Source organism: Chrysemys picta, chromosome 8 (assembly GCF_011386835.1).
Source record: "Chrysemys picta bellii isolate R12L10 chromosome 8, ASM1138683v2, whole genome shotgun sequence".
In the NCBI taxonomy this organism is placed as follows: Eukaryota; Metazoa; Chordata; order Testudines; family Emydidae; genus Chrysemys; species Chrysemys picta.
In genome coordinates, this window is record NC_088798.1 from 9156489 (window position 1) to 9300667 (window position 144179).

General features: G+C 40.3%; 1 protein-coding gene across 7 annotated transcripts; it reads left to right on the forward strand.

Moving 5' to 3' along the window:
- The first annotated feature begins 6174 nt into the window (after nucleotides 1-6174).
- ELAVL4 (ELAV like RNA binding protein 4) lies at nucleotides 6175-110106 on the forward strand. Of its 7 annotated transcripts, none has more exons than XM_024104947.3 (7): nucleotides 6175-6375; nucleotides 57110-57350; nucleotides 87670-87773; nucleotides 99539-99692; nucleotides 100229-100454; nucleotides 101905-101943; nucleotides 106597-110106. In XM_024104947.3, the coding sequence occupies exons 1-7, from the start codon at nucleotides 6358-6360 to the stop codon at nucleotides 106922-106924; spliced, it is 1110 nt and encodes a 369-aa protein (XP_023960715.1). In that variant the 5' UTR covers nucleotides 6175-6357; the 3' UTR covers nucleotides 106925-110106. The 7 variants fall into 7 exon arrangements, with proteins under 7 accessions (XP_023960715.1, XP_008166180.1, XP_005284953.1 ...); XM_008167958.4 differs by lacking the exon at nucleotides 6175-6375 and adding an exon at nucleotides 32545-32845; XM_005284895.5 differs by lacking the exon at nucleotides 6175-6375 and adding an exon at nucleotides 33125-33274.
- Nucleotides 110107-144179: the final 34073 nt, after the last annotated feature.

The following is a 144179-nucleotide window of genomic DNA, read 5'->3' on the forward strand; positions in this document are numbered from 1 at the left end:
AGGTGCTCCAAAGGGAATGAATAGAACTCAAGTAGTGTAACAATGTAACTGGGGACAGACTGGCTCAAAATCATTTCAATTTTTTTGTGTGGCTGTGAGGTCTGATCTTTTAAGCTGTCCCGAATTAAGTACTGTTTGGTTTCAGCAGTATGCTAAGAGAATTTTCAGCTTGTCCTCCGTACATACTGCACATTAAGTACTTATTTAACTTATATATATGAATATTGATTGAAAAGAGACCATATATGAAGTCTATGTGTAAATATGAACATAGCCAACCCATTCTAATATGCCATTATAGGCTCATGCACATCTATAGCTCACCAGAAGTGTAGAATATAGGTCAAAATCCTTAGCAGATAAATGCCTAATCCAAGATAAACATTAATAAATCCAAAAATGAGATTAGGACTTTACCTTAAATATCCAATAAACTGTGTGAAAAAACAACTGAATGACTCCTACTGACTCAGTAAAATATCTGTGCAGCATTTTAAAAATATAGGGGAAAATAGTTATATGAAAAACAGATACAGTATTACTACTAAAAATCAGGCCAGTCAGCACCCAGGAGCTTGATCCAGACTTTCCCAATGTTCAATGGGTCTTGGATGTGCTGTTCCTAATTGGACGAATTTCTAAATGCTACTTTTCTTGTATATGATATAAATATTGAATATTTGCTTCGGAATGCCGAAGGACTGCTAAATGCTGGGTCCTCTAGATTTAAGACAAAACTATGAGAAAACTATCTACTTTGTGAAGTAAGTCATAGAATCATAGAATATCAGAGTTGGAAGGGACCTCAAGAGGTCATCTAGTCCAACCCCCTGCTCAAAGCAGGACCAATTCCCAGCTAAATCATCCCAGCCAGGGCTTTGTCAAGCCGGGCCTTAAAAACCTCCAAGGAAGGAGACTCCACCACCTCCCTAGGTAACGCATTCCAGTGTTTCACCACCCTCCTAGTGAAATAGTTTTTCCTGATATCCAACCTGGACTTCCCCCACCGCAACTTGAGACCATTGCTCCTTGTTCTGTCATCTGCCACCACTGAGAACAGCCGAGCTCCATCCTCTTTGGAACCCCCCTTCAGGTAGTTGAAGGCTGCTATCAAATCCCCCCTCATTCTTCTCTTCTGGAGACTAAACAATCCCAGTTCTCTCAGCCTCTCCTCATAAGTCATATGCTCCAGACCCCTAATCATTTTTGTTGCCCTCCGCTGGACTCTTTCCAATTTTTCCACATCCTTCTTGTAGTGTGGGGCCCAAAACTGGACACAGTATTCCAGATGAGGCCTCACCAATGTCGAATAAAGGGGAACGATCACGTTCCTCGATCTGCTGGCAATGCCCCTACTTATACAGCCCAAAATGCCGTTAGCCTTCTTGGCAACAAGAGCACACTGTTGACTCATATCCAGCTTCTCGTCCACTGTGACCCCTAGGTCCTTTTCAGCAGAACTGCTACCTAGCCATTCGGTCCCTAGTCTGTAGCAGTGCATGGGATTCTTCCGTCCTAAGTGCAGGACTCTGCACTTGTCCTTGTTGAACCTCATCAGGTTTTTTTCTGCCCAATCCTCTAATTTGTCTAGGTCCCTCTGTATCCGATCCCTACCCTCTAGTGTATCTACCACGCCTCCTAGTTTAGTGTCATCTGCAAACTTGCTGAGAGTGCAGTCCACACCATCCTCCAGATCATTAATAAAGATATTAAACAAAACCGGCCCCAGGACCGACCTTTGGGGGGTCCTGGTAAATAAGTGTTTTATTTACCTCCTTATCACTCCTACTATTTATTCTGAACCCGAGTAAACTAGCAGGACCCCTTAGGAACAAATCACTCAATGGGATCCACTCAGTTTACATTTCCTTGCTCTTGCTGACATCTGATAGTTAGCTAAATTATTATTAAATATTTGCATGGTGCTTTACAAAAATAAAAACACATATGATAGTCAACCATTCTCAGGGTCAGAGTTGGACAAAAAATGTGGGAAGGAAAATTGTGACATTTTGCCCCCTTTTTTTGTTGAAATTTGAAATTAGAATTTTAGACAAAAATGTTCATGGCACATTGAAAAATTTGGACCAGCCTTAATCATGACAAGTCCACCAACTAAAAAATGAGCTGCTGTCATGAAATCAAATGCTACATGTAGATAACATTTAGAAGATTTTTCTTCAGTAACAACAAGTCTAAAACCAATCTTACCTTAAAATGAAATGTGTTCCTTTAGATTTCATGTGTTTTTTTAAATCTTGCATGACCCAACATATAGGTAAAATGCAATAAAAGAAAACCTCTGTGAGTGAAACTACACATAATTCTGAGTTCCACTAGTATAATAGACCACTTGAGTTTCACACTCATAGTTCCTCTCTTTATCCATTGGCTTCTGTGGGAGTTTTGACTGTACTAAGAATTAAAGTTCACTACTGAAGTCCTCAAAATATTTGATGTGTGTATAGTTTATAGCTCACAGTTGCAAAGACAAGAATTGTAACGAGCTTCCAAGCTTGCCTTAAACTTGTAGAGTATTCTCTCTTTTTTGCTTAAAACACACCCAAATAGTTTTTTTAGATTGCATTTCGTATTCACACTAAAATGGTGTGGTATGCATAAATGACATAATGATTTGGGGTATATTTTTAATATATAATTTGTTCATTGTGCTCTAATAGCACCATGAAATTTCAAACTCACTATCTAGTCTTCCTGCTGTATCAGATGATGGTATCAGCAAAATTTCATACTTTACTATAAGGTTTCAACTGTGAGACAGGTAAGCCAGTTATTGGTAGTAAATCACACCGTTTTCATTCAGTGCAGATTTCTGATATCATATAGATGTTATTGTTCGATTGCTCAGCTTAGACAAAGAAATGGGGCGGACTGTGGGAGGAGTAACGCAAATTAAATGCTCAGGTAGAGACGAACGTATATAGACAAAGAAACACAGGTGCCTTTCGAATTCAGGTGCACAATGATCACCCAAATCCTTTGCTACTGAATTTGGACTTCATAGGATTTTCATTACCATTCAATACAGGACTTGTTCTCTGAAGGAGGAATGTAAGTTTTCACTCTGTTTCTCATTGTTGTTGCTGTTTTTTGTTATATAAATAAGATACTAAGTCACATTATAAGATTGAGAGTAAATAAATCTTAAATCGTGAATTTCCAAACTGTTCACTAATAGTATTTAGTCAGAAGAAATATATTAGTTAAAATTTGCATTTCTGTAATTGAATAGCATTTACATTAGTATTTTCTTTTCTATAATGTTAACATAATTTTGAGAAGTACTTGTTTTAGATAGTAAAGAATAATCTTCTAAGATTTTCAGTATGATATGTAATAAATTTAGTATGTAATACCATACAGATTTAAAATGATATGATCAACTGAATGCATTTCTCTGTAGAATGCTCCTTGGTTGTACGATACTCTCGACCTTTTGTAAATTATTGACAGAAATAGTTTGCTGCAAACAGAATCAGTAAGAATTGTAAAGGACTAAACATAGTTTTGGGGTATTATGTGGAGTTTTTTAATGATTTTCAAGAGACCTTACAAATCCAGGGAAAACAATGAAATGTTGAACAATGCAAACTCAATATACTATCAATAAAAACGCTAAACGTGAGAGGACTTGAATGTAAACTGGTTTTAGAAAAGCTGTTGTCTAATGGGGTGATGCCTAATCATGTAATGGATTGATGTCCTTCTTGTGGCTGTTATTTGAGGTTAGATTTCTCAATTTTTAAAAACATCAATCCCCCTTCAAAAGAAAGTTATAGAGGCTAAAGGTTGGGAAGGATTTTCATAATTCTGGCTGCCAAAATGCACAGAAAAAAAAATCAATGCATGCACAAGTATGGCCAAACAACTTCAGATCAGAAAGAAATATTTTAGTATTTATTCTCTATATAGTTGTATAAGGTAGTTATAACATAATAAAATATTAAAGTATATTGAAAAGGTCAGACTCACTGCCACAAAACAAAAATATGCCTTAACTTGGGCTAAATTCTGCCCTGATAATCACACTTCATATATCCACAGGTTAGAATACTTTATGCATTACAGGGGATGCCACCCTGAACTATTCTTCCATTTTCTACATAAAGTGTATCACAATTTCTCTATGTTTGTGATGTCAAATCTCTAAAACAGGGAGGATTTTGACCGAACTAATAGACAGATTTAGCCAAACAAAAACTGTTTCTATGCTAATATCTGAAATAGATGGATCTTGATCCAATCTTCAGTAGTGAGTGTAATTCAGTGCCAACGTGATATGGAATCGTGCATGTGTTTGAGCCTGCATGTATGCATAGTATATAGGGAACAATCTGGCTCTGATAACCCCTCCTACAACTACTTTAATACACAAAGAACTGTGAAAATCAAAGAGCGTAATCAAGTGTATATTCCACCACCCTTATCACATGAAGTGATCAAACTACTATTTGCAGGTTACATGTGTAGATCTTCAAAAAGGTTGAGAAGCTAGGGCATTAAACGCTCCACACTTTGTGGTGGAAAGCATACTATGTACGCCACATCATAAAATTTTAAATTTATGAAGACATTCTGTTTTAATATGAAGACTGGCAAGGGTTTTGTTGTTCTTTAATCAGGCTCCTTATGAACAAGTTGCTAAACATGTACATCTTACTACACTTACTTCATTTGTGTTCTGTGTATGCCATGTATAATGTCATTTCTGCCTGTTGAAATTGCAAGCCAAATTCAACCTTGTTATAAGAACTGTTTTCAGTGGCGGTGTATCCTCTTAAATATGTGCTGAATTTACTCAGATGGTAAGGATAAAAATGACTGCATGAAAAATATAAGGCAAACCTTACATTTAAGGGAAAGCTTCCCACAATGTACTATTTGTGGCATAAGATCATACATTTGTGTCACAGTGTCTCATCCTTTCCTTGAGCATTGCTTGAAAACTGGCTTTTTAACCTACTCAAATGCTTCTTAGTAGAGCCTTACAGCACATTAGGCACTAAATAAGGGAAGTCTCTTCAAATATAGGTCAGAGAGAGAAAATATGATCCTATGCAAGGTATGGTTTTGTTGGTTTCTGTTTAGAAATTTTAAGGCACTTAGCACAGAATAAAAATACAAATAGACATACTCTGTGGAGAATTGTAATACGGTGATCTGCCCTCTCAAGAGCCAATGGGCCTGGGACTAACTAGCCAGTCCTGTTTGATTACCAGACTTAGTTGGGAATAGGGTCAGGTGATTCCTATAAAAGGCTGAGCGAGCTCAGTTGGAGGGGATGGTGGGAAGCAGCCTCCTGTGGCAAACCCTAGAGCCAGGGGAAAGGCCTCTGGGTCCCCTGCAGCCTGCTTTGGTTAGGTTAGTAAAATAGCATTGTGTTAGAAGAATAAAATTGTGCCCTGAAGACAAGTTTTGAATGGACTTTCAAGTGTGGTGTCAGCTCTTCCTGTGCTAGGGAGGGACGCTGGCCAGGAGCTTGTGCACATGCTACAAACTCAGTGGGCCCTGAGCAATGTCTGCATGTGTACATTTACCAGTTTTCAGTGCTCACAACTCTCCTGAATCAAGGGCAGTTACTCAACATTGATGTCCATGGGGGGAAATTCTCTTCAGCTGCTGTTCTGCCCACTGACGCCGCCTTCCCTGTTGACTGGCCACCTTGTTCATATGAAATAAAAAAAATAAATCATGATGGTTTTATCATCACTGCCACAACTCTGAGAAATCATCCCCAGGGAGTCTTCCTGGTAAACATTTTCTCAGCATTTCCCCCTCCCCCCTTCAGGGGGGCCCACCCCTGACTCCAGGGTTTTGTTTTCTCTTCTTCCCTCAACTGACTGCTGGGTTGGAGGCGATTCCCTCACGCACACACACGCAAACCGCCAGGAGCGGCTAGGAAACTGGCTGCATCATTCAAACCCCATGCGGGACAGGGGGATGGGAAAGGGAATCCGTTGCCCTTGGGAAGGACGCCCTGTTAACAGAGATGATTGCGGTGCGGAGAGGGGGGATTTCCCGGGATACACCCCCTCCCCCCTGGTGACAGCCAGAGACTGGACTCGCTCTGCCCCTCCCCAGGCCGGCAAGCGCTGGACCCTCGCGCTGCGTTTGGGCGCGCTCATTCGCCCCCGCCCTCCCCTGGCCCACGTGCTCTCTGCGAACGTTCTGTGGCGTTCCACGTTCCCTCCCTCGCGCCTCCACCCCCCGTGACGCCCCGCTGCTTTGGAACCTCGCGTCGCTGTCGGCCGCCGAGCCACGTGCGCCCTTGGGCCGCTCTGTCGCCTTCGAGAGCAATCCCCGAGTCTCCCTCCTGCTCACGGCCACCTCCCCAAAATGCGTCTTAAAACCCAGGTAACGCTCCTCCCCCGCCCCCCAACTGGCTCTACGGGCGGCCCGTGCCGCGAGTACCCCCCAACCCAGTCCCCTCTGGGTGGGGAGAAAGGGGGCAGCTGTATTGATCGACTAACGCCCTCCCACGCAGATACTGGGGTGGGAGGATTTAAAAAAAATATGTATTTGGGGGGAGAGTATGTGGTTTGAAAGCCTGTGCAGATTGAATCTCCCCTCCCCCAGTCCCCCTTCTCCACCCCCCCCCCCACCTTACAGCTGGCCTCCCACCTCTGCAGGAATCCCTTTTGTGACTTTAAAAAATAGTTTCTTCATAAAACTTTCTCCCCAGCTCTCCTAGCGTTCATGCCCCTTTCTGGAAGAGGCAGCACAGAGGGAGGGGTGCGGAAGGGAGGAGAACGGCTACAGCAGGTGCTCTCCTCTTATGCCTGCAAAGACTTGTTTGCCAGATCACTGATGAGCTTAAAAAAAAGTTAAGGGAACATTTAATTTAATTGATGGGGCCTCCGTATTACTTCTTTTTTCTTGCCCCACCATGTTTTGTAGTAGCCCACTTTTTTCCAAGAATGTATGTGGAAGAGAATTTTGCTGACAGGATGGTGATCTCAGCCACCAGACCCATCCATTACCCTTTTTTCATCACTCCAGAATATCAGTTCAACCTGTTTGTTAATTTAGACTCCGATCTTATAAACTCTTACACAGGAATAATTCCTGTGTGCTAAAGTTCTTCAAGTTAAGCCCATTCATACTTGTTTGGAGGATTTGGACTTGTCTCCAGTCCTCTCTTTTGTTGTTAAGTCTTAAAGATCATTTTCAATGAGAAGATTTTTCTTTTAACTTTGAGTTTAAGTTTAAGAGGGACAAGGTGAATAAGGTAATACTTTTTATTGGACCAACTTCTGTTGATGAACGAGACAAACTTTTGAGTTTCACAGAGCTTTTCTTCAGGTTTGGGTTCCACCCCAGCCAGGATCTGGGCACACCACTAGTTACTTACTGACTATGGAAACTTTGAGTAGAGCTGCACATGATAGCAGAATTCATGTCTGATATCTTACCAGGGAGCACACATTCCTTATTCCAGTGTTTGTTCATTAAGTTGGTTAGTCCTTAAGCACAGCTCCTACAGATTTCATTGGGAGTTCAGTTCTTTTATATGTTTCACTCTGAGGTTTTATTGAGGTTTCTGCTTTATTTTTCTATATTATATGGAAGACCACATAATATTTCAGAGAGGGGTTCTCAAACTGTGGGTCAGGACCCCCAGTGGGTCGCAACCCCATTTTAATGGGGCTGCCAAGGCTGGTGTTAGTCTTGCTGGGGCCAGGGGCTGAAGCCTGAGCCCCACTGCCCAGGGCGAAGGTTACATGTCCCCCACCCAGGGCAGAAGCACTTGGGCTTCAGCTTTGCCGTCCCTCAGAAGGGGTCATGGCGCAATGAAATTTGAGAACCACTGATTTATTCCATACTGGCTATTCAATTTTGGGCCAAAATGTAGCCTTTTTGTTTGAAAAGAGGCCAGGGAGAGCAGATTAAGATGTTATTTTTTAAAATTAAAAACTGTTTCCTTCCATTTTTTAATATTTATGGTTGGTTTCCTTGCATTGTTAGAATCTTAAGTACAAGAGCACTGTGCTAGTAAATGAGAAGCAGAACGTGCAACAGACTCAAAGCAAAAATGAGGTTTTTTTTTTCATTCGACAGTCTGCTTTTACTGTACACGCTGAGTGAAATGCAGAACAATGAAGTAAGCCTAAATGGTGAAAAGTAAATTAGATTTTTAAATTAAGTAATGTTTGATGATGTTAGAAAGTTATCACATTTATTTCATTGATAATACTCTGAGGTGTTTTAGGAACAGATAAGGAAAGATAAATCATACCAAAATAATTTGTGACACTTAAAAAAAAATCCGTTATATTGTGAAGCTTATTTGCTGTGCAGAGGAAAAGCCCTTTGCACAGAAACAAGCATTTACTCCATGTGCTGTGCAGAAAAAGATTGCCTAAATGCAAAATGAATATCTGGCTTTGGTGGTAGGGAGATCTTTCCATTCATGAGGGGGGTATGAATGCTTCTCTGGATGGTGGTGGTGTGGGTGTTTTACACTAGTCACCAGCCCCAGATTTGGTGTTGGTAGCAAGGGACTGAGCTTACGTACATACATTTTTATTTACATTTCAAGGGTTCTTTGGGGTTCAGTTAACATTTTTTTAACCAAATGCTAGAAAGTAATAAACATATAACATTTCCTAAGTGCTGGAAGAGCAATATCTCAGATTTAGAAGCTAGAACCCAAGTAAGTAGAATTTCAAGTAAAACCTATGGCTACAGGGCTGGTTTAAACAGTATGAGCTTCATGGGAGCCTGGGTGGGGAGGAAGAAGGTAAGGTATGTCTGTTCCAAACAATCTGCCTAACTGGTTTGTAAACCTGGGGGGTGGAGGGGTGTCACCAATTTGATGTCTTTGCAAAGGAACCAAAAATGCTGCTACTGGCCTTGGGACCTCTTTTACTTTGGGGCGGGGGAGGAAGTACACAGAGAACAACCATTGTTTGGGGCTGATAAGGAATTCAAGCTTGGAGATGGAAAAGCTATGGCTGATTGTCTCCCGTCTGTTCTGGGAGACCTGATCAGATGGAGTTGATAGCACTCTTGATCTGTGTGTGTCATTTCTTTGTTTTGGAGGAGATAACTCACTTGTGTATCCCTTATGCAAAAGGACTGTGGAGGTGAAATAATTCCAAAACAACAAAATGGCAGCTCCACTCCTATTTTGTATGACCTTTGTGAAGGGTAACTGGCTTCAAAGCCTGATTCTCCCACTCTTCGCAGGAAGGGCCTGAGCGTGAACTCTGCAGCCTCGTGAAACCTGTGACATAGTCACTGTTGCTCTTGCTAGCTCAGAGGTCAGGTTGTTATGGTATGTAGCAGCATACTGAACCAAAACTTTTCTGGGGAATCCATCAGCGTCTACTAATTTACTATTGTAGTTTTTAAAGTGAAGTGTCTGGCCCTTGTGGTTGCAGAGATGACTTTCCAAATGAAGACTAGTACTAAATCTTCATCTAGATAGAAACAATAGATGTGAGAGACATATCAGCTTTCCTCATTTTGCGCAATGGGATGCTGATGCTGAAATCTGAAGATAAAATGTTGACATTTAAGTTAACTATTTCACTGCTGATCATTTTGGCAGTAGCATCCAGTTATTGTGTGTGGAGCTTTCCCTTCTCTCCAATTCTGACTTCTGGGGCTATTACATCTGGCAGTCAAAGGAGAGGAAATAGCTCTTCATGTCCTCCACGTAGAATAAAGTCCATAGTGTATTTTTCTAAATAATTGTAGATTGTTTCTGCTATTTATTTTTTTCTGTTTGCGTTTCCATCAGTATTAATTGTTATACTGTACAAACAATTGGCATGACAACAGTTTTGAAGAGCAGCAAAGATATTTCAAATGTGAATGTATCCATGTGGAGATGTGGGTGGAGAAGTAAAACTCTAATGTTCACAGTTGAAGTCCTGTTAGTTATGCCTGTCTTTCAATCTTAGGGGAAGTATATTCCCAACAGTAAACCCGTGTGAAACTTTGTCTGCTTTCTAAGCTGTCCTAGCTACCTGGATAATGATAAAACATATTGCAGAATTCAGTATCATTGATGAGATGTAAAGATATCAGCATCTATCAATAGTAAATATGGACCCATTCAGTATGTGTTAAGGGTATAATTATATACATTATAATAGAGTAATCCTGTTCAGCACAGAAGGATGGCTGTATAAAAGGAGAACTAGTCACAAGAAGGCATCGTTTGTCATGTTATCACATGAAGTTAAACTTGCATGCAATTCTCTTTGGTTCTGCCATATCTTTAAATGATTTTGCAATGGAAGAAACCATGTTTAACACAAAACAAACAAACCTGAGGATTTAACCAGCAAGCTAGAAAATGATGATTAAAAACTAATAGTGACCAAAGAACTTCCTGATTGTTTACAATTAGCCGGTGTGCTTTATAGAACTGATCCAGAATTATTTTTCTTAGAAAGTACTGTATGTACGCTAATGGATTTTTAAAAATAGCTTTAGCTGATTTCTCTTACATCTCAACTTTTAATTAGAGAATGTATTTGATAATTATGGTCTACCTGTTTAGGCTTTGCTCTGTTTATAAATGCTGCCTTAATACAGCACTGATCTTTCTCCGAGGTCTTGCATGGTAGTTTTCCTTTGGGATTAAAGGAAATGATGATTAGCCTTATGCTTGTTCTGTTTCCAGGTGCCAGTAAAAGAGACTCTTTGGAAATGATAGCTCAACAAACAGACATTTAATGTTCTACAGTGACCTACTACAGTTAGTCATAGATTGACTTTAAAATGTTGAGTGCTTAAAACCAGACCAAAATGCTAGTGAGTTTCTCGGGTTTCCTCAGTGGTTTGGTTTTGGGTTTTATTTTTCTTTGATGGGGAAAGAGGGCTACAGTGGAGGATCTAAACAGATATATTTGTTGTTTGTAACCTATTTTTTATACCTGTTTGTTGCTGATGTAAGATGAAATCAAATAGAACATTTTATAATCTCTTGAAAGAAGGAATATCGTGCTGAAAGTCAGTGCATATTATGTAGTATAAAGAGCATGACTTTGAGTCAGGTTTGGTGCCCCATTATCAAAAGGTGACAGTTACAAAGTATTACAATTGCTTATTCACATAATTGATGGAGGTTTGTGAAATTCCAAAACTCTGCAAAAGCATCTGTAGTCTTGTTGAAAGAATAAATTTATTTTTAAAAGAACACATAAGTACTTCTTTAGAATTAGAAAAAATAATGATGTGAGCAATTCAGTACCCTGATGTGATTTTAAATTTGGTATAAGCTGGTGATTTGGGGGTTGTGAAAGTTCATTTTCAGATGTTTTGTTTTAGTACACTACTTTGACACTAGGGGGAAAAGGCAAAATAAACAAAAACTATATTTTGCACTCTTGTTTTCTCTCTGCTGATTATGTAGCAACAGTAGTTAATTAACAGTATTATTCTCAGAGCTGTGCTGACATTATTGCCAGTATACTAGAAAGGAGCAAAAAAGCCATATAAATTGTGGGTTCAGTTAAAAGGGTGAAAAAAATTGATATTTGCCAAGTTAAAAGGGAGAAAATAGAGATTAGACCATAGGACTAACAGGATTCTTGGGTTCTATTCCTGGCTTCTTCCCAGACTCTCTTTGGGAGCTTGAACAAGTCACTTAAGCCTGTTCTACTCTTAAGTTTTACCGGCATCACTATGTAAGTTAGGGGAGTGATATTTTTTTTTCTTTTTTTAACCAACATAGCTATGCCGATGGAAGCCCATGTGTAGACTTAGGGTATGTCTACACTTCAAAGCGCTGCCGCAGGAACGCTCCCGCAGCAGCACTTTGAAGTGCGAGTGTCGTCACGCGTGAGCACTGGGAGAGAGCTCTCCTGGTAATCCACCTCCACAAGGTGATTAGCTCCGAGTGCTGGGAGCACAGCTCTCAGTGCTCGGAGCCTGTCCACACTAGCGCTTTAAAGCGCTCAGACTTGCTGTGCTCAGGGGGGTGATTTTTCACCCCGCTGAGCCAGCAAATTAGAGCGCTATAAAATAGAAGTGTAGACAAGCTTGCAGTTATACTGGTATAAACTCTATTGGTATGAGTGCTTTTAACTGCATCCACACAAGGGGTTTGTTGTTATAGCTAAACTGATGACTAAACCAGGAAAACACTCTGTGCTGATAAAGCCTTAAAGGGGCCTGATGTTTGTAAAGCTTGATTCAACGGATGGGATTTTAGGGTGGGATTTTCAAAGGAGCCTAAGGGGATTAGACCACCAATTCCCATTAACCCTCTTATGCCCCACTGAACATCTCTTAGTACTTATGTATCTGATTTGAGGGTTCCATCAGGTACTTAGGGCTTGTCTACACTGGCCATTTACAGAGCGGCAACTTTCCCACTCAGGGGTGTGAACGGACACACACACACACACACACGTTGAGGTGGGGTTCTTTTAGAGCGTTCTCCCAGCGCTGCGACCACACAAGCCACGTTAAAGTGCTGCCATGGCAGTGCTTTAGCATTGCCAGAGTAGACTAGCCCTTAGGCTTGTGTGATTTTCTGTCCGTCTGCGTCCCAGTTGAGTTGTTTATAAGATGTAGAACTCTTGTTTGTGGAGTGTTTGAGAACATTGGATGAAAGGCCCTAGGTAACTGAAAAGTGATATTATTATGACATGCTCCAAGACCCCTCTTCATTTTTTCCATAATACAGTTATCCTAATGGTAGCAAAAAGCACCCTCTGGATATAGACAGACAGAAATAAATTCAAGTTTGTGGCCCTTCACAGGTTCTCAAAGACCTTGTTGAGAGTAAGTGTCCTTTGCTGGTTGGTCAGGAGAGGCCTAAATCTTGGTACAAGGAGAGTCAATGCCATACTTTTCCAATTTGCTCTGTAGTGAGGAAGCTCAAGGCTACTGAATTTGGAAGAGAGAGTGCCAAAACCTTTGGAGTAATTTGATTGGTGGTGCCTCTTTATTCATATGAGATCAGCGAATGACCTTGCAGCTTCAGAGATTTAAAAAAAAAAAGTATTTTTCAGGTTAGTAATGTTCTGAATGCTCCTCTTACACAGGTCATCTGGGTTTGGAGCATTATTCTAAAGCTGCTGGATTTTGCAATATTATATGCAGGTAACCTTTAAAACATGGGTTTATGTAGAGGTGAAATAGTATTTCTGTCAGTGTCTTGTATAACACTGCCAAAGGGTGAGTGAGATGTTCAGCAACAATAAATCCTGCCAATGTAGAGTGAGACTTCATGCCGTGCTAGGGAGCTGCAGTCCATCAGATAATTTCCATTTCCTGTGAAGTCTGCTTTTAGTCTTTTAAATGACTCGACATCTCTTCTCTCTCCGATCTGTCCTATTTTCCCACCATCGTATGCTGACTCAACAGTAAGGCTATGTGTCGTTACACGCCACAGTGAAACGCCCACTGTGTCTACATTGTGGTGTGTAGCTGTGTGTGTCAGTGAAAGGCTCTGGCAGAGGGGAGACCGCAGGGAAAGGCTTCAGCCTCTCACCAGTTGGAGCCTTTCTATTCTGCCAGAGTTTCTCTGCAGCAGAGAGAGAGCTCCAGCAGCAGGGAGCCGGCAGAGCCTTTCCCCATTGCCTCCCACCTGCCAGCGCCTTTCTCTGCTGCTGGAGTCTTCCTGCGACGGAGAAAGGCTCCTGCAGCAGGACACTACGCTGCTAAAAATAGCAGTGTTGATTGAGAGGCACAGCTTGGGCAAAAAGAGAGCTGTGTAGCCCACAACCTTTACACTCCTAAGCTGTGCCTCACTGTCTGCACTGCTGGTGGGCTACACAAGTATGTACGCTACATACTGCCGAAAGAAGCATACGGTGTAGATGCACCTTAACTTTCAGGCCAGCCAGGTTTCCCACTTCATCAACAGGACCTTAAAGGGTGAGAACTTGCTGTCTGTCCACATTTCCCACAGCTGGCAGGGTGACTGTAGGAGTGAGAAACTCACTGCCTGGCCCAGATATCTTTCTCTGGTAGCAGAAGGAGAGGAAGCTAATAGCCAGGCTTCTCCCCTCTAGCCTCCCCCGCGCCCCCTCCTTATGCTCTGACCCTGTATGCTGTGACAGTATAGAACACGCCCTCCACTCCCCTTACACAGATGGTCTAGTTAATGAGTAAATTTCTGAAGGAAGTAGAGATGTGAATCAGGGTGATTAACATAACATCCACAGCTATATTTTAAAAATCAGATCAAAAAGTAAATGCAGGAGCTGGATGTAGGATGATTTACCGGTCTTTTTTTTTAAAAAATGTTTTCTATCGAGACTTTTATATGGTGTCCCCCTCTCCCCCAAGTGTTGGGGCTGGGGGGTGTTTCAAGATAGGATAGATTAAAAAAATGAATTTTAATCATCCACTAAGTGCTTTCAAAGATTAAGGGTGTACAGATTGTCGTCCTACGATCCATGTTCTCTAAAATCTAGTTTCTTCACCTCCTGTCCACGGTGAAAGGCTCTTTTTCCTGTCTGCACAGTTATGCCTTTCACTTATTAAGCTTCTCTTGATGGTTTCATTTGATTCCCTCCTCCCTATCCATTCTGTTGATATATCCTTATTTACAAGCCCATCATCCAGCAAGATGAAGGGAAGTTTGAAACCCTTTCCTGTAAAGCTTTTCACAGGGACAGAGTAATCCTGCCTGCAGACTCTGGTTTCTTTCCTGTTGAAATTTCAGATGCTCATTTAAGAGAGGAAATGTTTTTTCCTCAATGTGTGTTAGAACCTGTTCTTCTGATGAGGATAAATTGAGGTACAAGCTAGATGTTAGGAAGGAACTTGAAATATTGGGCCCAATCCTCAGACAGAATTTCACAGTGAAAGTCCAGGTGATGTGCAAAGGTGGCTTTCACACTAATTTACACTCCCCTGATTCTCATGCTGCTGTGTGCAGGTTGTTTCTTCTGCAGCCTCTTCCCACTGAAGCCTGCTCTCTCTTATGCTGGGTTGAAATGGACAGAGCCAAAAATGCAGTTTAGGATGAGTGTGCCATTTGGGATGTCATAGAAGATTAGGGTTAGAGGAGACCTCAGGAGATCATCTAGTCAAACCCCCTGCTCAAACCAGGACCAACACCAACTAAATCATCCCAGCCAGGGCTTTGTCAAGCTGGGCCTTAAAAACCTCTAAGGATGAAGATTCCACCATCTCCCTAGGTAACCCATTCCAGTGCTTCACCACCCTCCTAGTGAAATAGTGTTTCCTAATATCCGACCTAGACCTCCCGCACTACAACTTGAGACCATTGCTTCTTGTTCTGTCATCTGCTACTACTGAGAACAGCGGAGCTCCATCCTCTTTGGAACCCCCCCTTCAGATAGTTGAAGGCTGCTTTCAAATCCCCCGTCACTCTTCTCTTCTGCAGACTGAATAAGTCCAGTTCCCTCAGCCTCTCCTCGTAAGTCATGTGCCCCAACCCCCAATCATTTTCATTGACCTTCGCTGGACTCTCTCCCAATTTGTCCACATCCTTTCTGTAGTGGGGGGCCCAAAACTGGACCCAATACTCCAGATATGGCCTCTCCAGTGCCTAATAGAGGGGAATAATCACATCCACCAAGCAGAGGAGACCTCCTCTTACTCATTCAGGAGTAAGGGGCCTTTTCTCCAGAGAGAAAAAGGCCTCTCTTTCTGAAGCTGTCCTAGATCTGGTGGAGCACTTACAGTATTTGATGGAATGTAAACATATCTTGAGGTAACAAAATCTGAAGAGTTTAGGATGGAATTTGCCTGGCGACCTACCAAGGAAAGCATGCACTAGGAGCTCTTGCTCAAGAATATTCTAGGCTTCTCTGGTCCTCAAATGGGACTGACGCCCTGGTATTTACCACGTGAAGTGTGTGATTTAGGTCACATTGAGGGGCATCTCCTTGAAGAAAGCGAATCTTTAAATGAAGTTCGGAGCCAAAAATCTCCAGACCAGGGAGGCGAGCAGCAGGAAATGGCAAGCCTTTCCTGTCTTAATAATATTCTATACATCAACAGCCTCCATAACAGCAACAAAAAGAAAGTGGATTACCAAGAGAACAAGGTCTAATATTTTCCTCATCTCTCTCAGCTGTTAGTTTACTTTCCTTTCAAGATCTTGGATCCATAGAAGTGACACCTAGTAGAAGAAAGAAATAATTAAAGGCAAAGCTAAGGCCCTTCAGTGCGGCCTTGTATTGCATCCTCAAAGTAAAATCTAAGTAGTTTAGGTTGATCTCGATGGAGCAGCTCTAGGAATAGCTTGGTTAGACCTGAAGGATGCAAGCTGCTTTCCCACCTTTTCAAAGACAAGGCTGTGTGGCTTGTTAGCAAAGCTTCCTTCACAATCATGATGGTTAGAAACATAATTTTGTTTTCAAATGAGCAGCTTGGATTCTGGAACACAATTCTCAGCAAATTCTACAGCTGCAAAACAGCAGGAGCCCCAAATATAAATGAGTTCCACTGTAACTTATGACTGTCCAAAGCAACAATCATATCAAAATAGCTACACTGAAAAACTGGAAGGCAGTGGCTTGTGGCTGGTTAGGTTAAACATATCTCATTCCATTGCTGGAATGCATTTATATTCTTTCTGGCAGTTTTCCTGAAGTTTTATAGGGATTCCCCAATGCAACAACAAGCAATCTTTCTTTTAATAGTATCACTGAATGCGTTGTAACTTGTGCCTAGACATACTCTGATCTGTTCAGATAAAACTTAATTGTTCTTCTGACATTGCTCAATAAGGGATCTTTAAAACTCACCTAACAAACTAGAAGGGCTCTATTTTTAACATTGTTCCAAAGATGTGCAATGGAGCCTAAAAATATTACAGTGCATCAGGTGAAAATACGCTTTTTAAAATGTGTTTCATGGGAGAGCCAATAACAGCTGTTGGCCTACCAAGTAAAGAAAATTTATATTTTAAAAAACCTTTAATATTAAGAGGAGATGTTAGTCTGTTTTTAAAATTTCCATAAGCATAGGGCTGGCTTAACGAGAGAAATCTGTAATTATCCTACAGCACTTTTCACAGAGAAAAACTTTCAATGTTGGTGCCCCAGCAAAATTCCAATGAACGTACTTATTCTCTTGCCCCTCAGTTCGTCCCTGTAATTGAAACTGCATAGGTTATCTTTTACCTTCTGTCCTATAGTGTCAAGCAGTATGATTGTGCACTATTCAACAGTCTGCTTTAGTAGCTAACATGGCAATTTCAATTTGTGAAGTGGTTTGGGACCTTTTGGATTAAAGGCATCATATACATGTAAAATGCAATGAAAATATTAACCAATAATTTTCACTGACATTGCTGGGGACTACTGACGATTCAACACTTTGAAAATCAGGCCACTTATTTAGGATCCTAAATTCAAGCTTTTTTTTTTTTTTAAATATGGACCTATGTACTGAAAGTGCAAGTGTGAAAGTTTCCAAAGTGGGTGCCTCTTCCTTCTGCCCGAGAAGCTCACATTACCCTGACAGAATAATCTTTAAAAATACCATCAGCCCTTAATATATTTAGCTATTAAAGCCCTTGACAAAACCTCAGAACCCCTTTGCATCCTCAAATACAACGAAAGAAGAGATTGCTTTTATGGAAAGGTTGGGACTGTTCAAGATAAGAAGCCTCCTTCCTGAGCATATCTACTTTGCCCACTAATCTGCCCACAAAAACCAGCCCAGCATAAGGGTCATCTTCCAGTGCTGCAGAGCTAATGTGGGGGCTCATGCCTCACGTGATCCCTGTTGCAGATTTAATAGATGAAGAGGGGTGCCAGTAAGGAGAATGGGAAGTTGATGTGATTGCAGAGCCATTGGCCGTTATCTTTGAAAACTTGTGGTGATCAGGGGAATCCCGGACGATTGGAAAAAGGCAAATATAGTGCCCATCTTTAAAAAAGGGAAGAACCTGGGGAACTACAGACCAGTCAGCCTCACCCCTGGAAAAATCATGGAGCAGGTCCTCAAGGAAACCATTTTGATGCACTTGGAGGAGAGGAAGGTGATCAGGAACAGTCAACTTGGATTCACCAAGGGCAAGTCATGCCTGACCAACCTGATTGCCTTCTATGATGAGATAACTGGCTCTGGATATGGAGAAAGCAGTGGACATGATATATCTTGACTTTAGTAAAGCTTTTGATATGGTATCCCACAGTATTCTTGCCAGCAAGTTAAAAAAGTATGGATTAGATGAATGAACTATAAGGTGGATAGAAAGCTGGCTAGATTGTCGGTCTCAATAGGTAGTGATCCAATGGCTTGATGTCTAGTTGGCAGCTGGTATCAAGCGGAGTGCCTCGGGGGTTGGTCCTGGGGCCAGTTTTGTTCAACATCTTTACTAAGGGATCTGGATGATGGGATGGACTGCACCCTCAGCAAGTTCACAGATGAAACTAAGATGTGGGCAGAGGTATATACGCTGGAGGGCAGGGATAGGGTCTAGACAAATTGGAGGATTGGGCCAAAAGAAATCTGATGAGATTCAACAAGGACAAGTGCAGAGTCCTGCACTTAGGATGGAAGAATCCCATGCACCGCTACAGTCTAGGGACCAACTGGCTAAGCACCAGTTCTGCAGAAAAAGACCTAGGGATTACAGTGAATGAGAAGCTGGATATGAGTCAGCAATGTGCCTTTGTTGACAAGAAGGCTAACGGCATATTGGGTGCATTAGTAGGAGTATTGCCAGCAGATCGAGTGAAGTGATTATTCCCCTCTATTCGGCACTGGTGAGGCCACATCTGGAGTATTGGGTCCAGTTTTGGGCCCCCCACTACAGAAGGGATGTGGACAAATTGGAGAGAGTCCAGCTGAGGGCAACGAAAATGATCAGGGGGCTGGGGCACATGATTTATGAGGAGAGGCTGAGGGAACTGGACTTGTTTAGTCTGCAGAAGAGGGGTGAGGGGGGGTTGATAGCAGCCTTCAACTACCTGAAGGGGCGGTTCCGAAGAGGATGGAGCTCAGCTGTTCTCAGTGGTGGCAGATGACAGAACAAGGAGCAATGGTCTCAAGTTGCAGTGGGAAAGGTCTAGGTTGGATATTAGGAAACACTATTTTACTAGAGGGTGGTGAAGCACTGGAATGGATTACCTAGGGAGGTGGTGGAATCTCCATCCTTAGAGGTTTTTAAGGCCAGGCTTGACAAAACTCTGGCTGGGATGATTTAGTTGGTGTTGGTCCTGGTTTGAGCAGGGGGTTGCACTAGATGACCTCCGGAGGTCTCTTCCAACCCTAATCTTCTATTATGCTGTCTATCATAAGCCAAGACTACTGTACATAATCTGGTCCTTCCTGTCCTCTGAAAAGGCAATACCTTCTCTCAGCTTGGAGCACTTGCTTACCCACTTAAGGAGGAAAGAGGAATTTACCATCTCTGTTTCAAGGTTTCCAAAAAGATCACAAAAGTGGGGGGAAAGCACAATATCAGGGCTTAACTTCAAGTGCTTAAATCAGCTCATCCAATTCAAGATGGAGGCCCTCCAATCGACCTGAGTAGTCATAGAGCTGGTGGAATGTCTTACGTTGGTAGACCTGGAAGACTCATACCCTTCACGTATGGATCGTGAAAGTTCAGAAGTACCTGGGATTTGCCATAGTTTTCCATCTCTGTTTTGTTTCCTGTGAAAATCTCAATCATGCTGCCTCATTTCTCATAATCTGATCTGTGAAAAACTGAGGGGTGGGGGGGCATGGTTAGTTCACAAGAGTGGGAGTATTGGACTCCTGAGTTCTAATCTAGCCTGTGACACTGATCTTCTGCACCCTGGGACAACTCTCTTAATCTCTACCATTATTTGCCCATCTGTAAATTGTACATAATAAAGGGTGTTGGGCGGATTATTTAATTGATGCTTGAAGAGTGCTTTGCCAATAAGATTGGTGCACATTGAGACATAGTGTAGGGCTTGCTTGTTCAATTAGGCCATTTAAAAACTTTATTTTTTCACTACTGTAAAATGACTTGCATTAGTTTTTAGGGTACACAGTGATTTTTATTGGGTCAATGATGAGGTTGACCCAGATGTGATTCTGAGCTGTTTTTAATATATAATTGTAGGATTTCATGACAGTAGATATAATATATATGAATATAAATAAAACATGCTATATAAGTACTAAGTATTATTAATTTTCCAGGATACTCATAGGTACATAGTTCCCGAGGCATATTATCATCCTTATTATTCTGTTCTGTATCTTTTCTAGTATCCTTCCTGTACTGAAGATGTGGCCTTGCTAGCCATTTGCACACTGCATGACAATCTCTTCTGATTTCTATTGTGTCCCTCTTTTCTGATGTATTCTGGTATCCTGCTGCTGGACATCCTGTTTCTTTCCCTCCAGTATTTTCCATTGGAATCTTTTCTTTATCACTGTGTTACATCTTGTAAACAACAGGACATTAGTCCCCATTTTCAGTCTTCAGCTCTGTCCTCATTACTAAGATTTCTTGGTTTAGGTATTATATAGTACTAATTTATCACTTTAGGTCAGCTGACATTTCCATTCTTGTTCTGAGCCCAAAGATGAATTTTTGGGGAAAGTGTAGGCCAAATCTCTTAAGCTGTTCTTCTGTTCTTGAGTTTGGTAAGTTTGGGGCGGAGGGACTTTTCATAGTTCAAGAAAATGATTTTTGCTCAGACATGAACAGATTAAAAATGACTGAACTTTGCATGTGAATCTTTCTGGTAGTGTAGATTTCTTTGATAACTAGTTCATTTAGTTATTTACAAGCAGATACATTAAAACAATTCAGTGATAAACCTGTGAACGCGTTTTCATTTTGTGCACTGTAGGTACTTTGCCAACAGTAGAAGCAGCAGTGCTTGCTACAGTATATTAACATCTATATAGAAAGTTTTTGGCTTTCTCTACTGGCAGAGTTCATTCTGCTTATAAATCCCGGAAGGGCAAACTGTGGCATTTACAGTGTCTGCTGGTGAATCCAAGCTTCAATAGCTCTAGATTTAAAAAAAACAAACAAAAAACATGCAAATGAAAGTATAAAAATGTATATTACTTGTAATACTAAGGTTAAAAGGTTAGGAAGTGTAAGAATTTATAGGTCTCATTGCAATATTAAACTTGGCTAGGTATATCAGTTACATCTTGTTTTCCTGTGTTTCCTTTTGAATGCATGCTTTAATACAACGTATTAAATACATACCAGACATATAGGACAAGCAATATGACTGAGGCCAGGTTACACGACACAGGTCGACGCAAGGTGGGTCAGGTAGGCAGGAAGCTGCCCCTATGCTTTAAAGCCCTGCCAGTTTTTGAAATCCCTTTTCCTGGTTGCCTGGCTTGACGAGCGCATATGATAGCTCTCCATTGTTAAGTGTAGCTTCCCAGCTGACCATGCCAGCTATGCACTCCAGACACGCTCCTGCCTGGAGTAGACAGGAGATATTGGCTCTCCTGGGTTTGTGGGGAAAAGAGGCTGTGAGGTACGTCTCTGATCCCACATTTCTATGGCCGGACATCTATGAGCAGATTGCTCAGGGGATACAGGAGAAGGGCTACAGCAGGGACTAGCCGCAGTGTCACGTGAAAGCCAAGGAACTGCGTCAGGCATACTAGAAGGCCAGGGAAGCCAACAATTGATATGATGCAGAGCCGCAGGCCTGCCACATTTACAAAGAGCTACGTGCCATTTTGGGCGGAGACCTCACCCTCTCCTCTGAGAGAGCACTGTGGATACTTCTGAGGAGCCTGGTTCATGGCAGAGGCCTGTGACTAATGGGGAGGAAGAGGTAGATGAGGAGGAGGAGGAGTATGGGGGACAGGCAACTGGGGGATCCAGCTGTGCAGCAAGCCAGGACCTGTTTTTGACTCCGTTGCAGTTCAGCCAGTCCCGACAATTGATCACGGGTGAGCCATATGCATGGAAAAGGAACTTCTGGTAAGTGTGTTGTTTACTTTGAAATTACAGGGAATGCACACCCAAAGTAGCAGGACACATCTTTTGATTTGCTCATTTTTAATTATGCTAGAAGAGATAGTGAAACAAACGAGAGGTAGAGTTGCTATCTGCTTTTCATTCTTCCCCCCCCAGTGTTAGGTAGTGGGGTCTACATGGAGCAGTTCGTTTATGTGCACCAAGATGTCCCATGAATCTTCCGTAGAGATCTTGATGAAACTTCCATGGAGGTAGTCTGCAATCCTCTGCTGAAGGTTTCTGGGGAGGGCTGCCTTATTTCTTCTGCCACAGTAGGACCTTTCCCATGCCACTTAGCGATTGCTTCAGCAGGCACCACTGCAGCACACTGGCTAGCAGCATACGGGTCCGGGCGACGTCGGGATGCCAGCAGCAGCTGTGTGTTCTCTGCCACTGTTACCCTCAGGAGTGAGAGATCAGCTAAAATCACTACTGCCTGTGTGGAAAATGGTGTCCTAATCTGTTCCATTGGCATATACACCTACAATCATGCCAGTGAGCTGTTCTCTCATTTCCCCAACCCGCCCTACCACCCTGCCCCCGAGGGCTATACTCACCATGGCTGGTGCTATGACCTGCTTGGGACTGATAATGCACAGTGCTGAAGAGAGACTGTAGTGCTTACAACTTCTGGAGAGCACGGGGAGTGAGGTCAGTCTCTTAAGTTTTGATTTCCATCGTGAATACGCTGGCAGTGGTAGCTCTGTGTGCTGCAGCTGCTGCATTGCAGCCTTCAGAATCTTCCCCTTCCACACCCCATGGAATGCCTGAGCCAGATAAGGAGAAGAAAGAAGGCGGCTTGGGATGACATGTCCCAGGAGATCCTGCAAGCCATTAGAGTGATTCTCCAAGCTCCAACAGACAACATGGACAAGGTTAGAGTAGAGAGGAGAAAAGAAAAGGAGAGGGGCATGCATCAGGAGATGCTTGTGCTTCTCAGACAGCAAACAGATGCTGCAGACTCTGGTGGACCTGTAGGTTCAACACTCCTGTGCTCGCCTCCCTCTGCAGAATATAGAAAGCTCGATATCAGGAACTCCCTATACCTTCTCCCCCCCCCCCAGCCCCCCGACAACATTCAACATGGCATCAGGGTCAGTGCACTACCCTTATCGCTCCTCCGAGGGGACATTACTGAAAATAACAGCTTCACATACTCTGATCTGTGAAAGACACGGTTGGTGTATGTGTACCTGAAATGGAAATGACTGTTCTTTCCCCTTCATAAGTTCTGTTCGGTTAATTTATTAAGTTTTATCAAGTTCTAAATTTTTTTATTTGCCTGCTTCATGTTATGGAATAAAATTCTATTTTTTGGAACATAATTTATCTTTATTAGTTCACAACTTATGCTGGCTGGTGATGAACTGGTCTGACAGCAATCAATTTCCTGTTACTGCACTGTGTCACAGAACCCATAACACCATTCGCAAACAATATTAATAGGTGCATTGATGATGTTGGATTCCTACATACACAGCAATCACTACAAGATTCATTCCAGGCCACAAAAGAGAGAGAGGCCATGTAGAGCCTATTACAGCAACACACACTGCTCTGGCTCAATATATATATATTTTTTAAATGGAGGTATCCCATCTCCGAGAACTGGAAGAAACCTTGAAAGGTCATCAAGTCCAGTCCCCTGCCTTCACTAGCAGGACCAATTTTTTGCCCCAGATCCCTAAATGGCTCCCTCAAGGATTGAACTCACAACCCTGGGTTTAGCAGGCCAATGCTCAAACCACTGAGCTATCCCTCCTTTCAAAGCCTCCCTGAGCCATATAGGTCTATGTTGAGCTCTTCCAATAGCCCTTCTATCTGGATGTTCAAATTCAGCAGACAGTTGCTCTACCTCCGCAGCTGGGGGAAACTTCTCCCCCTTTGCTTCACAGATGCCATGCAGGACATAGCAGGCAGCTATAACCTTTGAGCTATTTTGCTCACTGAGATCCAATCTTGTAAATAAACAATGCCACTGTTATTTACTCCTTCTCATAACACAAGAACCAGGGGTCACCAAATGAAATTAATAGCAGATTTAAAACAAACACAAAGTTTTGGGGTTGTTTTTTTTTTCACACAACACACACTCAACCTGTAGAATTCTTTGCCAGAGGATGTTGTGAAGGCCAAGACTATTACAGGGTTCAAGAAAGAAATAGATAAGTTCATGGAGGATAGGTCCATCAATGGCTATTACCAAGGATGCGCAAGGATGGTGTCCCTAGCCTCTGTTTGCCAGAAGCTGGGAATGGGCGATGAGATGGATCACTTGATGATTCCCTGTTCTGTTCATTCCCTCTGGGGCACCTGGCATTGGCCACTGTCAGAAGACAGGTTACTGGGCAAGATGGATCTTGGTCTGACCCAGTATGGCCATTCTTATGTTCAGTGACCAAATGACCAAAGGCACATTCTGCACCTGCTGAGTCTATAGTTGAAGTGCTCCTTTGTGCTGTCAAGTTGACCGGTGTATGGCTTCATGAGCCATGGGAGGGCGTAGGCTGAGTTTTCTAGGATCACTGTTGGCAGTTCAATATTCCCAGTGGTAATCTGCTGGTCAGGAAAGAAAGTCCTTCCTTGCATGTTCTTGAGCAATCTTATGTTCTTGAGCAATCTTACGTTCTTAAAGATGCATGTGTCATGCACCTTCCCTGACCAGCCCACACTGATGTTGGTAAAGCATCCCTGGTGATCCACCAGTGCTTGTAAACAACGTCCCTTGAGGTGGATTTCCTGACTCCATAATGATTCCTGACAGATCAGTAGCAATCTTGCAGTGCAAGTTTCCTCAGTGTAATCACCATTCGCTTCTCAGCTGTCAGTGGAGCTCTATTTGGTGTCCCTACGCTGACAGGGACTGTGGTGAGCCTTGTGCATCAGTAAGTTCTGCAGTCACTGCTAGTCATCCCAAACCTGCACTGCAATGCACTCCTACAAGTCAGTGCTTGTTTCTTGGGCCCAGAACTGGTGCGCCACCATTTCCAGGTGTTCTGTGGACTCTGCCAACAACCTTGAATTGTTTCTTTCTGTGTCCCACAGCAGTTCAGCCTCCAAAAAATCATCATGTTCCCCACTGCTCCTCTTGCAGCTCTACAAATACTGCAGGATCAGGCACCTGTTTCTCACAGCACTCATGACAATAGTGAAGAGCTGTGCAGGCTCCATGCTTCTGTCATCTGGCAGATAGCGCGGAGGGATGCACGGGTTTGTGGGACTTCAAAAAGAAGGCATGAAATATGGGCTCCGGATTAAATTATGTGATGGAGAACACAGTATTATGGGAAGTTGACCTCATGCTCCCAGTCACTCCTGCATAACTCATTTCAACCCCATCAGGCATTTCGAGAACTTCCCAGAAGACCCTGCACTGGAAGGTGGCGAGTGCACAGTTGGACACCTACTCACAGTGCACTGCATTCTGCATTGATACAAGCGCTCCTGGTAAGGATGCGCACTGCCGATACAGGGAGCCAAGTGTGCACAGATACACAATTTTTAAAAACTGCAGTGGCTGTGTGCTGAAGTAACTTAGGTCAACATAGTGTAGACATGGCCTGAGTTAGCATTGTTATTTAGTAAACACTGATCAGGATTATGGGTATGGACCCATGTTTTCAAAGACCCCTTTTCTGACATACTCTGCTGCATATAGGCAGTCTGTACAGATAGGCACTTTGCCCACATCACCATAGTATCTGAGCCCATTGCAATCATTAATACATTAAATGAATGCACCCACTTTTTACAGATGGTGAACTGAGCACAGGGTAGATTAAGTGATGTGCCAAAAGTCACAGAGGAAGTTTAGAATATCCATAAATCTTTCCTGTTTGGATCAGCACTTTCAAAAGCCTTGGGTTAGATACCCAAATAAGCGGTGTGATTTTTTTCCCCCCAGAGATGTTTATCACATGCAGCCCTTGTTGAATATGTACAGCTTCCATTATCTTCACCTCTAAAAATAAGACAACATATTTAGATGGATAAATGTAGGCATCTAAATTGGCAGAAGATGTCCTTAGTTTTCTGTGCACCCGCAGGAAAACAGAGATTTCAAAATATTGTTTGAGTTTCTAGATTGGTTGAAAATTAGCTGAGAATACGGCATGGGCAAAGTTCCATCTATGAAAGTTAGAGTGGCTTTTTTTAAGACAGCATGGTAGTTCTCATCTAGGGTTGGACTATAAAAGTAATGGGAGCAGAGGGGAAGCCCCTGTTAAGGGTTTAACCCTAGTGCTTTATTAGGACATTGAATAAAATGTGTGAGAGGGAGAGGTTTGCCAAGTAGCCAGCCTCGCTGGATCTGATACTGAGACAATCATTTGTACCAAGGAATACGCGAGTTGACAGGGTCTGGGAGACTAGGACTTCACAGCAGTGAAATGGACCTTGGTGACAATGGTCTTGGAGTATGTTGATTTTCCTTTTTTTTCTGTAGGTGGCACGATGCCAACTGGGCAGCCTCATGAATGTCGATGCTATCCGCTGGGGCCACAACAGCATAGCTCTGCATGGCCTGTTTCCGTATTTGCTTGTCCGTGGGGACGCTGATTGGTTACTGATCTTGCTGAGCAGTATTGCAAGGAAATACTGCAGATGTAAGTTTGCTGCAGAATAGCTGATACCAGTGGTGTCCCAAATAGTCTGCTTATACACCTCTACTCCGATATAATGCGACCTGATATAACACAAATTCGGATATAACGTGGTAAAGCAGTGCTCCGGGGGGGGGCAAGTTCGATATAATGCGGTTTCACCTATAACGCGGTAAGATTTTTTTTTTTTGGCTCCCGAGGACAGTGTTCTATCGAGGTAGAGGTGTATGAGCCTATAGATGGGGTACCAAGGACCATGCTGATCTTAATTGGCACTGGGAGGAAATAGCAGGGCTTGGTCATGCTCTCCAACCATCTTATAGTTCAATGCAGAGTTGGTGGACCATCACCTTGTTCAGCCTGTACCTCTGCAATGCTTGCACCTCTGATATTTGCAGGAAGCTCTTGTATGGCTGATAGACCTTATGTGAAGGGTAAGGGGGTGTCCTCTTCTGCCACTTGCACTTTCTTAGTCTTCTCCTAATATATGAGCTCAGCATCACTGCTTATTCCTCACCTTCCTCTCCCTGACTCCTGTTTGCTGCATCCTCCCCAGCATCTCCTCTGGCTTGTTCCCTTCTCTGGCCCCTAAATCCATGCCTGTCTCTTTCCTGCAACATCATTCCTCCTGAATATTTCCTTCTCTCACTGTCTCTTGTTCAGATGTATGTGTTTAGGGAGCTGAGGGGTGGGCAGGGTTGTGCTGCTGCTTCTTGCAATCAAGCAGCATACACAGCATCCAAAGAAGGGGTGATTTGGGTAGTACTTTTACCCGTGTCTTCTGTGTCTTCTACCGGTAATTCTACCGGTGTCTCTGGATGATGCATGCCTGAGTCACTACAAGCATGTGTGCATCTAAGTCTGGATGCCCATCTTGCATTTCTGAAAGTTGACTTTTGACACTTATCCCTGAGACCACTCCCCCGTCCCACCTGTTTGCATTATCTCCATTTTGTCATGAACATGGTCTGGATGTGCCCATCAGTCTCCTCTGAAAATCTCGTGTGCTCCAATCTTCCACTAGCACTAAAACATAACTACCCACTGGGGAACTTTCACATACACAGATATTCAAATACTTGCATCCTCATACCTGAAGCAACTGTAAAGGGTTCGAATTACATACATCTCTTGAATAAAATGAACACCCAGTACAGTAACACTAAATGTTACATATGTGCAAAGAAGCTGAGTTGTGGTTTCTCTGGGAACTGTAAGTGAATCTCTTCGGTTTTGTGTGTCTAAATGCTTAACTTAGTGTTGTATTTATATAGGATTGGGGTGTTTTTTTTGGTTGAATATCCTTACATTCAGAACTTTCTGAATCAGGTAGCTCTGTATCCACAGCTAAAAAGCAACTGGATTTCCAGCGGGAGTCCTAGGATATTTTTCTCGCGCGCGCTCTCTCTCTCACTAAGAGAAATCACAGTGCACCTGATGTAACGTTCCATCACTATCAGAGCTTGCACAGCTGTTTTGTAGGGTCCACAGTTAGGGGTAGAATGAGAGCCAATAATGGCTTCTTACATAGCAGAGTGTGCAGATAAACAAAACTCCCAATACAATCTTACTCTTTTGCTTACTGCTTCTTCTGCTTTAAGCCAAGAATCCTACAATGTACCCTATTTTAGATGATTCCAAAACCTCCTCTTTTTAATACGTGGTGTAGTTATACATAGACCAGTCCTAAATTTCTCAGCCTCCTTAAATACATGTGAATTCCTCAGTTTACCTTAAATACATGTGAATTCCCTAACCTTATAAAACAATTTACCTGAAAACCATTTTAGCATTGCCTAGTCTAGTGCATTGTCTATGATTCCCTAGGTCTCTACTTAGTTTCCAGAGGGCAATCAGTTATTTATTTAAATCATTCAAAGTAGTTAAATTATCCTATCTTATTATAGTTCTATACTGTACATTAATGGTTTAATTAACCATAATTTTTAAAAATCTCACTCAGCCTATTTGTTATTTTTATAATTGTTGCCTGACTATTCATTTCTCTCACCAAATTCACAATTTTTTGAAAGCTTTTGGATGTTGCGCTAAACCTCTAGCTGTTCGTGGCGCAAACCTAGTATCTGTTGTTATATATGTAAGTGTCCTTTTTAGACATGAATTTTTTTAGACATTTCCCCCTTCCCCACAAGCTCTCCAGTGTTGTGTTCTTAATGTAGACTGACTTTTTTTGGAATCAAATTTTGGGTTAGATACCATTGACATTTAGGCTCTTGGTTTTATACTCAATGTGATGGCTTTCACCGTTTGTCATTTGCATGCTCAGTTTTTTTCAAGCTTTCGAAAAACTTTGCAGATGACTTTTAAAATAGGCAGGCATGTGTATATATAAGAAGTTTCCATCCCCTTTGAACATATTTATTTTGTATTTTTATATTTGGAAGAGAATGGGGTACCTGTTCTGATCCTGTAGTGCAGATTTTGTTAAAATTTTGTCATCTATGATGATGTGTTCTTCATGAGTCAGTGCATGTATCCATTTGAGTTGTCTCTGGCTCATCTTGGGCCTGACACTGAGCACTGCTGAGTACCTCACAATCTTCAGAGTTGCGAATGCTCAGACTCTTTCCAGGATCAGGCCCTTGAACACTTTTTTCTTCAAGTTAAATTCTTGGAGTGGACTGGTGGGGAAGTAGTGCTGACACATGAGATCTTTCCCATAGATACTGCATTTCCACACAGATTCTCCAATGACAGCATAGGGCAAACCTTAGTGCTTGCATTGTGTATCTCCTTTTCCAAGTCCATTGTTTGGTGTTGAATCACACTGTGGTTCAACCTTCTCTCTCTACTCCACCCCCAAGAAACAAATTAATATCCTTAGATCCCAAATAAATGTTTGATTTTATATGGTTGTTATAGAAATATCCTAGAAAACAATTCATATACTTCTAAGCTTGCCTACCTAGTCCTCTGTAGAAGAGTGGAAAAGGAAGAGTCCATTGAAAATGGCAGGTTGTAGTTCACAGATAGCAGTATTTAAGTGGCTTGCTATAATCATATTAGGATAGAATTCACCGAATTCTTTATTTTTACACTGCACTAGAATAGACTGTTACTGTTTTTCCCCCCCTCCCCCCTCTTGCTTTGATGATTAGCTTCAAAACTCACCCAGCATAAATGCTAGAGTTCTGCAGCAATGTACTCGGAAACTGGTGTGAAAAGAGTCTGGGTTGGAGTTTTGTGTCCTTGCACATGAAAGCTCTGGTGCTTTCCTAATAGAGTGAAAATGAGACTACTGCTGCTCTATAAGAGGTCTGTTCTAGCCACATTTCTCTGCAGCTTGGCAGATGGTGGCATGTCAATGGTTTCTTATTGATTGGTTGAAATTGCCTCAGGGTAGTAGGAGGAAAGGTCCTTAAAAATGTGCTTCAGGTCCCTTTTTTGTTTGTTTTTTTCTTTTCTTTTTTTTTAAATACATTTATAAAAGATTTCTGTTTAAATCAGAGGAATGGCTGGTAATCAAAATACTGAAGTTATCTGCAAGTAAAAAATAACAGTCCTGAAACCCTTAAATATATTTATCTCCAAGATCAGCAAGCCAAGAATATTTTATTTACTAAATAATTACGTTTCAGTGTTAGAAAAGAAGTGACATTTTTAATTAATATTCAAGACATACGGTGAGTGAGAAAATAAGCTCATTTCATACATCCAGAAATGGATGGAAATAACCTTTCTTCCCCATATAGAAAGTGGGGTGGAAAATTAATATATTCAAGAAGGTTAAATCATAACTGCATCACTTAATATTATTTAACAGACAAAACAGAATATCAGTTGTGTGTGTGTGTGTGTGTGTATATATATATATATAGCTTAACCCAGTGCAAAGTATTTATAGAGACATCCGTGTATGAAAGAATATAGTAGTGTAGGTAATACTATGTATTTGACAAGTCAAAATCACATGTTCATATGGTTTGTCACATTTTAATAAAATAGAACGTTTGGAAAATAACATGACCTTTACTTTCAGTAAATAACCTTATTAGGTTCTGCTCCCACTGAAGCCAGTTGCAATGGGATTTCAGTGGGATTCAGTTCTGGCCCATAATAAATAACACTTGTGTGTGATTTCTTTTTGTTTTTCATTCTTCCCCCACACCACCAATTTGTGCTTTAAACTTTAAAAATGTGAATTGTAAGCTCTTCAGGACAGGGGCTGTCTTTGCTATGATAAGGTAGGTTCATAACTGGTTGGAAAACCATTCCCAGGGAGTAGTTATTACTGGTTCACACTCAAGCTGGAAGGGCATATTGAGTGGGGTCCCTCAGGGATCAGTTCCAGGCCCAGTTCTCTTTAATATCTTCATCAATGATTTAGATAATGGCATACAGAGTACACTTAAAGTTTGCGGACAATACAAAGCTGGGCGGAGTTGCAAGTGCTTTGGAGGATAGGATTAAAATTCAAAATGATCTGGTCAAACTAGAGAAATGGTCTGAAGTAAATAGGATGACATTCAGTAAGGACAACTGTGAAGTACCCCACTTAGGAAGGAACAGTCAGTTGTACACATTCAAAATGGGAAATGACTGCGTAGGAAGGAGTACTGTGGAAAGGGATCTGGGGGTCATAGTGGATCACAGGCTAAATATGAGTCAACAGTGTGACACTGTTTCAAAAAAGCGAACCTCATTCTGAGATGTATTATCAGGAGTATTGTAAGCAAGACACACAAAGTAATTCTTCCACTGTACTAAGCACCAATTAGGCCTCAACTGGAGTATTGTGTCCATTTCTAGGTGCCACATTTTGGGGAAGATGTGGAGAATTTGTAGAAAGTCCAGAGAAGATCAACAAAAATGATTGAAGGTCTAGAAAACATAACCTATGAGGGAAGATCGAAAAATTGGATTTGTTTAGTCTGGAGAAGAGAAGACGGGGGGAGATGGGACATAACAGTTTTCAAGTACGTAACATTTTGTTACAAGGGGGAGGAAGGTAAATTGTTTTTGTTAACCTCTCAGGAGGAGAGCAATGGGCTTTAGTAGCAGCAAGGGCGGTTTAGGTTGGACATTTAGGAAAAACTTCCTAAATGTCAATGTTGTTAAAGCACTGGAATAAATTACCTAGGGGCGTTGTGGAATCTCTGTCATTGGAGATTTTTAAGAGCAGGTTAGACGAACGCCTGTCAGGGATGGTCTGGATATACTTAGTTCTCCCTTCAATACAGGGGACGACTAGAAGACCTCTTTGAATTCCCTTCCAGTCCAATGATTCTATTACGTGTTTATGCAGTATCTAACACAGTGGGCCCCACATCTGATTGAGGTCTTTGGGCACTGCTGTAGAGTATTGAGTGAATTCATAACTTTGTATGATAGTAGAAGCATTCCTTGTTGTAACAGATCTAAAGTAAAACAAAAGAAAATTCTTATGTTTATAGAAATATAGCGATGAGGAAAATTTAGTAAGCATTTCTAAGTCTTCTTAAATTGCTGTTGAAAACGATGATCAGTCTAGTATTTTTTCTGGACTTGTGCTCTGATAGTTTATCATGCGTTTTCTGACTTTTGGTTTAGTTTTGTTTACCATCACAATATTATGTTAAGTAATCTGGTATTTTACCTGGGGAAGTTGTAGTCTGTCTATTCTCCAACTTCCCTCCTGCCCCATGTTTACTATAAATGAATGTTGTGTTCATGTTTACTTGAACCAGTTTGTCATCCTATGCTCAATGTTTTTGCTGTCTTCTGTCAAGAGACCATTTCCACTGGTGGTGTTCCCCTGCTGATTGGGTTTTTTTCATTAAGTTCATTTTTGCCAAATGAAAGGTTTGTGTGTAATTGTGTTTAGGTTCCTTTTTAAGATTTTTTTTTAAAATGATTTGCTAATGAAAGTTCATTGACTTGTTCTTTGTCTTATGGGGAGCAGATGATTGACAAAAGAATGCAAAATATGGGCACTTTTTGGGTTCTATACCACAGCTAAAGACTGTTCCAAGAAAAATCTTTAAGATGGTTATTTGAATCTGTGCACACTGCCCACCTGGTGGTTGTAGAGTGAACTGTTACTGCACAGAATAGTTTAAACAACAGCCATGTTTGGGGCAGGCTAATCTTGCAAAGAGAGCAGTGCATATAACAGGAGTGTACTGTGTGTGAGATAAGGGGAAAATTCAGCTCACTGACTAGATGTTTTAACGTGCGAACTCTAGGGAAATAACATATTGACTATACTGTTGTGCGCAAGAAAATTGAAGAACCCTTTGCAGACAGAGGGCTTGCAAAGGATTCTTTCTGTTTCTCTTAAACCAAAATCTGTGGCAAGATGTTTGAAATCAGCAGGACGCTTAATGCTGCTTTGTTAAATAATGAGGTAATATTTTGTCACTTTTCTGGGCAGCATCTGTTTCTTTTTCCACCTTTTTGAATATGTTTATGAAGGATTCAGTTTATTCTTATGAAAGTAAGAGATTAAAAAATCATTCTTCACTTATTTTTTTTTTCCTTTCAATGCTTTTGGACAATTGGGTTGTCTTTATTTGCGGTTTCAGTCGGCTGCTGTTGCCTAGGACATTATGCCACGTAAGGCTTCTAAACTGCACAGAGTAGGTAGTTATTAACGCTGAATTGGCTTCTGGTATAGTCCATCTGGGCTCTGTATGAGAGAGCTTGCTGGCGGCTACTGATGCTAAGATACCCGCAACCTTTGGGATGTATGCATGGTGTAGAGGGGCTCAGTGATATGAGATCACTTCTTTTAAGGGAAACTGTCATTAATGAGTCAAGAAACTGCTCATTTATGGTAAGGAGGGGGGGGTGGGGGACAAACAGCCCTGTGATTTCATTTTGATATTGGATTAGGTGTTTAAGACAAGTTTCTTTTTGTGGGGATGGAGGCTGGCATAAAAATAAGGCTTTTCTCAGAGGTTTACTGGCTGATTCTGAGAGACTATATTGAGAATTTGATGCTTTACAAATGTGTCACAACTCTGATGCAGTGGTCAGCCACTTACCCTGAAAGATGAATGGTACTATTGGAAACACGATAATAAGGTTGACTTTTTCAACAATAGGATTCTGCCTTTGTCTTTAGAGAGAGGCCTCTGAGGACGTTTGTGCGTTTGTTTTAGTATTCCTCTGAAAGATTTGGTGTGTGGGTTTGTTTTGGTTTTTTGTTTTGGTTTTGGGTTTTTTTTTTTTTTTTTGAAAAGTGATCAGTGTACAAAGTACATGAAATTTTAGTTTTGCAAAACAGCTAATTGTTTAGGACTGCAATGTGAGATTGTTGTTTCAGAAAAATGGCTGAATCTTTTGATATGCATAACATTAATTTATAGCTAACAAAGTGTGCTGAGGTTGAAAAGGCTGAAAAAAAGATTTTTCCATCCCTTGTTCAATTTTGTTAACCCCTGAAGAGACCTTAAGTAAAAATCTTCATTACAAATGAAACTTTCATATTCAGTGTATTTTGGGACCAGAACATATGATGATGTACTAGTTATACAGTATTTTGATGCTAGTGAATTCACTCTAGCATTTTAGTTTGAGTTGCATAGATTGATTTAGGAAACCTATCCTATAACCCAGTGTAATCTTTGCTAGTTTTTGCTAAGCTACAAATGTTTTTAAAACTATTGTGTGATAAGAGAAATCCTCTGCAGCCATGTAAACTATCCATAATAGATGTTAATTGAATTCGGTGTTCACTCCGTGGGTAGGAAAGGTTCATTTATTTTAAATGTTTTTTCTAATGTGTGTTTTCTGCTTCTATGATCCATTTGTATCTACATTATTTAAAAGATTAATATATTTCCTACATTATACTATTTGTTTAGGCTTGACTGGGTTTTTTTGTGCATGTGGATGTTTTAAAGAAATTTTAAAACGTATTGAGTACCCTTTACGAGATTAACAGTTCTGAGTTAATATTTGTACTTTAAAAAAACTTTCCCCAAAATGTTAATTATATATTGGCGTGGGGTAGGTTTGTGGTGTTTCATAAAACCATTTCTTATTTTCTGCAGTGAAGAGCTAAATGAGCATATATCATGGCCCATACTAGCGTTCTCCGCAGCTTTTACCTTTCTATCTGTTCCGAAATAGAAATATTAATAATTATATTGGACATTTTTAAAAAATATTTTCTTTTTACTGTACACATCAAAGATAAAACTAACTGATTTAAATATCAATATTACATAGATTAAAAATCGGTAGTTTTAGATTAGATAAACGTTAATCTCAGGTTAGATGTAAAAACAGGATGCCATGCCTTGTTATCTTGGCTACCATGTATAAAATCAACAAACCCCTAAAATATTTCCCTTTTGAAGAAGAGGGGGAATATAAATGTTTCCTAATTAAGAGAATTTTCAAAAAAGTTGCCATAGTGGAGAGTTTGTGAAATATTGCTGTTTATAATTGGTGGTTTGGTGCTTTGTCTGTGGAAGCAAGCAAAGGATAAGTGAGTGTGTTTCTTACAAAGTTAAAGCATGTTGCTTATTACAGTTGAAAAATAATTTCATTTCAATGCCCAGGTTTATTTAGCACTTCCTTGTAAAGCAAGCAAGTAATGAAGTGAGATACCTGGATAATTATAAAATACTACTTTTATTCTGGTAAAATGTGCTGGTAAGTAGATATTTTGTTTTAGACATATAATCAAGTGCAAGTAATATCAAACCTGCCTTTAAAACTATATATCCATTTGAAAGTCTCTTACTGCAAAAGGAAAAAAAATGCTTTATTATGAAAATCAATAGTACCTGAGAATAAATGCAGTTAAAATGCACATTAAAGTGCTTTTGTCATATCTTTAAGCCTAGAGGCACATCATTAAATATGCATTTTTCCGGAAAGCAACTGTCGAGAAAGATAAGGTGGTTAAAATACTCCAGACCTCAAAGCCACGCATGCAAGAGGTAAGAGGTTGCAGTCATTGAAGCATGGCTGAGGTATGGCACCTCCATGATGGAGGTATATAAACTGTAGATATGGCCTGTAACTGTTACTGTACTTCTGGGGTAGGGAGAGATAAAATACACGTATATGTGTTGCTTTTTCAACTGGGCCTTAATTACTAGACACAAGCAGCAGTTCAGAAATCTGGTCTCTGTTGTTGTAGAGGTCACCAAATCATTAACATTGTCAATCTGGCAGTAGCTAATTTCAATAGCACCTGATGTTGCAACGCCTCCTTTAGTTTCCCTAGCCAATCAGATCCTGGCTTCAGCTGACAGATGGTCCCATAAATGGATGTAAAAAGGAGAAGCTGCAAGCCAATTTCAGTAAGGCTCTGTTCAGTTGTTCTTATCTACATCCTAGAATCGGGGGCTTCAACACACTGTGCTTTTTTTTATTATTATTCTTTTGCTGCACAAAACGTCTGCACTGTGCTTTGTGGATTTTTTTTTTTTTTTTTTTTTTTTTTACAAAAAAAAAATTAAATCCCTGAAACCATAGCAAATCTTTAGAAGAGTTGAAGCTTTTCAAGACCCAATATTTGCCATTAAGAATGGTTATGGTAGGTATTAGTAGATTTAAAATCTGTTTATAGTAGTTATATATAAATAGATAGATATATAACATAGATTTCCCCAAATCTGCATCTTTATCAGTCTGTTTTCACATGAGTTTAGTTGCTATGACTGGTTTGTTTCTACATTATGTATCTCCGTCTCTCTCTCCCCTTTTCTTTCTCTCTCTCCTATTTAATGCCTGCATATCCTTTAATAAAGGATGTACGTTGTCATTTTTAAGGTCATTGTGATTTCTCTCAGAATAAAGAAAGAGCTGATTTCTAACGTGAGGCTGTGTGTGGCTAACTGAAATGCTGAAAAAGAGGGGGTTGTTTTGGGTGGGGAGGTAATTAATTTCCACATTCACATGTTGGAAATACAAATGCAGAGCAGAATCCTTGGAAAAAAGCCTCAAGACTGGTAATTTTGTTTTGGTGGACTGCGCAGCAGGTATGGTAATTTTTTAGAGTGATTTATATGAGCTTCAGTAAATGCTGCATATTGTATTTCAAAGAGTTTCCTGTCATGACCTCATAAAAAGAGGAGGAGGCTTGTATGTGTTGCAGCGCCTAGTATATGTCGATTTTGTTGCATCGTTGGGCAGCAGTACTGTAAGAAGGAATGTCAGCTTTTACATAACGTTCTTTTTGCTTTTGACACTGTGAGGGGCTGCAAGGGTCCATCTTTGTGATCACAGATGGAGTGGAATGGCTTGAAAATGGTAAGTGAATGCTGAGAGACTGTTTATAGGTTTCATACTGCTTATATGTGCCTCATGAATTTCTTTTGTTCAGGATAGCAGATTGTGAGTCATAAATAAAATTACAGGTCGTTGTTTATTTTTTAGGATCTATCTATCTTTAATGTATCGAAGTGTGATGGCACTGCACGCTGATTCCATTGAACATTACATTTCAGTCAAGCAAGGATGGTCTCGGCTGACAGTCACGGTGTCATTGTACTGTATGACCATCAGAGCAGGCAGCAGCTCATGCCTTTTCATCGTCATTTGGGTTACACGAGTGTTAAATTAAATCCAGATCTAATAACTGCATGTAAAAATTAGGTATTTTGTTTGTTACAAGCTAATACTATCGTGAAACAGAATGGTGTTTTGGAGGTTTTTTTTTTTTTTAAATATTGAAGGAAGTCAAAGCAATCCATTTATGTAAAAATAGTATTTCTATTTTTAGAGTATTCTTTTGGCAGGAATCAGAAATAGTCGACTCATTCCTCCTTTATGTTTTCCTTACAGATTGTGCAAAATGGCATGATCAAATACAACTATTACAGACTTTGAATTTTACAGAGCACTGCTATTCATTGGGAGAAAAATCTTCAAAATTCAAATCACTCTTGCTAGTTTTGTTTCAATTAAACATTCTGCAGACTTTCACTTTGGATATTTATTATATCTGGGATACAAAGCTACGGTCTTTTCACATTCTTATAGGATTGTCTTTTGTCTAGCTGCTTGTTTTGATGGGTGTAAAACAAATAAGATTAGACTGAGCAGCCGAACTGAAAGCGATAGCTGGGAGGAAAAGCCAATGAAAGGTTGCCGGGGAAACGAGCATAGGGGAAGCTGAGTGGGGGAGCAGGTGGCAATCATGTGGGAATACTGCAAACAGTGTTTTTTAAAAAAAAAAAAAAGAAAAGAAAAAAAAAGGCAGGGGCTACCTCGATTATCTTTGCTGTTCTTTGTGGCAGTCACAACTTTAATTATTCTTTATAAATAGGCGTTAATTACATTTCTGGCTCCGGCTTACAGTGATTTCTAGAAATCTATTTTTAAGCATCTGTTCTTTCTTCTTTCTAAAAGAGGGTTATCTCTTTTTTTCTTCCTGCTGTGAAATTGTACGTGCAAAAAATAGTGAGGAATCCTGTGAGGCAGTATTTTAGAAAAATGTAAATTATATTGAATGAAGTTGACAGAGGTATAATAGTGAACTCCCACAGCTGATTGCTTCTGCAAATCATTGCTTAGAATTTTCCAGCAAATGTCCCTATGAGAACAGTAGGTAGAATGAATTTACCTTAAGCAGTGATTTTGTGTTAAGTGATATTGGTATTTTTACGTAGTCAGATGGTTCTATGGCAGAATAATCAGTTCAAGTGAGTTCATCATATCCTGCAGTTTATGCGCTAAGCAGAAATTTCCTGAAATAATGAAGCTGTACTCCTCTTCTTCACTAGCCTCACCTCTGCCTGCTATAACAATATCCACTTTCAATTTCAAGCTGTGTGTGTTGGCTTTAGGTTTTAAAGAAAACCTATATATTTTGCTAGTTATGTTCTCTCATGATATAGGGCACACAGTAATGTGGAATAGCAGAAGTACATCTTTAAACAAGGTTGTGGGTGCCGGAAGTGTTTAAAAAGCATAGTAGACTTGTAGGTGATAGAAGGTAGCGTAAAAGGTATAAAAAAATGTGGTTGCCCAGAAAGCGTTCGTCTGTCACACATCAGGAGGCACAAGAGATGCGTACCACGGGCAAAGAACACACCCTTCTGTCTTTAAAAATTTCAGATTTTTAGTTTAGTCCTTTCTTCCATGCGTGATTACTTAGAATATTTGATTCAAATGAGAATATTCATATTAGGAAGTTTAAAAAGAATATATGAGAAATTAAATCACCCTTTTAATTTGCTCTCTTCAGTAATGCTTCTGCTGCAGTCTGTTCTGTAGAGAAGTAATTGAATGACCCTCTGAAAACTGCACAGCTTTTCGCTGTAGGGGAAGAAAAATCATAAGTGTGTGTAACATATATAAAGTGTGTGTTGTGTGTGTGAATGCATGCATATAAATATAGTATATACAAGAATATATGTATGAGAGAGATTAAAATTTTAATTCTGTACCCAAAACATTGATGATACATTCTAAAGCTGCTGAATTTGGTTATGAGAATAAATTAGAATGGCTTTGATCATACATAGCTGCATTTTTTTGAGTGTCGGCAACAGTTAATACAGTTACATTTTTGTTCAATTTGGTATTTTTATGTACGTTTCCTGGCACGTGTTTCTGCCACTGTTCTTTCTCTTTTCTTTGTCTTAAGATTATATTGATGAACATAGCCTGCATGTAGATAGTGTCAGTCTTCTCTTCTTTCACATGAAAGATCACATAGTAGACCCTGAAGTAGGAAAATAGCTATTAAATAGTGAAATTTCATGCAAGATTGCCAGATATATAATAGTAAAACCATAGAACATAAAACCTTTTATTTTTAAACAAAAATTGGAGAATATGTAGCTATCTTTTAAACATGGGCATTTTTGTGAAATTGTAGTCTTGCTAAAAAAAGGGGATTTTACATTCAGATATTGATGGAAGAGAAACACCAGCTACCAGTTTACAATTCTTTCTATTACTATGCACCTTACTAATCAGGTTTCCATGTTAGATACAGATATGCTCCTCCACAGTTGACTGGCTTGATAACCTTTGCTTTCCTTATCTTTATTAATTTTACCGTTCTGAGCTTTCTCAGATGAAGAAAACCCCAGTTGTTATTGACAAAGGAAGGTTAAAAATGAACTGCAAAGTGTTCGTTTGAAAATCCCATTTGAATGGGTATGAAATAGTCTTGACCATCTAGACTTGGTCCTGTTAAATATTTGATTCCTATTGGAGAAAATCTAGTTGTTGCAGAAATCTTGCATATTTTTTGTCTTTACTTAGGATTTTTTTAAAGGAATGTCCTCTAGGTTACATTACATTCTCAAATCTTCCTTAGTTAGTACGCTGCTGGAAATGAACATTATTTTCTGCACATAATAGTCCTACCACTTGAACATTATCTTGTGGTGGACAGTAGCTCCAGATTGTGTATGAAATAAGTTATTAGTACTTCCCATATTCTGATAGGGGGGGTTTGTCGTGTTCCTTGGTAATTTGCACTTTCAGAAAATTTCAGCAAACACCCCAGGCAAGAAATGGACAGTGATAGAGAATATTATATATATATATGTGGAGGTGCACAGATCTTGACAAATCCACTTGTCTGTTTCAGCAATCTGTGGCCACCAGACAACTAATTTACATGCCTGGACGTGTTAAAATGTACATTTGTTTGTCTGTGGGACAGCTGACTGGATACACTCCGATGCACTGGCAAATACTGCAATGCAGTATTTTTTTCAATGTCATTGGGGTTTTTGGGGAGAAGGGGCGCAAGGAATCTTACTGTAAGCAGGTCAACATTAAAAAGCCTGGCACCTTTGATGGTGATAGGCCATACTTCATGAAATTTGCTAATCCATGTAAGAAAGGAAAGTCACCCCTCCCCTATTACTCCCTCTCTTTCCAAGATAGATGGAAAGAGAGATGAGTGTGCATGTATTTATACATGCGTGTTTGCGTGTGTATATTGTCACACCTCGTTTTTACAACATAGTGTAAAAAAATACCAGGGTTTTTATGAGAACGGAAAGGGCATTCTCCAAATGTCGTACATTTCGTTCATATGGTGCAAAGGTCCATAGTTAACATAAACCTCTGACTTCTAAACTACCTGAAAGGCTTTACTGAGGTGCATATTTTATCTTGCTAAAATATTAACCCAAAATCAGAACATTGTTTCTATTCAACAAGTACAGTATGTATAGTCCTAGTACAAATAGTATTTACTGTGTATGTGTACCCAGCCTTTGTATCTGAGTGTTTTTAACCGTTGAAATGATGCAACGGGAAGGTGGTGGGGAAAAGGGGTATTCAAATACTTCTTGCTTTCTTTTGTTCCCTTCTTTCAAATGATCCATCTTTACTTTCTAAAATTCTGGAGTATTTTAGGTACACGGGGCTTTTATAGGTCACTAGCTTTACAACTAGAAGAAGGAGGGGGAAAAAGGGGGGGAGGAAGAGTCTGTGTGTCACAGACAGTAATTGTCTAAAATTAGCCATCTAGAAAAGGAAGGAAAGGCTTGAAGGAAAGAGAATGAGGCACAAACATGTGAAACTGCACAGTGCTAGTCTGAGACATCATGAGTGATGAATCTGAACTAGTGCAGTGCGGTGATGCCCATTAATTTCTCAGAACCTTGACTTTGCAGGTTTGTTACTTACTTTGTTGTTCACACCTTTAATTATAACCAGTTTTGGATGATAGCTTAGAGCACCAGAGATGAGACCTTTTGTTTGTTGTTTACGTAATTAAGTATTCAGACAGTGTTCACAATAGCTTTGGAACATCAGTGTTAGAAATCAAGTAGTTTCAATTGAGATTATAATAAGAATACGCTTTTTAATTTTCATAACCATTTGATACTGTAACATTTACAGTATTTGCATATGTTCATTAAGAATTTGCTCTGTGGTACTGCTGTTAGGTTTATTTTTATTTTTCTGTAATGACAATCTGTGTTTGCCCTAGTCATTTTAGAGCTTTTATGTATATCTTTTCTTTGGGGCCCCATAAAACAAGGAAGAAGCGGAGAAGCATTCTTACCCATTGTTCTGCCCTTGATTGTGTCTTGCACGAAGACTTTCTCCCCAATGAAGAAGGTAATCTATAAGAGCCAGGAAATGCTGAGAACCAGTAAGGAATCCTTAATTAAATTGGATGAAAAGAGAGTGAGAATGTTGAAGAAATAAGGTCAGCTAAATGGGGATGTGCGCTTTCTGGAAACTCTGTGCAGCTACACAGTAAAATGCAAGGCTGGCTTTGACAATATTTGGAGTGGTGATGTATCAAATGCTGTAGTACTCTTTTGTTGCTAAGGCGCACACAGTTGTGTCAGACATTCTTCTGTGATTGGGGAAAAAAATATGTCCTTGGCCTGAGAAGTACTTTTAAAAAACTAAAAAAAAAAAAAAAAAAAATTATTTTAAGTGGTTTATATTGCTAGTAAAAATTTCATAGGATGCTGCTGGCACTTTTCACTGTCTGGAGACATGTACTGGTACTGTATCATGAAAGACTTGGTAGCAGTGTAGTGGCATTTCAGCACCTATAAATCTTGATAATAAAGGAAGTGCTATGTCATATGTTTGCTTTGGAACAGCTGCAAATGAATGTTGAAGTTCTGTGCAAGAAAGTTCTATGCAAAAAGCTTTCCTGTTCACCTAAGTGATACCGAACGTGGGCAGTGATGCTTCTGGAGGCGTTCCAATAGCAAAAGTCCTATAATTCCAGTCGTTTCACAGCATCGTGGGTGAATTTGTAGAATGATGGAAGGAGACTCAAACACCTTCCCCTAGTGTTAGCTCTCTCAGAAACAGCTGATCAGAATGTTGACCTGTCTCACCCATTGTGTAGAGACCTAGAAATTTGCTAGCAGAGCAGGTAATTGAATCATACTGTTTAACAGCCATGGGCTTTGCATGTTGGCCTATAGTATGTTGATACTCATTTAGAACAGTCTGTTTTTCTAAGCAGCCAATCAAAGACCCTAAGTGTTTTTCTAGGATGCACATGAAAAACAACAGACTGACTTGAACTTTTTAAGGTGTCTTTTTCTGAAGACAGCAGTAGGAAATAGAGCTATAATGGTAAATTACAGCAACAAGTGATATTTAAAAGCTTCTGAAGCTGGATGGTGGATGAAGGAAGTTTGTTTTTTTTTCCTATCGAATCTTTCTTTATTACAGTACTTTTAAGCAGCAAAAGACTACAATTCCCACAATTTATAATTTTAACTATAACTGACTCATCCTGTAATATGTTGTAATGCACCCAACCAGAATATAAAGTTCTGGGAATTGTAGTCTTTAATATTAATTATCTGTGTCGCCGCATTATAATACAGACAGTACAAATCCCAGAAGGCCCCATTTTTCCAGTAATGCCAAAACAAAAGTGAAATTTGTGACTGTCAGAATTATTGTCTTTATAGTAATCTTTCTCAACAGTTGATTTCCCTTGTATTTTTTTTCGTGTGTGAAAAGTGACTCCTCTTCTATTTAGTATATGTACATTAGGTTCATGTAAGAATCACTAAACTTTAGCCATTCTTGTTTTTGTTCAGTGGGCAGTTTGATTTTTAAACCTTCATATCTAATTTATGTTTATAAGGCTGGAAATCAACCTGATTACAGTCATTCTGATTTAAAACAAAAAAATGCACGGTCAAAATACTAATGAATTGCAGTACTTAGTTGTATACTAACTAGCGGCCTACTCCTGTTTCTGTTATGTTAATGTCAAAACTCCCATTGACATCTGCGATTCAGGATCAGGTCCTAAAACGTTCACAATGGTCACAGTTTAAGAAGTCCATGTTTACCAAGTTCCTATATTGTGGTGAAGTGCTAACACAGTATTATGCACTCAGAATAGGAAATCATTTCCAGCTTTCAGATACCCGAATTAATTGTTCGTAAGTGGGAAATTTTTTATTACTGTCTTTGTATTCATCTTTTGCTATTGATAATCCTTGACTTTCTACTGCTAATCAGTAACTTCCTTGCTCTTCTTTGTCCAACATAGACTGCAAGCACCTTTGGGCACCTGTCTTGTAAAGCATCATGCACGCTTATGGCACTGTAGAAATAATAATGTATAGACACAAAGACTTCATAAATAAATGCAGTTTTAATACTGTTCTTAGAGATCTTTGTTCCAAATGAAGATCCTGGCAGTACGTGTGTAGGGAAGATACATTTTAGCAGAATTCATGAATGCTAGAAACTCTTCCTAATGTGCGTGTGCCAGCTATGCTGTGGCAATATTGCTGTTAATTTCCTTACTGTAAGAACAGCTGTTCCAGGAAATGATCTCTTTGCTTGATATGGAAAGTCCTGGAAAATTCAATACAGAGTTACTGTAGTGGTTGCAGCAGTTCTTAATATGACCAGTGATGGAAACTAACTCTTTAATCTGCAGAGTAACTTATTCTTCTTTAGAATAACTGGGGCAGGACAAACGTAATATTTTCTGCAGTTTCTTATACTCAGTGAGAGATTTCCTGAGTGCACTTCAGAATTTGACATTGTGTTTGATAATTTATAGAGCACAGTTTATATTTAACCGTAAACACACTAATCCAAGAAAAAAGTATATTTTTAGAATCTTTTATTGTCAGTACTTGTTATGACCTAGCTACTGAAGGAAATATTCATATATATGTTAAGACATTTACTTAAAAAAGAAAAGGGGGAAAAACTGGGGTTAATTGTCATCAACCCATCTTTGCTGTCTTCAGATTTATAATGGTTTATTTGTTTGTTTATCAACATTTGAAACATCATTTGGAGCATTAATGCACAACCATTTTAGTCATGCAGGAACCAAAATTTTTCTACAATGTTTTTGCACCAGCTTAGATGCTGGCATGATGCTGTTTACCCTCAGCAGGCAGAGATGGAAAATATTTTTAAGTGATGCCATGCCACCTACATGGCCCTAACTTGTTTTCCTTTTCCCACATGGGTGAAACACCCTGATTGCCCAAGCTTTGTAAACAACTTCAAATAGTCCATCTGGCTGAGACCAAAGGGTCATTTGAATCTTGCTGAATGTTACTGACATTGTTAACCAAAGGAAAGGAACCTGGCTTTGTGGTTTTGAGCCTTCTATGACATCAAGTTAAAAATATGTCGCTGTTAAAAAATATTTTCCATCTCCATCTGCTGGAGATAAATGGCATTGTGATGTTCAGTAGGTTGCTTCCTGATGTGATATCCTAGGCTGTTATGATACCACCTAATGGCAACAACATATTAATTTATTTATAGGCATTTATGGGGCACAAAGGTTTCTTTTGGTTGGGAGTGAATAGGCAGGTGGACAAAACATAGGATGTATTTGATTAGATTCCCCATTGCTTCTAGATGATCAGGTGGCAGCAGTGAAAGTCTGCTCTTTTCAATATGCATCTGGCTGCACCCTTTCTCTTGGATGTGGACTTTGCCACTTTGATTAATGCTTTTGTCACCTCTAGATTGGACTTCTGACTTGTGCTTCACATACAGCTAAACCATAAATCCATTTGGAAGCTGCAGTTAGCTCGGGGACAGCAACATGTTGCAAAAGAGTATCCCACCATGAACACGAGGCTGATGTCCTATGAACTGCACTGGTTGCCTGTTGGCTTTCACATAAGATCTTGCATGTTGCCTTTGACCTATGAATCACTAAATGCCTTGGGACCCCAGTCTCTCTAAGGCTATGCCTCTTTCTCACAGTTGAAATCAACAGAAGTGTTGGGGGAGGCCTTTTAGTATAGAAGAAAAGACGCCTCCCCCTGCGGGTTTTGGTTTTTTGGGGGGTTTTTTTGTTTTTTTTGTTTTTGTTTCCCTGAGGCTTGCTCAACTTTGAAATTTTACTCTTCCCCATAGTTTGAAATAGTTTGACTTTTTTGACTTCACGGTGTACTGCAAGCCCACCTTTTTGAGGAGATATTTGGAGAGAGCAGAGGGTGATAGGGGTGGAATTTTCTTTGGAAATTTGGGGGAGGGGAGGTTTTGATATGGCTTGTGTCATGTTTCGCTGTCTGGTGGCTGTAGGTAGAATCATAGATTTTTAAGGCCAGAAGGAATCATTATGATTATTTAGCCTGAACTGTAGGGGGTAGGGAGGTATATGCCATTGTGTTGTCTCTTAATGATAGTGTAATATATCTTTAACTGATGCTAAGGTTGCTTACAGCCCAGCATAGGATTTCTTTCGTGTGTATGATTTTTAAATGTAAATAAATAAAATATTCTTCTCCTTGAAGTGTTTCACAGTCCAGTGGCTTGAAATTCTTCTCATTTAGTGTATACTATAAATATTTATTCTATAATGTAGATTGTGAGAATGAACTTAGATGTAGGGGATATATGTAATGGTAGGGTATTCCTAGCTTTTTTTGCCACCAGATAGTCTTCAGATATTCAGCTTTTGATTATCAGTATGTGACCCTTTGCTTTGCAGTAGCTTCAATATTTATTTATTTACAGTATTCAAAATTTAAAAATTTGGGCACCCTGTGTGCGCTACAGAAGCAGGAATCATTCTCCATAAAAATATCATCAGTTTCACAAGCAACATCAGCATGACACGAGATCCTTGCAGTATGGATGAGTTATAAATGGAAGTTAAAAGCAAGTATATTCCTACTCTAGAACTAATCCAATAAGTTTAGATTCCTTAATATTGAACAAATAAGAGTACTGCCAATTCAGAACACGCTAACTTTCCTGATGGAAGAGATGTGACTTGCATTGCATCAGATCATGTCTTATTTTGCCCCGGTCTGCGCCTCTTAGACCTGAAAGCAGTAGTTGTTGTTGCAAGAGGGAAAAAAGTTCACACATCTACTAAGGTTCTCTAGATGTAGTTACTGCTATGTTTTCATTAAGGCTCTGTTGAAAGTAAAGTTTAGACTATGTTGGACAGAACTGGTGCAGTGCATGTGTGGATACGCCATCAATTTCTGCATAACGTAGGCCTTCATGTAAACGAAATACATAAAGGTAACATTTTCAAAAATGCCTATGTGACTTAGAAGCCCATGTCCCACTGAAATAGAATTAGGCTCCTAAATCACAAAAGAGCCATTGAAAATTTCACCTTTTGTTTGTACACCTTGGTATTAATTCCAGCAGCAGGGGTTCTTAATAAGATGATGTTCATGGACCTAGCAGGTTCCTGGGACCTGTTTCCACAGCTCAAAATCACATTCAAATCTCACTGGTGCTTAGGTAGCAGTTTCTGCCTGGCCTTTTTAATACTTAGTCCTGCTGTGAGTGCAGGGGACTGAAGTAGATGACCTCTCGAGGTTCCTTCCAGTCCTACGATTCTCTTCTGAACCCTGTGTTCTTTATTGGCCTTCGGCTACTATGTATCTCTCCAAACTTTTAAAACCCAAACTATATAGCTATATAATATGGGGTTCTCTGTTTAAACCTGTGGGTTGGGAAAGAGTTTAGAGTAGACGATTCTTAAAAGGAAAAAAGATATTAAAAACTTGGGGCCACAGTGGTGCTATGTCAGTCTTTTCCAGCTGGGGACTTGGCCTATTATATTTGTGCAACATGCACGCACACACAAAACAAACATGAAAAGTTGGTAACTTAATTAAAAACTAACAGGAAACTGAACTAATGGGTAGAGATTAAGAATCAAATGCATAACAGCTTAGTATCAAAAAACTAAAAGAAAACAAAAAAGGATGAAATAGTCCTGCTTCTTTGCCTGTGCTTTTGTATATATTTAGTTTGTAAGCACTTCAGGGTAGAGACCTGTCTTATGTCTCTGTCTCTAGCACAGGAATGGGCAAACTTTTTGGCCCAAGGGCCACATCTGGGTATGGAAATTGTATGTCGGGCCGTGAATGCTCATGAAATTGGGGGTTGGGGTGTGGGAGTGGGTGAAGGCTCCGTCTAGGGGTGAGGGCTGTGGAGTGGGGCCAGAAATGAGGAGTTCAGGATGCCGGATGGGGCAGGAATGTGGGAGGGGGTCGGGGTGCAGGCTCCGGGGGCGCTTACCTCAAGGAGCTCCCGGGAGCAGCAGCATGTCCCTCCTCCGGCTCCTACACGGAGGCATGAGCAGGCGGCTCTGCACGCTGCCCTCTCCGCAGGCGCTGTCCCTGCACTCCCCTTGGCTGCAGTCGCCGGCCAGTGGGAGCTGCGAGGGCTGAGGTTACCATCTTGCTAGCAAGCACAGAGTGGAAATACACTGCTGGTTAATGTAGCCTTTTAAGAGTTCATGGATAGATCAAAAGGAATAGTATAGTCAATAGGAGACCTCTTTTCCCTTTATAGCATTCACTGCCTAACATAGGTATAATCTTTTGGGGAAGAGGGGGGAAAATCCCAGGATACAGTGTGGCTTGGAGCACCTGATCAAGGAAAAATTGGCTTGCTGGTTATGAGACTTTTTTTTTTTCTTCAGAGCTCTCTTGTCCTTCAGATGCAACTTGAAAGAACAAGTAGTATATTAAACACAAAAAAACCGGAGGGAAATGAGGTGCAATATGGTATGATCAAAAAGCTGATAAAACTCTTAGGTAGAGCATAACCTGACTTCAGCATGCAAGCTTAGCAAAATGAAAGAAAGGGTAATTGAAGAAGAATGAGGTTTGTTTTAGGGGCAGTGGAGCCCGACCTTGGATTCCTTTGTTCTAATTGATAGAATGTAGGGAACTTTTCGTGTGTGTAGCCCCATGACCTTCTGGGAGAACTAAGTGGTTAGATTCTAGGGCAGAGTAGCCAATGTTATAAGTGTCCTGACACAGAACCAGGTCAGCTTTGTTATGGTCTCTGGCATTTTGTTATGATCAGAGTAGAGGATTTTAACCTCAGTTATTGTGTCACCGTTACCGCAGTCTGGGTGGCTCCTTTTTTGCCATGCTGTGTACTTAGCTGTGGCATCTCTTCTAAACCTCAATTCCAGTAAATTCAGGGCTGTATTCTCCATCTCTGACTTTAGTGGCATAAAAGATGGAAGGCAAATTTCAGTGAAACCAGTCCAAATAGAAAAGGTAATTCAGACTCTGCTTTCCACCAACGAAGTAGATTCCCTTGGTGAAAAGAGTGACTAACTTTGGTTCAGATGCAGGTAGGTCACCCATTATAACTTCTTAGCCATTCCTTCCTGCATAATGTACAAAACCTCAGAAAGTTGTTTCATGCTTGAGTCCAAACTTGACATTTGCAAAGTACTAAAAATAGAACCACATAGAATTGGAACTTTAGAAAAATGGAGACACTCTTTGTGGCCTCATCAAGAAGTGAAGAAGTTGCAAATGGGTATTAATATCCTGCATAATGGAGGCACGTAAGGACAAGAAAAGAGATTCTGCGAGGTTTAAATGGCACACAACAGCAGAAGTCACATCCTGCTTTGGAAGAAAACAAAGGCTTTATTCTCAGACATAGGCAAGGCTGTAATTTAACAGTAGGTTCCTGCATGTCTTCAGAAATTGCTGCAGACATGACAGAGCACATGTAGCACGTGGTTGGAAAGCTAGGCTAGTGGTTTTACCCCATCTCTGGCAGTTGGGCTGCTGATAGCACTTGGGGTTCTGACTTGTGTGGAATTGTATAGCAGGTGCAGGGTCTTGTACTTCTTGGCCATCCCCAAAATCTCTGTGGAGAGAGGTAGAAGCCATATGGAATGTGTGATGTACCTATTTAGTCTCCTCTACATAGTGGAAGGACATGTATCCTATCCTTTGAGAATGGCTTCTTTGACTAGTTAATCTGTTGTGCAATATGTTGTCTAATGACAAGGTAGTTATGAGAGTCTTAGATTTTCCATCCTATTCAAACAGGCAGAGTATCTGTAGAGGCCAGTATCCTTTGGGAACGAGACACAATGAAATGTATAGTAGGAACAAATGTTGAAGATAAAGAGCCAGATTTGGCCCATTGTGGGTTTTTTTGGCCCATTGGTTCCAGTGTTGGAAAAGAGCTTGGAGGAAAGATGCTCTTGTGATTAAGACACTGGACTGGAACTAGGGAGATCTGGATTCAAATCCTACCTCTGACACAGACTCTCTCTATGACCTTGGACAGGTCATTTAATAATTCCTTTCTGCTTTGGTTTCCCCTTCTGCAAAATGGGGGGTGGGGGTGGGGGAGACAATATACTTTTTATTTCACTCCCACACTACTAATAGTATGTTTAGGGCAGGATAGTGTCTCTCTGTTTGTACAGTGCCTGGTATGAGAACACTCTGATCTCAGATCCTCGGGTACTACTGTAATATAAATAGTATTACTAATAATTTTTATTTTCTTTGCACTGGTAGGTGCATCACAGATGATGGGAATGTAAAAATAAACAAAAAAACCCTCGACACCTCTGAGTATCATTTTAATGTTACAAACATTTTTGTCCTAAACAAGTTTAGCCATCTAGAAAGAAGAAAACTATTTTATTAAAATGAAGCTTTTCCTTTTAAAATTAATGAATTTGACTTTGTCAGTTAGCGTGCTTTTCGTGCGCAGTAAAATTATGGCACCCAGTAATTGTGAACTCGCTGAAAATATTCAAACACTGTTTTAAAACTACTGCACTGTACTCTGAAAACAAAATTTTATAATGAAACTAAGGTTTTGTCATGTGAAATAAAATGGCGGTAACAAGAACTTCCAATTTAATGCATTTTATTTTCCTGGCTAATCCTTTCCTATACATGAGTGTGTAAATATTAAATATATCTTTTACAGGAAGAGGGGGAAGATAAAGCATGAAAAAATTGTGTCTGGGGGGGGTATGTCAAAATACAGATTAGATAATTATTCATTTCTGGGATACTGGAGATCTCTTGAGGCAGAATTGCTCTATAGCTTAGTTTTCCTCTTTTATTTCATGTTCATGATGTATTTATTAAGTAAATAAAAACAAGTCTAGCTGTGTAGTATATAAGCTTTAGTAAAAAGGTAATTGACGGTGAAATTTGACAGTTGTGTTACGGAGAGGAAAATGTGTGTGTTCAAGATCCACAAAGACGTTTTCCTTGCTTCTTTTAACATTAGCTGTGAGGGAAGTGTGCATGTACATCCAAAGGGTAGCATTTGGCCCTTAATTCTGACTTTTGCCAGTCTGTTCTTTAGAAAAAACAAATAGTTTTAATTACTGTTTATTATCGTGGTTGTGCCCAAAGGATTTTGTGCCATGTGCTGTATAAAGATATCGGCAGACACAGTCCTGGCCCAGAAGAGTTTATAATCTAAGGACTCATTCCTGCAAACACTTAATATACCTGCTTGCTTTTACTACCATGAATAGTCCCATTGAAATCCACGGAGCTACTTACAGCAGTGTAGTTAAGCATGTGTGTAAGTGCCTTTGGCCCCGATCCTGCACATACTTATTATGTATGCTTAACTTTACACTTGTGAGTAGCCCATTTGGCTTCAGTGGGAATACTCATGTGTAAAGTTAAGCATGTATGTTTTTGTTGCTTTGGGGCATAAGATTCCAGTCCTGAAGTCAGCTAAACCCCGTTGGGTCCCTTGCACTTGGGGAAAGCTTCTTGAAGGATCATGGTTTGTACAGTGCAAAAATCCTTGCTGTCAACACTGTTGGTATACTGAGAATTATTAAAAAAAAAATTGTTTTTCACTAAGGACTTGTGAACATGGCACCGCAGTCTGGACTATGGGGTTGTGAATTGCAGAGTGTTGTAGAGTGTTGCACTCTAATTGCCCCATATAGACCCACTGGAGTGAACAAAAAGGTGCTTAGCTCACATTGATGTAATCCCGTGTCAAACTGTTTTCCTTGTAAACGTCTACTAACATTTTATTTAAATATGGCTATGGGACCTCCACCATAGCACCATTTGTTTTCACATGTAAAGCAAACAACTTGCAATGCTAATTAAAGCGCTCTCTTATTTTATCTAAGAGTTTTGCATTATTTATCTAAATTCTCTTTTATGGGTGAGTGTTCTGAGTTTGTTCATTAATGAACACTTAGAAATAATATAAAATTAGACCTCATGAATTCTTCATGAGGTATAATTTACCATGATCATTTTTCCTGGCATTTAGGTGCTGTGAACAATTTATAATATTTTTGACTTCTGAGTGCTAGAAATAATCTGTCCATATGAACTCTATAATTTCCATAGTTCTTAGAATTTTTCTCAGATTTTGCTTTGTTAGGAAAAGTCTGTTTGTGGAATCTTTGCAAAACACTGCCCTTTGGCTTTTATAAACCAATATTTAGTTTTGGAAACTCTAATTATTATTGTATCATTTTCTGTGTATAGCAGATTCCCAGGTTATTACCTATAAAAAGTGTGTACACACACATAATTCAGATAAGTGATTTTTTTAAGGAAATGATTTGTTATTATAAAGAGTTTTCAGTGTTTTCAACACTCTTCTCAGTTCAACACATGGACTCTTTTTGAGACTACAGAGAACAAATTTTGTAAATGTAAAATGTATATTTACATTTATTGAGCCATTGGCTATTGTTTATGCATGCAATAGGAAGATAAGGCTGTCTTAATTGGTTTGTGGGTAGTTTTCTAAATGATTCATTAACTGTTCTTTGTAATGGTAGATGGATGTAACATATTTACTGTACTAACAACTAAAGATTAATGTCAGTTACCAGTAGCTTGTTTAAGCATTATAATAGTTTTATTTACATTCTACATGCAGGTATTCTTTGCATTATTGGTGAAACTAATATTTTAGCAGGAAGATTAAATCCACTGTATTCATTAGAAATATTTATATGAAGATTCATAAGAATATTTCTTAAATATTATTTAGAATGTAGGAGCTTCTCTAGTGGATATTTTTGTTGTTGACGTTCTTTGGGATTTTTATACCGCGCTTGGTGATTAGTTGTGCTTTGCAAAACACTGGCAAAGCTTATGCAGTCTTTCCAAGCAACAAAGTATTTCTTTGTGCAACCTGTCAAATTAAAATACCCTGTAGTTTGCTGATATATCACCGTACTGAGAAAAGTAGTACACCAAGAAATAATTTTAGAAACTGGGGGTCTGATGAAACACCTCCTGAATTGAGGACAAGACTTGCCTTTATTTGAAATAGATTAATAGACATAAAATAATAATCAAACTTGAAATTCTGTTTTGGTCCCATGGAAGATTAGTATAAATCAAATTAACTTTTGCTTGTGCTTACGTAGATAATCAAATTAATGTTGGTTTCTAAATTATAAATGTATACAGTATCTATAACTCCTTTTTTCTAGGATATTATGCACATATAGAATTATTATAATTGTATATCTCTAGTATTGTTTCTATACCAGAAGACTACAACACAAAGTGCCCTTGTTGAATAATTTAGAGACCAAGGATAGAGGGTCATTTCACAGTAGAAAAAAACAAAACAAAAACCCAACCAGGATTCATCTACTTTGAAGGGCACTTCATCTTGGACTGTAACCAACAGCTTTTTTAAAAGGCACCTTTGTAGAGACAGTTGTTTTTTTTAGGGGGGGGGGGGGACGGGGACATATTTGTTAAGCTGTGTTTGGAGAATAATATTGTTAGAGATGGCCCAGACTGCCAATTCCTTTAAAAAAAAAAAAAATAACTTTTCATAATACCTGTATTTGTTTGCATGTACATATGGGGAATTGCTCTTAAAATGTTACACTGCAAGACCAGCAATATCTGCCTAAATTGCATTAAATAAATTATTCTACAGAAACAACGGAAATGTTGAATTAGACATCAGTGGCTTAAGTTTTAAACATAACTATGTAAAACATTGTTTCAGGGAAAGTGTGTGTAGGGAGGGGGGACTTTGAGACTAAGTGACTCTCTGTTGTATTTTTGCATTGATTTTGTCAATATTTGAATAGACCTTTAGATATGAGAAGATAAACGTATGGTTCTTCTCTCTGCAAGACATCTGTGGAAATGAGCTACATCTCCATAGTGATTCTGCTCTAATAAGAGATGACTTTGGTAAAAATAATAATAATGCAATGCAAGGACCTTTATAGTAATTCAAACACTGAGAAAGCAAAGTGTGTGACCAGGAAATAACAGGAGATCCTTCTCTAGAATGTTGATGATGTGGTGAATAATAAGTTAGTGTAGGGAGAGGAAATAAGTGGGTTGATGTTGAGCATTTTTTAAAATAATGTATTTATTAAGTAATATACAATAGGTTCCAACAACATTTTGATATTGAAGAGATAGTAAGCTCTACTACAGCTAGCTTGTGACACACAGAACTAACCTACAGAACGTCTGAGTTTAGAAGTGCTAAGTGGGGGTATGTCTGAAAAGGAGTATTAGGACTGTTATTTTTGTTGTCATAAATAATTTAAATTTTTAAAAGTGGATTGTCAGAGAATATAGCCTAAGTAAACATTATCCCTTCATGCTGATAAGAACTTGGAGTGCTTTCTCTGATACATAACTGCTTTTATACATAAATCCTCAGAAATCTCTTCTACACGAAGGAAAGTCTTAAATTATTTAATGAAAAATCAGTGCCTCAGATGTTTGTTCTGAATGTTTCTGGTAATATATTTTGAGTTCCCATCAGGTTTTTTTTTTCTTCTTGTTCTCTCATGTAGAGAATAAGAAGACGAAGTTACTTTTAGAAACTCACACAGTAATTCAATAGAAAGCAAAACTTGGGCCTGATTTTCCTTTACATTGGTGAAAATGAGGAGACATTTCTTTGAAGGTTAATGGAGTTGAACCAGAGTAAGTGAGAAGAGAATCTGGCCCTAAGATGCCACAGTAATGAATGCTGAGATACTAGCAGTGAGGAAAACATCGTATATTGTAATTTTAAAAATCTTAAAGGTGAGCCATACATTTTGCTTGGTGTTGAAGATAAAATTTTAAAGACTATAACACTTTGCATCACTTGTAACCACTAGAATAGCTAGTATTGAATTTTATCATCCTTTATGGATTTTAAAATCAAAGATCAAGGGGTACATGTTTAACAAGGGTAACTAGCATGCCTCCTGCTTCTGTTACTAATAAAAGAATGTCAGCCTTTACTTCTCAATGCATTGCTCTGAGAGCATGATCCTGTTCTCATTCAGATCAATGGTAGGATTCCCTTTAACTTCAGTAGTGCAGGATCAAGCCTTAAAACAATTTATCTGACATTTCAGCCTATTTTTTTAATTAAATCTATTGCAGTGGTTTATATATCCATAAAGTGCTTTCGTTAACCATACCTACTCAGAATTTCCAGTCTCTAAATTTATCTTATTAATTTTCAATTATTCATTGGGTAAAATACTGGGTTTTGAATTTTGTGGTTGGTATAAACGTTTGTAACAGCACAGATCTATTATAACCCCTATTAGAATGCACAGTGTAGAAATTAACCAGTGAAAATGCAGAAATGATAGACGTTCACTAAAACGGGTATGTAAAATAGACATATTTTATCAGAAGAGGATGACTACTTCACTAATATTTGTGGATGTTTAAAAACTGAGTTAAAATGCTAACATTGGACCTGATGCTGCAGAGCTCAGGACCTCAGTAGAAAGTACGAACCGAGATTGTGTTTTTTAAATCAATTTGATGCAGTTATGTTCATACAACATAGATGAAAGAATTATGCTCAATTGAGCTGTAACTCCCAGAATACATTTGTTCACCAGAGCGAGAGATAACCACCTCTACAGTAGACTACCAGCAAAGCTTACTGGGACTGGAATAAGTATTGGATTTAAGGTTAGAGAGGTACAGAAATGGAACGGAGTACCACATATTCTCTTTACTCTAAATCCTTTAATGGCATGTATAGGTGAATATGCATCTGAAATAGATATCATCTAGATTAAAGAAGGGAACATACTTGATTGTTTGTAAATGTCCAGAACAAGGGATGGGGGGATGTTCAGTGTGGTTAGCTAAAGATTTAGGCAGTTTCCGGTCACTTGATTTGGCAGTGGCGGTTCTGACTGGAATCTGTTGTTGTTTTTAAGAAGTTGCCATTGTTATGAAGCCATCACCTACCTACGTGCTCTGATTTTACTTTCCAAATAGTTCTATTTCATATATTTGCCGTGCTTTTTTGTTAGCCATAGTGAAAGGTCTTCATTCGTTGAAAAATGTTAAACAAAGTTGCTGTTACTTGTTGTGCCAAATACTTTAAAAATAGCCATTCAAAACTGTTTATGTCCAATTATATACAAAGGGGATATTTCAGAGGTGAGATATCAGAAGCAATACTGAAACACATAAATTCACAATCATTTTGGTTTGGCTATTTCTAGTGCTTCCTTAATTTAAATCAAGTAGAAAACATTAATTCGCCTGGTATCAGTCTAGTTTAGAATACTTTTTTTTCCCCCTCCAAAGTTTTGTAGGGAATTATTAAATCTATCTTGTCACAATATGTACTTTACTGACTTTAAAGAAAGAAACCAAAATTAAGTCTTGGGTAATTATTGTAATTATAGGATCAGATCAACACAGGGTTCAAACTCTATGGTATCTCATTACTCTAAGTCTCTCTTGGATTTTTCCTTTATCTTTACATTTCCTTGCCCTGTGTTAGTGGGAGTCTCTCCTGCTTGATAGTACTTTATATCACTGAATATCTGACGCTGTCTTTCAGAAACAGAGACCTTGTCTACACTGGAGATTTTCCACGATTACAGCCATCTGTTTAGCTGCACCAGTGCAACCCCTTGAGTACACAGAGAAAGGCACAGTTTACACTGGTAGATTTTATCCCGATTAAGGTAGTGTCCACCAGTGCAAATCCTGGCTTTCCTCATCAATACCCGGGATTGCACTGGTACAATTATACTGATGTTAATGGAGCTTCCAGATGAAAAGCTCTTGCATTATTAGACCTTGATCCTGCAAATGCATACATACACTTCAGTTGTGTGTTTAGTCCCGCTGGCAGCTCAGATGCATCAGTGTTTGCAAGACTGGACTCTTACTTTGTAACTAAAAAAAGACCATTTGAATCTGTTTTTGTGGCCTTAAATTTCAAGATGGAGAGGTGTTTTGATTTTTATCTGTATTCCTACCCTGTGAGCCATTTGAAAGTAATGGCTGTGGTAGAATCCAAAAGGCCCTTTGCCGTTACAGCAAACACTAGAGTACTCACATCCATGAAGTTTGCAGGTTCAGGGCCTGATGCTGTAAAGAGGAGTTAGTCCACTAGGGAAAAATATTACCGGAGAATACAAGTAATCATTGGAGCCAATAAAAAGTGTGTCTTGTGTGATCACAGGGTTATTACTCGAAGGTGATCGAAACAACAACTATTTGCAGATTAAATGCTCCCACTTAATTTGGTGTCATTGCACTTTGTGATACAGTTATTAAATAGGCAATATATTTTACTTTTTCAATATAGACCTCTATATTTACCTCTTCTGCTTTAATTGAACTGTAATTTTAATCATGATTATTACCTTAAATTATAATTAAATTCATGCTTAAATATACATTTATGAAAATGGTTGTGTGATGAAAACAGAAATTAGCTTTACATTAACCAAAAAAGGGAGGTTTTTTCCACTGCTTCTTAGTATATGCTCACAGCCAAAGACTAGCATGACCTACTTTACAACAATAACAGAGGAATCAAGCCCATGTCTTTTTGTTGTTGTTGTTGTTTTTTGTTAAAGTGTCTGAATTGGCCATGAAACCTGCCTACTCATTGATGTGTAAGTATCTTTAAAAATAGCAATTGTATGTGAAACTTCAGGCAGTTTTTTTTTTTATTTATTTTTATTTAGATAATTAGCACCATGGAGCCTCAGGTGTCGAATGGCCCTACATCCAATACGACCAATGGACCCTCCAGCAACAGTAGAAACTGTCCTTCCCCCATGCAGACAGGGGCTGCCACAGATGACAGCAAAACGAACCTCATAGTCAACTATTTACCCCAGAATATGACACAGGAGGAATTCAGGAGTCTCTTTGGGAGCATTGGTGAAATAGAATCCTGCAAACTTGTGAGAGACAAAATTACAGGTATGCTCTTAAATATTTTTGATGTTGGCTTAGATATGCTCTTCTACTTTACCTAATCCTTTGGGCAACACAACTTTGGTGTCTTTAAAACAGTCATAGATCTGTTGAGTTGTGCCTAAGTGCATACAGTGGACGCCACAATAATTACCTTTACTGCATATTCCCAGAATGGGAAATATTGCCAATACCCCAGTAAACTTCCTGCAGGTGGTAAACCTTCAATCTTCAGTGGTGTCTACTGTATATATACAAATTGCAGGAGAAGCCAATTGTGTTCCAAGCCACATAAAGAGCTAGAAAAAGAATAACTAGGACTTCTGAAAAATTCATAATGTATTTATAAAACATAATTGGGAGGCGCCTTTTGTACAGGTTCACAGCTCATTTGATGCCATTTACTTCCCCAGTCCTCCTTCATCTTTATTTATTTTTCCCTAATTTTAAAAAGGGTAGTCCAAATCTTGTGCTGTGTTTTTTGATTATTGGGCCTTGTTTATAGCTTTGTTCTCCGATACTCTTCCCCTGTCATAGCCCTTTTTCTCATGGAGTAAAATCTGTTGATAGGATTATCTGCAGAAGTTTCAGAAATAAACCCCTCATTATAGTCTAGATCTGTATCAAAGAGAAAAGAAATGTGCATGTCCACCCTTAGGGGAGGCATGAACAGGTAAGGAAATACCTGCTCTGCTCTCCATCTTTGCTGCAGAATTGCAGCCATAGTCATACACTGGAACACATCCTATATTAGAAAAAGCAGTGGGATGAACCATCAGCTTTTATGGCTGCTTGTGAAGGCTATGTGGACTTATTACTCCCACTCTAAAGGGGGAGTGGCTGATGTTTCTGCTGCTGTTTGGTGCATCACCAGTATCATAGTTCATGATGTAGCATACATATGTGGAGATTGCAGTCACTGCCAGACTCTGTACTATATGGAACATCATGTTCCCTCATGCCCTACTCATAGCAGGGTATTGGTTATGCAAGGATCTGTGTGAGGGATATTCAGCCATTTGCAAGTTTCTGAACTCCATTTCTGCTGTGTTGCGTACTGCAGCCAGGCATGAGCTAGCTCCACACCTATACATGTTCTAAGTAAACCAGCGCAGGATCTGCCCCTAAGAAACTACAGATGCTCTTACCACATTTCCTTAACTATAGCAAAGGGTTTGACAGTCTTGGAAAAGGAAGGGTTCCCAAAAGAGATGGGTTTTCCCCCCGTAGAACATACACATAGAGGTCTGTGGGTAGAAAGTGGGATGTAAAACCAGAGTATTCATTTTGAGAAGAGAGAATTATCTTGAGAATGAGGATATAGACAAATAGTTTTGCTCTAGCACTCACATAGCCTTTGCCCTGACAGTGTTAGTACGATCCACTTAGTGCTTTTAAATGTGAAATGATTCCTTTTATTTCCTTTTTGCTGTATAACAAAGCTCAAATTTAACACTGAGGCACATAATAAATGGCAGTAGCCCTGGAGCAAATCGCATTCTCAAAAATATAGTTAATCAGAGCTCTCTCTTGCACATTGGTCGTTATGTATCTACCTCAGTACGTCCTGATTGGGAGACAGCTTCATGAGTGCGAGGAAGAGGATTAAAAAAGGGGCAGTGAGTTGCCTTTGCTTGGGCTTTATTTAGATTGTGGAATATTCCAAGTGTTTTTCTTAAGAGCAGAGCTGCGTGCAAGGTACAGCAACCTAACACTACTAGAATATATTTCCCTGGATATTTGCTAGCACAGCTGTCAATTAGTTACAAAACTGTTGTGTTTTTTCTTTCTAATCTAAGGAACTAAAATTACAAGTAACTTAAAGTGTGTTAGATGTGAGTAGACAAACAAGTGCAACTTTTAAATCAAGTGCCACTAGAGACTCGTGCTTCCAGTCTGCATTTTGATCATGAAAAATGCTATTTTTCAGTAGCTACCAGCATATTTTTAGCTTTCTACACATCTCAAAATTAGTGATGTTTTTCCCTAAATGTAATCCTGAGTTTAGATGGATAGAAAAATGCCATCTGTTATTTCTTTGGTGGGATGAGAACCCTGGATGTTGTCTTAGTCTTTACTTTCTTTCCTGTGTGTACTGTTTCCTCTTGGTTTCATGCTGCCTCAAGGATTCTGTCTCAATAGTAGATGCTGTAAGAGCGTGCGTGTACTAGCTTTGGATATGTTTCTGGGTGGTTGTCCCCCTAGAAATTTTCTTTCAATATAAATTGGATCATTCTTTGTGAAAGGATTTGTGGACAACCAGTTTTCCAAAAATTAGATTGGAGTAAAATTTTCAAAAGCGCCTAAGTGATTTACTGCCTCCGTCCCATTCTCCAGACTGATTTATGCACTTAGGTGCCAAAGCCTCATGGAATTCAGTTGGCTTCTAAGTGTGAAAATGGAACTTAGGATCTCAGATAACTTAGGCACCTTTCAAATCTTTACACCAGATAATTTCTCTCCATTCCAGAGTCCCAGTGATTTGAAGTTTGGGGAATGGACTTGGTTCTTTGAGACTCAATTATTTTCAGAATTACCTTGTTCACTTTGATTATGCTGATAGAAAGCCATGATGGTTTCTTCTGAGTTTTTATTTTCCCTTCATCTTGAATTCACCATGCAATGGAAACAACTGCCACCACATCTAAACCTGGTTCCCCTACATCAGAAAGTCCTCGGAGCAAATAGAATGGTGGGGGACCTGACATGCAGTTTTAGCTACTGGTCTTCTCTCCCTGTGTCCAGCGAGAAGACTGAAAGACCAGTCCACTCTTTCCCTCCACCTACTTCAGTCACATTTTTTCCAGGCCCCTTAACCTTGAAGCCTGGGGAGTACCAGGGATTAGAATGTTAAATAAATTCAAAAATAAGACTCCTCAAACTATGTTTAAACTACGGGTGTTGGCCTCTGATCATGGTACACAGTACTAGATAAGAAGTGTGCCCCCCCCCAAAGAGGCTCACCAACACACACTGTTGTCATTTTCATCAAGATGAGCATAAACAAATAAAAAGACAAGATCAGACTCATACTACAGACCCAGTTAACAAATTTGATCAACCCTTGGCCCATGTATTGAGTAGTGAAATGCGAGTGAATAAAAATCAAGGCTGAAATATCTTTCAAGTTTGTTCTGTGAGTGTTCTTTGTAGGAGTGAGAGCTTGTCAGAATGTCTGCCTTTTCAATGATTATCTGTTTTATTTTATTATTAACATCAGGCAGCATAATTTTTTGAAGATGTACTGCAGAATAAAATTAACTACAGTGCACAGTAAATTCTCTTGACATGCTTGTGGACTTAACCAAAGCTCTGAAACAGTTTATGTTCAATCTGCTTGTGGATTTTTGCATATTTTTGTTCAGAAAATCCATCTTTTGTGGTGAATAGTTCTTTGTTTTGTCAGCGAATGAATAACATAAAAATATATACAAGGTGTACTATAGAAAGTAGGGACTGATAAGTGAGTCATTTTAACAAAAACTGGCACAGTTTCTGTGAAGAATATGGACCTCTTTCATATACCGTACAATAAATCTCTTTCTCCATGTTGGTAAAATAAAACGTCGATTATAAAATAAAAGCGAAATTTGAATTAAAGTTGCGGTTAAGGGATTTTTAAACAAGTGCATTCAGAAAAATAAAAGGGCATATTTCAAATGTGATCTAAAATTGTTAGACTGGCAAAATCATATTAGAAAAATCTCAAATAGGAAGCTGACCATTTAACTGGACAAAAGATCTAGTGTTCCCCCACCTTGTTAAGGAAATGCACAGACTTTAATAAGATAATATTTAGACTCCCAAAATATTTTTACAAGGAGTTCAGAGCTAAACAATGTCTGTTAAACATACAAGATCCCCTTGAGAATTTATATTCAAGACTGTTACGCCATTATTTTAATAGGGATTAAAGTTACTGTATATGAACAACAATAATAATCATAATCTGTTCAGTCTTCATACAGGTCTTCTGGATCAGTCGTAAGATTTTTAAGAAAACGAATTCATGATGTTACCACTTGCTTAGGAAAGACACATGTTTAAACAAGCATACGCCTTTATTACTGAAAAAAATGCTAATTTGGTAGTATGCTGAACTCAATTGAACAGGAATGACAGGTTCCAAGACAGCCTTTAATTTGGTATTCAAAACCAAAATTGTGAACTTCAGTTTTGTTTGGTAGCTTTTCTGAACAGGCAGGATATACAGTAGCTTTTTAAAAAGATGCTAATGATTTGAAAGTGGAGATAAAACTCAGGCATACATTTTAATTATGGGGGAGAAGTTCAGCTGAAAAATGTATTTTAGTTGCAGAGAATGTAAGGAAACGAGACAAGGAAAAACAGAAAGACCAAAGATATTTGCCATCATTTGGCAGGGAGTTTTAATAAAAGCAGAACTTGTGGTTATAAAGTGTGCTTATTAAATTCTTCATTTGCACTACCTAATTAATTCTAGCATTTTAAATTAACAGTGAAACTGGTCCCTGCTGAACCATTTCATAGCTACAGCATATTTCGTCCAACAATCCAGTTGTTCAGGTTTAATCAGCTGCTCTCCAAAAATGAAAAAGAAGGGACTTAAGTGAGGAAACTAAATAGCACAAACGTTTTGGAACAGCAATATATGAAATAGATTGCCAACTTAGAGGGGAACACAAGCAGATTTTAGACCATTCAGATTGTGTAGCCAATACTGTTGCTGTTATAAATAGAACAGTGTGCAGAGTGGCAAACAACTCTTTTAATAAATTGTATAGCTTTCCAGAAGGGTAGTGACAGTCTATGGAAAATAAGGGTATATTATGGAATACCAACAAAAATAACTAGAATCCTCAAAGACTTCTATGATGCTGAATGTGCGGTCAGAGATAACATCAGCCAATGATTTGCAGTGACAACTGGGGTAAAGCAAGGGTGTATTATGTCTCCACTGTTGTTTGCACTGGCCATTGATTGCATCATGAGGAAAATAACCACAGAAGGCAACAAGGAATTTTATGGACATATGATAACGGGAAATTGGATTACTTGGTTTTTGCTGATGACATTATTCTGCTCAGTTCAACACATTGCTTAATGGAAGAAAAGACCCAGCTTTTGACAGACATAGCAAAACAAATTAATTTGTTCATCAAGAGGGGAAGGACTATGTGGCTATCAACGTTCCAAAATCAACCATCGGGGTAGATGGAGAAACACTGGAAGAAGTAAGTCATTGTACTCATCTAGGGACCAAGATGTGCTATGATAGTGACACCATACTAGATGGTAAGCAACAAATATCAAAAGCAGCAAACAACTTTCATAAACTTGAAAAGATTTGGAAAAATAGTATGATCTGCACTGATTCAAAAGTACGAACATTTAACGCAGGCATCGTGACTGTCCTGCTTTGTAGAGCAGACTCATGGAAATATACGACAGCAATTGATAAAATCAACTCATTCCACAGTGAATGTCAGCAGAAGATTTTCAGTCTATTGGAAACAGTTTATTGCAACATCAGAAAAACTAAGTGGAGCACACCAGTTTAAACCATCAAACACAGAAAAAAGACAATGATAAACATATTTAGGACACAGTAGAAGGATGCCATCAATGTGACTTCCATGAAAGAGAAAATGAACACCAACTGGAAAGAGAAAATGAGGGTGACCTACAGAAACGTTATGTAGCACAATAGATAAAGAAGCTAAATCTATCAACATGACACTCAGAAGCCTGTACCAAATGAGCATCAGACCAAAATAAACTATGGAAACTCGTGGATACCATATGCATGCACCTTAGGGTGCGGGAGGATAAAGAAAGAAGGGAAAAAAGAGAGACAAGTATATGAAAGGAGATGGCCTTTCAGGGGAAAGGTACTGCTTTAAATGACTTTGGAACTCAGTGCTTAAAAATTAGGCTAAATTGCATCAAATTGTAGGTTCATATTTTTATTTGTTCTGTCTCCAAATGAAGTCAGTGGCAAAGCGCTCATTGACTTAAATGGAACAGGAGCAGGCCTTGAATTTGAAAGGGGATTTTGAAGGGTCAGTGTTAACCAGTCTAGGTCCAGATACTAACATAGACTGGACCTTTCTTCAAACCATGTAGCATCCCTAAGAAAAATCTGAGGCAACCCAAATTGATTATTACTGGTGACTCACATAATGCTTGTTATTTGAGGGGGAAAAAACCCAAACACCTGTTTAGAATCTTCTATACATGTACAATAGGCTTCCCCCTGCAATGCCAAATCTGAAGCTAAATTTTGGGCCAAGGCAGTTTTTTTTTTCTTTTCTTTTTTTGATAAACTATATTTCTGGTGTTTATAGATTTATTTGTTGTTAATCTGTAGAGAAATATCAAAAGTGATTTTCAAGGTGTAGGTTTTGTTTTGGTAAAATCTCATAATGATCCAGACATATTACGGAGTAAATGTGTGTCACAGGATTGCTGTGTGTAAAACATGCAGCATATGACAGAGTGTTAATAGTCCTGGTTTATATCTTGAAATCAGATGTCCAATCAGGAATATTCCAGTGCAGGAAGTTCATCCCCACCCCACCCCACTGCCAATTTTTTAAATTTGTACCCAACTCTGTGAATGAAGCATAAAGGTTGCCCTTTATCATCATTTGATGTTAGATTATTAATATGCACCAGAGGTAGAGACTGGGATCTGTCTAGTGTTGCTGTAAGATTTCAGTTCAGGAAGAGTCTCAACCACTAACCTCTTGATGGTTCAAGTGAAAAGAAAGAATGTGCCAGCCATTGAGTGAAAGCACTGAAGTAGGCTCTAATCTGCATATGGTTAGTCTGTTTATTGGGTGTATCTTCTACTATCCTAGCTAGAAATTATGGGCCTTAAAATCTCCCCTCTCCTTGTCTCGCCTTCCATGACACGGAGGGGAGGAAAGAAGCAAAAGGCTCTGATCAAATTGCCCCAAAGTGTATCTACATGAGGAAATTGGAAGCAATTTCCAATTGTGCATTGTGTGGAAGCAATTTCCAATTGTGCATTGTGTGTACTGTACCATTGTAGGGTGCAGGATTAAGCTTTGTTGCAAGCAATGGTGCTGCCTTCCAGGTCTTTTCCCATAGGCACTAAAACGGTAGTTCTCACACTTTTTTTGTACTGGTGACCCCTTTCACAGTGCAAGCCTCTGAGTGCGACCCCCCCTTATAAATTAAAAACACTTTTTAATATATTTAATACCATTATAAATGCTGGATGCAAAGTGGGGTTTGGGGTGGAGGCTGACAGCTCATGACCCCCCCCATGTAATAACCTCGCAATCCCCTAAAGGGTCCCGGCCCCCAGTTTGAGAACCCCTACACTAAAACAGTGAGTAACCTGATAATAAGCATGCATTAAATAGCTTTTAAGTCAAGGGGAAGAGGAGGCTGGCGCTATTGAGGTGATCCCTCCATAGACAAGCAGGTGTGACTATTTCTTTTTCCTGGCCATCTGTTTTGCTAGTGACTCACCAGCAAACATAAGAGGAATGTAGTGTGTGGTTGAAGTGGCGGTTTATTTATTTAAAGTGTGGTTTATTTATTGACTAGTAGTTTTAAATGCTTCAATTTTTTGGTGTTCAACTGGTGATGTCTTAATAAAGCCTGTTTTTTAATAGATGGGCTGTTTGACACTTTCCGAAATTTGGGCCCCTTCAGAGTTTTTCAGTTTGAGCACCCAGAATCACTAAACACTTCTGAAAGCTCTAGCTGGGGTCTTCATCAGGAGTCCTGATGCCACACGAGCAGAAGCCTTTAGCTGGCGTTAAATTGCAACAGAGAGTCTGGGAAGTAGAAAGGAAGAAAACTAGATATAGAAGTGTTACATAATGGTGATTCTTCTGCAGGGGAGAAGTTTGAGCTATAATAAGCAGGTGATCATAAGGAGACTCCACTAGGTCATTTCCTAGTAAACATTCTTCTTCCAGTTTCACCCTGCCCACCTGCAGCTGGGGATGTTCAAACTTTAAGTAACTTACTTGGAGGGTTTGGTGAATGGTAGAGTAGGTCGGCAAGTGGTCACAATATGCATCTGGAGAACAGGGAACTTTCTGAAGAAGGTAACAAAACATCACACCCCAAAATGTAAAGCCTATAAAGCAGTACCAAAAATGGTATTTAAAGTTATGACAGGAAAGATCTTTTAGGTAATAGAGAGCATGCAGATAGAAAACGATACCATGGTGAATCCTGTACTTAGAATAATATTGCTAGAAAGAGGTAATGGGAACTTTTTGTTTTATTAACGGAAAATTTAGTATTTTTATACTGAAGCCTTGATTTTTGTGGCAAAAGCACTCAGTTAAGTTATTTAGACATATTTATATAGAATGGTAAAAATATGCTTCTTTATCGTGGAGAAAGATATTTCTCTTTATTCATGGGGGAAGAGATTGTACAATTATTGATATCTGAATCTGGTGTGTTTCCTCCTGCCCCTGTTTATTTGGGGTCTGATTCCAGGAGCTGCAGGTGGAATACTTTACTCCTGGAAGAATTCTGCGCTACTGCACAATACAGAATTTATGTAGAATTAATGTTCTGCGCAGAATTACATTTTTTTCCTGCAAAATTGGTGCTGCAGAGCCTGGCTCCCCAGCTCGAAGTGCGCCTGCAGTTCCTGGGTTTGCCAGCCCTGCTCGGTTACATGGTGTGGCCAGATCTCCTCTGTGTGCAGCAGCTACCGGAGCTGGTGAGCTATGCCCTGTGGGGAGAGGCAGGAGCAACAGCTGTGAGCTGCAGGGAGGGGCCATTGCTTTCCGGGAGGGAAGACTTGGGGCAGTGGAGGACATGACATGAACTTTTCTGGGGGCAGATGAACCTTTAAATTGTGACCACCAAACCCCCTCCCCCCCCAACACACACACTATCAGCAGATACTGGTGGTCTCTGCCCGGTGTTACAGTAACAAAGCTTCGCAGCGCAAAGCCTGCGTCGGGGCTCTGCAGGGCAGGGGTTGCAGGTGTTTGAGCCGTGGGAGCCCCATGCAGCCCCCTCAAGATCCCCCAAATACCTCCTCCCAGTGCAAACATACCCCTCTAGTACACTCCCTCCCCCCCCAAAAAAAACTTATACTTTCCCTTCCCCCAGCAGTGTCCTCTATTTGGGAACTTGAAATATGGTAACCCTATGGGGTGCGGTGTGAAAACACAAGAATTGACTAAAAGACCGGAGAGGCAGACTTTTCCCCCAAAGATGTGCCCAACTGGCATTTGTGACACACCCAGACTGAGGTGCTTGACAAAAGCATAACAGAAAAGGAACTGGGTTGTCATAAGGGTTTCTTTAATTTTACTCCTGGGGGAATCTCTTTTGTTGCCTGCATTGTTAGACATACTTGCTGAGAGGTATTTTGAAAAAACTTGCCAAAATAATTGAAACCAGCATGTTTTGTGTTACTTTGACAAAATATGCAGAATTTTTAATTTTTTGGCACAGAATTCTCCCAGGAGTAACATTGACTAAAAGTTATGCAAGCACAGAGCTTGTAGTCTTGGGCCCTTTATTTAAATTTTCTCTAGAACACTTGGAAAAAAGACTGTCTCAAATGTTTAATCCTGGAAGAAAAAAGATACATGAGCTAAATGCAGATAATTCAGTACTGTGCTTCACAATCAGTTATATTTATCTGATCTGAAACAGCTGAAACCCTAATTTGCATATAAACTCTTTTTCCAGACTTTGTATTGCTAAAACAGTGGTTACATTTAAAAAAAAGTCTTCCCTTTTGAGATTACCAGTTCCAGCAGTATATGACCTATTTTAAGTACATTAGGTAAGCGGGATTATATTACATAGGGATTACATTAGATGAGATTTTAAAAATTGTTTAGAAAGGATATAAACTCTCGTGCTTCATGGCATAAGCCAGCTACTGACAGGATTTACGAAGGAAACTCCATTAAGGTTATTCCATCTTCATCCACTATGCGTTTGGGGTTGGTTTTTTCCCCACCTTTTTCGGGAGCATCTGATTCTGGCTAGGGGCAGCTCTATGTATTTTGCCGCCCCAAGCATGGCAGTCAGGCGGCTTTTGGCAGCTTACTGCGGGAGGTCCACCGGTAACGTGGATTCGGTGGCATGCCTGCTGGAAGTCCGCCGGTCCCACGCCTTCGGCGTACCCGCCGCCAAATTGTCACCGAAGCCGCGGGACCGGCGGACTTCCCGCAGAAACGCCACCAAAGGCTGCCTGACTGCCGCCCTCACGGCGACCGGCAGGCCGCCCCCCGCAGCTTGCTGCCCCAGGCACGCGCTTGCTGCGCTGGTGCCTGGAGCCGCCCAATTCTGGCCACTATTTAGAGACAGGATACTGGATTGGACAGACCACTAATCTGATTCAATATGGCAATGGCTATGTTCCAGTGCGCCTCAGTATAGATTACAATATCGCTAAAACCTAGTGGTCTTTCAAAAGAGAAGAAACTTTGTGCCACCACCAGGGAAGAGATTACATAATTAGCTAACAATCCTAGAATGATGGTTTGGTTGGGTTTTTTGTTTTTGTTTTTTAAAGGTCAGATTTAGTTCCTCCCAAATAGACCAGATTACAATTCTGTTGAAAAATGTAACATTTAATTTTTCTGTATGTGGCTTTGTTGAAAACACAGGACTCTGGGTTGATTAATATTTTTTGAAATAGAAGAACTTCATTATTGCAGACAGCAGAGTGACTACTCTGCCAGAGTCCGTTTATCCGGAAACAAATCCTGAATTAAGTGAATTAGCTCAATTTTGATGAGGTGACTGGTAGGTTAGTCTTGTTGCTATGGCTATTTCTCTAAATGTTAGTTTTATGTTTTTGTGTCAGCAGTTGAAATGCAGTGAATGAAATGATGATGAAAAAGAGTGCAGGCACACTTCAGCTAAAACTCAGATGTGCCCAGATGGACAAAAGGCTAGGTTTGAAGTATAAAACATTATCTGTTCGGACTGAACAAGGAAAATTATTACAGTGGATCAAATGGAGTACAGAACATGCTCTGATTTTTGTTCTAAAACATCTTGGTTCTGGGAGTAATGCCTGAGTCAGAAATGCTGTAGTAGAATGTCAAAATATTAAAATGTTACAAAAAATATTTAACATATTAATAGTGGAGATACAATTTGGATTATCCATTATATCTAAAAACAGCATTATTTTTTAAACCTCTAAATATGTGATACTGAATGATACTAGCAACCTTATTTTTCAGATATGTTGTTCTTAATTTGGTGCCCTATTTATTTCCCTTTTATATCTGTATTTCCCCAAGTGCATTCTGTCCTTGAGCATAGATAAACCTAGTCTCACTGCTGCATATCCAAGAAAATCTCCAAATATTGATTATCTAAATAAACATTTGTGTTAAGTATCAGAAGTGTATTCATTAGCTTTGAGGGGGGAAAATAGCAATCAGCATCATAGTGCTGAATTTCTAAAACGTATTTGGTATGGCTTGATGTCTCTTCTGAATGCAGAGGAAAAACGGTCACATTTGCATCCATCATTTTCTTTATCGCCTCACTGCAGTAGTCTTATGCATATTCTACACAGGCGAACAAAAGAATTTTGATTTGTTGACTGTAGGAAAAAAGCCATGGCTTTAAATTTGAAAAGAGATGTGGGGCAAGTGTGGGGGGGAAATAGGAAAGCCTGACACTTGTGCTGTGAAAGACCGTCCTAATTAACTTTGCCAGGTTCAAACTGAGATTGTTTTGAAGTGTGTTAAATACCTATAATGCTTGTGTACCTTATTCTTTATGTAATAACTGTTTGTTTTGAGTAAATAACCCCACCTGCCCATCATCTCTAATTAGTAAAGATTGGCAGTAATAGTGTAGGTCAACAACTAAGTACAGACCTGTGCCTCTGAAATCATGCTTCCCAGGTCTAATGTTACTTTTAAGGGGTTTTCCGTTGTATCTACTGAATGAAATAAATCTGTGTCTTATGGCCCGCTTTTTCATCCTACAAATAGGACATGCAGAATTATGTGGCGCTACTTATCAGGAAACAAGAAGGCAAAGAATCTATCATGACCCCAGTCTGCCATCTTCTTTCCTGTGTTTTTTTTTCCTTTGCATGGCCTTCCATGCCTAATTTTTTCCTCTCCCTAACCCTTCTTCTTTTCTTCCCTTCTAGGCCCAGAGCTGAGGATAGAAAGATAAGGACAGAGAGAGGGAAAGGGACAGAAAAGATTCCCAGAAAAGCAGTGGAGCTCCAGTCTCTCTTTTGAGTCCCCTGCTTCCAAATGAGACTTGGGTTCATGCGGGAGGGGCAGCAATAGACAGCGCACCAAGAAATCTGCCACCTTTGGAGGCTCCAAGACTACATTGCCCAGCATTCACCCTCCCCTTGCTGCAGTGGGGGCACTGTCTGCCATGCTAGAGACCTCCTATCCTCCATCCATCCCAGCAACTGGCTCAGCTTAACTGCACCCCTGCCTCTGTCCCTGGTGCTTATCTCAAGCAGCTTGCACAACCAGCGGCGCAAAATCAGCATGGCTGATACTGAAATGCTCCCACTTCCCACGCAATTTTCCTTCCTGCCAACACCACAGCCGCCTCTCCTCCACACATCTCCCTGAAGCGCTGACACGGTTTCTCTACAGTCATGGGAAGCACTACCAGACTTTCTTCTGTCTGGGCCTCTGGGAGTTACCAACTTGAGAGACCGTCAGGGAGCTGGGATCTGTTGCCTGTGGTAGTATATATATCCCCAGTTCTCCTCTCTGTGCCCCACAGATTTCTTGGCAGCCCAAGCACCTGCAAATAGCCTGTCTCTTCAGAATGGGCCCCCTGATGCCCCCATCCCTCAAATTTTCTTCTCTTCAAGTATGACAGCATTACTCTATTTGAGCCTGACCAGATCAAGCCAGCCCAATTTCCATCTTCTCCTACAGAGACTGGCTTCAGCACTTCGACAAGGTTCCTCTCAGGATGCCTACGCAAGAGACAGTTCCACTGTCACTGCATTGACATCTTCCCAGGTCTAAATGCTTTCTTCCAACCCTTTGGTGCTGGGAAATGTCAGAAGCCTAAGCCCCGTGCTGTGAAACTCTGGACTTTCTGGACAAGGGGAGTATTTGCCCTCTCTCTCTGTCTAGATAAAGTAGGGTTAGATTTTAATCCTGTTATTTCCTTGTGTACGAGCCTGTGAAGAGGAGGAACTTCTGCCCCGTCTCTTACCTCCATCTCCTAAACCTGCACATCTCTAACCACCTGGGTCCATTTTCTTCACTCTCTAGAAGGGTGACTTCCTTTGCTCATTTGAATTTTGTCATGCCTACCTTCTATGATTCCAACCACCCAGTCCACTGGCGCTTTCTCTGCTTCACCCTCTGTGATCACCACCTGAAGATCTTGGTTGCTCTGATGGAAGCACCAGCATCCCTATCTCAGTGACATCCTGATTCAGGTGCTCTGTGCTCCCGTGGTAGAATGATCACGGAACAGGGTACTGCGATACCTGGCATCCCATGGTTTCATAATCATTCAGGACAAGTCCAGTCCACTTATCTCTCAGACTTTTCTGCACCTTTAAATAAGCTTGGATTCCCGAATGGCCGTGGCCCTCCTCTCAGAACAGGCTTCAGTCTCTATTAGATTCTGTCTCAAGTCCTGGCTCCCTCCTTCGCGCCAGACAGAGATGATTGATCTTTTAGGCTACTTCGCAGCCATTGTGGATCTGATTCTCTGAACCTCTCTCCACCTTAAGCCCCGATGTGCCTCCCTTTTGCCCAGATACCACCATATATGTTACCTGTGTGGATCTTTCTCCCTCACCAACAGCCTGTCCCCCCGATTACCTAGTGCTCCCACTTAGCCCCATCACAGTGGGTGTCTCTTTACTTCCCCACCATTTCCCGGTTTCTCTAGCCACAGATGCCAGTCTCTTGGGATCCATTTCAGCCCAGGAGACTTTATCGTCACAGGATCAGAGAGAGAGCGCGCATTATCGTACTCACGTTTCAGACCATCTTCTTAGTCAGACATGGGTATCCCTGCTCCTTCACAAGTGCATCCTGGTCTGAACAAGTACTGAAAAAGACTTCACCTTTACTGGGATCAGTCACTGATTTATTTATTTTTTGTTAATGCTCCTGGGTCTCCCATTTGACCCCCTGGAAGTCCCTTTCAAACTACTGTCTCCTCAGGTGGTGGTTTCAGCCATGAAACATCCACCAGATTGGGGGATAGAATTGAGTGCTCTAATTATTACAGGCATTCAAACGTGTGTGGTCACAAGAGTTTGGAAAAGTTTGCCAGTTTGTCTGTTTTGAGGTTGCCACGAAAACGGATGGCTGAAGGGCTGCATTCTACTCTCCTAGGCAAACCAAGCACCAGAACCCCAGCTGGTCAGTTGTCACTCTACTGGAGGGGTCACAGTTTCCTAGGTTGAGAAGGCTGATGCACCTACTTCCCAGGCATAGAAAGTGTCTGTCTTGTCTCCACACATGTATAAAGTGCCATCAGCTGGAGCTGACGATATCCTGGGGTTGTAAGCAAGGCAAGCCCTCCTCCTCAGGGTACTATTTGTTACATCTTTTGGCTATCCTCACTCTCCCTATTGGGACAATGGAAGAAGAGGGATATACGCCAAGGGAAAATTATTCCCTGGTAATTCTTTTATTCATAGCCCTTTCTTCTCCAATTCTGCATGCACCTGCCTCCTCACTTCTGTTTATCCTTGTGTCGCTTTTCCCCATATTTCTACCTTTTTAAACTTCTTTCTATCCCTGCATCCTCTCTTTCTAAAAAGAATTGGGCAGACTGGAAGCTTTCTATATAGGGCTTGACTCACAGATTGTTTGCCTTTTTGCTTCCTGGTCGATTGGAATCATAATGCTATGTAAGTACCTTGCTGAATTGGGGCCCAAAATAGGAAAATAAAACACAAATTAAACAGGATAACTCTTTTAAGTTAACCTTGTGAAAGGGAACAGTGCTGGCCATTGGGTATGTCTTCAATTGAATACCCAAATGTGGTACCTGTAGCAAATGAGCGCAGTTGAAGGTAACAGATCTGTCATTCCGAGTCTAAGGAGAATGAGATGGGAATTTTGTTGTTGCTGCTGTTCTTAAGTAGAGTTTCTTCTTTGAAGAGGTTTTTAATAAACTTGCTGAAAGTATCACTTTGAATCCTGCATGTTAGACAGAGGTAGAATTAATGAGAAGTGGTTGACTTTTTCCACTGAAATTATCCATAAATTTCAGTGATAGACCTAGTTAGTTTTAGTACATGTGGACAATGAGCTGGCAACGTTTCCCTGCTTTAGCATGTTTCCTTTTTCTTCCATTACACAGTATGTTGCAGTGTTTCTCAAACGCCGCCACCATGGCCACATGCAGCCACCAGGGGCTTTGCTTGCGGCCACGGCCTCCTGGGCTGTTATTGGCAGGGGGAAGGGGCAGGCAAAGTAGCCCCTTCCTGTTACACCTGGATGCACCGCCTTGGTGTTGGTTGCTGGGGCCACCAGCAGTGGTTTGAGCCTGCTCCCCCTTTGGAGACACCTGGAGCGGGTACAATGTTGGAGGACCAGGCAGCTGGTGAGTTCCCCACCTTCCCGGGGGTGGTGGAGTTCAGGCTTTGGGCTTCAGCAGCCCTGAAGTGACAGGACAGCGGGGTGGCAGGCTCTGGCCACAGGACTTTGGGCTTCAGCCCCCCTCCTACCCCATTGCCCCTAGCTCCTGCTGCCTCCCCCGACCCTCTCTTCCCCCCCCTCCCCCCATCCACAGCTTAATATGTCCCCATGCTTGACAGGGCTGAGTAAGTCTGCTGTGAAAAGCATATTTGTATGCTTATTAATATCACTTTTCACAACAGACTTACCAGCTACCGATAAATAAATTACAATGATTTAAACAGGCATATGTGCGTATTTATTTGTTTTTCCTAAAGCAAATTAAGTCTTTTAGGAAAAAGTGTGAGAGGAGCCACCAGCAAGAGTTGGTGGTCACACTCTGAGGCCACCAAAAAATTTGTCCTGAGAACCCATGTATTAAAGAGTATTCTAAATACCTGAAGCACCACAGTAGTCCCTTTTCTTTCACAGTTCATGAAGATCGTAAAAGTACTGCTGTTTTTAAAGCTTAGACAGGACACTGTATTTGTAAATTAAGGCTCATTGTAGTCAACTCTTTTATGGATGGTGAGATTTTATAGATAAACTTATTTTGGAATATGATAAAGTCAGCATCACCTTTCAGTGTCTTGCCAGATGCTGTGTAAAGTAATCTACATAAATCTAGCTACTACAGATGAACCTTCTTAGATGTCAGTTTACAGCTTGTATTTATGTTTAGGTTGATCAGATTAAAATACTGCAGATACAGATCATGTTGTTAATATTAAATTTTGTATTCCGGTCTATAATAAATTATTTTTCCTCTGTGCATTGGAAAAACTCGTTAATAGAGCTCATAAGAGAGTTTAATTAGTGGGCTGTTTGTGAAACAGAATAGGTATTCTGAGTCATTGCTCAGAATTACTCTGAAATTTCTCAGTGTTGGATTGTTTTTCTTTTTCTCGTTTCCGTTGTTGTTTGACGCAGGATGTTTGGGTACAGGGAGCATTGCATAAATATAGCTGAATGCAATAATTTAATGACAGAAGCACTAGGTTTTTTAATTAGCAGCCAAGCAGATTTTAGACATGGTTACTAGAATATTTTGTTATATATTGTATGGCAATCCTGTCTTTGTAAAAGAGTATTTTCTTCTTTTTCCAATACTTCTGTGTGCTTCTGAATGCAAGTGTCACTGCCACCACGACAACATAAAATACCTCCTGCTCTGAGGTGGCTACCTCTCTTCTGGTGATTCTTCTACTTACCTGTTCTCCTTGCGTGACAGAATGCATTCCTGGCCTTCCAGCAAAAATACCTCTTCTGTAGACCAGGCAGAATGTTTTATCAAGACAGTGTTTCTGCTGAGCCCTGCTAATACAATTCCTTGATCAGTCATTAGGGACATCTGTAATGACTGAACTTGTATCACTCATCTGGTTTAGTTACCCCATGCCGCCTTTTCTCTTGAATAAAATAGTGCACACATAATTTAATCACTAGAGTAGTTGGGTTTTTGTAAACGTTGACTCTGGATAAAATTGTCAAGAAAATTGTCAAGAAAATTGTAGGAGTCTAAAGTCTTATTAACATGGTGGTAATGGTTACCATTGTGGGGGGAGTGATTTCTGAAGAGCATAAACACGTTGTGCATTGATCGGCCCATGTAGACCCTGCTGATGCACACTAATGCGCTTTAATGTAGTACTGTTTCAACAGCACTGTATTAAAAGCGCAGTAGGGAATATGCAGTGTGCACCTGCAGAGTCCATGCAGACCAATTAATGAGGAACCTGTTAGTGCTCTTTTGAAATCACACCCCCATAGTAAGCATTACCCCACCATGTAGACAAGCCCTAAGTCCCATTAGCAAATGGGATTTGGGCTCCCAAGTGCTCCAAGTCACTTCTTGTTGTAGAAGACTTCGAAAAAATTTACCCTATGTTCAGTGCAGTCCCTGCATCTGTAAATTATATACACTAATCTTATTAGTTACTTGAGCAAGATATGGCTGATGAAAGTTCAGAATCAAATCTGCTTCTGTGTGCTGCCTCCAGTTTTCATTCCATCTTGATTGGTACAGTGATGTGCTCACAACTGAGGATTCAGTTGCATTTCACCTTAACAAGCTAAAGTTGTTTGATGAATTCCACATTCAGTGTTGAGTTTTAGGAATCCGGAGGAAGCAGTGTCCCCCGTGATGAAGCTTGCACCACTTCCCTTGGGAGACTGTTCCATAGCCTAACAGTTATTGCTGTCTGGAAGTTTTTCTTTTTAAATTTAGCCTATTATTTTTTTCGCCTTTCTTAATTTCATCCCGTTTCCTGCAGTTACAGCTACAGATATCTCACTAGTGATTCCTCTCCCTCCTTGGTTTTACACACTTCAAATATTTGCAGGCTGTTATGCCTCCTTTTAGTCATCGCTTAACACATCTACAGTGTATTTTAATACTTAAATATTTAGCTTTTTGTCTTGCCTCATAAGTCATTCTCAAGTCCCCGGTCAGATCCATTGCTGTTTTCTGAAATCTGCCTCCAGTTTGTCAGTATTTTTCTCACGTCCCAAAATTAGTGCACTATTCTAAGTCTAGCTGGGCCAAAGCTGTAGAGAGAGGGAGCTGTCACCTCCTTCCTCTAGGATGTGATGCATTTGTTTATGCAGCCCCCATTGAGGTGGAGAGTAGGAGGGCAGCTACTTCATGTTGCAAACACGTGTAATTTGATTTGTGCTTTGCCCACATTATAGGTCTCTTAGTATCATTGCTTCCCATTTTATCTCCGTGTGTGTGTGTGTGTGTGAGAGAGAGAGTATTTTTCCCCAATGTATTAGTTTTCCTCTTTCTGTGCTGAATCTTATTTTATTTCTACCTACATTGCTAATTTGTGACTCTTTGGCTTTTCTTCTGTGTCGGATTCACTGCTGTGGACAGAAGTAATAACTCATGGGGATTTCTGTCCCAATTGTGCATTACTCCAGGTCATTGGATTTTTGTGGACAGCTGTAGCTCAATTCTGTTCTTGGAAAAACTGTTCTTTCCAGAACACAAAATCCACCAGTCCACAGGACTCCATACTTCTTACAGGGAGATAGGGAGGAAAAGAAAGAGAGGGGAGGTAGAGAGAACTAAATACAAAGTGCCCGGGGGGGATCCATCTATTTGCTCAAGAAATGGACTCCAAATTCTCTCATAAGTATAGTCCTTTTGTAGCCCATATATAATCACCTCATATGAGGGGTTTTTAATGTATCATAGATTTTAATTATTGACTCAGATCATTGGGACACACTGTGTGTGTGTGTGTGAGAGAGAGAGAGAGGGGGGGGGAGAGAGAGTGAGTGGGGGGGAGAGAGAAAAGAAAAAAATCACTAAAATAAAACCTTTTAAATCACTGTGGGGAGCACAAATCTTAAATTGGGTGTATCCTGTTTTTGTTTGTGTTAATTTCTTTCACAGTACAGTAGTTCTGTCTCCAGATTCGAGGGCATTGTTATGAGAAGGAATTTAAAGGTTAAGACTTCCAAAATTCAATCTGTCAGTTGTGTCTTTTAATTTAACTACACTGGGCTAGATGCTCATTTATACTGCTGTGGCAGGGTAAAAGGGAAATTTTATACCCACTTTTAAAGTCCTTTTACCTGCCAGTGAGATGTAAGGAGGCAGTAGTGTAAATCAAACACACTGACCTCAGATTACAACTGGTCAGAAAAAGGTGTTTTTTCCCCCATTGAAAACGTCAGCTTGTCAGTGAAAAACTGAAAACCAAAATAGCTTAACTGAATTAACCCAACTTCATTCTCAAGCAGAGGAGGGTTGGCCCAATGGTTTGGGTGTTGGCCTGACACTTGAAAGATGTGAGTTCGGTTCCCAGACTTTGGGCAAGTCACAGAATCTCTTTGTCTTTGGGGTATGTCTACACTACCCGCTGGATCAGCGGGCAGTGATCGATCCAGCGGGGCTCGATTTATCATGTCTAGTCTAGACGTGATAAATCAATCCCCGAGCCCTCTCCCGTCGACTCCTGTACTCCAGCGCCGTGAAAGGCGCAAGCAGAGTCGACGGGGGAGCGGCAGCAGTCGACCCACCGTGGTGAAGACACCATGGTAAGTCAATCTAAGTACGTTGACTGCAGCTACGTTATTCACATAGCTGAAGTTGTGTAACTTAGATCGATTCCCCACCACCACCTCCCAGTGTAGACCAGGGCTCAGTTCTCCATCTGTGAAATGGGGATTATAGTACTTCTCTATCTCACAGGCGTGTTTCTAAGGATTAATGCACCAGAAATTGAGCGGCACTAAGATAGTGGGAGCCTATACGTACCCTAGAAATAGATTCAGTCTCCAACTGACATGGCTGCAACTGCTTCCAACCGACATGTCTCTTCTTTGAGCTCTGCATTCAGAATATTCCAAGTCTTAACTGGTGCAGTGATCACACACAGTCACCTCCATTCTTACAGCGCCATACTTATTTCAGATGAGATGTAAAATAGAAATCCCAAATACCTGAGGTCATTAAAAGACCATGGGACGCTTTCTGCAAAAGTAGGGATGTTGTAATTGGTGTCCTGGTCAAAGTCCAACTGGAGTAATCTTCGCTTGCACTTCCATTTGGACATTCCTGGTCTTCATTTCCTCTTTTGCATGGTTGTGCTGTATTTTGGTCACTGTGCACTTCATTCTCGAAGTTGTTTGTATTTCAGTTCAGGAGCTGCAGAAGGTCCCTAAAAGTTGGGGGGCCACCGGTGCCCGAACTGTGACCCCGCCTCCAGCGCTGCCCCTTCTCCCTGAGGCCCTGCTCCCACACAACGTCTTCCCACCGAGACCCCGCCCCCTCCCCTTGCTACTTTCCACACACCCCCATTCCGGTGCCCCTGTTTCAGTTGTGTTCTACCTATACGTACTGGGTGAGATTTCCAAAACTGGTCAGCAGTGAGTGTTTTTGAATGTCAGGCCCATTTTGTATGTTAGTTTGCTTCATTTCATAGGTGTTCTTTGATACTTCAGGATGAAAAGCCTTGTGCAGTATAAAGCTATGGCCTGAGTTTCAGAGGCACGGAGCATAATCAACTTCCATTTGAATTCACTGGGTGCTTCCAGGGCCCAACATTTCTGCCATTCAAGCCGCTAAAAGCTATTATCATACATTAAAACATTGTGTCAAAAATATGAAGGCAGACAAGGCAAATGTTATTGTAATCTCCCTGCTGTAGTTTGTGAAAACCGGGTTTTATAGCCTAGTGCAGCTCTGAATGGATGGTCTTTTTCTTTTAGCTCTTCGTCTAGGGCCACCATATTCTAGGCCTAGTTATTCCCTGCAGACTAGAGGCTCTAAAACTCATGAGGTGGTTTTGACCTGGTGAGTCTTAAACATTTGTTTCACGTAGGATTATAGGATATCTTTTGAGTTTTTGAACAAGTCTTTTTACTATCTGGTCTGTCTTTCTTTTTCTATCTATTTTTGTACAGCTTCTTGTACCTCCCTCATCATCATGTATCTGAGCACTTTTCAGCAGTGCATTAAACAATTGGACTAAAATATGTACTGTGGGGGGACAGTTGGGATGTGTAGTGTCTTTTGTTTGGTAGGGTTTTGTTTTTAAACACACAGCAATTTGTGCATGATATTAGAGAAGGAGCGTACCTTGCACTTGGAAGGCGAGGTCTTGAGGTTTGTGATGGTCCTTAGTTCCTGTGAGAGTTCGTTTCACAGTTTTGAACCATTCTCCCCTACCCAGCTGCTTCTCCTGCACAGATGAGCTTTTATCGGATTCCCTCTGGCATTACTAGAGTTTAGGTAGTGCTAGAAATTCACTTTCTGTGAGATTTCCTATGGGAGAGTGCAACCTTTGCCATTCTGATTGCAGGACTTCAATGCCTTTAGGGAAGAATTTTCTGAGGGATACCATCCTTTCTGAGCGGTATTTTATGTCCGTGTGTTTGTGTTTCAAACATTGGTGCCTTACTGAAGCTTCCAGCTAGATGCAGTCTTAGCTCATGAAACTTATGAGCTTCCTCTTAAGTTTGGTTTTCCTGATTTTATTATGTTCCCAGACAATTAGTGACTTTTGGGGGAGGGGAGAGTGGGGAACAGCATCCTTTTTTTACTTGAGAATCCCAGGTATCCCTGACCTATAACACCCCCCTTTCTAGCTTAAGATTTTTGTAACTGGCATCTCCATTTTAAGCAGCAATAAGCAGCGCTCTCAAATTGTAGCTGTACCACAGCCTGCAGGAGAAAGGGTTCAGCATTTCTTTGGACACTGGAAGGGTCCTTGCAACTTATTTAGCAACAACTTGCTGTTCCTGTGGTTTAGAGCACTACTGCATCTTGTAAGAACCTGCATATTAAGAGGTGGCTCTGGCATTGTCTCTCTATAAATCATAGGAGTTCTCTATTTCAGAGAAGGTTGGTTGGGATTTACTCTGCTTGGGCCCAACCTGCCTTCTGTAACTTCTGAGATACGTGAACACTTATAAGTCACTTTCAAGTGGAGCATAGTTATTGCATCAGTAGTACTGGACTATTTCCTATGACCTGTATTCTTTCAGGAGATACCATTCTGCGCCCATCAAAAATACCTTTGTTTCTTTGTCAAGGACCAAACCATTCACAGTTTATCTCTCTCCCCCTTTTGAGAATGACCCTGAAAACGCTTGCTAAATTTCTAGCAAATGTGACAGCTAGACTGTAGTAGAAACAGGCTTTCTCTCCATTCTTGAACAAGCAGCAGCTTCCCTAAACAAAGTTCTGTTTACTCTGAAGCAGTTCACGTCTATTTTAAATAGCCTGCAGGGTAATTAGACACTGTGTTAGAAAGCTACACCTGGTACAAGACAAGTAGTGACCTTCACACTCCGATTATATTGGCTTATGGCAATGAGGGGCTTACCTTAATTTTCTGATCTTGATAGCATTGTGTTACCATACCCTTCTTTCAGTACAGATTCCTTGGATGACAGCAGCTTCCTCTGCCCTTCTGTGAAAGGGATGTAAAGACAGATGACGTATCAAGTTACTGTGAAAATTGGCACGTTTTAGGAGCAAGAATATAGAGGACAAGTGGACTGAACAGGAAGTGTTCTTCCTTCCAAAGATTATTCCTAATAAGAATATGGTCAGCTCTTTGTAGACTGTGTCTGGCAGGAAGGGGACACTTAAGATTATCAGAGAGTCAGTAGGCTTCCTCCTCTTTCTGTAAGTATAACCACTCATGGAGGCCATCTAATCAATGAACCATAAGTAAATACTTGTACGAAAGTTTGGTGAGGGATGGTTTAATGTAAGATCTTGCACGCGATGAAATGTCTACTGAGGTGTTCTTCCATCAGCTGATACCAAAGTAAAGGCTGATGCTACTTAATTGACCTTCAGGACCAGAATCCTGCAGAACTCACTGTTCTCTTCCTCAGGATAGATTGTCGTCCCCCCCAGCCTTTTTGGAGGGGGCCGGGGGGAATTTATGAAACTTTAGAGTGAAAAAGTTCGGTATGCAGGATTTCCTTGTGAAAAATCTGGGATGAGGCCTAGGCCAGAGCTTGTTAGAAGCCCCACTATTGACTAGTTGAAACTTAAAAGAGGTTCCATTCATAAAACTTACATTTGGAGGGCCTCTACTCTTCATATTTGCTTCTTCTTGGTGGTTGCCTAAATTAAGACCTATGCTTAGTTCTTACTTTCCCTTGATCTGAATCGCCTCTCCACGGCTTCCCTCCCCTTTTTAGGTGATTGCAGTCAGTTTCTCTTTTGGGGAACTATCATGGCAACTGAAATGAAGAACTTGGCAGCACATCTGTCTCTGTGCATTTTGAATGTGTCCATCTCTGTAGTATCCATGTAACCTTCTGTGAATGCTGCGTCATCTCCCTCTAAATACGTTTTCTAATGAGATAAGATAATTTTTTGCCATTCCTAATTTTTCCCTGTGCCTCCCTCTTCTTTCCACATCCCCCTAAAGTAAGCTGATCTTTTTAAAAGAATAATTAAAAAAAACAGGAATGTGTTTAAAATCCTCTAGAAATATGTTGGGGTTTCTCAAGCACTGGACAGCCAGGATGGGAACCCTAACTATAATTAGGTCTCTTGTATTGCTAGTGTTTTAAAGGGGGAGAATCCCCCAGCTAATTTTTGTTAAGAAAAAGAAATATGGCATTTTGCAAGCTTCTTTTAAGCATGTCAAGAAGGCCATTTGATAATTTTTCTTGTTTGCTTGCTGGCTTTCATTAGGATATGGTAAAAAGCAGGACAGTCTGTAGACGATGCCTTTGCTGATTTGTAAGTGAAAACTGTTAATAAAAAATGGTACAGAGGAGAGAAATACTTTTTTTTTTCCTTTTTCCTAAACTTGCCTCTGCATTTCCTGGGTGAGTTTGCTGCTTCCACTGGGAGAGCAGACCTGAGTTTGAAAGATACTGCTGTGGACTGTATTAATGATTTGCACCTGTGTTTGGAAAGCTTGTAAAATGGAAAGATCCATTGCTCTTCTTCAGATTGTCTAATTGCAATAATATCTAAGGGCCTTAGCCAGGGACCAGAACCCCATTGTGGTGGGTGCTGTACAAACCCAAAACAAAAAGATGGGTCCTTACCCCAAAGAGCTTGCACTTTAAATACAAGGCAAAAGACAACAAATGGAGACAGATAGGGTAGTAGAATGAAACCATGAGACAACATTGGTCAGCATGACACAGTTTTATCAGAATACCAGAAACCTAACTGTTGTCAAGTTTGTTGTAGGTATCCTGGCATAGGAGAGTTTGAAGAAGGCTAATGAGCTTTGCAGATGTTTATGGGGAGTTCCTCCAAAGCATAAGGGGTAGCTCGGGAGAAAGCACGAAGGTGTTTGTTTGAAAATGTAATAGTGACCAGTGGAGGCTGGTTAATTGGCATCATCTCAGCTGGCCTAATAGGGAAGCAAGTTGAACTTCAGTTTGGCAAGAAATCCTTCACTAAATATCACAGGATTAAGTACAGATGCGGGGGGAATGATTGGATTTAAGGAACCGAGCAATGTGTGATGTACAGCATTTGATCCGTAGGGGTCTCTTTAAATCCCCAGGTGACATGTGACTGAATGTGGTTACCATCTGATGACTGATGTAAAATGGGTTAGTAGTTGTGGTCCAGTTACTGAAGGGGAGATACTGCATTGCAAGAAGAGCATCGAAGTAATGGACACCAGCTGGCATTCACATTGACGATTTCGGGAGAGCAGCCAAAGATTTCGGTTAGTATCTCACCTCTAGATTGGGTGAGGTACAGGGAAGATATGGTGTAGGGAACCTGGCATTACTGGTATCTATATTATACCTGGTCTTGTGAATAACTAGAGGGTTCCAGTGTCCAGTGCAGACAACCTAGCACTGTTTGTGAATGTGATGAAATTCCCTTTATTTAAAAAAAAAAAAAAAAAAAAAAAAAGGCGGGGGGGGGGGGGCGCTAAATTTTTGGTTTTGGCTTAATGCTGCTCACACGTTGATGGGTCTCAAGACCAAAGAGAGTCTGATTTCTTCACATGTGGGTTTCAAAAGAGCATCCAATGTGCGGGACGCCAACCTGAAAAGGCCCAGCTTGGCTCAGAGGATGATGTTGTCTTTTTTTGTTTTGCTTTGGGGAATGGCTGCCCTAGAAACTGGGAGGGGAGGTAGGGCTGGGGAGAGAGAACAACAAGCTGGAATAGTAGTAGTGCGAAGATCTAGAAATATAACATGTTAGCCCCACCTAATCGTGGTGTCTAATGAACTAGTGGATTCCCAAGTACAGAAAACGAGACTCACAATTTAACCTGGTACTGTGATGTGACGTGTGAATGGACTCCTGTGCTTATGCAGAACCCCATTGAGATGCCCAACTGCATGCTATATGTTGCCAGATCAGGGCTTAAGAAATGGTTTCCTTTTTCAGAATATGCAATAAAAAGATACGATCAAATAAATGAAAGCTCATATATCTTGGGCATGGTTTAGAACAAATCCTCTTCCCCTCCTCCAGTATTCATTTGCAGTGCACATGAATCTAGAGTCTGTTTTTATTGTCATGAGATTTATTGCTATTGAGAATAGTTTGAAAAGAATTTATATTTAGCATGATTTGTTCCATTTTTTTTGTTTCTTGGCTGTGAATGTTTTAGTACGCTAAAAATTTACAGTGTCTGCTAGCCATCTCATATGCTAACCAAACATAGGTTTTCACAAAATTATTTTTCTGTGGATTTTTCCTTTTGGCTCTGTTGGCCGGCAGTCTGTTGACTGAGGTAGAATTTTTTTTCCTTCAGCATCATTGATATAAAGTATAGACTGCTAAATCATATGACAGAATGCAGCAACAAAAATTTAGTAATTGAACCAACTGCATCAAGATTGTTGTGGGTTGAGCTTTAATGGTTCATTTCATAGTAAAGCAGTATTTTTCCTTTTTTGGACTCCCTGAAATTAAGTGTTTAGAATGTTGAATAGGTCAATTTAGATTTTTCTTTCCACAAGAAATTTTATACAATATAACATCGCTGATGTAGGAATTAGCATACATGTGATAAAAACACAATCAGTAGCTTAGGAATAGAAGTTTATGAATAGCTTTTATACATGCATTATCAATCACTTCTTTTGAGGAATTTTGTTCTTTGAACCAGATTATGCAAACATGCAAAGGAGTAACTTTGCTCATGTGAATTGCCTCCTTCCACTTTAGAGGAAACATCCATGTAGATATCTTCTTGTGTGGAGGATGGCAGATGGCCAGTGCAAAGTAACCTTAATGATGTAACTAAGGAACTCCAGAGAAAGGAATGGGGGGACATGAGAAGCTTTGTCTCCAGGTCAGTGTTGTTCTCCTCTTGTATCAGCTGTCTCATGTCACTCTCTCCCCTCCCCAAAGTTCCTTTTAGGTTACTTTTATCTATATTCTCTTCCTTAAAAAGGTATTTATGCAAATGTCTTTGAGAAATGAGAGAGACAAGGTGGGTGAGTGAATGTTTTTATTGATCCAACTTCTGTTGGTGAGAGAGACGAGCTTTTGAGCCACACAGAACTCTTCGGGTTGGGAATCATTAGGAAAGGGATAGAAAATAAGGCAGAAAATATCATATTGCCTCTATATAAATCCACGGTACGCCCACATCTTGAATACTGCATGCAGAGCTGGTCGCCCCAACTCTAAAAAGATATCTTGGAATTGGAAAAGGTACAGAAAAAGGCAACAAAAATGATTAGGCGTATGGAACAGCTTCCGTATGAGGAGAGATTAATAAGACTGGGATTTTTCATCTTGGAAAAGAGATGACTAAGGGGGGCTATGATCAAGACCTATAAAATCATGACTGGTGTGGAGAAAGTAAATAAGGAAGAGTTATTTGCTCTTTCTCATAATACAAGAACTAGGGGTCACCAAATGAAGTTAAAACAAACAAAAGGAAGTATTTTTTCACACCACACACAGTGAACCTGTGGAACTCTTTGCCAGAGGATGTTGTGAAGGCCAAGACAATAATAGGGTTCAAAAAAGAATTAGGTAAGTTAATGGAGGATAGATCCATCAATGGCTATTAGCCAGGATGGGCAGGGATACAAAACCATTCTCTGAAATGTCCCTAGCCTCTATTTGCCAAAAGCTGGGAATGGGCAATGAGATGGTCCACTTTATGATGATCTGTTCTCTTTATTCCCTCTGAAGCACCTGGCTTTAGCCACTGTCAGAAAACAAGATTCTGGGCCAGATGGACCTTTGGTCTGATTCGGTCTGGCCATTCTTATGCCCTGTGTGACTCTGGGCAAGTCAGTCAGGGCCAGATTCTTAAAGGTATTTATAGATATCTAGATATGTTATATGAGGTATGTTGCAACACTTAAGTGACTTAGACAGCTAAGTCCCATTTTCAAAAGTGACTTAGGCATCTAGGAGCCTATATCCCATTGACTTCAATTAGGCTTAGGTGCCTAAATACCCTTTGAGAATCTGGGTCTAACAGCTTGTCTCTTTTCAGAATGGGACTTAGCCATCTAAGTCACGTAGGCCTCACAGTGCTGAGCAGAGCAACACCTTAATACCTTTGAAAATCTGGGCCTTATTCTCTCTCTGCATCAGACAGTTCCCCATGTGTGAAATACTAATTGTTTTATTGAGCTGTACTAATGAAAAGTGCTGTATAAGAGTGAGTTATTTATTATTATTATTATTATTATTGTATTTATTTGTATTGTGATAGCACTTACGAGCCCCAGTGCTGGAACAGGACCCCATGGTGCTAGGCACTATACAAACACACAACCCAAAGACTGTCCCTGCCCCACAGTGCATACCCCACTTGCCAGAGGTATTGAGGGTAAACATATTCAAGATTGGGAGGGGCCCACCTACAGCTGCAATGGGGTCCATATAAATACCTTAGGTTAGGGATTCTCAAACTTCATTGCACCACAACCCTCTTCTGACAACAAAGTTACTACATGAGTGGCCGCAGCCTGAGCTCCGCCACCTTGGGTGGGGGAAGAGGGAGCTGCGGCCTGGGGGTGGGCAGAGGGAGAGCTTGGGCTTCAGCCCTTCAGCCATTAAAATGGGGCCATGACCCACTTTGGAGAACCACTGCCTTAGGTAGACAGAAAAGAGTGGGGAGGGATGCCATCAGAAGTATTTGTTACGCTATTTATGCTCCTGGTTCTTTGCTCAGTTTAACTTTTTGTTAATGCCAGCGAACTGGTGTTGGAATATATTTGTTGAGATGAATTTAGCCATTCAGGAAGAATGGTTTTATGGTTGTACTTCTAGACCTAGTGAATGGAAGTGCTCCCTTGATGTATGTAATTTGAAATAGCAATTTCCTGTCTGTAACGCTGCCTGTGGTCGTAGCAGTGAAATAAAGCATTTCTGTGGGTTTTTAAAGGAGTTCTGCAATATGCGTTTAAACCTTAAAAATTGAGCACCTTGATCTGATTTTTAGAAGAGTGAGACACTCCTATTATATATGGATTATGCAACACAACATTTCTAGGTGATGTTGTTTTTTCCCAAATTCAGTAGGCCAAATGCACACTCACACACACACACACTCTCTCTCTCTCTCTCTCTCTCTCTCTGCACAAAGACAAAGTAACAAGGTTTTATGTAGCAGAGATGGAATCCCTCTATCAGACTAGGGCATAGCTCCTCGTGTACAGGATGCTTTGTGACCTCTGCTTCCCCCATGCAGGAGTGTGAGAAGGAGCTTGGTAGTCACTTCTGCATTATTGCAGTTAGAGCCTCTCTGGAGTACAGTTTTCACAGCCTGTTATCTCTCTCCCTGTGTGGGCTTTTCACAACCTTTATTCCTCTTACCCCTCTTGAGCAGAATCAGGATGATTCCTCTGCACATTGACCCCATGTGCAGGTAGGATTTGGACCTAGCATTTTCAAAATTCATTTAAAAAGTGTATAAGCTTTCGTGAGTAAAAACCTCACTTCTTCGGATGCATCCGAAGAAGTGAGGTTTTTACTCACGAAAGCTTATGCCCAAATAAATCTGTTAGTCTTTAAGGTGCCACCAGACTCCTTGTTGTTTTTGTAGATACAGACTAACACGGCTACCCCCTGATATTTAAAAAGTGTGTAACAATGGGTGAGATTCAAGAAAGTGCCTGCCTCCTGAGAATTTTTTTTTTTAAGCCTGGTTATCTGTACTCACTTCTGCATGCCCAGTAAGTGTCTGAGGTTTAAAAAAAAAAATACAACAAATGATTGCATTTTCCAAATATCCAAAATAATTTAAATATGGCACATAAGACAGAGGAATTTGAAAGCCCGAGTGCAAAATCTGCCTGTGTTGCTATTGTCTTTCGTGTTCTGTTAACATTCATATTGTAAAATCATTGGGAGAAAGTTCTAATATTTTTTGGTGTAGCTTTTGGTTATGTTATCCTTATCCTACTCCATTGCAGACACCTAGTTGTCCTTGCTTTGTGTGTATATGTATAGCGTTAATAATAGTACATCACTAGCTCCATATTACTAAACTGAGTTGTTAAACCAGGTCTCCTCCTTCTACTACAAACATAAACACAGACATTACCAGTAAAACAGAAGCTGTTGAAATGATTTGGCTGCTAAAATGGGCTCCTGCCATCCGGATGCAGCAGCAGTTGTACCGTATTGTCTTTGCCGGCATCACCAACATACTAAAGAAAACATAATGTAAGAGCTTATCCTGGCATGGGATAGCCTGTCCTTTCTTTTCAGTTCTGCATTGCCACTCACAAGTCAATAAGACAATATAGAAAGTTTAAGTTGATTTTACAACCAACTGAGCAATGTGTTTTGGAGGGGTCTGGTAAAATATGAGGCTTCTGAACTTTCACATTATGAAAACCAGACAGACTCTATAAACAATGGCATGAGGAGCATTTATTTTTATTTCATTTTAAATGGGAACCATGTTGCTTGTACAGCTGATCCTCTAGTTTGTTACAAACTCAACACAAAGCTATTAATTGTGTTTATCTAATTCCATTGATATCAACACGTTACATGCTTTTCAGATAACTTGTAGAAAAGCATTTTTTTAGCTCTTTTTTTTCTTTTAGGTATGTACATTATAGTGGCTAATTAAAAATTTTCTGTTAGCTTCCACAGAGTTGAATGGTGAAAAACTGACACCCTGCTGTATGTAGAGAGTCTAGGTGGAAGTGTGGTGAAAACAAACAAGTAGAAGAGAATTTTGATTCCACATTTGGAAGTCATTCATGTGCTGAAAAGATACTGAGTCCTTTTTTGTTTTGTTTTGTTTCTTATGTTTCAACAGGGCAGAGTTTAGGGTATGGATTTGTTAACTATATTGATCCAAAGGATGCAGAGAAAGCCATTAACACTTTAAATGGACTCAGACTCCAGACCAAAACCATAAAGGTAAGAGAATACAAAGAGCCTTTTGCTAAATTTAGGAAGAGCAGTAAGTAGTTAAGACAGTTTTTGGAAATCTCATCAGTATTTTAATCTGACAATGTAAAGGGCACAGCTAACTAGCTGTTCCTTAAAACAAAGGATGTATGGCAGATGGAATCTTTTTTTCTTTCAAACTGCTACTATTTTTATTTATTGGGGGTGGGGAGAACCCTCGTCGAGTATTCTATAGCGTTGTAATGGGATTTGAAGTTAGGATAAAACAGCCATTGAGAGAACATTACCCATAGAACAAAGGTGAAATATACAGTTGTATCATTCATAAATGACCACAACACATGTGTTAATTACAATTAATTTGGCATGTGATTATCAAACATTCAGTTCATAAAAGGCATCCTCTAATCAAGATACACTTCTTCCCAGTTAGGTGCCATTTTCAAAAACCACAGTACTCTCTTTCAAGGGTTATTCTTCCAGTTTCACTGTTCTTTGTTTGATTCACTTTCCCCCAAAGGGACTAGAGATCAAGTAGAAGCCACCCAGTTTGTTATGCAAACATGCCATTAGTTTCTCCCTGGTTTCCTCAGTGGTTCGAGCAAATTTTTGCACTGTAGAATTTCTTACTGCATCTCTGATTTCAGACAAATAGCCTCTGGATCTGCTCAGTTAATCGATCAGTAGCAAAAGTGTTGAGCTTTAAGAGAACAAGAGACTAATCATTGAGATTATATATAAAATATTCTTTCCAAAATTCATCTTGCAGGAGCAAGACCGTCACACATGCATGTATTTATACCATGTACCAAAATCCTCACAACAGGTTTTTATGCAGTTAAGGTTTGTATTTATTTAATTTATCCAAATGTGTAAAGTAAAGCAATACAATAAACTATTCTTATCAACTGCTGCAGATTGAAATTTAATGCTGAGACTCAGCAATTTATTCATTCCACTTATAAAGTTGAGCTGCAGGTTACCCTCTACATTTATCTTAAAGGGACACTGACAAGATAAATATCATAGTTTTAAAAAACAGGTTCTTACCTGTTTTCTAAATGCCTTAGATTTAAAACTCAAATAAACATCTAGTTTACTTCCTACTTTTAATGCTGTGCATTTACTACTTGCATATTAGACACTTTGTCCAATCTGACTAAACTCTTTTTTTTTAATTACATTTCTATTTTTAATTGCTTTCACTTTCTGGTTCTCCTGAGGAAGAACTGTGCTGTTGAATTTGAGTTTCCTGTGCTGCTGGGGAATGTCAACTGCAAAAGAACATTTTAAATCTTTTCTATGTTTCATGAAACTACTTAATTTTTTATGCTTTTGTAACTTTTCTTAAATAGTTTAAATTCACAATTATTTTATTCATGTGTCCTTTAAAGGAGTTATAACTTCTGCAGTAAAAGTTTTGTTTTAGGGAGGAACTTGGTACACCGCACATTTCTGGAAGTGTTTTTTTAATATAAGTTTTTTAAAATTGTATGGAAACAGTTTACTGGTTTTTGGTTTATTTCAGGGGTAGGCAACCTATGCACGCGTGCCACCTGCGGCACGCGAGCTGATTTTCAGTGGCACTCACACTACCCGGGTCCTGGCCAACGGTCCAGGGGACTCTGCATTTTAATTTAATTTTAAATCAAGCTTCTTAAACATTTTAAAAACCTTATTCACTTTACATACAACAATAGTTTCGTTATATATTATAGACTTATAGAAAGAGACCTTCTAAAAACGTTAAAATGTATTACTGGCACATGAAATCTTAAATTAGAGTGAATAAATGAAGACTCGGCACACCACTTCTGAAAGGTTGCTGACCCCTGGTTTATTTTATGCTTATAAATGCGTTATTGATTACTTTGATTTCACTTGTGAAATTCTGTTGGAATTTTGAAGGCATTTAAAATTTAATAGTAAACAAGGAAACAAGTCTGTTTTATATGCATAGGAATTGTATACGTTTTACAAGGAGTAGTAGAACATACACAGTCTTCAAAATACACATTTTAAATAGGTATTAACAAAGTCACCCAAATTAATCTGAAGGAGCCTTACTTTTGAATCTCCAGGCTTTGTTGACTGTAACAACATCATATAAACAATAACACACAATAAGGTATGCATACTTTTTGGGCAGTTTGAATACAGCTTGGAATTGCATCTATTGCAAATAAAATGCACCCAAAAAGTGTTTGAAGTAGCAAAATGGCCTTTTATTAAACTTCCTGCCCCATCCCAACAAACCCTTTTAAAGCCATGGTAAACCTATCCTATTACTGTATTTATTAATTCTCTTAAAATAGGCCCTTTCTGCCAAGTGTAGCGCAGTTTGGAGGCTTTACAAAGTTGAAGTTGTTGAGGTGTGAAGAATATATTTTTAGTATCCTCTCCAACTCCCATGCCAGTTAAATATATTGGAGGAAACTACCTCTGAATTCCATCTTAGATTCCAAATACTCTTGCAAAGCAGCAGCAAATCATATTCAGTAAAGTTTTAGACCACTTTACTTTGTCCCTCCCATCCCACTCCCCATCTCACATTGCGCCACCGCTTAAGACAGGATCACTTTTGTTTGGTTTTATTATATTCATTCTTTTTATTTACGTATTGGATTAATGCACAAAAATATAAGCGCACCTACCTAATGCTCTCAGTGCCATTTGCAGATCTTTAATAATGCAATCGGTACTTAAAAATTACATTTTTAATACGCAGTTGCTTTGCAGACTGGAAAACGAATTTGATTCAATTAAATTGTAGCATAAAATTTAAAACAAAAGTACTGATTACTTTCTTGGATTACGTCATAGATTTGATTGTATTTTTTTAAGGCCAAGAGGGGGTCATTATCATGTTAATCTGACCTGTTTAGGGCCAGATTGCCACTGACCAAAGGCTCAATGTAAGGTGTGGTATGTAGCTGGATACGTCCCCAGGAAAGAGGCTTCCTTTATTATCTCTTCCTCTTTACCGAACACGGATTTTGTCCTTGTGCAGCCTCCTGTGCTCCTACACCCAGAACCAAGGTCTGGGGAGGCTGTCTAGGAGTATGTGGCTGAATAATGTTTTCACCCATTCTCTTGCCCCTGCATAGCTGTGTTACGCTGGGAAGCAATCTGACCCTGAACCGGGACACATTTTTAAAAGCAAAGGGAGAAGTCCATGTGCAAAAATATTGTGCACACAAGAAAAGTTACAGATTCAGCCATCTGCACAGAATTCCAGGTGGACCTCAGGCTCTGGGATGGGGAATAAGGGTGTTGTTTTTCTTTTAATTTGTTTTTTAAATTTTTGGCTTTAAATCTTGTGTTTAATAAAGTACTAACAAATTGAAATTTAGTCCTTTTAAAAAAAGAATTAAAATTAGTTCAGGTACGACACCTGTCTCTACATCCCAGTCTTCTCATGTTTATGGATTTACAGTAGAATTTTGTGGCTGTTTATTTTTAATGTTCTTCTCTCACCTGATACTTATGAGAGACCCATGCAAACAAGAGAAGTTTTTGACTGCAGGGGAATCAACAAAACTGACTATGCACAATCTGCTGTCAAATGTACAGAATATATTAATTGAAGAATTCGATTTTTGTCTTTAATCTGTTGGTATTATAATAAGTAATCCCTTTTATCAATAAGAGCTAAAATATTCATATTTAAGTGTTTTGTTCAATGTCCTTTATAATCAGAGCGGAGAGGAGATTGTTTGTTTAGCAGAATATCTGTTCCGGGGGAAGAGTCCAGATAATGGATGTGCATGTATATCCATGTATTTAGGTGTAGATGAGAATATGAGCGGTAATCATATTCCGCTAGTCATATTGCATATTTCAACAAAGCTATTGTATATTATTGTCATCTTTTTGTGAGGGAGGGGACACGATTTATAGTTGCAGTGAAAACTTTTATGTAGTTCCACAAAACACTTTTGGGTGAATGAAGATATGTCTCATGTTTGAAAGAAATCCATCTGCTGGAGATGGTATCCATTTTAAAAAGATTAATTATGTCCATCCAAGAAAGTGCTATGGCAGCCTTCTTGTAAAGGTCACTGCTAATGCTGAAGATTGGCTAGAAGTTGAATGAAATATCAGAAAGGAAGCAAGATGTACTCTGCATAACCTACAGATTGCTTAAACTCCTGAGCACTGAATAAAATGGATAACATTTAAGAGGATGTGGAGGAAGTGTTTCATAATGTTCTCAAATGATTCAGAAGATCTGAGCATTATGTTTAAGGGCGTTAGAACAAGGAGGGGATATAGAACTTTGAAGGGAGGTTTGAAATCAAAAGAATAGTATTGTCTACCGAAAGCACAGTCCTATTCACGTTCCCTTGCCCTACCTTGAGAGAAATAGATTTCCTCCCTCCCTGGCAAAAGTAAGCAGTGTGCTATCTCATGAGAACAAACAGAACAGGGGGAGGTCCCATCTTATTAGGCAAAATTTGGGCTAGCATAAAGAACCAACCTGGCCTAAATTCCTGATTCCTGCTAGTATAATGCAGTGTTTTAAACTTCTGTGCTTAGAGACAGATTCACCCAAGACCATTCAGTGTGGTCAAAGGCTTTCTGTGCATCTCAAGTTACTACAATGTCAAGCTTTTTGAAAATGAAGTTAATAATGCAATATATAAGTGCTGATATTTAATACTTTCTAGGGTTAGTTAGAAATGTTTGCTGTTGTTAAACTCTGTTTTGTGTAGGTCCCCGGAACTGGGGGTGTTGGTGATGATGATAATTTAAAACACATCGGATAAAATGTTGGCTAAGACCAGAAAGATTGATTAGCTACTTTACTGTTGTGTTTCTCTACAGCAGAATGTGGCAGCATTACTTTAAAATGTTAATGTATTTGTTTTAGTTTTTTTCACCATGCCAGATCTTAAAATCATTTGCACACTCAGACCTGCCTGTACCTTACTGCAAGGCAAGCAAATAGCAGTCCCCAGTCCCCCTCACACCCAGTCATGCTGAAAAGAAAAAGTTGGCTGTGAAGCATGCCCAAATGATGCCTCAGGCAGACCAAGGATTTCCAAAGCCACAAATGCCCTGCCAGCAGCACCCAGTCCCCTTCAGATTGAGGGTGGGCTTCTGGTCATAGCAGCAGCAGTATGTTACCAGGTCCCAACCCATTTAGAGCTTGGTGGGTTAAAACCAACATAGCGAACTCCAGCCAGAAATGTATTGGCAGCTTGGTGATGCTAATTACAGAGTGCTGACGATGTGTGCCTTCCGCATGATGCTTTGCTAAATAAGTGGGTGCTTCCATTTTGCACTCGCTCCAGTTTCCACATGGTCTCAATATATAATCCCCATGTAGAGCACATGGCGGTAATCTAACCTCCAGGTGACAAAAGCATGAATAATTGCAGCAGGGTGCTCCCTTGGAAAGTGGTGGCTGAACATACCAATTGATGCTCTCTTGGAATAATGGTGTTTCATTCTGAAATAGGGTGACAGCACCTAAGGTGCATTTAACCAATCTGTCGAGTACATTTAGCTGCACTCAGGCACCCTACTTCTTCCTCCCCAGCCCCAAGAAAGCTTTATAAGTATTGGGAGGGGTAAGGGAACAAATGGGCATTTGTTGCTTTCTCTTTATGAAAATTCAGATTATGGGTTGCAGACTTGGCAGATAGCTTTTCCCCGCCTGTTCCTTTTAAAATTAAGTGTATTTTTTTCCATTGTGTAGCAGATGAGTATTAGTCATAAAAGAGAGACATTCTGCTGTGATTGTAAAGCCATGGTGATAAAATCTCAGACAAAAAGCTTTAACGGTACCGCGGATCTCAGAAAACTTACTAACTTGCTTACTGGTTTTTTAGTCTTTAAGAGGAGGCTCTGTCTGTCTAACCTTCTGGACTTCGTGATGCTCATTAACATTCTCTTTCACCCTTCTGCCCATAATAGCACTGTTGCTATAACGAAGGGGACCTTTTCAGTGCTTACGTTCATGAAGATTCTAATTTGGCTTTGCTGCATTCAACGTGCACCAGAGAGTCTTTATCTCTCAGTTTTGTGCATCTGCTCTAATTGAGATCTTTTACTTTCTAACTGCTTCACTTTTGCCAAGGATTCCTTTCCATTCGACACATCATGAGCAATTATTTCTCTTAGCACTACTCTTGATGTTTCCCAGAGTGCTGCCTGGTCATTATCTATGGATAGCCTCCCTGAAGTAATGGGACAGACCCTTCTTTCTTATCTATAATCATAATTAATCTCAATAAAGCTGCATTGAAATGCCAAGTGTAAAACAACTCACGACCCCAAGGAAAAAAAGAGTAGTCTTATGGGATGATGATGTTCTGGCTCTTGGACAGGAATGACACAAATATGCAAGGAATTTGGCCAAATCAGTAGGGTTTTTTTCTGCAGGGTATTTTCACAAATCTGGATTTTTGCAAGAGTTAGAGCATGCAATTGGAAATGTGGAGGCAAGGGTTCTGTTTCTTGGAATTTCTAAACATTATATATGACAATTTCCTACTCAAAAAGTGTTGCAGCCAACATGGGGAAATTCTTTAAAGGTAGATAAAGAGGAACTGATCACAGAACTAAAACTAATATTAGCTTAGGTTCAAGTGATCCTGACTTCATCACATTTATAATATTCAACCAGAATAAAGTCCAGAACAATAATATTTATAGTTGGTACTTTAATAGGACCAATTTCACAAAGTGGAAAAGAATTATGAGCCAAATCAGCTGGGATGAAGAAATTATATTGAATGATAATTGGCAATCATTTAAGAACACCTTAGGAGATGCCCAAAATCCCATAATCAACAAGAAGGCCATAATGGTTAAAAAAATGTGATTTAGAGGAGAAGTGAAGGCAGCTATAAAAAAATATTGTAACAAATGGAAATACGGGGAAGTGGATAGTAATGAATATAAATCAGCGGGATTTTTTGGGAGAGTGGGCATGGTGTAGTATTGCAGTAGCAGGTTGAGACCTCAATCAGACCCTGTTGTGCTGGACATATGCCTAATAAAGGACAATTACGATCAGAGTGCTTACAATCTAATACATAAGACAGTGGTTAGGCAAGGGGAAATAAATGCTGGAGACGGAGGGACAAAAAAGGTTGGGTGACTTTCCCAAGGCCACACAGAAAATCTGTGGCAGAGCCAAAATTGAACCCAGATTTTTGGAATCCCAGTCTAATGATTTGAACAGAAGACCATCCTTCCTCCCTAGATCCATCTAAGGGACAAGTAGAATCTTTCAGAATTGTTAATAAGATCATTATAGAGTGAACTGTCTTTGTCACTCAACCACATTTCACAGACAATCTACAAAATCCCAGGGCTGCACTGGGAGTCATAGAAGCTGGCAGCATAGCAAACATTGCTTGTACCTTAACTTACAAAGGTTGTAGCTATGTCTCAGCTATTTGAATAATCAGTGCTATAAGAGCTGTTCCCATGGTCTTAGGGCATTTGTGCATGCAACATTCACAGGTTAAATGCTCAACACTAGTCTCACGAGCTCCAAGCTGACATTGACTGGGAGCAGTGCAAGAGTCAGTGCACTAATTTCTTGACAAGAAGTGAGCACCTTATGTCACATAAAGCAGCTTTTGCAGCCAGATAGAGATGAGCTGACGTACTCCAAACCACTGTGTTATGACCAGGAACATCATTGCAGTGCAAGAGGACCAAGTTCCTCTAAAGGACCAAATGGGGAAAAGAAGTCTGAAGCTATTCTGTAATTTTGTTAACTTAAACTGTCTAGTCTTATTTCAGATGAACAAATAAGTCCATCATATTTTGAGTATGTCCAATAACTGGATAAACACATTAGCTGAGCGTATCAGCAGCGAAATGGTTGTCAGCATTTAAATTGTTGCTCTTAAGCGTCAGAGTTCTGGCCTTGTTGAGAGGAATGGGACAAGTTCACTCCTTTACTCCTTTACTGCTTTTGTTAGGCTCTGTGTAATCGGAAGACTAGATTGTATCAGTTTATGCTCTTAAGGGCTATGAGGAAATAGGAGGAATTAGTCTTCCTGTTGAACTTGAAGCTTTTTCTGTGCCAGTGGACTGAAAATATTATGTAATTTCATCCATGGAGGACATGAAATTCTGGAACACACATAACTCTGAGGCATGATGTTTGTACTGCACACTTGCCAAAGGGAGGCTGCAGCAAATTACTCCATTCCTGAGTGGCTTGAGTAGAGAAGTATATTGATCCAGCACCGAGTACAGTGGTGTCATTTGACAAACAGAGTCACAAAGCACTGAGCAGCACAAAGGGGATGGAGCTAGCATCTGTCCCATAATTCTTAGAGAGTGTTTAGGGCAGTCTCTTAAGAACGGAAGGTTATCTAATGAAGAGACAGTCCTTTGAACAAGTTTCATTTTATTTCTTGTAGGATTGGTAGTAGTCTAGCAAAAATATTTTCTCCATAATTATTTTGTGTATATGTATGCAAATTAACATTGGAGACTGGTGAACCATAAAACAAACCCAACAATATCACATTGTCTCCCTTGGCAATTTGACCCAAGCAGCTTGAAAATAATCTGATGGAGTGAAACAGCCCTCCACTTCCAAGCTATAAAGTGCCAGGGCCAATCTTTCTCTTGTAGTTGTCCTGTTCGCAATCATTAATATGAACTTGCAGTTGTAAGGATTTTTTTTTTCTTTTTTAACTAGTCTTTTGTATTTCAGATCCCTCATGCTGGTAAAAGCAAACTCAGGTTCCTAATGGGAGATAAGTGTAAACATAAAGAATTCGTGCGACACATTTTCGGAGTGTTCTACCATTTTCAGTAACAAAACGGGAGCCTGTTTTGGCACATCTCCATAATAACTGTTCTAACCCCTTCACACCATGGTGAAGTATTGGGATTTTTTCCTGTAACCCCTTATAAAAACATGTGGGTGCACACTACTAATTGAACAATAACTTAAGAGGATGGGTCTGGCTAACCAATGGATTTGTACTTGATTGACTTAGGAGGGAAGTCGGGAAAAGACTGAGGAGAAGAAATAGCCTTCACTAGCCTTGTGTCCATCTCACACTCCGAACCCTATGTCTTGGAGATTGAGGATCGCTGACTAACCTTTGGCAGCTCCTTGCCCAGAATCCCCTGCAACCTAACTGTTTAAAGGCAGGTGGAACTAAAATTAGATCTCAGTTAATGATGTGGTTTACATGCGGTGTGGGTGGATGTGTTTGTGTGAGAGAGTGAACTTTGCACAATCTCTCTCTCTTTCCACCCACTTTGCCTGTCTGCATGGCTCACAAGAACAGAACAGAGCAGAGTATTAAAATATACAAGAATCCCAGTCTTTCAGTGCCCCAAAAAGTGGTATTTTCCTCTATCCATATACCTTTTCTGCTCAGGGTAGAATAAGGCACTGGCTTGCTGAATGTGCTAATGTGAAGAAAACCAGGACCTGGGTTTGGCAGTTTGCCCAAGAATTTTGTGTGTCTTGCAGTTCTCAGTTTTTAGGAGCAGATAGATTTTTCCAAAGGGTAGGTTTAAAGTGGTTTTTTCCCCCCTAAAGTAGGTTGAATTCTAGAGGTGTGAACCTTGACTGTGCCCCCTTATTAAGATAGGCTGTTTATAGAAAATTATTTTGAGGTAGTAGATTCTTTCTGAAAATTCAAGGTGAAATCCTGGCCCCATTGAAGTCAGTAGCAAAACTTTCATTGACTTCAGTGGAGCCAGGATTTTACGCCAAGACTTAGTTTATTTCTCTTGAAAACAGAGGTTAATCAGCATCTGGAGCCTGGCGTAGTGTGAACAAGTGCTGTGAAATCTCCCAGATGTTGCCCTGCAAGTGTACTCCAGAGTTAGCATGTGACCCCCCCCCCGCTATTTTAATTCTGGATCCGCCTTAAGCAGTGCCTGCCAGTTATCTCATAACTTGCTCCAAAATACGTGACGGTTTTGTGATTATACATAAACTGAGAATAAGAAACCACCAAACTCATGTATGATCTAAGACAAGATTTTAACTGTGTTCTCCACAGATGAAAGGCCAGTCTATGAAACCCTAGGACCTCTCCACCAAACCACCAGGCATCACGTAGGAATTACACGAACGAGCGCTGAGCTACGTGGACTGTACTCTCAGCGCCACACTAAACACCGAGGGTGGGGTTTTGCGAGGCTTGTAAGTGACTTAGGAGCACTTGACCCATTGAAAGTCCATGGGACTCAAGCTCTGAAGTCATGGGGGCACTTACTGAAATCGCACCTACAATGTTCTTTACTGATTTGATACTCATCCATTGATATTTGAAAACTGTGAGACTGGTTACTTGTGCCAGTGCCTTGGTATAGCATTGTCTGTGCCTGCCATCTTGGGTGTAAATGTTTTAGCTACACTCTTTTTCAGCATTTTCCTTACTTTTCATCCATTTCCCTATAATCTTATTCTTTAACATGAGTTTTAACAAAAGTTACGTACAAACACGTGAGTTATTTAAAAAAAAAAAGTCACCAAAAACTTTACAATGTAAAATCAGTAGAGAGTTTGTCTCCTGTTACATGCAAAAGGCTGTGGAAGCAAATATTAGTCATTCACGTACTTTTCTGTGTTGAGTCAACATCTATTTTTAGGTGTGGAGCACATAAAGACATCTATCATTGTGTTGGGGAGAGGGAGACAGGCTTGCTTAATGCATCATATTCGTGACTGGACCTTCCCTCCCCTGCCTACCTGCGTATACCATATGTGTAGACAGTGGGAATTTATAGATGTGTAGATTTAAATACATTGCATTAGATAAAATTCAAATTGTTCAGAAAGTTAGAGCAAACAGTGTTTCAAATGTGCTGTAAAATAAATCTCTTCACAATCTTTATTTCATACTAGCCATGCAAGCTACACCTTTATCAGGGAGTGCTTTTATTAATCTAAGACGTAGATAGTTTTTAAGAGTGTGTTTTTTTTTTAAATAAAAAAAGACTTCTGAATACAATAAGTGTTAAGTTTTGCTTATGAGTGTGGTACAGATGTAAACCCATTTGAAATTCTATTTGGGTTGTGTTTGCGTTTTGGTAGAAAAACGTTAAGCCCTTAACAGAAATCTGGTGTAATAATTTTTTCACAATACATACGTAATGCATCAACTGGATTTTTGCTTATTTGGGCATAGTATTTTTACACAGTCTGGTTTCAGGCTTACATTGCAAGGGACTTTTTGAAATAAAATGACAGATAGGAAGATGAGGGATACACTGTATTTATGGTTCCTGAAGTAGATGTTGATTTAGCCTGATTCACTAATACATTATAATTCAGCAAGGGAAGATGTTGCCAGCTTAGAATGAAAATACAAAGGGTTATAGCATAAAAGATCTCTTTGCAACTAACCTGATCTGTTTCATGTGCTTGAAACAAAACACACTGGAACCTCAGAAAGCTTGGTATATTCAAAGATTATTATGTGTTGAATACAGTAAATTATCTGTACACCCACAGACCATGGGGTAAATTTACAAAGCTGTGCGTGGGAAGTTGTGCGTTAATCTACCACTGTACAGTAGCTATTTTGTGCTTTCACTTAGAGAGGCCTTATCCTTACATTTGTTCAAGTTATCTCCTGCTTTCCTTTTGCTTTCCCTCACATTTTCCTAGTCCTTGTTGCTTGTAAAAGAACAGCTAAAATCTGAATTGCAGGGTTATTTAAACCAATGCTATGGATTGTAAAGACAATAAATAATCTGTTGATTTAAATGTATGAGGTAAATGCGTTCATGGAAAGTGTATTAATTCTTTATTTTTAATCCTCTAGGTGTCATACGCCCGTCCAAGTTCAGCATCAATCAGAGATGCTAACTTGTATGTTAGCGGCCTTCCAAAAACGATGACCCAGAAAGAACTAGAACAGTTATTTTCACAATATGGGCGCATCATCACTTCACGAATTCTAGTTGATCAAGTCACAGGTTAAAAAAACTTTTTTAAAACTTTAAGTATTTTCAGAAAATGGCAAACTTAAATGCTTTTGAAACAGAATGGTTATAGTGAAGCAGCAAACTGTACAAATGTACAGTAAGAAGCCATGACTTTGGATGTAAAATGTAATCCTATATAGATGTTACAGTACATACACAGTTCTTTATATATGTAACTTTAAGGGAAAGTAAATGCACTGGGTGTTTTTTAAATGCAGAATCTTTTAAAAATTACTGGTAATCCATATTTAAGGGGAATGTATCAAGCAATTTACTACTTGTATGTCTGTCATCTGCTACAATTATCACAATATATAACATAGGAGGGAAGGTTCAGTAAATGATCTTAAGAGAGCAAGGTTTTTTTCCTTGATGGGGAAAATAATTTTTATATCACAAAGTAATATGTTCTGAACTCAGATCAAAATGAACGTGTTGTTTTGTTTCCTTAGATACGTGAAAGATTCCTGAAGCTGTTCTTACTTTTTTTTAACCTTTATTTAACAAAGTCTTTTCTTTATTCCCAGGTGTCTCTCGAGGTGTGGGATTTATCCGTTTCGATAAGAGAATAGAAGCAGAAGAAGCCATAAAGGGACTAAATGGCCAGAAACCTAGTGGTGCTACAGAACCAATTACTGTGAAGTTTGCCAATAACCCCAGCCAGAAGACAAGCCAGGCACTCCTTTCGCAGTTGTACCAGTCTCCCAACAGACGCTACCCTGGACCACTACACCACCAGGCTCAGAGATTCAGGTAACTATCGATCTGCAAAAGAACTGGAGCTCTACCAGCTATGATGACTTGGGGTAGGGGTTGTGTTAAAAATGTATTTTGGAATTGTAGATTGACTTCAATTTCTTTGTAAAATAAAACATTCTTTCCAAGTGAGTGAACAGGAAAATCTGCTCACAGCCATAGTCATTCCATATTGACTAAAACATCTCAACTATACAATCGGATCTTATGAGGCCTTAGGTAAAGGATGACAGAATAAAAGATTATAGTGATACTGAAATGGAAAGTGACTTTTTTCTGTTTTTTTATTTTTGTTTTTTATCAACTTTTTCTGCAGTATTATTGTGGTTTTCATGCAACTTTCAATTTAACATTGAGTGTAGGGCTGGTGGCTGGCAAAAAGTTGAGTGTTTATTCTATTCAGCAGTAGTTTTATGACATTATTAGCTTCAGGTGTCTGCTCAAGGTATAAAGAGACCTTGTGTAGTCTTTGATATGAGTGCTGAGATGCTGTGTGATGTTTTATGATTTACATTTTGCTTGTATCTCATATGTAACACAGTATTAGCAGTACTGGGTTCTCTCTCTGTTATTTTGATGATCTATAATATTTAGGCAACCTAGCATTTTTAGCAAAAGGTCTTTCTTTAAAAAATATTAAATAGGAATGCTTGGACTTACTGGCGTGGTTAAGATAAATATTAGCTTTTAAATTTAGTTTACTGTGAAATTTGCAAATTTTAAAATCTGAAATGAATTAAAGAAGAGCACAGAAAAGGTCAGTCACCTGCCTGGTTTATATGAAAACAAGTGTATATTTAAAACATCTTTGGTAAGGGTATAAAAGCCACTGAGGCTACCACTGACTCCTTATGTAGATAAAGGATTTTTCATATTGTGTATTAAATATAAAGTAGATTAAATTTAATTTCCCAAACTCAATGGTAATTTACATTGGCAGCTTTTGGAGATCGTTATTTGTAAATATGTTTCTAAACAAAAGAAAAAGTCTAAACAGTTTTGTGAAACTGGGAAGCAAGAGTTGCTTATAACCAGTATGTTTCTATTCCTCTAATTTTGGATTGTAACATTTTATTCACAAGTTTTATTGCAATGAAAGGTGAACTGTTGAAGTATTGTACTTGTTATGATTTCATACTAATATAATCTACAAATGAAAAATCAAAGGGGAGTTTTTAACACCCAGTCAAATCTTGAGATATAGCTATTTAGTGAGAGATCACCTTTCTGAAATCTCAAAGCATGTTAAAAATGTCATTAAATATTGTGATTGAAATCTGAATGCAGTTTGAAACTCAAGAGAGTTTCTGTTTCCTAAACTCCTTAGATGTGTGAGAAACTTGTTGAACATTTCTTCTTTAAAAATGGAACATTATTAATAATAGTTCCATTGAGCGATCTTGCCATCTGTGAGACATTAACCCAAAGACCCTCCTTCTCTTTTCAGGCTGGACAATTTGCTTAATATGGCCTATGGCGTAAAGAGGTAATTAGAATTCCACAGATTGCCAGATGTCCATGTTGGCACAGATTGGTGCTACAATTTATTTTTTAAATCACTAACTTTATTTTTTTTAATTCCTTCTTTTCTTCCACCAGCATGTCAAATTCTTTTTTTAAGTTTGGACTTCAGTTGGTTTTGTTACTTTAAGGCCACACTCAAAAGTTGTGTGTGGGTTTTTTTCACCTTTTCTTTTATTTACAGGTGGGCTTCTCAGATGGTTTAGGTGCAACAGCTATAAGTATTCTAACACCAATAGTGCTGCTAAATGGCATATTTTCCTGAATCAAAACTATTAAACTGAAGTTTTTGCTAATCTCTGATCTGATACTGTGAAAATTGTCAGAGGAAAATAGCCTTATCCTTTCCTCTAGCTGTGTCCTACCACAAAGTTAACTTTAAAAGTGTAACTGTATGCACCTTAATCAGCCCTAAGTTTCTTTTGTTACAGGTTTAACAATTGTTGCAAATATTTCTTAGTGCTTGTGGTTTGTTTCTTTGTGTGTTTGTTTTAATTTACACAGGTTTGTGTGTTCAGATTGGAATTAAAGCTCAGTTGATTTTGAAACATTCATGTTCCATAATGAGTGTGTTCCATGTTCAATCTGAAAAAAGAAGTCGATATATGTTAGTGTTTCCTCTTTGTTAACGACACACATCGACACAGGGGAACCTTTCAGAACTATAGGGGCATAGTCTCATTCCTGACATTATGCAGAGCTGTGCACCTATAGCCCTGCACTATGAGCTGAGGAAGCACCTTAGCCTACAGGAATGGTCAGCTCTGCACATTCATGAAAACTAGGTGCTCTTTTATAAAACATGGCACGGTAAGTATATCTTTAAACTGTTCAGAAGTGGACAGTAGAGTAAGTCTCAGCTACTACAGCAATGGCAATTGAGCAACGTAATGGCATGTACACCATAAGATTACTTGTACGCCAAAGCAACTTTCAAATTACATGTTTTACATCTATCCAAAAAACCCAAATCATGTGTCCCATGATCAGCACGTGAATCAAAATTTGCTGCATGGTTTTGCAAGTCATTATGCCCCTTTCACTGCCTCACCTGCAGTCTGCCCACTAATCCATCTTTCAGTCCTGCTAGTAACATTCCAAAACTCTTAGCAGCTTCAAACAGCTGCCACTTACAAATAACTGTTTGAGAATTTTTTTTCTCCCAAATGTTTAATTTCCTACCCAGAATTACACTGACCTGTGGTACAGGACAAACCATGTTCTGTCCTAGACTGCGGAAGGTTTAATTTCTGATTTCATGTGACTCATCAAGGCAAGGAAAAGCAGACTAATATCGTTAGAGAGCCAGGTATCTTCTTTACGCTGTTCTAAGGCTTTTGTTTCTGACACTGATAGATCATGAGACATCAGGCATTAAACATCACAACAGCTTTTTTTCAGTGTTTATTGAAGTTGCTTAAAATTGTTAGTTATTTTCTTCTCCCTGCAAGTCCTGAAGAATTGTACTTACCCTACTAGAAAACTCTGTGTTATTTGGATGTATAAATAAAAACTTCTGAAACCATCTCTAAAACATCCCCAGATAAATTTTGCTATAAAATATGTATCCTATACAAAATACAGGATGATTTGGCATGGAATGAAAGATTCATTGGGGTTGACTTCTATAATTCTCGGCTTTGCCACTAGTGAATAATACGCCATCCCAAACTCATGTCAGTAAACTTTTATACCACATCAGCCTATATTATAGTGTGAGATGAAGCAGTTGCTGTAGTTAAGGTTTCATGAGCAGGTAAAAGCCGCACAGCTCCTGAGGTTTGGAGGAGAGAGGCTCTCTCTTGTGAACCTCTGAAAGTGCTTGAAGGCATTCTGGTGATGTATAGCTAAATAGCTCTATTTTAGTTTAAAAATAAACATAGAAAATTCAATTAAAAATTATATTAAGGGAAGATTAAGTTTGCACAGTTGAATTCTCAAACATCTGGAAAAAATGATAATGTTAAGGTTGAATATGAAACTTTGACTCATGGTGCATGTGCATCGCAAGTCTTGAATTATATAATCATATTTCTTGTGCATTTGGCAACCTTAGATCCAAAAAACTAGCATACTGTTGTACTGCACAACTTGGTGTGGACCATATAATCAGTCTGTTAACATGATTTGTATGGAAGTACACAGTCAAATATTCTTACACAAACACACTCCGTATAAAGTATAACAGCATAAATAGTGTCAAGTATCAGAGAGGTAGCCGTGTTAGTCTGAATCTGTAACAAGCAACAGAGGGTCCTGTGGCACCTTTAAGACTAACAGAAGTATTGGAGCATAAGCTTTCGTGGGTGAATGCCCACTTCTTCAGACGCAAGCATAAATAGTATTTGCTTTATGTAGGCTGTTAAAGTTTGCAAACTTCAAGACCCCATTTTCTGAATTGTACTCAAAGAAGCCTGTTCTGCTGGCTGAAAGGAATTTGTTCAGTAATTAGCTGTACCCTCAATTTGTTTAAATGTATTCCTTGTAGAGAAGAGAACTTACTATCTAATGGGCCAGATTCTCAGCTGGTATAAAAAGACATAGCTCCGGCTTTGTCTAGAGCTGGATAACATTTTTCAGACAAAATGTTTTTTTTATTGAAAACGATGGATTTGTTTTGACAGAAACATTTGGCATATTTGTACACCTCTACCCCGATATAACGCGACCCGATATAACACGAATTCGGATATAACGCGGTAAAGCAATGCTCCGGGGGGGGCGGGGCTGCACACTCCGGTGGATCAAAGCAAGTTCGATATAACGCGGTTTCACCTATGACGCGGTAAGATTTTTTGGCGCCTGAGGACAGCGTTATATCGGGGTAGAGGTGTATTGATTTTGCTGAATTGCTTCAGTGGTGTCGTTTTTTGTTTTTTTTAAAAGCCCTAAAAGGTTTCCCCAAAAAATCAGAATGATTCATTTAGACATTTTTGAAGCAAAACATTTTGATTTTTTGATTCAAAACAACTTTTCATTTAGAAATTTATTTTAATTTTAGAAGACAAAAAAATTAAAAATGTAAAAATCAGAAACTAAATATTTTGTTTTGGTTTGAACTGAAGGTTGAGTTCAATCCAGAATCAACTATTAGCAAACTTAAAAATCAGTTATTCGCACAGCTTTAGCTGTCTGTCTGCACCAGCTGAGGAAATGCACAAAGAAGTCTACAATAGCAAAATGGTGCTGTGCCAGTATGATGATTAGTTTAAGTATACAAAAATGGGGAAAAAAAGCATTACAGATATTCTGGGTGGGATTTTTCAAAAGTGGAATTCAGTAGGAATTGTTTGCAGTGACTTCAATAAGAGTAGAGTTACTGCAACCATGAACACTTTTGCAAGCCTGCATATGAGTCAGAGGGCCCAGTCCTCCAAGCTGTTATGTGTGTGAATAAAGTTGCTGATTTGCATAAGTGTTTGCAGGCTGTAGAAAAAATGGAGTGATATTTCTCAATTTAGGTGCAATATCCAGAAGTGTTCTGGATGTACGTCAAAGGGCAGTCAAGACTTTAAGTGTAATTCCACATAGAAGATAAGCAATCAACACACTAAAATTCCTTGTATTGTCTGTTCACTTCCACTTGCAGTAGAGTAATGTTAAGGAGTTCTATTCACTAAATGTAACTACAAATATTATAAATATTATTACAAGTTTTCTAATAGAGAGCTTGCAGTCTGCACATCTGCATTGCAAAACAAAGGTAAGAATTATTCAGTATAGGAATTAAAATTCATTGAGGAAGCCTGCTTTAAAATTCAGTGTGGAAATTTGATTTTTAGCAAGACTTTTCTTACATGTAACCGTTACTTTAAATGTAACCCATTGATAATGGCCTCAAAAATGATGGTGTTTTATCAACTGCTAATGGGGGTGATCTAACCAAGCAAGTTGTCTTCATGCACTGGTTTTCCTACTTTACAATTACTACACATATGCTCATTGATATGTACAGACATTTTAAAGATAATGTTACCAACAATTAATTTTTAAAAATATATTTGAATAAAAGTCTGTATACTAGAAACAGACAAAACTTCCTGATTTCCATCTAAAAATCTCTCAAATGCTTTTAGGATATATAAAAAGGCTCAATACAGAGATATTGCTGAAATTTGACAATGTTAAAACCAAGCCCTAAGAGATCCATTTTTCCATGAGGGTCTGGTAGGGGATGTAACGTGTTAAATCGTCGGTAACTTTGCAGTTGTATCCACAGTCCTTTAGCTGAGTTGTTTTATTGATAGAAATGTCAGGCCAAATGCTGCATTTCTTACTCATTCAGTGAAATTCCTAATTAGCACTGCAAGTTTTGGCCCATGCTTATTTAGATGTTCCTTAAGAATTCCTTTTCTTAGACCTCAGACACAGCAAACTAGAACTTATTGTGGAAGGGAAATGTCATTGTGCCCAGTTCTTGTCTGTTACATTGTTCCCAGCTACCATTCATTTCAGTAGGTGTTAGTGGCACCTGTGTAACTGAGAGCAAAGATGGACATATAGTTTACATCCCAAGGACTGGATCATGAAACCTTAATGAGCTTTATTTTAAGTCTCAGTTCCATGTAATTTGTGCTAAGCGCTATGTCTAGAATAGCCCCCTCTTTTTATTTGGTAGGTTTTCCCCGATCACAATTGATGGGATGACGAGCCTTGTTGGAATGAATATTCCTGGCCACACTGGGACTGGATGGTGTATCTTTGTCTACAATTTGTCTCCCGACTCAGATGAAAGTGTGCTGTGGCAGCTCTTTGGCCCCTTCGGAGCAGTGAATAACGTCAAGGTGATCCGCGATTTCAACACCAACAAGTGCAAGGGATTTGGCTTTGTCACTATGACCAACTATGACGAAGCTGCCATGGCAATTGCCAGCCTTAATGGATACCGTTTAGGAGACAGAGTATTGCAAGTTTCCTTTAAAACCAACAAAACCCACAAATCCTGAATTTCATATCCTTACTTACTAAAACATATATATATATATATATATATAAATATATATACGAACAAACAAAAACTCTGCAAGGCTTATATTCAACCATGGACTTTATAAGCCAGTGTTGCCTAAGTATTAAAACATTGGATATCCTGTGATGAACAGGAAAGGATTTTATAATGCTTAGAAAAAAAACAAAAACAAAAAAAACCTTTGATGCATTGAATGTTCTTTCATAGCTGTCGTTGTTGAATATAATATACATAGATAACAATGTGCAGGGATTTTTACCCGGCCAGCTAGTTTTACTACCTTCCTTGAAGGTGGCTCTTTTTAAGATGACCATTCACTCATTTGAAAAAAATAAAAAACAAAAACAATTTTTACAAACTAATGGGATTAAAAGAAAGAAAAAATATTTTTCTTTTTTTTTTTTCAAATGTTGATCCAATCAGATTGGTAAACCCCCCATATAAATTAAAGAGGAACAATAAAAATTGCAAAAAAAAAACAACAACAAAAAAACACATACTTTTGCAACCTTTTTTATTTTTCCTTTTTTCTTTTATATCATGTGAACTAAACAGTCTTCTGTTAGGGAATGGGGTAAAAGGGGGATACCTGATGACAGAACAATTTAAATAACATTAACAATGTTGCCAAAGAGGTGGTCTCTTTGCTGAAAATGGGTTTCAAGAAAAATCTATTTTTATAAAATATAAAGAATTTTTACAAGAGAATCTGGATTTGAGAAAAAATATTTTGACTGGCTAATTTAGGGGAAATTGACAACTTTGTCATGTTCATACTGCACTGGTAACTTTTTAGAGATCAAGACGTGTGTTTTAAACTGGATTAGTAGATTGTTTTTTGAAGGATGGGCTACAAACAGATGATCTTCGTATCTTTTCATAGCATGTAATAAAAATATTAAATACAGTACGGGAGAGTGTTCTTCCCAGGCACACAGTTACCCACAGTCAAAACCCAAAAGCAAGGAGATGAGTTGCAAGACAGTTTTTCTTTAAGTCATCAGTATGGGATATCAGCAGAACAAAAGTTTAAAAAAAAATAATTGTTTTGATCAAAAACTTCCTTGGTTTGAGCAGTAGGTGCTACAGAATTATTTACATATCTTAGTATCATAGTTAAATGTAATGTGTTTAGAAAAAATAATTTGCTTAAAATTTGTTAAGAATTTTCAAATTCACTTTATAGCCCATGCTGATATAAATTGGGCTGTGTTGGCACATTTGGAACACTGTTTATGTTGCTTGAAACACTTATTTATTTAATTGCCGATGTGATGCATATGGCCAAAATCAAATATAGCTAGTTTGGCTAGTCTACTTATTTGTTTACTTAAACTATGGGAAGAAGCATATTATTGTGTCATTTTGTTGTGTGTGTATGTGTATATATAATATAAATATATATATATAAAGTTATTTTTTCTTTTTGTTAATTTATTATAAGTTGTAACACTTTGCTAGTTTTGTTTGTATATGTCTTAAAATGTTTTCTTATGATACTTAAGTGACAGGTATCAAGGTAACTTGTGTAGAAATATTGTTTGATATATTGTCATGTTTGTTGTGAATATTTTTTCTTACTGCACAGTAGAAAAGAAAACAACTGGGTCTTTATTTTAATGTAATTCAGATTGGGGAAAACAGAGCTAAGGGAACAAAATGACTGAGGGGGTGCTCTCCCATGTCCAGTGCACTGATCATTTTAGTATGTTTGTGCTTTGTACGGTTATATATTTAAAACAAAAAAGGGTCATGCTCTTCCCTGAGTACTAGAAACAGTTACTCGCTATGCATAATCTAGTTGATAGTTAAATTTGCTATTGCTTTTCTTGTCTTGTTATATAAAATCTTTTCAATACAAGTTTAGTCTTAATGGTAATAAAACGTTATGGTTATTTATAACTTGTGCTTATTTTGTGCATTTTTTTCCATGCTATACCCACTAACTGCACGTAGATTAAGTATTGTTTTTTTTCCACACTGAAGAGGCAAACTTTTGTAGTAGACAGATAAAACTAAAGCATCATAATTTTATCAGGTTTTTTTACTTTTAAAATATTTTAGTTCAAAAGAACACTCATTCAATGTTCAGGGAAACCTTTATACATCATCTGCTATGAATGAGCGCAGTTCACTGGGAAAGTTTTGATGCATTTGCTAAGCATTAGTGGGGAAGGCATGTCAGAATCTTTTCTCTACGATGTGTTTTACTAGCTGGATAATAATTTAAAGAAAAAACTTTCTTAGGACCAGGCAGTTGTATACTTTAGTTATAATGAATGACTTCATGTTAACCTTGCTAGTTTAGATCATTTCTGAGGGAAAGTATTGTAAATGTTTTTTTAATAACCTTGTTGTGTTTGAATTATTTGTACTTTAATTGTCCGGACAATAAATGAAAGTGTGTAGAATGGCTATGGACTTTCCAGATTTTTAAATGTGTTCAGATGTTTTAGTAACCACAGCCACACAATAAAGCAGGGAGATATTATAGTCTAATTGCAGTAGAAAGTTCTTTAAGGGAGATCCTAAGGTACTAAACAAAACAGTTGAAGCATATTCATTGTTCATATGTTTTTCTTCCAAAACCTTAGCTTAGCCAAATTGAGTTGGTTTCACTAACATTAACTGCAGCAGAGTAATTGTACTTAAATATTTTTTAAATTTGTTTGTGATTTTTTTTTAATGTACACAATGTTTTTACACAATGAAAGTATTAACTCGGTCAATATCAAAATTAAGCAAAAATATTAAATGCTTTAATTATTATACAAATTTTAAGCCATCAGTTAGACTTTTCTTTTTGACATGAATATGCAATGAATGCCATACAGTATGAAGGATACATATCTGCTGTATGGCTCTAAAATTTATATATTGCCACATTCATTCAAAATTTGATTTTTTTTTCACCACATTTTATAGCCAGAGGTGATCTCTCTTTCAGTTGACTTATTGGTTTAAATTCCATTAAATACAAATATTCACTCCATGTTTGTGTTCTGTAACATTCTCTTGCTAATTGAAAATATGTACCTTGTAAAATTGCAACACTGCATTTCATAACCGAGTATAGAAAAAAATGTATCAACCGGTTGGATGGACTATGCAGTTCTTCAGCTGCTTCACTACTAATAAACTCATGTTTTTATGATTGAATTACTATGTTGGTTAGAATAATTAATTTCAGGCCATGGAATGAGTTTGTTTTTAAATACACAGCCTGCATGATTCATCCTTAAATTAACCTGAGCATTATATAGTAGAATGTAAACGTTATTCTTTTGCTCTGTTTAAAGGTTAGTTGCTAAAAAACCTCTAACAGTTTCACAGCATCAAAAAAGTTTAAATACTCTAGGATGTCACGTATCCTAATATATAATCCAGGGTAACACATTCCTACAGCATTTTGTAATACTGCCATTTTATTTTGAAACTGAAGTTCTTAAAAAGTTAGGAAGAATTTTTAATACTACAGGGGTACAGACCTTTTCCATTTGAACTGAAATTGAAATTTCAGTTTAAGGAAATGCACAGATAATAGTGTTAGTAATAAAGTACTTTTGTAGCATCGTAACTAGTGCTTTTCATGACCTCTCCTCCCCCCGCCCCCAAACCTTATGTGCTCTCTGCTTTGTGTGTTTATATTATACCGTCAGCTTTAAGATGAAATCCTAGCTCTATCGAAGTCAATGGGAGTTTTGCCATCGACTTCAATGGGGCCAGGATTTCACTCTTAGTCTGTTTCACTCTATTTTCCCCCTTTAAATATTATAGACTGTGAATTAGCTCTTCCTTCTTGGTAGCAACTAAAAGCTTTCTTTAAAAAAAAAAAAAAGAAAAGAAAAGAAATATTGCTCATATTGGATGCTGGTAGATATTGTCCGGAAAGAAAGAAGGTGGGAATCACTTGCAAAACCAAACTCACCATTCATTCTAAGAACCCCATTCTCATCTCAAAATACTGGCGTGTTATTACACATCTTGACTGATCTGCTATTTACCCATGGAGAAATGCAGCGAAAGGTGTTTTGTTTTTGTTTTCCCAAATGTGTACAGCAAGGCACTTTGAGTTTAGAGTTAAGGGGTGGCACTAGCTTAAAATAAATTAATCCGTGCTTAGCACTATCTCTCCCCAATAAAATTGGATTCATGTGCCATATTGGACAAAGCTCCACCCTTCTGTTTTAAAAATAATGCTTTGCACCCCTCTGTAGTACCTTTAACCTGAGTCTCTCAAAGCATTTTACCGCTGACTGACTAAGCTTCCTAACATTTCTGTGAAGCTAGCTAGGTATTCATCTCACATTGGAGATGAGAACAATGAGGCACAGAAAGGTTAGACTTCTCCAAGATCACACAGTGATCAGTGGTAGAAACAGGGATAGAATTTAGGATCCTTGACTCCAGTCCTGCGCTTTAACAACTGGACAATCCTCTCAGCTCTTCACACTGGGCGCAGACTGAGTGCAGCGCTCCCTTTGTATTGAGTGCGTTATGTGGAAGAGATGGCCCAAACATCCAAAATTTCATTTCTGATTACCCTTTACTCACTGCCTGATCAACCCAGCGTCCCCTCTCTTGAGCAGAAGAGGCAGATGCAACATATCCCTTTTGGTCCTCCATGCATTGCCCTGACATCCTGTTCAATACCATACCCAGTGAAGCTCTAGTGCTCATCCTCAAGACCTTTCGTGAATTGGGCCTGACTACCTGAGGGGGCATCTCTGCCTGTGCATCATACCAAAGTCAACAAGGACAATGATAGCTATTATAAATCTCTCCAGAGATGGGAATATGGTGTTCTTGACATATGGCCATCAACCGAAATTCTCTGCCATTGGATGGGTTTCATATCTTGCCTCCTTCAGAACACAATGCAAGATACACCTCTTTGCAAAAGCTTCCTCCCCAACAAAGGCAGCAGTAAACAAACCAGCCACCTGCCTTCCCCTTTCCTCCCCACTCCCATGAAAACCAGTGAAACACCATCTTCATTGGAGGAGGAGCACAGAAGATAGCTTGTACCTGGATCGACAACACAGATTTTTAATTCTTCTATTTAGCACCTAGATAGTATAGTGAGGAGTTCACTAAAAAGATGCCTGTCATCATATTTTTGAGGGCCAGGTTAGATAAATCATCATGAGTCTTCCTGAAAATTGAGGATAACCCACTTCACTGTGCGTATCTCTGCCTGTAGAGTTCAAGTGCTCTGTCTCCAGCTGGGTCACGTAGTGTGCTTGACTGACTTAAATTTGGCTTACAGAACATTATGCTCGCACAAGACTAGCTACATAGAGTCATTTTGCTTGTTTGGTCATTTTTTCAAAATACTGTGCAATTGATATTTGTCACAGTAAACGCTTTACCACATAATGTACGTGTTCTGTTGTCATGCCAAGAGACCTTCATGTTAACATTTCTACAGAGAATATGTTTTCCCCCACCTTGGGAATTAGAGGAGGTGGCTTAAAGATTTGCAACTTGTTCGAAGTGCACATAATTGTTCCAAGTTTGTTCTTCTCCAGTGAAACAAGTACAGGGTGTGTGGAAGAAATATCAGTTGTAAGTGGTCATTAGTGTGTAGGGAGAATTTCCAGGAGCATTCACACGGGCACAAGACAGTGAATTAGTAAGAATCAAAGGTAAAATTCTCCTACCCCAAAACAAAAGTGAATTTAAAAAAAAAATGAGTTCTCGATAAAAGAAATCTGCTAAAGAAAAAAGCGACAAGTCTGAATGACACTGATTAACTGCTTTACTGTCCTTGTTCATAGCAGCATCTGGGGAAACTAACACTGAAGTCCAAAGTATGAGTTTTTAAAAAATTTTCAAGTGAATTTTAAATGTACAGGATCATTCGCTTTACAGTGTGAAAGGACTGAATTTAGTTACTACTATCTATTTGCATTGAAGCAGTACTCATGTCACCATCTTTATATTTTGTTTAAATTGCATAGGTTCTAACAAAACTATATGCAAGAATTAGCTTTTTACAAACAATACAATTCTGATTTTGAAGGCAGCACAAGAAGCACTTAATTAATTTTGCATGATAAGGAATCTGTTGCAAATATACAGCGGTACTCCCACTCATCACCATCTGCCATGGAGGATTAAATGTGCAACTCACAAATGAAATCCTGCAAACTTGGTGCAAAAAGGTCCTTGCTTGAATTTAAACAAGGCTGTGGAAACCTGCAAACACATTATAAAAGATCATGAAAACAATAACAACTTTGTCCATCTGTGAGCCAGTTTTAGCAGTTTTTTTTATTGTGGTGCATTTGCAATAACACTTGCATCTCACAATGCAGATTGTCTGATATGTTTCATATTTCTTCCATTTGAACAGAACAAAATCAATAATTTTAGTACTTTGAAGGCTCCAGTGCTTTGGACCAGGTGTTCTGGGGTTTTTAGTGCAATCACATGAAACACTTTTTGGTTGTTAACTTTAATAATTTTGAGAATTTGTCAAATATGGCAATTGTTTGGGGATTATTTTATTAACAAATACTGTTCTGCACAGAAGTGAAAAATAAACAGCAGCTACTGTTGCCTTGATTAGAAATTCTATCCATGGACAAAAACTATCTTTGCCATTGACACTAATGCAGCTTAGTTCTCTTTTTATTCTTACTTATTTTACACTGGAGGCTTCATTGTTCTAGACACTGATTTTTTTTTTTAAGCTGAGCTCATAATTGCATGTGTAAAGGAACTAGATGTGGTATTGAAGGGCCTATTCTGATCTCTTGAACTTAGGTGCATATCCTGACTCAATTTTTGTCAATATATCTCATTGTCCTGAGAGCTGTTCTCTTGTCCTTTCGGATATATGCCAGTAAAATGTCTCGGTGCACATGAGAGGTTTGAATCTCTCAGAAAACAACTACCCTACACACCTGATCCTATAATGTGCTTGGCACTCTTAGTTCCCACGAAATGAACCCCTAATCTGATCCCCATAAGCTCACACAAGATGCATGCCTCTCCTACAAGTTGCAGTTTGCAGCATTCTGAAAATTGTAACTACGTCAGTGAAGTTTCACTGAAATGTAAAAGCCTTTAAAAATCATAGAAATGGAGCCTCGGGAAAATGTACCAGCATTCTCAATGGTTACTATTTCATTCTGATGATGTGCACTGATTCAAAACCTATATACACCTAGGTGTAATGTGACTGATCACAAAACCTATGAATGTAATATTATCATCACGGCCATTACTAGCTGGAATTATGTATGTGCATCCATCATCATCATCATAGGGTCTACTCTCCACACCCTTTTTTTAAGGAGCCACATTCTCTTTAACCTATCTCTATCCTTTCATGTACCTGAAAAGGTTTCTTCAGAGCATACTATTTTTGTGTAACTTACATGTTAAAGCCCCTGTTACACACCTTACTCTGGCAAATTATGTTCGCATTTGAGAAATGCAGCATCAGTGTTACTGCTTGTCTGTGAATTCATAGAAAGAATGGAATCGAATGAATGCCTGCAAGACTATTGAACTCTGACCATCGAAGACAAAAATAGGAATTAAAAAACAAACAAAACTAAACTACTACAGACCTAAGAAGGCCTCTCTCCTGAGCCCAAGCATCAATGCTATTATGATGTGTGTGGGTAACCAGCTATCACTGCTGCACCAGGCAGGTTTGCAGGCATTAGCTGATTGGACAAGATCTGATGTTTAAGTTGCTGTCTCACCTGCTTCCAGCCATCACTGAGTAGGCCTGAGCAGTTGGTGGGAAGCCTGCCAAAAGAGGGCGTATGGAATACAGATGAAACTCTAGCAGTTGGGCCATGGGCTCTTTCATCTCTCTTTTGGGCTTTTTCTCTTGCCTGCATCATTACAAGGAAAGTGAGAATTGAGTCCTACCATGGTGATGGATTAGTACCGGGGTAAGGGGAAGCCAAGTCTGACAGTACCAGAGGGAATTGGTTGGTTACCTATGAAATCATGCCTCCGAAAGGTTTGGCTGGCCAAGGTGACCTCATCCCCCAAGAAAAGCTATGCAGCCTCTGAGAAAGTAAGTCCCACATCCAATTGGATCCTATTTCAAGCGAAGACAGCTATAGATGCCAAGCAGCTGAAGGCTAGAGCGATCCAGTCTCCTGTGAACACATGCCCAAGTCCAGCAGTGTTGCCGGGACAGGAATGGGGAGAAACCAGAGGGCTTGGCTGATCTGAATGAAGGTAACTGGAAGGTGAGGAGCAAACAGTGGACCGACTTGCAGAAGCTGGGCAGGCCCTTGAGTATCTTACCTGTGCAATACGAACTTGCATTTCTCAACATTACTCTAGTATGTCATTGCAGCACAAGAGAGAAGTGATGGGCTGTGGGACTAGTAGGCAGTGTGAACCAACAGGCGGCAAGTTCTCTGAAGTCAGAGGTGCTGGAAGAAGCCTTTCCCTGAATGTACAAGGAACAATTTGTTTAGAGAACAGAGTTTTCAAGGGAAACAAAGTTTTTTGTTTGAGACGGCACTTAGCTTCAGAAAGCTCATGGCATTGAAGGTCATGGTTAATTAGTTCCGCAGCCTCTTCCTCTTCACACAAGGTCTCTCTCATTCAGCACGGCTGCACTCACCTCCTGCATCCAGTCTGGGTTTGCAAGAAAAATACCTTTGGAGTTCATGAAGTCCTGCAGTAATCCTTCCTAAGGGAGCAGACCCGTAGGCTGTGTGTAAAAGAGCTGCAGGTGCTTCGTGCTTAGAGGCTGCTTTTTTGTTGTTGTTTTTCCCTTTTTTGTATTTTTAAGTGCCTCAAAGTCATTGGGCCAGACACTCAGCTGGTGTAAATTGCTATAAATCCACTGGAGGCAACACTGCCATGGTGATGTGCAGCTGCAGGGGATTGGGCCCAATATTTTGTTTTCATGCCAAGAAATACAGAGGAGTTCAGTGGGAGAAAAAAACCAACCCAATAGTAGGCATAGTGCCAATAAGGACTAAAAGATTTAGCTCCAGTGGGTGCTGTCACTCTTTCTGCCCTTCAAAGTCCACATCACACTGTCTTGCAGCCTGATAAGAAAAGGAGGGTCATGAGAGTGTCTGGTTCAATCAGTAATGCTGTCTCTGAAGGAGGCTTGTTCTAACTGGTGCTCCTTTCCCTTTGTGCAAAGAGCTGTGAGGAACAGGATAATTTCTCACCCCCTTCCCTTTCCTGTCAGGCAACTGACTTGGGGCCTGGTTGACCGATGAGTTCTTCTTCTGTTTCCATAAACTAAACACAGGAAACACTGAACTTCTCCCCTCTCCCTCACGGCTGCTACCCTCCCTGCCACTCAGACTCTCAATGTGGGAGGGGTTTTCTCTGAATGTTCCTGTGATGGGTTCCCCCTGGGGTGCCACTTGGAACTGGGGTACCACAGCCTCCTGAACCACCAGCCTGGACCCCCTCTCACACTGTACTGCTGTGACAAGCTACAAAGCCCTCCAAGCCTGCACTTTCATCAGCATTCACACAGATAAGGACACACCCAGCTGCAGTTATATGCAGGCTCCCTAACTCCCAGTCTGGGACCCCAGAGCAGTACCGTCCTGCCCTGGTCAAATCTGGCCAGTATATGGGTTTAATATACCCTCTATGTGAAGAGGACCGTACACACTTGTAGAAACCAAGCTGAGATTTTCCCAGACACCTCAGTCAAATGCACACTGGTTTGGATTAAAACCTAAAATAAATTTATTAATGACAAAAGGGTAGATTTTAAATGATTGTAAGTGATAGCAAACAGATCAAAGCAGATTACCTAGTAAATAAACAAAACCACAAACTGAGCGTAACATACGAGATAGGTAGGATATGAATTGGCAAATTCTAACCCTGAGTGATAAACAGGTTGACAGATTCTTAAGGCACAAGCTGCCTTTGTGTTGCAGCTTGGGTTTCCCAGGTTTTCATACACAGGCTAGAAATCCTTTTAACCTGGGATCATCACTTCCCCCAGTTCAGTCTTTCTTCCTCAGATGTTTCCAGGTGTGCTGTTGTAGGGAGAGTGAGGTACCATCACGATGTCATTTCCCTCTTTTATATCTTCTTCCCACTGGCTGGAAAGCTCGTTTGCTGTGGCCTGGGTCAAACAGTTCCCATTGTGTTGTGCTCTCTCTGAGCGGTTTCTATTGTACACAGTTTCTGGGGTCATCCTTGTCCTCAATAAGCCATTAACATTGGCCTTTTTACCGTTGTACCTGAAAGGCTGCTTGTGGGTGTTTTCAACCTCACAACATGTTTGAGTAATACATACATATGATGATAGCACATACAATCCAACGAAATACTTTTAGAATGATACCTCACAAGGCATACTTTGTGCAAAACATATCCTAATTATATGACAGTGGTGAATAAGGGGGTGCCAGGGTGTGTCAGTTCCTTTCCCCCCATCCAGCCTCTTGCCAAATCTTGTTGCTTCTCCCATCCAAGCATAACCCCAGGAATTCCCCCTTGCTTGGACTACTGTCATCTTCTCTCCCAGTTCCTCAGCCCTGCCTTCTTCAGTCTCTGTCAACAGTCAGCAGCTCCGGTCATCGTCTCCTTCCCCCAACCTGAGTATGTCTTGGACCATCTTTGCCGGTTCCCTGGACCTTGGCTGGAATGACAACGGGTGCTGCCCTGGCAGAGCTAAGTTGTGTGTGGAATCTCCGAGCGGGATTGCTATGAGAGGTGCCGGTCTGGACTGAGATGCGCTGATGGAGTTCTGTCAGGAGGTATAGGTCTGGAATAACAAGGGTGATTCTTGTAGTAGTGTCCCAATGGGTGCTCCACTTCAGGTGCACGCATGCCCCACATGCCTTCGAGTGGAGATTTTCATTAGCACTGTCCATTCAGCCCACACAGGTGCCCTAGACAACCTTGTGTCCCACAATGAGGCTGTATCGGGCCCTCAGTTCCTTCTCAACCACCTCGGCTTGTCCCCGCATTCAAAACGTGTGCCTCTTGCTGTCTTCAATCTAGCTTAGGTTAGATTTATGAGTGAATTGGTTAGCTGACTCTTATTTGGAGAATTGTTTGGTACTTCCTTCCTCATGGGAGCCCTTTGTCCCTGAGAGGCACACGCCTGGTACACTGAGTTTTAACCATTGCCTGATAATCACTAGCAGGTGGAGAGTTGCTCAATACGTGGCTCTGCCTAGTGATATTTCCTCCTTACCATACGCATCACATTCACCCTTCTTGCTCTATTCACAACAGGCCAGATCCTCCAATACTCCCATGGGACCAGGCTAATTTATCTTTTAGTATTTGACAAATGGACCATACAGGAGGAATCCATTATGAAAGCCTTGCAAATTGCTTCTTGTACACTCACCTGGGCAGAGCTGGGGTTTTTGTTTTGAATGGGTGAGTAAAATGTCCTTAGTTGTTTTTGTTATCAGCAAGAATCATATTAAAAGGCAGGCAAACAGATTTTGTGCCTGGCCTGATACGTTTTCACAACAATTTGCAAGGCTGCATTAGAAGCAGTCATATTTATGTATATTAGAAAATATGTGCTGGCAGAGTTGGATTTTCAAATCACACTATGGTACCTATTAAATGCCAAAAGTAATGAGATCTTACCAGCTACGAGTTTAAAAAAAAACAAAACACCAAAAACTGGTGGTTCAGTGTCTACAGCTGGGAAATCTTTAACAACTTTTGTATTTATATAGTTTAAAATGACCAAATCCTCTCTGTTTTCAATATCAAAATATGAAATATAGTTCTGTGCTATGTTATAAACTGAGTTTTGGGCAGTGGAACAAATTTTTACATCTAAGTTATAAGCACTTGAGAATAAGGGGTTTATAATGGAAAAGCTGACAGACCCTTAACTATCGCACCGGGATTTCTCTTGCTGTTAGGACCAGATAAACCAACAAGGTAATTCAATGTAGTGTTCCAGTTCTGTGACGCTAATCTACTTCTTCTGGTCCCAGGTGTTTGGAGAAAGTTAAATATAAAACTTAATGAAACTGCAGTGACTACAGAGCTGGATGGTTATCCTCGCACTTGGGAGAGTGAATTTGTCCCCATGGGACGTTTCTAAAAGGAAAGTGGTGACCATCTGTGGACTACTGAAGTGCAAACAGAGAGTGGGAGTATTCTGCAATTTTTCCCAAAGAAAATAAAATGTCGGAATAAATAAATCTGACTGCAATCTGAAAGTGGCTCAAAGCAAATGCAGTTATTGTTGGGTGCATCAGTTATCTGGGACTCAAAAATGAATTTAGATGGAGAGCATTTCTGTAAAAGAAAATGAATGGAGGATTCAGTCTAGTTCCTTCTGGCCCTATCTAAGATTATCCCATGTCAGCACCTAATACTGCAGGTGGGGAGAGCTTCAGTGATGCTCACAGATAGTCACTAAGGGGCATCTAATGGGAAGTGTCCATTTCAACAGCAGGGAAACTTGATTGGAAGGCAGACTCAGAATAGGAGGGGAGCACATGCCCAGGGGTGCAAGGAGTGGCCCTCTTCCTCCAGAGGTTCTCTGCCTTCTATTGGCCAGCCCAGGAGAGATGGGAGCTGATTGGACCTTTGCTCCCCTATTTACATTTATCCAGGTTTCTGGAGTCTCTTTTGCCTCATTTGTGCCTTTGAAAATCTCCTGCTTCTACTCCAGCACATGTTTACGTCCATCCCTGTTGAGTAAAGCTCTCAAGCATGTGCTTCAGTGCTTTGCTCAACAGGGATGGACTGCTGAGTCAGGGCCAATCCTGTTAGCAGTCTCAGCAAGTAAATTAAGGGTTTCAGAGTAGCAGCCGTGTTAGTCTGTATCCGCAAAAAGAAGAACAGGAGTACTTGTGGCACCTTAGAGACTAACAAATTTATTAGAGCATAAGCTTTCGTGGACTACAGCCCACTTCTTCAGATGCATATATGCATCCGAAGAAGTGGGCTGTAGTCCACGAAAGCTTATGCTTTAATAAATTTGTTAGTCTCTAAGGTGCCACAAGTACTCCTGTTCTTCTTCAAGTAAATTAAGGAATGCATAGCTTAGAGTTGTCCCTCCAGGTGGGAGGTATTGGCAGGACAGTGTGGGTAAGCCTACAGTGTTTGTACTTATTCTGTGGGCAAACAGAAGCTGAAGTCAGGGTGACACCAGAGGCAGGAGAGGTATTGCTCATGCCAGACTTCTTAGACGGTTTTTAGGTGACAAAACCCGTTATTGTTCCTTTTGTTTATTTATTTTAACCCCTCCCCGCTCACTGCATGAGTCTGTCCCTAAGTGGGTGTGGTCATCCTGAACAGTCCTCCCAAACATTGTAAGGGAAGGTTTATTAACAGCCCCACCTCTAACACTATTTATTATTAAGGTTACCCAACACTTCCCATTATAAGACTCTATTTTCAGTTGCTTCTAACATTGGCAAATTTTAACCATTTGGGCTAAAATTTTCCAGGGTGGGTGGCTGCCTCAGCTTGATTGTTCCTGGAAAGAGTCTGCCAAAACAATTGTCATTTCTGAAAACAAGGGGAAAATACCTTGTTTTGCCTGTATTAAAAAAATTCTGGCTTCCTTTTCTTTGAGAAGCTCCCATGTCCATATGCTTTGGAGCAGGGCCTTGGAATTTGTCCGGGCTGTGCCTGTGAAAATTTGTCCAATGTAGCCAAGTTATGAGGCTTTGAAAAATCTTAGTTTGCACATGCTCAGTAGTGACTTCTTAGATTTTAGCCTCTAAAATATCTTGAGTCCATCCTCAATGGGCATGCTCTACCTTCGCAGAACTTCTAATGGTCACTGGACTTTGTGTGAGCATCCCCACAGTGACTGAGCATGCTCCAGCCCAGGGATACGTGGACTAAGCTGTGCCATCCCTGCACCTCTCACCTACTCTGGGCAGGCACCAAAAATGAAAGGAAACAGCCTATGTGCTCTCAATGACCCCCTATAGTGGCACTCAGGCAGCACGGAGAAGGAAGCCACCTAACTCCAATGCAGAGGGGACAAGGAGCTGGGAAACTGCAACTGGAGAGGAGGGAGGGAAACTGTGACTGACGGCAGTTCGAGGCTGGGAACGTGGGAGAAGACTAGGACTGGTTGGCCAAGGGCAGTGGGACTGAGAGCCAAGCTGGGGTAGAGGGGAGGCTGGGATTCATTGAGCAAGGATACAGACGGCGGGAGAGAATCGGCAGGTGGGGCAGAGGAGTCTGGGACTCAGACAGGGAGCCTGCAGGGAAGGACAATGACTGCTGTGCAAAGAGACAGGCTGGGATGGGAAGCCTGAAGAGTGGATTCTGGGACTGGCTAAGGGAAGAAGACACATGATTGGGACAGGGACATATTGAATGGATGAGGCAGAAAGGGTCAAGCTTGGGGCAGAAGGGTCTGTCACCACTGGAGTACACACCCCTCCAGAGCCTGGAACAGAACCCAAGATTCCTGAGTCTCACTATTCTTCTGCTGTAACAAATCCCTGTGAAACCCATTGGTGCCCAATTAGACATGCCTGGGACCTGACTTTTCAGAGTATTTAGCATTATACAGGACTTTGTATGTTCATCATATGGCTCCCCCTCACTTTAGTTACAGATGTGAGTGCTCAGCATTTCTGGAAATCAGACCCAGGGTATCATTACAGGGCACCTGTAAAATGAGGAACACACAACTAATGGCCCCCTGTAAAAAGTCTGGTTTAATAACTTTCACAGCATCACTCTGTGGCAAATGCAGGACACCATTCAACTGTCTTAACCATAACACCATCCTTTCACTTCCTGCAATCCCTTGCCTCTTTCACTACATGCCTTGCAAAGGCCCACCATCTCCCTAGTTCCACAATAGGAACACACTTTCCAACTTCTGCAGCAAATAAGGCAGAGGTTCTACAAACAGCAACCTCCTTTACTACACAACTCTGCTCAGATAAGGTTCTGAAGTCACCTAGCAAGGATCCATTGATGATAGTTCATATCAGCACAAATGACACTGCGTTGCTGGATATCTCTCAGATAGTAGCTGACTTCAGAGAACTTGGAAATATGCTGAAGAAGAAGAATGACCAAGCCATCTTCTCTGTGATCTTTTCTGTCCCTCAAGGAAAGGAACATAATGTAACATAAGAATGGCCACACTAGGTGAAATCAATCCTCCATCTAGCCCAGTATACTGTCTTCTGACAGTGGACAGTGCCAGATGCTTCAGAGGGAATGAACAGAACAGGGCAATTATTGAGTAATCCACCCAGTGTTGTCCGGTCCGTGCTTCTGGCAGTCAGAGGTTCAGGGATACCCAGAGCATGGTGGTAGACTATCTTTGCTAAAAGCCATTGATGGACCTATTCTCCAGGAACTTATCTAATTATTTTTTGGCCTTCACAACATCCTCTGGCAAAGAGTTCCACAGGTTGACTGTGTTTTATGAAGAAGTACTTCCTTAAGTTTGTTTAAACCTGATGCCTATTAGTTTCATTGGGTGATCCCTTGTTCTTGTGTTATGTGAAGAGGTAAATAACACTTTTCCTCCACAATATTCTTGATTTTATACACCTTTATCGTATCTCCCCTTACTCATCTCTTTTCCAAGCTGAACAGTCTCAGTCTGTTTAATCTCTCCTCATATGGAAGCCGATACCCCTAATAATTTTTGTTGCTCAACTCTGTACTTTTTCCAACCTTAATATAGCTTTTTTGACATGGGATGACCAGAACTACATGCAGTAGTCAACATGTGGGCATACCAGGGGTTTATATAGTGGCATTATGATATTTTCTGTTTTATTATCTATCCCTTTCCTAATTGGTTCTAAGACTGTTAGCTTTTTTGACTGCTGCTGCATGTTGAGTGGGTGTTTTCAGCGAACTAGCCAGAAGGACACCAAAATCTTTTCCTTGAGTGGTAACAGCTAACTTAGACCCTATCATTTTGTATATAGAGTTGGGATTATGTTTTTCAGTGTGCATTACTTTGCACTTTTCATCACTAGAATTTCATCTGCCATTTTGTTGTTCAGCCACCCAATTTAGTGAGATCCCTTACGAGTATAAATTCAATCTAATTAGTATGACTGAAACCTGGTAGGATGATTCACAGAATTGGATTGCTAAAAATCAATGGTTTTAACCTATTTAGGAAGGATTGAGTGGGCAAAAGGGGAGGGGTTGACACTCCTACCTGTTTCTGAGTCACTGATAACTGGTAGAAAAATGATCTTGAATGCTTATGGATCAATGTCCTAACAGTGAAAGCACAAGATGGGGTATTAGTTGGTGTCTGCTACAGACTGCCAAATCACACAAGGGAACAGCATGACTACCTCTGCACACACCTATCTGCAATGTGTAGGGGGGGGAAAAGCTGCGTGATCATGGTGGGACTTAGTGACATATACTGGAGGACTCATACTGCCCATACTAAAATATCCTTGGAATTTATCAATATAATATGACAATTTCCTAACTCAAAAAGTGTTGCACCACCATGGGAGAATTCTTTATTAGATCTTGTCTTAACAGATAGAGGAACTGATCACATAACTAAAATTATGGTAGTTCAGGTTCAAGTAATCATGACTTCATCACATTTATATTGTGTAACCAGAATAAAGTCCATCACAGTAATATATATGCTTGGTGATTTAGTAGGGCCAATTCCAAAAAGCTGAAAACAATTATGAGCCAAATCAGATGGGAGGAAGAATTTAATCAGAAAAATATGCATAATAATTGGGAATAATTTAAGAACATGTTGTTAGATGTCCCAAAAGCAACAATCCCCCAATCAAGGAAAAAGCCTGTGTTGGTTAAAAAAATTACCTGGTTTAGAGGGGAAGTGAAGGCAACTGTAAAAAATAAAAAGATATTTATAACAAATGGAAGAAACAGAAAGTTGATAGTAATGACTATAAATCGGAAGTTAGTAATTGTAGAAAATTGATAAGGGAAGCCAAAGGAGGAAAGGCAAACTCTATGGCCAGCAGAGTTGAGGACAATAAGGAATGTTTAAAATATATTTGGAACAAACAGAATCCTGAAAATGATATTAGTCCATTACTAGATGTAAATGGTAACATTATCAATAATAATGCAGAAATGGCAGAAGTGTTCCACAGACGCTTTTAAAGTTAGACATCTTTAAATCAGCAGAGCTAAATAATTTGCATCCAAGAGTTTTAAAAGAGCTGGTTGAGGAGCTTGCTGGACCATTAATGTTGATTTTCAATAGATTTTGGAGCACTGGGGAAGTGCCAGAAGACTGGAAGAAAGCTAATGTTTATCAATTTTTAAAAAGGGTAAATGGGAGGATGCTGGGTAATTATAAGCCTGTCAGCCTGACATCGATCCCAGGCAAGATAATGAAGCAGCTGATATATGACTCAATTAATAAAGAATTAAAGGAGGGTAATGTAATTAATGCAAATCAGCATGGGTTTATGGAAAATAGATCTTGTCAAACTAACGTGATATATTTTTTTTGATGAGATTCCAAATTTGGTTGTTAAAGGTAATTGTGTTGATGTCACATACTTAGACTTTTGTAATGTGTTTGATTTGGTACTGCACAATATTTCAATTAAAAAACTAGAATGATATAACATTCACATGACAGACATTAAATGGATTAAAAACTGGCTAGCTGATAGGTCTCAAAATGTAACTGTAAACAGGGAATCTTCACTGAGCAGGTATGTTTCCAGTGAGTTCCCGAAGGGATAGATTCTTGGCCCCAGGCTGCTTAACATTTTTATCAATGACCTGGAAGAAAACAAAATAATCACTGATAAAGTTTGCAAATGACACAAACATGGGGGGAGTGGGTAAATAATGAAGAGGACAAGTCACTGATTCCAAGTGATCTGGCTCACTTGGCAAACTGGGTGCAAGCAAACAATATGTGTTTTAATATGGCTAAAAGTAAATATGCATCTAGGAACGAAGAATGGAAGTTATACTTACAGGATGGCTGACTCTATCCTGGGAAGCAGTGACTCTAAATAAGATTTGGGAGTTGTGGCACATAATTAACTGACCATGGGCTCCCAGTGTGATGCTGTGGCCAAAAGAGCTAATGTGATCCTGGGATGCATAATCAGGGGAATCTCAAGTAGGAGCAGAGAAGTTATTTTACCTCTGCATTTGGCACTGGAATACAGAGTCCAGTTCCGGAGCTGACAATTCAAGAAGGATGTTGATAAGTTGGAGAAGGTTCAGGGAAGAGCCATGAGAAAAATTAAAGGATTAGAGAAAGCGCCTTAGAAAATAGACTCAAAGGGTATGTGTACCCTGCAATTAAACACCCACAGCTGGCCTGTGTCAGCTGACTTGGGTTTGCAGGTATTGGGCCATGGAGTGTTTTAATTGTGCTGTAGAAGTTTGGGGTCAGTTGGAGCCCATGCTCTGGAACCCCAGACGGGGGAGGGAAATAAACAGTATGTGATCATGTAATTAAAGATTGTATCATAATGGATCTGCACCAAAGGCCCAAGTTAAGGTTGCAAGGACAGCCTTAATAGTGATATTTCTTAACTTTTTATTATGTGAATTTGCAACCTTAATAATGTTCTTTTAATGTCATTTTTTGTGTGCAATTACCTGACTGCTCAGTGATTTCACTTGGAAGGTTATCTTCGAGTGGTCCAACCTGCCTTTGCAAGAGGCTGATGTTTACTGCTGCTGTGCGTGTATTTTGAAGCCGAGTGTGCTGTAAGAAATTACTCAGACCATTAATTTTGGAAACTGGTGCTGGAGAGATCATGAATGTTAAGAATTCTAATTATATCAGATCTGGGAAATTTAATAAATATAAGACTTTTCATATGTGTCTCAAGGCGTAATATTTGAATACTATGGGCATTAATTAAAATATCTGAAATTTTTAAAGACCCCCTCCTTTTATGTCTAGTGTTAGAACAGACACATCATTCTGCTAAGGCTACAAAAAATAATGTTCTTTGGGGCTGATAATCTCATTTATAATCATGGCATGGCAGGAGCAACCTTTTGCAGGAATTTTGTTTATGCTTCAAAAATTTCCCCTCTGATAATTTCTCCTCCCATACAATAGCTGGCCTGTTTTTTGTCTCCTCTGCAGTGCTGTAAAGATAAAAGTCCAGATGATTTGGCATTGTACAAGGGAAAAAAAACCTCTCCGGGTCTGATTAATGATGTTATCCATCTCAGAAGATAGTAATTCCCTCCTTTAGAGCCTAAGGGAAAAAATAGACTAACCTTTGAATTCATACTTCATCATCTTCCATTGGCATTTGTGGCTTTTCGCGGGACACTGGGGTCTGCAGCTCTGTTAGATAGTCACAGTGGTTGGGCTCTGAGCCAGCAACTATGGCGGCTTCCTCCCCACTGCTATTCAAAGCAGCAAATCAACAAGGAAAGAACAAGGCTGCTCTTCGCCGTTCTAATGTCTGCAGACCTGTCATATACTCTGCAGGGCTCCCTGCCTGCTTCAGAAGCTACCTGGTCTCAGCAAGGCCTCAGTATGGGAGTCCTGAATGCCTCACATACGCCCTAGCCTTTCTCTGAGACAGTGATGTTGAATAGTGTAACCACCTCAGGGACCCAGCAGCCATGTTCATGTTATCTGTCTGATTCTGGGGCTGAGGACTGGTCTCATCCATCATCGTTGATTGTACACTAAGGCTAGCACAAAGTATTAGTTAGGGGGACTGCAAAGTCTTTCCAGAACTTGGGAGTTCAAATGAACTAAAGAGCTTAAAAGCTTCCTTTTGTTTTTGACCTTAAATTCAGGGTGCTGGGTTTTTTGGTTTATGTTTGTTTTTAAAAAGAAGCATCTAAATATACAGCTACATGCTCAGTTATTAATGGTTGGACCTCACAGTCATGAATGCCATTCTCACTTTTTGGAGTATCTAATTAAAGGATCGGCGGAGGAATTGCCTTTTGTTGTTAAACCGCTCTGCTTGGTTTACAAAATGGAGTCTCTTTTCCAGCAGATGCAAACATAATGGATTATGTCTATCAGAAATCTCAGATGCAACCAGAATCATTGCCACCATTGGGTCACTGCAGAATTAGATGCAATGAAACATTAGGCACAATGAAGAAGCTGACATGCACTCGGCAGAATTTAAACAGATATTTTCTCCAGCGAAGACACAAAATGTATCTGTCTGAAAAGCGAAGGTAGCATTTTGCAGTGGATCAGAAAATGAATGTTTCTCCTAGAACAGCATATAAAAAGAGGGGGGGTTGCTTTTAATTTCAAAGAACTAGGTACAGTCCTCTCTGTCTCAAAAGTGTTGGGCTCAAAACACCTACTCCTGTTGGGACTCTGCACAGTGGTGCATTGCAGAAAGGACGCAGGTCACTGCTCCCTGCTGGTATTTCCAACCCCAGAATGAACATGCAGAATCAGCAGACTTCCTGGTTTGCTTGCGCATGTGTCTGCACTGGGCACAGCCAGGTGTCATGCAGGTGAAGTTGCACGTATACATACTGAGAGCCCAGAGACTTTTTTTTTTTTTTTTAACGTGGCTGAGTGCACAAAGAAGCCTGCTGATTTTGTATGTTCAGTGCTGCGGAGAAGAAAATCGATGTGGGAACTACAGACGGCTGCAATGGTGTACTGTAAAGTGTAACATTCGGCTTCTTTTTTGATGGAAACAGAGCTGATTTATTCTTAATGGCTTAGCTTTGCTGACTGTTAGATTTTGTTTCATTATTCAAAGGCAAACACTGAACAAGCATTTTCTGAAAGTGCCAGGCACTTTCGGGTGGGAGGAGGCGAGCTCCATTTGTGTGTCCTTCAGACACTTGTTTTATTTATTTCACAAGGTTTCAGGACACACTCTTCCTGTGGAATGCACCTGGAATGGAACTCTTTTCAACAGGCCTTTTACTCCTGATTGGGGCTGCTGTACTTTTTGTCTTGTGTTTCTTGTGTTACAGATCTGATCCCCCTTACCTAAGTATTTGTCTGGTTATAACTCATTGTGACTTAGATACTGCACTCCCCACCCGAGAAAATAACAAAGAGCCAAGTCCTGGCTCTCTGCAAGTTTTCCCCCAAAAGGGCAATAATCCTGCTTTTGCCTGTATTCCAAGCTGTATTCCTGCACAAACACCCCCAAAGATCCCCTGCACTGTTCACCTTTGCAGACCAATCCTGCCAGTAGCAAATGTAATCCACGCTGGGGAGGTTGTGGAGTGGCAGCAGGGGACACACATTACACAGACACTGCTCCCTGAGCGCTGGATCTGAGTGCCTAGGCCTGCTCCAGAGCACACATCCATGCTCAAAGTGCAGAGGAGCTATGGAGTGTCAGCTCAGCCCCTTCTCCTGCACAACAAAAGCTGGAGACTCCATAACTGCCCAGGCTCCAGCAGAGGTGAGGGTGGGGAGAGAGGAGCAGGATTTGTGCAGGGCTATTAGAGGGACAGTTTCTTATTTATATGATTTCTCCCCAACCCAGCAGCTCCTCACCACCTGCCTGCAGATCAAGTGCAGTCCTTCATCACCAGGCCCAGTCGCCCCAGACTTGATTGGTCCTTTGCACACCCAGTTATCATGGTGGTAGGACGCCCATTTTACCTAGAGGATCCTAAAGCTTCTTCCAAGCTTCTGTACAAACACCAGTATATGCAGGACTCATTTCATCTGTCAGTGGAAATGCAGCCACCTTTAGGTGAAGCATGGCGGCTGCTAACCGTGCACACAGCCACTCTCATGTTTTACAACTGGAAGTGATGAATACTGTACCAGTCTGGAACTGCAGGAGGAGTCAGGTAGGCAAAATGTAGTTATCTCAGTTGGACACTGAGGCTGTCACCCCTTTTGCTTGCGGAGAGTGCCAGTGCATCTTTATTGACCACGAGTGGCTAGACATTTTTTGGCCTTTTTGTTTCCTCTTAGTTTAATTGTGTACTGTATTAAACCTATAGCCTAAATCTGTAAGGCTGAAATATGCAGAATTTAGCAATTTACCTGGCAGGTTTTAAGCACACAGAATGCAAATGGGTTATGTAAAGCAGCAAAATCTACACCATTTAAATTGCCCTGACTTCTGAAAACTGCAGGTGCCAGTACCTGAAATAAAGCCTGAAGGCTGACAGAGTATCTGAGGGAGGTCCTTTTGGCTCGCAAAGATCAAGCGCTAACTGAAAGTCAAACATACCCTTAGTTCTATTTTTTATCTCGTTTCAGTTTCACGCAAAATAATGTTGCCCTAGAAATAAAATTTCCCCATACATCTACCATAGCTGCACAATGCCAGTTTAGCGGAGTAATAAAGCAAAGCACTAGGTGCTTGACAGTTCTTTTTGTAGCTGTCTCAACATGCATCCTAACTCTAGAAAGCTATTACCATGTATGCCAATGTGTTTGGGGTTTTTTTCCTCCTTTCTAAAGCAGTTACATGACTTAGGAATTTGGTCATCCTTTCTGTTAGCAAGAAATGTATATAGGAAGAGGACACTGGTAGAAAATACTGTACATTAAAATGTAGCCAGCCGAGGACATTAGTAATGTGATCTACAGAGCGGTGCAAAATGAATTTTTATGATTTTCCCAGCTTAACATGGTAGCATTAATATTTCATTACTAGATTTCACTCTGATTTTGGTCCTGTTTCTGTCGCACCCAATTTATTGCTTGAGAAAGTTATTTTTAATCTGTAGTCGTAACTGAGAATAAACCCTTAGAAAACCTTCCCCAGCCTGGAATTTGCTTGCTATGTCTCATTATAGCCCATGTGATGCTGTATCCAACATCTCTGTTAATAGGAACAAGAATTACATAGCAATTTGCTGGGGGGTTTTAACTCTTAGTTTCTAACTCTAAATCCTGCATTCTTCAGTTTTCTTGTTTCTATAGGATAGGGATGGAGAAGATGTATGAAAGAGACTTGATCCCAGGTACAGCAGTGATGGAGCATCAGCCACTGCAAGACTAACAGTTCATGGGCCTCGTTGAGCTTTGTCCTGCACAGTATCTGAGGTCACAGGGCAAAGATGGCTTTTCACTACCTTTGTGTCTCCCCGATGCTGTCATTTAGAATAGCCTCAGGGTTGGCACTAGCAGCCAGAGAAGAACAAAGGGCTTGTAACAGACTAGAGACCATAGCCCTAACTTGGTAACCTAATTGAACTTTCCAGGCCTAGTCTTGAAAGGTGCTGAGAACCTGTAACATCTATTGAAGTTAAGTGGAGAAACATGCTCAGTGCCAGGATTTGGTTCATTGTTACAAGGCATTTCCTGAGGTCTGGCATAAGTCATTATTCCTCCCCCCCTTTACCAGATGAAAAATGTCTTCCACTTCCTTGATGTCAGCTCCATTCAAACAGGTTTAGATGGCGATATCTCTCCTAGGGATATTTTTTCCTCCAATTCATGCATGGAGAATGCATTTACCTTGCTACATGTAATTTGTTCTTTTGACCTCTCCTTATAGGCCATTCCCTATGATCTCTTTACCAGCTTCACTGTCCTTCTCTAACTCCCCTTTCTCTGTGGAAGGGTGAGATTGTGCCTAACTGCTCTATAGGGTCACAAAAATGGGAGAGGAGGCAAGAAATTCCTTATCTGGCACCACTGCAAAACAGGCAGGCAGGATTGCTCCATCCACCCCCTGGAAGGCAAAGATGCCCCGAAGAAGTTATAACCTAGCCCACTCTAAGAATGGCCAACACAGCTGGCCAGATGCACCTGTGTATTATGTTACATTGCATGAAAGGGTACATATAGACCAGGGGTCGGCAACCTACGGCACGCGTGCCAAACAGGGCACGCAAGCCGATTTTGAGTGGCACGCTGCTGCCTACCGTGGTCCCGGCCCCCAGCCCCACTCAGCCCCCCGGCCCACCGCTCTCCCCTGTGGGGGCAGGAGGCAGAAGCTTGGTCCTGCGGCAGCCAAGCTTCCCTCCTCCCCCGCTTCTTCCCCCAGTGTGGTGCTTTCCGGCCCCTACTCCTCTCCTTCCCTGCGCCAATCAGCTGATGGCCCTTGCAAGGGGAAGGGGGATAAGTGGCAGCGTGCTCGCTGCTCCATAGAGGAGGCAGAGAAGAGGTCGGGATGGGGCCTTGGGGAAGGGGGTGGAACAGGGCATATCCCTTCCAGCCCCCTGCCATGAGCACCCAATGAGCTGAGCACCCCAGCCCTCTGCCCTGACCCCTGAACTCCCCCACACACACACCCAGCCTTCTGCCCTGCACCTCCACACACCTCCAGCCCTCTGCCCTGACTCCTGAACCCCCCCACACACCAGCCTTCTGCCCTGTACCCCCCCACCTCCAGCCCTCTGCCCTGACCTCTGAACCTCCCCACACACCCAGCCTTCTGCCCTGCACCCCCGCACCCTCCAGCCCTCTGCCCTATACCCCCCCACACACCCCAGCCCTCTGCCCTGACCCCTGAACCCCGCCCACACACACCTAGCCCTCTGCCCTCTCCCCTGAAGCCCCCCTAGGTCTGGGGTCCTGGCTGCCGGCCCCTTGCCACCTGGCATCCTGGCCGTAGGCCCCGCTCAGCCCACTGCTGGCCTAGGTGAACAGAACCCCAGGCTGGCAGTGGGCTGAGGAGGCTGGCGGCGTAAGATCAGCATTTTAATTTAATTTTAAATGAAGCTTCTTAAACATTTTGAAAACCTTGTTTACTTTACATACAACAATAGTTTAGTTATATAATATAGACTTATAGAGAGAGACCTTCTAAAAACATTAAAATGTATTACCGGCACGCGAAACCTTAAATTAAAGTGAATAAATGAAGACTCGGCACACCACTTCTGAAAGGTTGCCTACCCCTGACATAGACTCATAGACTTTAAGGTCAGAAGGGACCATTATGATCATCTAGTCTGACCTCCTGCACATCGCAGGCCACAGAATCTCACCCACCCACTCTTGTAACAAACCCCTGACCTATGCCTGAGTTATTGAAGTCCTCAAATCGTGGTTTAAAGACCTCAAGGTGCAGAGAATCCTCCAGCAAGTGACTCTTTTGTGTTCCCTGAGCTAAATCAGAATCCTTCCCTCAGTTTTCCCTCGGGTGTTACAGCTCCCCACATACCCTTTTCATGAGCTGTGCCTGTATGACATGCCTGAGCCCATTGTGGGGCTCAAAAACTCCTAGTGTGGTCACGCCTACCCTATGTGTAGGGAGACTATTGTGTTTGATCTGCTGCCAATATGTATGTAGCCCAATACAGCACTGGAATTTCTAGACACCACATCACGTTCCATGACTTGTTTCCATGATCACACAGAGGCCTTTCTGTGCATTACTGCTTTCTCCTCTCATTATTGTCCAAGGATGTTAGAATAAGGTCAGTTCCAGAAGGCATCACCAGGTAACCCCAAGGTTACCAGAGCAATTTTCTACAACATTTATTTACTATCTCCCCTAGGCAACTGATTATTTAGTGATACCTACAGTTGTTGGTTAAACTTTGTCAGATCTCACTGTATGTAATATACCTGCATTCTGGGGATTACTGTTGCTCAAAAACATCTGCTACGATCCTTTCTGTAGCAATTGTAGGAGCCTTTCTATCTGGAAGGGGCACATGCGCCAAGAGCTACAGCCAGCAGAGGAATGGTGGGGCACAGTATTGGCACCCGAAGCCTGCCTCCCACTCCTAACACTGCTGGTGCCACTGGCAAGAGTTAGCTGCGTGGCTGGGGGTGTAGGCAGTCCCAAGCAGACCAGATTACAGATGCAAACTGATGCAGCAGTATTACTCTGAGCCTCTATGGGAAGCAAACGTGAAGTGGGTCTGAATTTAGCCTCTTTACAATATCTTTAAATGATGCCCTGACTCAGAACCAAATGATCTAACTTGGATATTTATTGCATCAAAAAAGCGCTTCTAGTTCCTAAACTTTAAGTATATTCTGCGTACAGAAGACAAGTGGCAGGAGAGGATTTTCATGTGAAAGCACTCTCGCCTGTAATTTTTACCGAGCTGAGAAATGTAACATGTGCATGGAAATTACAAGCTACTATCAAAATTACCAAGACTAAAACTACCATTTTATCCTGCATTACAACAATTTTAACATTGTTAGAGGAATACATCTCAGCAATTTTAAAATTATTTGAGTCATGACAGAAAGACTCACAACTGCAATATTTATCTTTCAGTTTCATATTAGGATGTTCCTTAAGACTTGAGAGATGACATATAATATAACATTTTATGGGTGCCAGAGAAAGTTTCACTGACAAGTAGATTGGAACCATTGATTATGTATGTAGAATTTAATTTCATCTATTTTGTATTCATAGTACAATAAATAAAAAAGCCGTTAGTGGTCACTGCAGAATTGCAAAAAACTACTACAAAAATTCAATTTATTGTTGCATTTTTTTTTAATGACAGGCTTTGGAATCCATTTGATTAAATTCTGCTTTCCAGTGGACTTAATGAGCATTTTAATTCTCAAGAGATTTCTATAGGCATAACAGGTAAGATTAGTCTATCAAGCCATAGCTGTGGTAGTTAGTACAAGGAGCTGACTCCTTTGAACATAAATAAAATTCATAAGTGTGTATGCATATATTTTAATATTGCCGTGATACATATTGGCAGACCACTAAATAGCCTGAAGATTTACCCTCCTGCTGCTGTATCCATTTGCCAATGTAGAAAATTCCAAATAGTCCATCCGCATCTTTCAGGAATGTATTTCTGCTGAGTGGTTGAAGTGAGCCACCCTTGGGATGCTCTCAAAGAATCGTAGACATTTGAACATTGTGATGGGGTGTACAAATTCCACACTGGGCAACAAGCGGTTAATGAGCCAACGTGGGCTCCAGTGACCCTGCCTCATTACACCTGTGAGAGATGTCAGACTTGGTGGGAGGAGCTTAAAAGGGAGAAACCCAGCTCAGTTGAGGGCAGAACAGGGAGGAGAGTAGACTTTTGGCTCTGAGCTCCTGAAGAGAGGGACAGCTGAAGGCAGGAACTCCTTGAATGGCTGCTGCCCAATGGTTTCTCCCGGAAGGGCCTGATGGTGACTCACTCTATTGACTCGGGAACTCGGTTTTACAGAGTGCCCTGTAAAAGGAAGAGAGCTTTGGGATGATGCATTTGTGTTAATTCCCCTTTTGTTCTGTTCATTGACAACTCCAGAAGGGGGCAGACTATCTGGAGCCCAGCCAGAGAGCTAAGCCTCTTGGGACTGGAACTGGAGCAGGAAAACCATCTGGACATCACAGAGCAGCAGCCTAGGTGAGTCCTGGGCCCTGCCCAGATCCTAGGGGGGACCCTGGGAAAGGAACTCTGGTGACAGACTGAACAAACCTAATAACTCACCCCAGCCTTCGCTGATGGATTGTCCTAAGAGCCGGAAGAGTCTCTTTTGGCTGGTACAGTGAGTTGCTAGAAACCTTCTCCTCCCTTGCACACCCTTGGCAGGAAGCTTTTTTTTCACCTTCCCACTCGTGCTGAGGTGGAGGTTTTATAAGGAATATCAGGCCACAAGAACATTGTGTTTGCAGCAGTGGGGCACGTAGTGCTCATTGCACTAATGCATTGTGGGGGATTTCCTGCACAGCTGTGAGAATGAGGAATTCTGGCAGCATAACACTAGGAAACCCACTGGTAGAAGCTGCTGGGGGTTGAGCTAATGGCAGCTGTAACTCTTGACAATGGTAGAGTGTTTGCTGACTTAGTAGTGGAAGTCCATTGGTATAACCTAGCTAGGCCAGATAGTGGAGAGAGTCTTAGGACTGCCAGGGAGACCTTGGGGTCTGAGAGGCACTTTATGTGGATCAAAATGGGGCCTCCACTGAGGGGACTCTCTTACTGTAAAAACTCTTTGTATCTGTCCCTAAAACTGTAACCTCAGGTTGATGAATCAAGCTGCTGCCCATGTGCCAATCTTATAACTTAGTATTGTGTTGCATCCTCCTTGTGGCTTGCTCACATGAATGTAATATGCCGGGGTGAATCCTTTGCTTCTGACAGAATCACCTCCATGTATTTCCTTAGTTTGCATTAGCCAATACAGCCTCTGTCATTCCGTTCAGTGGAATTAGCAGACTGTAAGATGCTCCAAGTGTTTTGCATAGCCTCACGGGTTTGGGTTTTTTTGATGTCTTTCTCAGCTAACCATACAATACAGTCATCACAAAACAGAGGGTCACGTTCTCCACTTGATGGGTGCCAGCCTCCCTCATTAATATCCATAGGCTCTAGGTATGCATCATGAGAAGAAAGCTTATTCTGTACATTGCATGTTCTGGTTGACTGATTTAGGCTCAAATCTGGCAATTGATTCTGCATAGGTGCTGCCTGATGAGGGGATTAGCACTGAAATTGACCCTGCTGGGTCGAATTTGGGATAGTGTGGACGCAATTCGATGGTATTGTCCTTCAGGAGCTATCCCAGAGTGTTCCATTGTGACTGCTCTGGACAGCACTCTCAACTCAGAGGCACTGGCCAGGTAGACAGGAAAAGCACCGTGAACTTTTGAATGAATTCCAGCATGGACCGAACGGGAGGTTCTGCATCTGAACGCTGTATGGGGAGATGAATCCGTGCTATCCGAACTCCGTTCCAAAAGATGAAATGCCGGAATATTTGAAAAAATCTCCAAGGGCATGAAGGACAGAGGTTATAACAGGGACCCGCAGCAGTGCTGCGTGAAACTTAAGGAGCTCAGGTAAGCCTACCAAAGAACCAGAGAGGCAAACGGCCGCTCCAGGTCAAAGCCCCAGACATGCCGCTTCTATGATGAGCTGCATGCCATTCTAGGGGGTGCCCCTACAACTATCCCACCCCTGTGCTTCCGTCCTCCCCCACCCCTCCCGGGCTACCTTGGCAGTTATGCCCCCATTTGTGTGACGAATTAATAAAGAATGCATGAATTTGAAACAACAATGACTTTATTGCCTCTGCAAGCGGAGATCAAAGGGGGAAGGGGAGGGCGGTTGGCTTACAGGGAAGTAGAGTGAACCAAGGGGGCGGGTTTTCATCAAGGAAAAACAAACAGAACTTTCACACCATAGCCTGGCCAGTCATGAAACTGGTTTTCAAAGCTTCTGTGATGCACAGCGCGCCCTGTTGTGCTCTTCTAACCGCCTTGGTGTCTGGCTGCGCATAGTCAGCGGCCAGGCGATTTGCCTCAGCCTCCCACCCCGCCATAAACATCTTCCCCCTTACTCTCATAGATATTGTGGAGCACACAGCAAGCAGTAATAACAATGGGAATATTGGTTTCGCTGAGGTCTAACCGAGTCAGTAAACTGCGCCAGCGCGCTTTTAAACGTCCAAAGGCACATTCCACCACCATTCTGCACTTGCTCAGCCTATAGTTGAACTGCTTCTTACTACTGTCCAGGCTTCATGAGCCATGGGAGCAAGGGGTAGGCTGGGGTAGGTGCGACCGTGTGGTGCTGCTGACTGGGAGAGCAGCCTGAGGCAGAAGCCTCCAGCTGGCATGATATTACAGGCAGGACTGAATCTCCATTAGACGAAACTTAAAGAAGAGAATGACCTGGAGTCCCATTTTTGTCCAGGCGCCCCCGACCGACCTCACCGAGGCCGGCCAGGAGCACCCATGTCTGCCCAGGAGCCCCCGACCAACCTAACCGAGGTCGACCAGAAGCAGCCATGGGACGACGACGACGACGGTTAGCAGTCGTATTGCACCATCTGCTGTCCACAAGGCAAAGGGATGCTGCTGTGTAGCACTGCAGTATCGTGTCTGCCAGCAGCACCCAGGACACATACGGTGACAGTGAGCTGAGCGGGCTCCATGCTTGCCATGGTATGTCATCTGCACGGGTAATCCAGGAAAAAAGGCGAGAAATTATTTTTTGCCATTGCTTTCACGGAGGGAGGGAGGCCTGATGACATGTACCCAGAACCACCCACGACAATGTTTTTGCCCCATCAGGCATTGGGAGCTCAACCCAGAATTCCAATGGGCGGCGGAGACTGCGGAAACTGTGGGATAGCTACCACAGTGCAATGCTCCGAAAGTCAACGCTAGCCTCGGTACTGTGGACGCATACTGCCGACTTAATGCACTTAGTGGGGACACACACAATCGACTGTATCAAATCGATTTCTAAAAAATCGACTTCTATTAAATTGACCTAATTTCGTAGTGTAGACATACCCTTAGAGACTCAAAGGCAAAACTCCCATTGACTTGAATGGGGCCAGGATTTCACCCTATATGACTATACATGCATTTGCTAGTACAGTGAAGATTTTTTGATGATGATCACTTTGCATCTCTAAATTGAACTTGGGCGATAGGGTGCACAGCATGAGTGGCTTTTGAGAGTTTAATTAACCTGTGCTATCCAAGAACGAATAATAATAAATCCTAGCTTTTATATAGCACTTTTCAGGTGTAGATCTCAAAGCCCTTTACAAAAGAAGTCAATATCCTTATCCCCATTTCATAGATGGGAGAAACTAAGGCATAGAAAGGTGAACAAACTTGCTCATGATCACCCAGCAGGCCAGTGGTGAGCCAGGAATGTAACCTGCAACTCCTGAATCCTTATCCAGTGCTGTCTCCACTAAGCCACGTTGCCTCTCATGAAGTAAATATACTTCTGTTGCTGTAAGAAGTGATATACCCGAGATGTAAAGTTTGGATCAGAAATTGAACGTGGATCAGACTCTCTCCAACTATTTTGGGGGGGAGGCGGGAATTTGGTGTTTTATCATTTTTGTTGTCTCTAGTTGGATTATGTTACTTGTTCCCATAATACAAGAACTAGGGGCTACCAAATGAAATTAATGGGCAGCAGATTTAAAACAAATAAAAGGAAGTTCTTCACACACACACACAGTCAATTTGTGGAACTCCTTGCCTGAGGAGGTTGTGAAGGCTAGGACTATAACCGCGTTTAAAAGAGAACTGGATAAATTCATGGAGGTTAAGTCCGTTAATGGCTATTAGCCAGGATGGGTAAAGAAGGGTGTCCTTAGCCTCTGTTTGTCAGAGGGTGGAGAAGGATGGCAGGAGAGAGATCACTTGATCATTGCCTGTTGGGTTCATTCCCTCTGGGGCATCTGGCATTGGCCACTGTCGGTAGGCAGGATACTGGGCTAGACGGACCTTTGGTCTGACCCAGTACGGCCATTCTTATGTTACTTCTAATAGTAACCAATGGCCAATTTTTAAACAACTGAGTAGAGTCAAAAACAAAGGCACATTAAAAGAACAGATTAAATATAGCTTGTGCTTATGCTGATTTCCAGAAATAGGTTAATAAACACTGCCTAGATGAAAGGAGACTCAAGCATTAAAAAAGAAATCAAAAGGTCTCACTTAAGTAATTTTTTGGGCAGGAATCAAATTAACGAATATAATATGCATTGCTGACAAGGTGCTCAATCACTCTCCGCCGGGAGAATTTTTTTACATATATATTATGTATCTATATGTTGCTTCCATTACCACTTCATTTGATAATGATAAATGGCATTTTTAATCTGAAAGGAAAATAGTAAAAGTTCTGATTTGCAAGAGCAAGTTAGAATAAATTATATTATTCCGTACTGCAGCACTTTCTGCTCCCATAAAAACACTGGCTTTTAACTCAGGGCTCTGCTGTAAAAGGAAGGCAAACATTTTTTTCACTTCACTGACTATTTTCTTCCAATCTAATCTGTAAGCGGCACAAAATTCTGTTTGGCTGGGGTTTTTTTTTAACGGGGGGAGGTTAAAAAGAGACAATAAAGAGACAACGGGATCGTGGCAGTCTTTTCTTAAGCAATGTAGCATCTTAATTTCTGGTGAATTCAAACAACCTCCAGCTGGGGGCTGATTCTGTCAGTCTGTCTGTCTGTATCTATGTCTGCTTTTATCTCTCTCTCTAGGCATTCATCACTATGACTTTTGAGCCCCACTGAATAAACAGGAGTTCTGTAGGCAGAGTGGCTACAGAATCCAGCCCCTACTTGACGCTGATCGAGTCTGACACTGACAAGCACTTATACCCAATCCTCTAGCTCTTTGTATTTGGCCTTAGATACACGTGTTGTCTGGGAAAAGTTAAAAATAAACCATTTGGGTCTAAATTGTGGCCATTTCTCATGCGGTTCTGCTTTGCATGGGAGGGAGAGCATGGCTCACATCAGGGTCAGCCAGAAATGCTGTTAGCATGCTTGAGGGCACACATGGGTTGCTACCAAGATGTTTCCCCTCCTAGGAGCGGCTCACCTGAAAGGCACCAGGGTGGGATAGGGAGTAAGCAAAGCCAGGGGTCTGCCCCCCACTTTGTATTAGCCAGGAGAGCTGGCTGGCCACCCAGGCACAGGAATAGATACTGCGCCTTCGGGCTGGTCCAAAATTTTCCATAAACACTTTTTTCAATTGCAAATCAGGTTTCTGAGGAAGTGCGAACACTTGCTGAAAGTATCTGGATACCCTGAAAAAGTTCGTTTATTTATTTATTGAAAACCAAAATCTTGAAACCAAAAAGTTTTATCTGAAAACCAGTTTTCCAGGTTTGGGGTTTTCTAAATTAAAAGTTGAAAATTTCCGCCTTAATAACTTTGTGGGTTTTTTTTTTCCAAAATGTATATGGTCTTCCCCCACTTTTCTGACCAACGCTGCTGCAACCTTTTAAGAAGTGTCACAAATTGCTCTTCCCCCTTGCCTCAGGGGAACTCCCTTAGGCCAAATACTCCCAAAGCTTCCCTAGGGCCTTTCCACCCTCCTGCAGCCCCTTACAGCAGATGGTGGGTAAGTGTTACAACCGAGCTCTTTGTTAATGAGCCTGAGAAATCCTTTGTTCTTGTTCAGTCTGGTTTAAACAAGGACCAAGTCCACCAAAGCCAGTGGAATTGTGCAAGTGGAGGAAATGAGATTGGAATCACGCCCTGAGACATCAGAGTTTTGTCTCAGTAAAGCTGCCTGTGACAAACCAATATTAGATGAACAATTATTCTAAGGTGCTGCCAAATAAAATGATCTGCCATTATACAGTATAATGCATTTTTTTATATATTTATTGATTTCCGAGGAGACTTGAAAAGTAGTGACTCTCAGACTCAGTACAGCAGGAGATTTAGTGATGTGCTAATGTGCACCTTGGATCTGAAAGCACATTCTTATCATTATCACAGTTCATAGTGACAGGTCAATACATCCCACCAACTATGCCCACTGACTAGGGCTAAGCTGGAAGCGTGTAAGTGTGAGCAACAACAAAATGTGGTAGCAATCAGAAAAGTGACGCAAGAAAACAATGTTATGGGATCCATATCTGAGGTCTCCTTGATTCTGTATTAAGTCTGCGTAGTTTGGAAGTCAAAGGATGATGTTTCCAAGCATCTCTGCAACCTCACTCTGGGCTCTGAAAGTCAATCTGTATCCTGACTTCCTCCTACTTCATCACCAATAATAAAGATTGAGCAATTAGCACACACATGATAATTCAGAGCAGAATACAAAGACTTCAGTGGGAGTTCACTTGAGCCCTTATCTGATAATGTAAAAAGAAGAAGGGAATCCATCTCTCTCCCCCATAGCTATATTGACTTTGCAGGGCTAACATAATAGTGTTGTGGGATTTTGCTGATGGGAGCAGAAGCTGATCTTTTGAGACCAAATATGTCTTAAAGAAACATATAGAATATATCTGCTGAGTCGGAGGGTCCCACTTGTACACAGCCCTTCTCTGACTATAGTCACTCAGTAAGGTTTTAGAGGTTTGCAGTTTTTTAAATTGAGAAGAAAACAACAGGGCTCTAGATACTGCTTCTTGCTGCTGCCATTCAGTATTGCAATACAATGCATTCCTAAGGTACATTGATACCATCACATATTCCAAGAAGTGCTCTCAACTGCAATATTCAGTTCATTTAATAGGAAATCTATATTTCTGATATGTAAATATTCATCGGGGAGATAAATCACTTATTGGTTATCCTTCAAGAGTGTGTTTGTTGGGACGAACGAGGTCAGTAGGGGGGTAGAGCGGAAGGGTGTGCGTTAGACACCTGAGGTAACCACCTCTGGCTTTTCATATAGAAATAACAATAACTAAAATATGTTAGGTTGATGATATCACTAGTGTATTCAACAGAGCAATGGTGTACTGACCACCTTTACCAGTGGAAGCAGTACAGGAGGGGTAACACTAGGTAAAAGAATGCTAGATATAGATAATGTATCAGTAGCATATGTTTTATACGTTGGACTTCTATGACTTATATAGTGAAGTAATAGGAAAATGCCCCCCTCCCGCAATATATATACAATATATAAGCATATTGGTTATAATAAATATTATCACACTCACGTCCATTCCACATGGGCTTATTGTAAGGATCTGTGGGTTTAGAGGCCGCGTTGTGGGGTCCTGGGCAACCACCATCTCTGCATCGCCACTGGAGAGCCAAATGGAGCAGCATCCAACACTTGCTGGATGGTTAGGCACTGAACAAAGTTCTGTCCAAAGAGGCTAGAGTGACAGACCCCTATGGCCTGCCTGATTGGTCCACACCAACAATTTAAATGTGGACGTTGCCCCAGGGAGCCCGCTGAGCAGTAATGCAACTTCTGGCTTGTTACTGCTACAGCTCTTGTCTTTTGCCCTGTCTTGCTCCTGATTCCTGCCTTCAATCCTGATCTGGCTTGACCTTGGTACCCTTCTCCTGGCTTGTCTTGGTAACTAATCACAATCCCCGCCTTTGACCCTGGACCAGTGGACACTATCGGCCAGTCATCTATGCCCTGGCCATTTACCTATTGACTGAACACAAGACATCCTAGGGAAGTTAATGGGATTGCCCCTTGAATAAGGAAAGCAGACTTGGTTCTAACGCTCCAGTTCATCAAAACAATTAAGCATGTGCTTAAATTCCATCGAAGTCAAGCACGTGTTAACGTTAAACGTACACTTAAGTGCTTTACTGAATCAGGGTCTAAATCTCCAAAGTGTTGTATAAACACTAAGGCCTTGTCCACAGAGGGAAATGAACAGCACAGCTATTGCAGAATAAGCTATTTCACAATAACTATTTGGAATAGCTCCCTGTCTGGACATTCTATTCCAAAAGAAAAGTGACTTTATTCCAGAATAAATATTCTATTCACAAAGCACAATAATTATTCCAGAATAAAATCACTTTTATTTCAGAGCAGAGTTATTCCAGGGGCATTATTCTGGAATAGCTAAATTATGCCAGAATAGTTATGCCAGTCATTTTCCCTTGGGTAGGCAAGGCCTAATTAATCCTGAAAATACCCCTATGAAACAAATATTCTCCCCAATTTTCACAATTTGGACATTGTATACACACTAAGATTAAATGGTTTAGGCTAGGCCAAGAGCCAGTTGTAGAGTCAGAATCTGAGCTCTGCGGCACTTGGGCCCGGATCCTCAGAGGTAATTGGACATTGTTCCACTCAGCGTTGCAATGTCTAACTCCTTGGTGGCCTGCCACCTGGTGGAACCCTCAGCCCAGCACCCACATACAATGCATGGAGAATTAGGTGCCTAAGGAAGGATCCCCAGAAGCCAGCAAGCTGAGGGGGGCCACCTGAGCTAGCCACGAGTGAAAGCCCAAAGAAAGGCACAGTGCGAGGAATGGGGCTTAAGTGCCTAGGTGACTGACCTGGTGTGCCTGGATGAGGAGCCATAGAAAATAAGAACATAAGAACAGCCATATTGGGTCAGACCAAAGGTCCATCTAGCCCAGTATCCTGACTTCTGACAGTGGCCAATGCCAGGTGCCCCAGAGGGAATGAACAGAACAGGGAATCATCAAGTGATCCATCCCCTGTTGCCCAATCCCAGCTTCTGGCAAACAGAAGATAGGGACACCATCCCTTCCCGTCCTGGCTAATAGCCATTAATTGACCTATCCTCCATGAATTTATCTAGTTCTTTTTTGGACCCTGTTATAGTCTTGGCCTTCACAACATCCTCTGGTAAGGAGTTCCACAGGTTGACTGTGTGTTGTATGAAAAAATACTTCCTTTTGTTTATTTTAAACTTGCTGCCTATTCATTTCATTTGGTGGCTCCTAGTTCTTGTGTTACGGGAAGGAGTAAATAACACTTCCTTATTTACTTTCTCCACACCAGTCATAATTTATAGACCTCTATCATATCCCTCCTTAGTCGTCTCTTTTCCAAGCTGAAAAGTCCCAGTCTTATTAATCTCGCCTCATATGGCAGCCGTTCCCTACCCCTAATCATTTTTGTTGCCCTTTTCTGAACCTTTTCCAATTCCAATATATCTTTTTTGAGATGGGGTGACCATATCTGCACGCAGTATTCAAGATGTGGGTGAACCATGGATTTATATAGAGACAATATGATATTGTCTGTCTTATTACCTATCCCTTTCTTAATGATGCCCAATATTCTGTTCGCTTTTTTGACTGCCGCTGCACATTGAGTGGATGTTTTCAGAGAACGATCCACAATGACTCCAAGATCTCTTTCTTGAGTGGTAACAGCTAATTTAGACCCCATCATTTCATATGTATAGTTGGGATTATGTTTTCCATTGTACGTTACTTTGCATTTATCAACATTGAATTTCATCTGCCATTTTGTTGCCCAGTCAACCAGTTTTGAGAGATCCTTTTGTAGCCCTTCACAGTCTGCCTGGGGCTTAACTATCTTGAGTAGTTTTGTATCATCTGAAAATTTTGCCACCTCACTGTTTACCCCTTTTCCAAGATCATTTATGAATATGTTGAATAGGACTGGTCCCTGTACAGACCCCTGGGAGACACCACTATTTACCTCTCTCCATTCTGAAAACTGACCATTTATTCCTACCCTTTGTTTTCTATCTTTTAACCAGTTACCAATCCATGAGAGAACCTTCCCTCTTATCCCATGACTGCTTACTTTGCTTAAGAGCCTTTGATGAGGGACCTTGTCAAAGGCTTTCTGAAAATCGAAATACACTATATCCACTGGATCCCCCTTGTCCACATGCTTGTTGACTCCCTCCAAGAATTCTAGTAGATTGATGAGGCATGATTTCCCTTTACAAAAAGCATGTTGACTATTCCACAATAAATTATGTTCATCTATGTGTCTGACAATTTTGTTCTTTACTATAGTTTCAACCAGTTTGCCCGGTACTGAAGTCAGGTTTACCAGCCTGTAATTGCCGGGTCACCTCTGGAGCCCTTTTTAAAAATCGGCGACACATTAGCTATCTTCCAGTCATTTGGTACAGACGCTGATTTAAATGATAGGTTACAGACAACAGTTAGTAGTTCTGCAATTTCACATTTGAGTTCCTTCAGAACTCTTGGGTGAATACCATCTGGTCCTAATGACTTATTACTGTTTAGTTTATCAATTTGTTCCAAA

Excerpts from the sequence above, each read along its gene's own strand:
- ELAVL4 (XM_005284895.5), top strand. The coding sequence starts at position 33,158 with ATGCTAAGATACCCGCAACCTTTGGGATGTATGCATGGTGTAGAGGGG. Across the intron at positions 99,693-100,228 it reads TCTAGTTGATCAAGTCACAG|GTGTCTCTCGAGGTGTGGGA; the intron begins GTTAAAAAAACT and ends CTTTATTCCCAG. Across the intron at positions 101,944-106,596 it reads ATGGCCTATGGCGTAAAGAG|GTTTTCCCCGATCACAATTG; the intron begins GTAATTAGAATT and ends TTTATTTGGTAG.